A 144,179-nucleotide genomic window follows, 5' to 3' on the forward strand; every position below is an offset into this window, starting at 1 on the left:
TATCCTTTAGCTTTGTAATAGCTTCTTGGCATGAATCAATTCACTGAAATGGGGAATCCTTTTGAAGGAGGTTACTCAATGGTCTAGAGATTTGACTAAAGTCCTTAATAAACCTCCTATAAAATCTTATATGACCTAGAAAAGTGTGAGTGTCACGTATGCTTTTTAGGAGCCAATAGATTAACAATTAGATCTATTTTGGCATTGTTCACTTCAATTCTATTGGATGAGATCACGTATCCAAGGACAATTCTCTTCTGAACCATAAAGTGACACTTTTTCCATTTCAGAAAAAAGTTCTTCTTTTCACACCTTGTTAAAACCAAATTCAAGTGCTCGAGGCACTCATCAAATATACTTCAAAAATTGGAGTAGTCCATGAACACTTTTAGAAAATGCCCAACCATGTCTGAGAAGATACTAAGTATGCATCTATGGAATGTAGCAGGAGCATTACATTGCCCAAATGACATTATTTGGTAAATAAAGGTGCTAAAGTGACATATAAAGGTGGTATTCTCCTAATCTTCAAGGGCTATCTCAATCTGATTATAGCCCGAGTACCCATCTAAGAAGCAACAGTAAGAATGATCGGCCAATCTTTTCAAAATTTGGTATACAAAAGGTAAGGAAAAGTGATCTTTCCTCATGACAGTATTCAAGTTCATGTAGTCAATGCACATTTTTTATCCAGTGGTGACCTGAGTGGCATGAGTTTATTGTTGGCATTAACTACGATGGTAATTCCGGACTTCTTAGGTACCACCTGAATTAAACTCACCCACTGGCTATTCGATATACGGTAATGATACCCACATCCAATAGTTTTAACACCTTCTTCTTAATCACATCCCTCATATTAGGATTTAATCGGCTTTATGGTTTCCTTGATGTTTTGGCATTTTCCTATAAGTGTATTCGGTGAGTGCAAATCAGGAGTTCAATTCCCTTAAAATTTTCAATCATCAATCATATGACACTCTTGTGGTTCTTAAGAGTAGCAATCATCTTGCTCTCTTGCTCATTATCCAAGCTGTGGGAAGAAATCACCACTAGATATGTATCTCATTGACCTAGATAGACATATTTTAGGTTAGATGGCAATGGTTTTAGGTCAAGCTTTGGTGGTTTGATGTTAGATGGTAGAGGCTTTGAGTCTATAAAGGGCAATTTTTCAAGGCTTGGCCTCCACCGGTTAGTTTCAAACACCGGCTCAGAATTTAACAAAGTGTTCACTATATCTAATATCATGTGATAGTCAATATCCATAAAGTGAGCGATACAGGCTTCTAAGGGGTTGTAGATTGTAGTCAATATGAGCTCTTCCTCCATGAGTGTGTCAATCAAGTTTACCTCGTGGACCTCATTTACCTCTCAGGATGCTTGCAGAGAGTAAACACATTTACCTCCAATGTCATGTTCCCGAATGATAGTTTCATCACTCCATTCTGGCAATTGATGATTTCATTTGAAGTGGCCAAGAATGGGTGTCCTACGATGATCGGAATCTAAGTACTAGCATTTATAACCGGCAGTGTGTCTAAGATGATAATTTTTACTAGGTAGTAGAACTTATCAACTTGGATTAGCACATCCTTAACTATCCCTCTTTGTACACGAATATATTAATCAGTAAGTTGTAGGGTGGTCTTGGTGGGTTTTAATTCACCAAGCCCAATTGTTCGTACAATGAGTAGGGTATAAGGTTAATGCTTGCCCCTAAGTCTAGCAAGGCTTGTTCAATCTGGAAATTCCATTTGATACATAAAATTGTATGGCCATCCAGGTCTTTATATTTTGGGGGAGCGTCCTGCTTGATTATTGTGCTCACCTATTTTGTCAAAAAGCCTTCTTTTGCACATTTTATTTGTGTTTAACCATGCAAAGGTCTTTAAGAAACTTAGCATAGGAGGGAATTTATTTAATTGTTATCAAACAACAGAATGTTGATTTTTACTTGTTGGAAAATTTTCAAGATGTCTTGATTCTCTGATAAGCATTTTGATGAGACTAGTCGTTGGGGAAACAGGGCAACAGGCTTATGTTCATGCACTGGCTCTTTGTCGTGTGGAGTCAAGCTTGGTCCATCATCAATATCATATTTTTTTTGAATTCTTAGGTATGTCGGTTTCATCGGTATCATTTTGTCTATTTTCTTACCACTTTTAAGAGTGGTAATGGACTTGGCTTGTTCCACATGTGGGTCAGGAGGATTTGAATCACTCACTTCGTATTGGCCTTTTGGGTTAGGTTGAGCTTGGGTCAGAAAGGTCCATTTTTCCCTAACAATCAAGTGTGATTCAATACTCAAAATTGTTGTTTTAAGATTTGTTATATCATGCATAGAGGTTTGATTAAATTATGTCTGCCCTTGCATGAATGCTTGCAACGTGTCCTGAAGGGCCCTCTTTTGTGGTTGCACTTGTGTTGCACTTTGAGTTGCAGGGGGAGGTCCTTGAGATGTGCTTGTATTAGTAGCTAGTCCGTTTCTTTAACTAAAGTTGGGATGATTCTGCTGGTTAGGGCTGTACGTGTTAGAATTCGACGTACTAAATGAACGTTGTTAAGCATTCATGCCATTTACTTGACCTTGCAACACATCTTGAAAAGTCGAGATTATAGGACAATCATTTATAAGGTGTGCATCACTCTCGCATATACCACATGCGCTTTCTGCAGCCGCATTAGTGGGTTGGATCACTTCCATAGTCCTTAACTCCATTACCTCAAATTTTCGAGTGAGGCCCTTAATATTTGCATTCACGTTATCCTCCTCCCTGAAGAGGTACATTCCCCCTTTTTCCTTAGGGTTGGCTTGAAATTACTCGATTTGTTGGTGGTGTCCCATAATTGTATATTTTCAGCCAACCTATCAAGGTAATTCCATGCCTCCTCTAGGTCCTTTGTCATGAACTCACCATTGTACATCATCTCCACAAATTGATGCATATTTGAATTCGGTCCATCATAGAAGAAGTTGATTACTCACCAAATCTCATAATCGTGGTGTGGGCATGCGAGTAACAGGACATTGAATCTCTCCCAACATTGGGATAATGTCTCATCTTCCTTTTGGAAAAAATTCATGATGGTGCGCCTTAGGGCATTGGTTTTGTGGATCAGGAAGAACTTTTTAAGGAACTCTTGGGTCATCTCAACCCACATGCCTGTGGAATGTGGTCTCAGTAAATGGACTTAGCCATCTCCTTTAAAGATAAGGGAAATAACTTAAGTCTAATGACGTCTTAAGAGACGTTTTTGTAATGCAAAGTCACTACAATCTCATCGAATTCTTTGAGATATAGGTACAGGCTTTCTAAGTCAAGTTCGTAAAATTTACGAAGTTGGATCACTCTTGGTTTGAAATCTAAGTTACCTACATTGACCAGAAAAATCATGCAAGATGCTGTGGTTGTTCTTTCCAGTTGTAGGTCATCTCTTAAAGTTCTGACCAGGAGATTGTAGTGTCCTTTGTTCTCATCATGCACCATCCTATCCAGTGTCACATTCTGCACAGGAATCTCATTAAAATTTTGTCCAGTTTCTACCATATTTTCCTCAAAGTACGACACTTATCATGTATGCTTAAAGCATTCGTAGCCATGATTTGAGATGATTCAGGCATACTCATATATTTTCTAACTCGATGGTGGATCGAAAGCCCGTCAACTAGACCCCCTTCGCTTAGGAGTCATTGTGTATAGTCCCTTACCCACATGGGCATGAACCAAGCACAATGATCTAAGTTCTAACCCTACACTGAGAAAAGAAAATCCTACAACAATTAGAATCAACTAAAAAGTAATAAGATGAGGGAACTAAGTTACTAGATTATGAGAACAATGATTAATGGTGATATAGAACAAAAATCAAACAAACGATGTTAGTTTCAAAATATTCCATAACAACCTAACTAGAACTAAGCTTCCTAGAATTAAAATCTAAAAGCAAATTCATAGGTTAAAATTGGAAATCAAAACCTAACTTAAACCTAAGTATTCATAGCGCAAAATCTTTGGCAACAACGCTAAAAACTTGATCGAACCCAAGTGTTGACAACCCCAAGTATAAGGTTGCAATGTAGTAATAACTCGGTAAGATTGAAATCGAATCGACATGAAATTTGGTGAGAACACATTAAGAATTAATTCTATGAAAAATGGTTGGTCTGGGCTTTTAATCCAGCAGAGCAGAGTTGTGAAAACAATCATAAAAAGGATTAAGGATTTAGGAATCTCAATCAGTAGACTTTGAATTCAATTTGTCTTTTCGAGTTGATAACTCAATTAGAACTGGATTCTAATCCATTTTAATCGGAAGACAATACATTAATATCAATTAAAAACATCTAACATAGATTAACATTATGATAGAATTGATCTCTCATGAAGATCTAGGTAATCACATCGCAGGGATTTGAAATCATCATTGTACCTGGAGGTGACAATATATTAAAGAACTTTATAAATTGATTCCTTCCCCAATCTAGTAATTCAATCACATCTAATCGTAATTTAACATAAAAACCTTAACTTTCATTGAAGAAATAAATTAAACATCAAATATAAGAGATTAGCCAATCAAAGACATGATTGAACTAAAACTCAAAAAGAAAAACATAAAAATCGAAAAGAACCGAATGATTGGAGGAGGACTCCACGAAGGCTCCACAAATCCTTTCTCCACCCCTTTCACCCTAATTGGTATCTACGAAAGATTAAAACACCTCCTTAAATAGAAAAAATGACAACTGACTTGGAACCAACTTCAATTTACGCACTTTAGTTACATTTCGGCCGCAGTCGACTGGGACCTTTAGTTGCACCAAATTAAGTCTCAGTTGTAGCCAAATTTCTTTATTTTACCTCTGAAGTATGTCTTCCTTAGGTAGCACCGAAGGAACTTTTAGTGGCACTGAACCTGGCTTCGGTTGGACTGATTGTCGAGTCAACTTATCTTTGAAAATAACCGTTTGTTGCTTGACTGCTTTATGCACATTGGGTCAGATCGAACCAACATTAGGTGGGACGAAATAGTCTGTTATTTCTGTTATTTGCACTGCATGATTTTTAATCTTCTCTCCACCTTTTGTACTTGATTTTCTTAGATCTTCGGCATGTGAATTCTTCATTAATGGTTTCCAAATCTCTAGCTCTTGTCTTAATTAATCTCTTAAGCTTTAATCCTTCTTCTTAGGCATGATTTCATCTTTGTTTCACAAATTACCTCGCATGTACAAAATAGATGTTAGTTAATCAATTAAACACTTTGAATGCATGAAAACTAATTCAATTAAGATGATAAATATGCAATATTTAAATGTTATTACCTTTGCACACGAGATTTGGCCTCCTATGCCTGGTGCTTCCTATCCTTTCAGGATTGTCCTCTGGTCATAGCACGCTCAAGGAAGTATGTTACTTTGTCCACACGAAGGACGATGATGTTGGCATGGTTTTTGCCTCTTTTTTATAAGCACTTCTCTCTTGCAACCGAGTTTAGAAGATGGAAATCTAGGAATCCATGAAAGACAGAAGCTCCTCTGGATTGCTACGATCTCTCTCACTGTAGAAGCATTTCATCTCCCTGATGTCGTCCATCAAATCCTTGCACTAAACTTGGAGGAACACCACCATTTTATCAAATTGATGTCGCCGATTCCAGCGAAGGCATTTATTCCAAGCCTCCCCGTGCTTCTCGTGCTAATTGCGGGCTTTGTCATAGAGAGAAGCTTTCTAATTCAGGAAGAAGAGGATGCATTGTAGTTCAAATTTTACCTCGAAGAAAGTGTTCCTAAGGCAATGAAGTGTTTATAGGATCTCCAAGTCTCCCCCAAGGTGGATCGGGCAAAGCATCTTCCTTATTGTCCTGAATGAAGGTGTCAGTATCAAATAACAAGGAAGATTAGCCATAATTTGCAAGATCATCAATAAGGATTTCTTTCAAATAGGCCTTGGCCTAGGAAAGATGATAATAAGTCACAGTTGAAAAAAAAATTTGTTAAAAAGTTTGAATGGAGGAAGGTTAGACATCGCAAAAGTGGTTTAGAAGAAAAGAGTTCTAGAAGCATAAGGAATTGCAACGAGAGGTGATGTTTATATAGGAACCTGAGACAAAGATCGTGTCCTCATTCGATGCATTGTGGCGAATGGGATGCTTAATAATGACATGCAACACGTCTCCTAGGAAGTTGGAACATGCAGCCACAACAATAGTTATTATCGAGAACGACACACACAACTCTATATTGCTATGTCATGTCACTAGGGTAGTTATTCCCTTTAGTACACAAGAAGAAGAAAAAATGCTAAGTAATGAATGTTCAAGACATACAGAAACAAAAGTGATGCTCTGGCCGATTTCATTAATTAAAAGGGTTATACGTACATGCCAATTCAAAACTAAAAATCGAAAGAAGAGAAGACAACCATTTTCTTCAATATCTTTACCTGCCTAGCCTCATATTGAACAAGAGCCATTTGAGTCTTCAAAATCACACACCTTGCCTAGCCAATAGAGGGGTTCTTCTTTTGATGAAGTCGACCAAGGAATTAACTTCCTGCACTTGCTTTTCTTAGCATCGACCAACTCCTCATGATGTTTCTTTAAAGCCTTCAGTTTTTTCTCTAATTCTACGATTTGAGAAGCAACATTGGTCATTTCCAAGTTGATTTCTATTAGCTGGACATGTTCAGTATATACTTTTTCTCTAGCAGTAGTAACTTCAGTCACCTTGAGGGTCACAATTGAATACTCGGCTTGGATTCTCTCAACTATAGCATTAATGTCTTGATACTCTTGGATGAAGTCTAGAAATTCATGAAATGCATGCATTTTTGGCAAAGCAAGTGTCACGCCCCAAACCTGGAAATCGGATTCACAGGAATCCCGATCGCCAAATCCGGTGCTGACAGCCTCCGTAGTACCCCATTCTTGGCTCCTAGTGTCCAGACGCTAGATTTCCGATCCTGGGATCCTACAAGGTGGATTTTTTTTTCCAACGTACATTTAACTCGTAATAAGCATAACCATAAGATTACCCAATTCACAAAGGCAACATTATCATCACATATCCACTAATATAATCATTTGAGTACAATGCTAAAAGGAAATACATAAATCGAAAATCAAGCTCTAGAAGGTTGCTGCACGCTCCAAGCTCAACACTGCTACAACCTAACATCACCTGCACGCATCTATCGTGCATAAGCTTATAGAAAGCTTAGAGGAGTGGTGTAAGTGTGTGCATAAGGTAAGTGCCAAGTAAGCAAAATCAGAGTAATCAGAGTAAGCGAAAATACTGATAAACCCATAATCAAACAATATCAGAAACACTAGCAAGATCATAAATCATGCGAAATCAGAGAAATACGAAAACCTACTGATAGGCCCATAAATACCATCAGTCTTATCCAGGCTATGCGACGCATAAATATAATAAAAACAATATCATATACTGATGAAGCAATGTAGATCAACTATGCAATGCGGAGACAACAAGCCAAATATCAAATGCCGCTGATGCAATGCAATATACAAATCCTGATGAGTCCACGAATACCGTCAATTGTATCTAGGTTATATAAATGCATAAACATAGTAACCCGAAATGCCATATGCAGCGGATGTAATGCGATATGTGGTGCGAATGGAATGACCATGCTGGAGTGTGAAGTCGGGATGATAGTACGTAATATCGCAGGTCACGGGGTCCATCACAAGAGACTTCTATCCAAATCAGTCCCATACCTAAATTTGGATAGTCAGACTCAATGTGGTAAACTCCTGATCTTAGGTTAGTTGCGCGCCCAACCGAAATCCTAGTCATGCGAATGTACACGTAACAAATAGTTGCGCACCACCAGCCCGAGTGGATAATGAATGAATGAATGAATGAGTATGCAAAGCCTGCTCAATAAGTCCACATATCAGTACGGTTCCTCTCTGAAAAATCACCGAGGTCTATTACACTCCAAACCAGATTGCCACCCCATCGCGCGCAACAAGGTGAGTGGAAGAGACCTCACTATCCGCCTGCCAATATCGGGCCTGGCTCGTCGATAGCGGACCCATTCCTCGAGCTGGTCAGACTCAGCCTAGCATTACCCCCTCCTCTCTGGCAGGTAAGGCCGTACCCCCTTCCAACCGACCACGACACAGTGGGAGACGCGGCTTAACGGTATACGGCCCTCATGCGCTCATGCATCCACTCGGTCTAGACGTTGGAGCAACCTCTGAAACCAAGAGGGTTTAGGGACTTTCACCCAGGGATATCTATAGCACCCCATGTAGAACAGATTTTCGGTGTCCCATCTGGCCATCCACGAAATACCTGTGGAGGCTACGACCCTGATGTCGCTAGGGCGTACAATAATCACAACACACAATGTAAGATGCATGAGTCATACAATCCAGTCATGCATCAATCCTGCGCATACCGTGTACTCATGTGAGACAATCTCCGCCTATTCGGGAGTCTCATAACAACCTGCCCAATGTCATATGCAATGGTCAGCCACATCTCATAACAAACATGCAGATGATGCGTATGGGTATGTATCGTGATGCTATGCTGTTACATACTCATAATCGGTATCAACAACATGCGCCGACAATCGGCATCGACAATGTGGACATTTAACCAATATTACCCATAAGGAATGGCCCACATAGAGCCTCACATATAGTGGGCCCATACCTCATAGAGGGCCTGATATACAACGCCATGGGCCTTACTCAAGAGTTTAATACACATCACAATTGGCCTTTCACATGAGCCTAACATACATCATAATGGGCTTCATTGCCTGACCCTCAAATACATCACAATGGGCCTCATTACATAGGCCTCGACGATCGGCCTCGGCAATCAAAATCGGCCTCAACAAACGAAATTGACACTTGAAATCGGCCTCGACACTCGACCTCGACAATCGAAATCGGCATATGCAATTGGCCTCGACCAATCAAAATTGGCCTCGATACTCAGCCTCGACAAATTGGAATCAGAATCGACAAATCAGTTACGACAATAGGAATCAATCGATAATCAGAATCGGCAAATCGGTCACGACAATCTGATAGGTCGATAATCAGAATCGGTAAATCGGTCACGACAATCAAGATCGATCGATAGTCAGGTCGGCAAATCGGTCACGGCAATTGGATCGATCGATAATCAAAATCGACAAATCGGTCACGACAATCGGGATTGATCGATAATCAGAGTCGGCAAATCGGTCACGACAATCGGAATTGGCAATCGGTCACGACAATATGGATTAATCGATTATCAGAATCGGTAAATCGATCACATCAATCGGCATCAGCAAATTGGTTACAATAATAGGAATCAATGATAATCAGAATCGGCAAATTGGTCACGACAATCGGATCGGTTGATAATCAGAATCGGTAAATCGGTCACGATAATCGGGATCGATCGATAATCAGAGTCGGCAAATCGGTCACGACAATCGGATCGATCGATAATCAGAATCGGCAAATCGGTCACGACAATCGGGATTGATCTATAATCAGAGTCGGCAAATCGGTCACGACAATCGGATCGATCGATAATCAGAATCGGCAAATCGGTCACGACAATCGGGATTGATCGATAATCAGAGTCGGCAAATCGGTCACGACAATCGGAATTGATCGATAATCAGGATCGATAAATCGGTCACGGCAATCGGAGTTGATAATCGGTCTCGACAATCGGGATCGATCGATAATCAGAGTCGGTAAATCGGTCACGACAATCGGAACTGATCGATAATCAGGATCGGTAAATCGTTCATGGTAATCGGAGTCGGTAATCGGTCTCGACAATCGGGATCGATCGATAATCAGAGTCGGCAAATCAGTCACGACAATCGGATCGATCAATAATCAGAATCGACAAATCGGTCACGGTAATCGGAGTCGGTAATCGGTCTCGACAATCGGGATCGATCGATAATCAGAGTCGGCAAATCGGTCACGACAATCGGATCGATCAATAATCAGAATCGACAAATCAGTCACGATAATCGGAGTCGATAATCGGTCTCGACAATCGGGATCGATCGATAATCAGAGTCGGCAAATCGGTCACGACAATCGGATCGATCAATAATCAGAATCGACAAATCGGTCACGGTAATCGGAGTCGGTAATCGGTATTAATGAGAGTGGCCTAACAAGGCATAAGGGAAGGTCACCATGTGGACATTCAATCATCATTGCCCATCAATGTGGACATTTAACCAACATTGCTACCAAGGAGTGGCCCACATAGGGCCAAACATACAATGGGCCCATGGCCTCACACAAGGGCCTAATATACATCACCATGGGCTTCACCTAAGGGCGTAACACACATCATATTGGGTCTCATACCTGGGCCTCAAATACATCACAATAGGCCACGTCCCATGGGCCTTGATTGCATCATATGGGTCTTGCCCATGTGCCTCAGATTCAAGTAGATGGGCCCCATCATATGGGCCTTTATCATACATCATGATGGGCCTTATCATATAGGCCTCAGATACAAACAAATGGGCCCCATCACGTAGGGCAAAAATACCAGTAGGTGAGCCCCGCACATGGGCCACAAATACATCAAGGTGGGCCTGCACCTCTAAATGGGCCCACCAGATGACAGGGTGGACATAAAATACATACATCATGGTCAGTCCACGCAGCACCGTTCCGATGGACGATGTGCATATTCAACATATACATCATGGAGAGTCATCACGTACATATGGTGGGTCCCATCTAGATGAACGAATGGCATGGACAAGGTCCACACATCAGTGGGTCCCACCGTCCAGATGGACGGTGTTGATATACAGCATATCATCAAGGTTGGCCCCATCGTGGATGGACAGTGTGTAGATGCAACACATCCAGCGGGGTCCACGGATAAATGGTGCAGACGAAGCACTGTTTCATGGTGGTGCAAATGTTGGGCAGTATGGTAAAGAAGATATACATCAAGGTGGACCCTACCCTTCACACGTGCAGGGTGGGTCCCACATGAGATTTAGATCTAACTCATTCCCAAATGCCAAGAAGGGCTTGTACAGTGGTTGGACGATATGGATTTAATACATATTCCATGCGTGAGTCCCACAGGACCTCCAAGTACGGACCGCCTGGATTTAAAACACATATATCATGGTGGTCCCCACCGTCCAAACCACTGGATGGTGTGGATGCACAGCACATGCATCACGTGTGAGATTTCCACACGGATAAATGGCTGGATTAAAACATACCAGCGGTGGGTTCCACAAAACTTGGTGACGTCACTATAGGGCCCACCTGTCAGTAACTAATCTGGTGGGTCCCACATGATCTGGATGGTCAGGATCATAGCACGTGGGACCCATGGGAGGTGTGGATAACACTTATACACCATGATGCATCCAACGGTACCGTCCAGAGATGGACGGTGTGGATCATCAACACATACATTAAGTGGCCATGGATGCCACACATGTACATGTTCTGGGTCCATGTGATGGACGGTGTGGATCATCAACACATGCCCCAAGCATGGGACCCACAGAACTTGCTGACGTCATCTGCAGCAGCCAGCTGCTAGGTGAGGTACCGGCTAATCAGCTTACCAGGTGGGTCCACACGTGTGGGACCCACCAGATTGGATGGACGGCATGGAGGAATACATACCTCATGAGCAAACTCCACCGTCCTGATAGCTGGACGGTGGATGACGTGGATCAAAACATATACATTAGTGGCCCCACCGTCCATTTGGTGGGTGCAATACACAAATCATGTGGGTCCATGTGGATGTGGCCCACCCACTATATATACCTTATATTATTTATATATTTATTATTATTATTATTATTATTATTTTATAATATCAGGCCTACTCCAACGTCCAGCGTCCATGGATGGACAGATGGCGTGAATTAAACACAAATCTCACGGTGGGTTTTCCACTGTCCAGAAAACTGGAGGGTGTGGATATTAAACATATACATCACATGGGGTCCATGTGTATGGCAGATGCATCAAGGCGGGATCCACACAGGTGGCCCACCAACTCAGGACCAAATTGATATTTGTATTTTCCTTCATACAGTCCAGCAGCTAAGCTGCTGGACAGTGTGAATGTGGGGTCCATGTGCACGTGATCCACTAGCCACGCACATCGAGGTGGCCCCACGTATGGATGGCATGGATATAATACATACATCATGGTGGGGTGCATTAGGGTGGGCCACACATATCCAAAGAGAGATCGGAGTAGCGGAGGGACTCCGCCACTATGGGCCCCTCATGCAAATCATACATCAAGATGGGTCCCACCATATGTGGGCCCTTCAAATCACAAAGAAATAAATAAATGAAAATAACAAAAATATAGGTCCTAGATCACCCACCGTCGATCTTCTTGGCCTCCTCCTCATCTTAGCTCTAAAGGGACATGATTCAACAATGGAGATGGTCTTTGGATGGTGGGATTGAGTGGTAGGAAAGTGGGCCACAAAAGCTCTCCCATGGAAGCTAGCTTGGACGTGGGAGGCTTGCTTGGAGAATGAGGGATAGAGATGAAAGAGAGAGGGTTGTAAGAGGGAGAGAGATGGGTGAGTGATGGGGAGTGATGGGTGAGTGATGGGTGGAGAGAGAGAGAGAGTTGACTTTGGGGTTGCTTGGGGATGGGGTGTGTACTTGACATGTGAGGTGATGTGGTACTTGATTGATGGGATGTGATGTGATTTATTTGAAAGATTATCTTGGGATTGCAAATGCGCGGCGTTTTCCTCGAACTGAACGCGGGCCCACATCTCCTAGCATACGTATCGCCTCGGCGAGCGAGACGCGGCGTTGGAACCTCGGCGACAGCGCGGTCGCTAAGGTACAAGTCTCGAGTTGAACCGACTCTGATATATGAGTCATGACACAGGATCAAGCGTAAATGCCGATAACAGGTCGTGGGATGCCAAAATTCGACCGGGAGGACCGCGAAGGCATACGGAACGGTACAGATTAGGATACAGGTCTCACATCAAGTATCTTCCAAGCGAGAGAATACTTGGTAGTGATGAATGAGATGTTCAAGTTACTCAACTAATCCCATGGAAATGATATTGATGGTTCCCGAACGTATGAGAGATCATAAGTCATCATGGAGCTATTGGAGTTCTGAAAAAGGCAAAGGAGACTTCGTCATGGTAATGTCTCTATCAAGAGCTTGGCCAAGGAAGAAATCACTTCTTCAACAAGAAACACTATCTCTAGTGTTGGAGAATGTATTGTTATCATGTCCATCGGCTAAGATGCATGCGGTTTCAGATGGTTTTCTCTGATGGCGTAGTGGCATTGTCGATCAAGGGAGCTTTAGTAGTTTCCTTTTGGCTAGGAGCAGTAACAACTAGTCAAAAAGGTTCTATTTCTTCTTCGTCTATGACTGGAATTTGCTTAGCATATGTGGTATGAACATGTTGTTTAGGAGGTGGAACATATGGATTGGCCAATGTAAGAGTGAAGTGAGAAGATGTAGTCCTGTGAGATATGTAGCGTCATTGCAATGGGCTCATCATCTTCCTAATCGAGAGTGGACGATATAGGCTCCGAATGGACGGAAACATGAAAAGGTTCCCGTGTCTTCTTGAGCTTGATCGTTGGGTTTAGGTATATCGCTTGTCGTCACTTCAAAATCAGTCACCTTAAGTTCCATCATGGGAATTCTAGGATTGCATGTTGTAGCAGCAATAGTGATTGGTATATTTGGTTGAGTAAGTAGAGTTGGTGCAGGGACTACGTGTTTCTCAACGGTCGACAATTCTTTTGTTATTGCATATATGGTCGAGGAAATATCAGGAAAGGTATAAAATATGGAAAGGGTGCGACAAGAAAAAGGAAAAGGAAAACATCCACCCAAGTCGAAGCAGACAGTAATGGCAGAGTATCGGTCGATCATTAGTTAAATTTTAGTAGGATCACCAATAGGTATCGCCAGAGGTTAAGCTGAATTAGGAAAAGGTGGTGGATTGGACCAATAACGTGTTAGATAAATGTCGAAGGGAATGTTAAGATTGTTTAACCTCTCCATTTTTTTCTGCCATTTATTCCAAGCTCGATTAAAATGGGCTTCTTCATGTCTCTTGTGAGCTTCTTTTTATTTCCCATGAAGAATATGAGGGTGAGAGTCTCGGCCAATACTTTATTTTATAATATGTTTCAAAGGCAAAGATAACCTTAGCTGAAAGAGAGATACTTGAAGTCTTCGTTACAGCTTGGTCGCTTCTTCTAGTCATTGCTAGAAGATTTATTGGTATAACTGGAATAGTTGGGGAAATAGGAGGTTTAGGTACAGGTCCTGGGAGAGGTTAAAGATTTGTAATTCTCTTAAGAACTAAGGGAGTTGTTAATGTTGGCAAAGGTTGAGTCGGAGGATCTTCCTAGATAGGATTCGTAGCCAACACCGTTTGGCATTTTAGCTTCAGAATTGTAAGACTACTCCCTTAATTATTACTGAAAGGGAGGTGGTTGAATGGCTAATGCCATTTTTCATGACCATGTTGTTCTCCTTACTTGGGGGCGTGACTGGCTTCGATGCAATTCTCTTTTTATTGCCATCGGTCATTGATTTCTTCTTCTCAACCATGGGTTTCTCTATCCTTATTACAAAAAGAAAGAGTCAAGCGATAATAAACTCAGTGGATTCGGTAACCATTTTATTATAATAATTCGTCCACCATTCACAAAAGGTGTGCATTTAGCGAGGACAACTTGAGAAGATGGGGGTTCGAAAGTTGCACGCATTGTATCAAAATTGTTGTCGAGAGTTTGAAAAATCTCAACCAAATCTACAAGTGTACACTCATAGGGATGTTGATTGCCAATTCTATGAGTGAATGTGTAAGAAAGATATTGAGCAAGGTCAAATTGATGAGCTAAGAGATTGGGGCAGTACTGCTTGACTGTTGCCTTAGCATTGATACCTGTTTACACAGTGCTACTATAAGGGAGGTCTCTACAGAGGAAATAGCTTTCTGAAGCTTTGTCTCTAAGCTTAGCCATTTCTACATTGGTTGTCTCATACTCTTCTATGAACCAAGCCAAACTGAATTCTTTATTGCGAAATGGGCAGAAAGAACTGTTGGGTTTATCGGTTTTAATGGCAAGGAGGAATTCCATATTGTCTACAAATGAATGAGTGATGCTAGAGAAAATGATATTCTAATGGACATCCACACAAAACAAGTAACGACAAAGCCACGTCAACAAGAGTGTGGTGTGTTCTTGGTCATCGACAATGTCATGAGGTTTGCGCTAGGTGGATAAGAAAGTGGAATAAGCTCGTCCATTCTTATCTGGAAGCTCGAAGAACTGTAACTCATTTTGGGCGAAGTTGGGCTAGACTAGATCACCGAAAGGAAGAAGATGGTAAGAGCATAGATACCCATGACCGTTGGGCTCATAGGACCGCGTCCGAAATGGAATGTGTTGGTTGATTGGCTTCAGAAGGTTGAAGTCACTGTAAGAAGAGAAGTCTTTGTTGTATACTCATGCAGGGATATACCGATACATTTGTAGATGCCAGCATGTTTCCATGTATCACCATGCTGGTTGGATATTAGGTCGAACCATTCTGACCATTATTTCATGGATCTTGATCAGGATCTCAGGGCTTTGAAGTCATTAACATGAACTGGAAGGGAGTCGGATTTAAGAAGAGGCTTTTTACCTAGATAACCAAGGAAGAATGGATCTATCAATTAGATCTACTTGAGAATAGTTTCAGGAGAGAAAGCTGAGACGAGGGTAAGGTTTGATTTATTAGACACGACAGGAATGTCGAAAATGATGTCACTAACCACTAAATTGAAAGGAAGAGTATCCAACTTACTTATAAAATCTTCTTGATGAAAAGTCGAAATAGAAGATGAAGAAGCAGTCATGGCAGTGACAAAAGTTTTTCGAAAGAGGAGAAAGAAGATGCGTAAGAAGGAAGGATTGTAAAAGATCTAAATCGATTTTGAATACGTACATATATATCGGCCAGGAGCATACACATTAATGATGGGATAATCATGACTCCTCGCATGAGTTGGTCATTTAAGGAAATCGCTATGTGTCACAATGGTAACCACTGAGAGAAGGAAAAAATCATCATTCAATTTTCGTCTCGGTTGAGTATAAGCAATGTGGAGCCGACATGTGGAAAGAGAGACAGTTACATTTAATGCGTCGGACGGCGAGCCAAACGTCACTCTCGCCTTTTAAACCAAAGGCAAGGTAACATGGGGGGAAATGTTGCGCCCAATTTTTTACCGTTCTTGGAAAAACTAATCATAATGGGACATGTGTTATTGCATGAAGATTATACAATACGCATGAGATCTGCTAGGATACGTGGAGCATAATTTGCGAAAATGACAACTGGCGTTGATTGGATCATACACGTCATCCGTAGACGTAGTGTGACTAAAAAGCTCGAAAGGAGAACGTGGTTGAGAGATAAACATTGCTATAGAAGTTATTGAGATACGTGTCCAAGAAGAGTTTGGAAGGGTTGAGTGGTGCTGAAGCGAGTGCTATCAACTGAACGTGAGGAAGAAACATCTAGATGGCTATCACATCTATAAATAAAGAAGAAATTTAACAAAGCAAAGGGTCTCACACTAACTAAAGAAATCAAACCATTTATCTTATCAATCATCTTTTATGTTCCTTAGCATAATCAATACTTTTACATTCATTGGCGTAACTGGTAATCTAATCTTACATTGGGAGTAGTGGTAATTTAGTAGCTATAATCCAAGTCTACGCCCATATGTTGGACTAGTTCTATCTCAATTGAAGCGGTTCTTCTTTTAAAAAGGTGCTTTGCAATTGCTCTTAGTGATAGACTGTAAGTATTTATGTTTATTTTGCTTTTGTCTTACAAAAGTCCTAAGGCAAAGTGCTACCCATTTTTGAGGATGAACCCAACCCTCACCTGATTATCTTAAAAAACATCCTGTAAGTGGCTAAATATGTAACAATTTGTATTAGATTTTAGTTATATAGGCTTAATTCAGGCATATCAGGCTATTTTGACGCTTGGGGTTAAAGTTATTCGGTTGGAATCGAGACGCGGAGTTGGTTCGGACATGCACACACATTTCCCAACGTGGTAAGAATTGTAAACATAGAGGCAACACGGATATTCCAATCATTGATCAGGACTGTCCGTTTACTTTTTACATCCATCGGATGGGCCTTATTGAAACGATGAAATCAATCAGTTGAATTCTGCCTTTTCTTTAAGAGCTATATATTGTATGGTTAGCATAGTATGACCAAAGTGCTTCCTTGGAATCATAACCAATACACGGTTGAGCCTTTCGAATAGATGTGTGTAATTTATTTGTGTAGAGGAAGCGGGCCCATTGGCCTGGAGGCACGGCTTATACACGTGTTGGATGCGCGTGATGATCTGGACCAGGCATCCAACTGGCTCCACCGTTAATCGGCCATTGACCAGAAATTCCTTTGATTGGACTATCTTAGCAGTTTCGCAGACGATGATTTTTCTACGGAGTGAGAATTTTCATTTGTTTGCACGGTACGGAATACGTTATGAATGACAAGACCAGTTTTGTTAGATAGGAGACATGAAACGTGGGGACCACCTTATGAATAGCCCAGATGGGTCATCCTTGCATGGGCCTTTGATTCTCCATTCCGGATTACCATCCGTCACTATTGCGATGTGGCGGGCGATTCGCATCCGGGTGATGATGGCGAGTGTGGTCCACATCTCATCACGGTAAAAAAGATCTTGATCAAACGTAATGAGACACACCAATAGCAAAACATTTGCTTTGGGTGTTTGGCACTCCATCAAATTAATTTCCTATTTCTTATCTTTATTAATTATAATATAATGTTATCATTCATTGTAGAGAAATGTTCCCATTTCTTATCAAATTATAGTGTTTACGTACATACTCAGTAGTGGGCCCACCTGCATGAACTGATCGATGTTCCGAAAAAATGGAAAAATGGCTTTTTTATTTTTATTTATTATTTTATTTATTTATTTTATTATTTTGTAACAAGCGTTATATGTGAGCATTTTTCTTACTCTAAAAGTTGTACAATTCTAATAGCTATTTACAGATTCAAATCAGGCAGAAATGGAATTCAAACCTATGCCTTTCTTGCTTAATCTTGTGAGCTGAGTAATGGAAAAAATAACAAAAATCCAATTCAATCAAATCGATCGAGTTCTTTCTCATTCACATATTAAAGACGAGAAGTGGACACATGAAAGGCACAGGACAAGAAGGAGTCTTTTGAAGACTTTTCAACACATCATACATCCCATAATACAAACATGCTAGTCATGGTGTTGGTGGATGCATTTATATGTAGGATGTGAGAATGGAGGTTGCTTTGAACTCAATTCTGATAAGAAACCACTGCTTGTTGAGGTATTAATCCGACGGTCGTGAGCTTCTCCTCCAACTTCCATCCTCGGTTCACCGCCTGCTTTTCTACTGGTCTCTGGTCTCACTCCTTCTAGCCATGGTGACGATGCCATTGAGATGGCTGTTGCTGTTGCTTGTTGCTACGGAGGGCCTGTACAGGGTCTCAAGCTCTACTGATGGGCGAGATGGTAATTTAAAGAAGCTTCTCCTCTGTTCTACTTGAATTGGGTTCTCTTCCCTATGGAAGGACACGAAAAAGAAAATACACAACTTCCTCTTCTTTTCTTTCTCCCTCCTCATCTCTTTTCTCTCTCTTTGAGTTTGAACGTGAGAGTTTTTCATCTTACGGCAATCCACCCACGTTATTTGTTATCCACCAAATCCACGGAGCTCTTTGGATTCCTCACAGAGCTTCCTCGAATCTACAAGAGATAAAAGCAGGAATAATTCCTAATAAATTCAAAATAACTTGATTAATGATAAAATTTAAAACAAAAAAACAAAAAACATGAAATTACATCCATTTAAATAGGGAGCTCAAACCTAGGACACAGTTATAGAGTTAGACACTAACTCAAACACTCTAAAAACGTGACTTCCTATAAATAGTAAACCTATTTATAGACGATCACTTTTCTTACTAGACTTCATGGTTTTTGGGTAAAAATAGTAAGTGTCCCAAACATATTATTCTCCTAACATATCCCTTCCTATGTTGGGCACCACTTCTACAACTCAAATGATCAAAAGTTATACTCAAATTAAAACTTACTATTTATAGTAAAAATGAAATTAAATGGGACTTTTAACCATTCATCTGATAGAATCTCACAAATCCGGCATGGGCAACTCCACATAGCAGGGTTGGTTGGCTTAAGTAGGTTCTCCAACCCCAAAATCATATATAATATGTCAAAAAACACACCCCAATTTGCGAGATACTACTTTTTAAGGTTATGAAGGCCCAGATCATTTCTGCCTCTTATCAGGCCTTCTCTGGTCCATCTTTGCCATGAAAGAGTTTGCGACCCGACCCACTCTACATCAGAGAGAGAGAGAGAGAGAGAGAGAGAGAGAGAGAGAGAGAGTTTTGTTCCACTAATCATTGCCAAAACTCTCTATTATTGTCGATCATAAAGCCATTTCAGGACCTACAACTACATTTGGCTCATGGCCTTTTCAGGAGTCGGAGAAAAAATCATTTGTGAATCTGGATTTATACTCTTACTAGAATTTCCAAGAATTGGAAACTCGGTTTTCTTGTCTTTGCATTTGAAAGAAAAGAAAGAGCTCTTCTATGCATGTCTAGGCAAGCATGCATGCATGGTTTCGTGATTTTTATAAATTCTACCATGTGCATAAGCCCCAAAACTCATGGATTGACTTTCACCTGGTCTTATTAATGTTGGATATACGCTCATGAGGACCATAGGTGGGCAACTACTAGTGGGTGAGTCCCACACGAGTTCCCCTTAATCTTTCTTTGCACTTTATCTTACCAATTCTATTTCTTTGCACTTTATCTTGCCAATTCTAAGGATTAAATTAATTAAAATTTAAATTTAAGTAATAATTTTAAATTCAATTTCAAATGTATGAGGAAGGTGTTGGGTGCCTTGCACAAAACCTTAGGATCTAGCCTCCCAAAACAAACCAAAATTATGGAATAATAAAGGAATGAAATAAATCAAAGCATAAACCACAACACACAAGAGAATTTTAAGTGGAAAACCCTCAATGTAAGACCCGTGTCCTAATCCGTACCATTCCGTTGGCTTCCGCGGTCCTTCCGGTCAAATTTCGGCAACCTTCGCCCCATAACCGACCCTAAGCCAGGTCCCGCGCACCGACGTCGGCTCGATCTGAAACTTATGTCTTGACGATCGCGTCGTCGCCGCGGTTCCAACGCCGTGACTTGCGCACCGAACCGATACCCAGGTAAGAAGATGCCGATCAGCGTTTATTCCGAAGAAACACCGCGCGTTGCGGATTTCGAGGGAATCTCTACGCAATAAGTCCCATCAATCATCATTAAATGCAACCTTATCTCAAGTACAACAACCCATACCTCTTTCTTCACAAAGTCAACTCTCTCTCTCTTCACCCATCCCTCCTTTACTCACTTTTCAAACAAACCCATGCTTCATTAATTACACACATCACTCCATCACCTCATATCACTCCCATCCTCTCATTTTCTCTCTCATTTTCTCAAATCTCTCCAAGCAACCAAGCCTCTCACGTCCAACACTCCTCTCCCAAACCACAAGTGTGGTCCACCTTCCATCATCCATCTACACCCTCCCATCTCTCATCCACACCATTAATCCCCCATCATCCACCATCCAAGGTATAGGAAAGGTGCATTTGAAGCCAAGGGAGCAAGGAGGAGGGTTAAAGGTGGGTGATCCACCGTCATTTCTCCTATATTTTTGGGCCACATGTGGTGGGACCCGTTTGATGTATGCATGTATGAAATGGAGGGCCCATAGTGGCGGGGTCCCTCCTCTATCTCACCGTGTAGCTCTCTCTATTTCTCTCTCTTTCCCTCTCTTTCTCTCTTCCTTAGAATGAAGTGGGCCCCACCAATATATTAAATCTACTCCATCCATCAAATAAGGTGGCCCACCTCATTTTAGGAAAGATCCACCCCCCCCCCCCCCTATTTAGAGTAAATGATATATTATAATATTTTATTAATATTTATATATATGGTAGGCCATGATCATGTGGGACCTACCTTGATGAACAAGGGCCACTCACGCGTGGGACCCACCATGAGGCAGTGTTTACCCAAACCGTCCAGCGTCCAGAGACGCTGGACGTAGGCATGGCTAGCAAAACAAAAAAAAAAAAAACAAAAAAAAAAAAAGCAAAGGAAGAAAAGGTTACTTTTTAGTGGACTGCTCATGCAGGCCCCACCTTGATGTATGTATGTGATCCACACCGTCCAATCTATTCTCCAGTCTTCTTTAGGCGTTGAACCAAAATTTTAATGCGATCTGATCATCAGGTGGGCCATAGCATCTAAAACTATGTAAAGACATGCCAGATCATAAAAAAATACTCGGTGGGACTCACTTGAAGTTCGGATGCAGGTGAAACTAGTTCTGGACGGGTAGAACAGTGGGATACACATGATGGGTGGGCTGGATTGTGAATCACATCTCGGTGGGCCTCAAAACAAAAAAAAATATAGTAATAAAATTTTTTTTCAAAGCAGCAGTGCTGCTGCTGCAGCAGCGACGAGCGGGCGGACGCTGGGGCCTCACGGCTCCAGTTGTGGGCCCCACGTGATGTGTTTCGAACATCAAGGCCATGCATTCGGTGGGTCCCCACGTACCACCCATCCATCTCAAAAATCAACCGTACAGGCGGGCCATACCATCTAGAATCGTGTGAAGACATGTCTAAACATATAAAATCGCTTGGTGGGGCCTACCTGAGTTTTGGATGTCGCTGAAACTTGGCATGGACCGTCAGTTAGGTGGGACTCACATAATGGATGGGCTGGATTTGTGAACCACATTTCGGTGGGCCCCACATCTGCCCCAAGGTCCAATGACCTCTTCAACAGGTTGGACGTGAAATAATTATTGCAGTGGGCTCGCTGCCCACGTGAACCCCTCAACAGGATGTATGGAAAATAAGTATTTCAGTGGGCCCTTGGCCCACACAACCCCTCAACACGTTGTATGGAAAATAAATATTTCAGTGGGCCCTATCCAGGCCCATATCACCTCATGAATAGTTTGGATGTCAAATGATCCAGGCCCACGTGACCTTATGAATAGATTGGGTGATAAATAAAAATTGTAGTGGGCCCTACCCGGGTCCACATGACCATATGAACAGTTGGTTGGAAAATAAACATTACGTTGGGCCCTAGGTTGCTTGGAAAAATAAACATTTCTGTGGGCCCCGGTCTGAATGACCTTAACAATGGGTTGGATGGGAAATAAACATTATGGTAGGCCCCTCATGGGACCCAATTATGTATTTGTTGTAAACCATACCCTCCATTAGAGTGGGCTTCATCATGATGCATGTGTTTCATCCAACTGTCCATCCATTTTGGAGATAATTTAAGGCCCATTTTATGAGGCCCATTGTGATGTATGCAGGCCCATGTGACTAGGCCCACGTGGATGCATTTGTGGCCCGTCATTGAGGCCTACCTTGATATATGCATACGAGACCCATGCATGGGGTCCATTCGATGTATTAGAGGCCCAATGGGATGTACATGAGGCCCATTTCTTGATTTATGTGTTGACCCTTATAGCGATAGTGCCTTGGGAGCAATGTTGGTTTGATGTCCACATTGAACAGATAATGTTGGTTAAATGTCCGCTAACTCTCCCTAAGGCCCACTAATAGGCCCAAACTTGTGGTAAGTAGGCCGTCTAGGCCCATCTCCACTATATCTAGAGCCCATCCCTTTATACATGTTTAGTATAGATCCATGATTCATGATCATTCGCACCATATGTATGCATGATGTGAGGGTGACCAATCATAGCATATATCTTTGGATAGACTATTTATGGGCTCCCCTGATAGGCGGAGTTGCCTCGTATAAGTGCATGGTATATACGGGGCTGCACTAGATAGTGTGACTCATGCATTTGCATTTGTGTGATTGTAGTTCTTGTATGCCCTAACGACATCGGGGCCATAGCCTCCATAGACACATCGTGGATGGGTGGATTGGAATATTTGGTTCCAGCATACGGGCGCCATGGACGTCCCGGTGAAAATCCCTAAACCCGATGGTACCAGGAATGACGCCTCAACGTCGAGGCCGAGTGGATGTACGGCGCACGAGGGCCGAATACCGGGAGGCCGTGTCCGTGTTCGGTTGGAAAGGAGTGTGGCCTTACTCGCCCAGGGTAGGGGGCAATACTAGGTGAGTTTGACCAGCTCGCGAATGAGTTCGCTATCGACGTCAGGATAGGTATTGGCAAACTATTGGCCGGGCGGATAGTGAGGTTTCTTACGTTCACTTGGGCTGCGGGTAGGAGAGCGGCAGTGCCATTTGGAGTGTATTGAACCCCGGTGATTATCCGAATGAGAACTGTATTGATACATGATGAGGATTGGCATGCTTGAGTTGCATCTTGCATCGCATGGCCGTGTTATGGCCGATAGCATTCATATCTTGCACCGCATAGCCTTGATACGGCTAATGCATTCATGTCCTGATTCCGCATCACTCTGACCTTGCATTTTGAGCACGTTTATATTGCGCACACACTTACATCACCCTCTAAGCTTTCCATAAGCTTATGCACGATTGATGCGTGCAGGTGACGTCAGGACGCAGCCGGTTGGAGCGTGCAGCTGAGCTTCTGGAGTTTTGCTTCTTTTGTTACATTGTATTTCCCCTTTCTTTCGCATTGTACTAAAAAGTTTTTGATCATAGTGGATTTTGTAGTGGTGTTCTTGTGCTTATTGTTTGTGGGTTATGCTTTTGTTATGCTCATTATGAATCAGACTAATGATTTGAAACCCTCCTTGTAGTATCCCAGGATCGGAACCTGGTAAATGGGTGTCGGGATCCGAGAATGGGGTTCTACGGAGGCTGTCGGCGCCAGATTCGGCGATCGGGAATTTTGTGAGCCCGGTTTCCGAGTTCAGGGCGTGACACTCAAAGAGGTAAAAATCATGGGACCTCGTCCATATCAACAATCCACTATGAAGTAGAACGTTACAACCTTCTTCACTCACGCAGGAGCGGATAAATAGTAAGAGAATAAAGAAAAGGGGAGAGATCTCACTGATCACGAGGACATAGAAGCACTAAGATGTTGATTGCATAGTAGATCACCTCCACGAGCATAACCTCCCTTCTACAAGCTTCCTTTCTCTCTTTCTTTCTTTCTCTTTCTCTCTCTCTCACATACCTTTGATAGCCCTAAACCCTTTAGCCAACCCTTGCGAAGCTTTAGGAAATCCTCTTGCATTGCTTAGAAAGGCCTTAGGCACTCCTATTTATAGTTTAGGAAACTTCCTTTTGCACCCCTTGCGAAAGGGCCTCAGATTTCCGCAGTCCACGTAAGATCCGGACTCAAATCTGCGTAGCCTTGACTGGTCGAGCAGGCTGCTCGACTGGTCGAGACTGTTCACTCGACTGGTCGAGTTAAGCCCTCGACTAGTCGAGCATTGTTCATTGAGCTCGCTGGACTTTGAGCCGAGTGACCCTCGACTGGTTGAGCACTGTTCAATCGACCGGTCGAGCAGTGCACTTGACTGGTCGAACAGCACGGTGAAACACTCTGATTTTCAATCGGCTGCACTATCTCTCCTCTGAACTGAGGAGGAAAACCCCATCAGAAGGAACATTAGATGAGATGGGTCCCTCCCTTATCCAACCTCCTCTATTCCTTCCTTATAAAAGTAGAATCTCTTATACCATCCTACCAATTCCAAATGAATAGGTATTATTTCTAAAGAAAAAATAGGAGAGGATAGTTCATACTTATTGTAAATATAACCCACCTCATGGGGAATTTAAATTGTTGATCATAATCCAAGGCCATCTGAATTGTCTAATCAGAAGGGTAATCAGACCTTATAGCATCCACATTTGGCTTTTGTGCGGGTCCTAAGATATTGTGAGCTCACCAATCCAAGCCACTTTTTAGTGGTATTGCAACTGCATTAGATAGATCTTCGATCTACTTTGTGTTTATGATCGATGTAAGTATCCTTCTATCTTCTTACTAGGAAATTTTATTATAACTTCAATTTTATTTTATATGTTAATCATTTGTGCCTTCTCTAAAATTAAATGGATCATTAAATAAGATTGTGTAAAGAATATGATTTTTATTATTATTATTATTTTATTTTTTTTACACACGCACAAACACCCCACACACTCACGCTAGTGGAATTTCACTACCTCTAAGTACTCGAACCCTTGACCGAGCATTAAAACTCCTGGGAATCTACCACTCGAGCAAGAGTAAGGACCCGTGTAAAGAATATGGATAATAGCAAGAGTGGAATTGGAAATGTTAAGAATGGGTATCTGAGAGAGGAATAGGAATGCTTATTGTAGCATATTCACTAATAAAAAGCGAGAGAAATCAATAAAATAAATGGAAAGAGAGAGATTAAGGAGTTGGGCTGGTCTCCACTCAACCACAACTGGGCTGGTGGGTTTTTGTTGGTCTGGACCTCTAATGTCGGACCTTATAGCATGGTCGCCACTGCCACCAGTAGACTCGTTTATAGCGGCTAACAACATTGAGCCGCCTTCCCAGTCATTGATAGAAATGAGCAACCATAGCTGCTAAAATAAATAACAAAAAAAAAAAGGAGGAATGGTTGAAACCCTAGGGAAAAATGAGAAGAATAAAAGGAGCTGGGCTTACTTTTGGGCTTGAGTCGATTTGGGCCTATAGGAGTGCGCTTTCAACCATTGTAAAGCCCAAACATATTCACAAATGGGCCCTATAAATGACAAGAAGATGAAAAGAAGTAGAGTTTTTGAGTTAGAATAAAGTGACTTGTTATTGGATGAAATGAGCCTCATCAGTTTTGGATTCAAATGATAAATCCTTTATCCATTTTTTTCTACCCAAAATTGTAACAAATAATGGGCCTTGCACGGTAAAATTCATGAACAGAACTAATTATTGTTTAACTGATATTCATGATTACCTTTAATATGTGGGCCCATATCTAGATTAGGCCCATTAACCATTAACATTCCAATTAGATGGTTTTAGTGATACCATTTAATCCAAAAATTGTGCTAAAGTTTGGTGACCACCATACGTCATCGTCGAGCATGTGGAAAGTATAAATGGGCTCCATATTTATTCAAAAATTGAGATGAGCATGATTCAAACCCCAAGGTACTTTTCTTATTACCATTATGTGTGAAGTGTGTATCATCCACCTCCAACAAGCGCAGATTGTGAAATGGCTGAAGCTAAGAAAAGGCGGGTTAAAATGAACGTCGATGGTTCGGCTCAGGGTAACCCAGGTTTATCTGGAGGAGGGGGTGTTTGTAGAAGCGACAAGGGGGAAGTCCTATTCGCATTCTCCAAGGGCTATGGGGAGGGTTCTAATACCAGAGCGGAGATTCGCGCTGTTCACGATGGTCTATCCCTTTGTTTGAAGTTGGGCTTCTCCAAAGTTATAGTGGAATCTAACTCCAAGCTGGTGGTGACATTTCTGAAAGGTTCATCCTTGCCAGGTTGGAAATGGCAGTATTGGATGTCGAGGATTGAGGCTCAAAAATAGAGGGCAGGGGAGTTTTGAGCATGTTCTTAGGGAGGGAATGCACCAGCTGATGGGATGGCCTGAATTGGTAGCAAGTTCCAAGCCTCCTCCCTAATCTATCACCTCTCGGAGATCCCTTCTCAAGTTAGAGGGCTTCTTTTCCTAGATAGAGTGGGTCTGGGGGCCATAAGGCTTTCTTCCAAGGAAGCCTCCCAGTGAACCCCTTTGGAGGGTGGGGTAGCTTTGTCTATGTTTTTTTTTTCTCCTTTTGTGGTTTGTTATGATAGGCTTCACCCAAGTTATTTTTCCCCTAGGCGAGCCCGAAAGCCCCCTACGTTGTAAATCCTGTTTATGATAATGCAAAGAGAGATTTTTTTTTTTAAGGGGCCTTTAATTGGTCATTTGTGAGTTAATTTAAGCCAAGTGTTAAGAAGTGACTTGAGATTTTTCAATAAGATCTAACCAATGATGCAGACCTTTTTTTAATTAACGGTATAAATCTTTTGTGATGATGATGATCAATATATGGATTAAGATAAAAATTATATAATAATAATATTTTAGATAAATCAATATTATCAGGAAATTTTATATCATAATCATGACTATATATGTGATAATATTAGGTAGGCCATGCATTTTGGGATTCAATGACCAAAATGTGTAACCCTATGTGTTCCTTGATAATAAAGTATACATGTGCATGAATGGGAATGAAGATCCTTTTTATATCCATCATGTTACTATTGTTCATGAACTCCTTGATAATAAAGTGCACGTGTGCATGCATGGGAATGAAGATCATTTTTATATCCATCCTATTACTACTTATCATGGGCTTGTGAATGATCAGAACCATCTTTAATCGTGATTATCAACAGTGATGATCAGATTCATCATCAATGATGATCATTAACTGTGATGATTGGATCCATCATAAATGATGATGATTGATTTTTTAATTCAATTTAGCATCACTTTTCATTGATTCTTATAATAATAACATTTTGTGTTATAAGTAGGCTTGATGTTCTTAGATCAATGCCTCCATTTATTATTATAAATTGAAACTTAGTGTTAAAGTTATTGCTTTGATTAAATGTTGTGCATAACCTAAGTGAGAGCTCATCTCAACCACAAAATGATGCTTGCACTATAATGGAGGTTTCTACAGGTTGCACAAATAGATTGTCATAAAAGCATCTTATTTATCTTAATTTAGAGAACTCAATTCATCTGCACTACCCATTTGGGTATGTGGACTTTCATATCCCATTTAAGATGAATTAGTAACTTTTATAACTTGAATATTTACATAACATGTAGAAATGCAAATGATTGGTACTAATACCTTATATTATAGCTAAGTAGTGATATTTTTGTCAATGTAGAGATGGCCACAAAAGCATTAATTGTTAAGCAACTCAAGAGTCAAAATTATGATGGTAATGACTATGAAGATTGGTCATGTTCCAAGAGATTCTTTTTAGATGAAAATAACATTTTGCACACTCTGAACGAGGTTCAAGAGGAACCATAAATGGCTGAAGATGAGAATTTAGTAGAACATAATGTTATGATGAAATGTTTCAACAAGTGACATAAGTAAAATCGCTCAGCCTGAAATGTCCTGACTGGTACTATGCATAAGGAACTTATACCTATGTATGAGGTGCATGAGGCCACTAAGAAAATATATGTATGTATTAACTAATGTCTATATAAAGAAGTCAGATGCATGCATTAGGGCAATGGTCTTGGAAGTATAGGAATTTTTTATGTTGCTCGAATAAGGGTCAGATTTGAAAAATGGATCAAATGATAGGTGCCCTCAGGAGCGTTGGGTACAGAATGACAGAGAATCAAAAGATTATACAATGTACCCTTTTTCTCCCAAGTAATGGGCTTCACTCAAAAGGATTCTGAACGATAATGATTCAATCACTACATTTAGAGACTTTTGTGGCCACTTGGGAGGTGGGTTAAAATGAATGCAATTCAGCCAAGTGAAACTTTTAGTGTAAATTGTTGATATGTTGATATATTTGACTATTTGAGGAATAAAGCATATACAAAGCATTCATATATCATTTTTAGAATCATTCATAAGAGAACATATTATATTATTATCTGAATTCCAATTACATCCTAAGTTGTGTTATAGCATAAGCCCATAATTATATTATAGGAAAAAACACCCTTAATTTTGAGAGGTAACAAAAAATTATGAAAGGTGGAAAGGTTAGCACCCCCTTTTATCATGGAGAAGAATGGTGGTGGTCGGAATCATTCGTGGAGGTATTTTCATGGCATGTAAGGACGATGTTACCCAATGATTAGCCCATAGGGTGCAAATAATGGGCCTATAGAGAGGGCACTAGTATGGATTGAGCATTAAGATAAAGTCCTAATTACATGTCGAAGAAACCGTGGGACAAAATAAGGTGCACGCAGCCTACAACCTCCTTCATAAGGGAGGCACCATTGGTGATGCTCACGGGCTATGGTTGTTGGACATCTCTAAGCGCATCTTGTATGTAATCAACCTTAACAGGGCACCCTTTGCATAAAGGGTGAGGACTAGGATAGTAGCCCGGGTCCTGCACAGGAAAAGATCTAGTCCACCGAATCGCGAATCAACGGTCGCGATCAATGCTAGTTTTTATTAGGAATGCAAACTTACCTCACCATGTTTGGCTCATGGTGTTTTCTTGATTGACATGATGATGGCATGCTAACTGCCCATTTTTCCTCATTGTCTTGTGCCGGCAAGTGAGATTGCTTTGTCGATGAGCTTCAGTACCTATGAGGAGAGAGAGAGAGAGAGAGAGAGAGAGAGAGAGAGAGAGAGAGAGCACGTTTAGTAACAGTATTGAAGTATTGGATCAGGGAGAGAGATACTTACCTTCTGGGGATTCCAACAAGGACTGAGAGTTTATTGCTTGGTTTTTGGATTTATTGGGTCGTCCGTGCGCGCTTTTTGTATAGTACGAAAATGGTGGAAAGCATTATATTTTGTTTTTTTTAAGTGAATGAAAAATATATACATGTAAAGAAAATATATGATGAAATGAAAAGAAAGCTTTTGAAAATTCCGTGCCTTGTGTTGTATGTGTATGTGTGGTTTGTACTTGTTGTACTTGTATATCTAAGAATCAAAACGTTAACTCAACTAAATGTTATAATCAATTTTCTAATTGTTTACCAAGGGTCCTAATCCTTTTAAGGTAGTACGCAATAATATCCTACCCCTAGGATTTGGGAAGAGCGTAAAAGAAATTTTGACTCATGACTACCATCTTTGCATCTATTGAATCTTTGTGTTGCCTTGGATCTTCCCTGTACCTCTTTTTTTTTCTTTTTATCTTACCAATATTTCCCAAAACACTCTTTTAGGTTTTTACTGCGTCCAACATTCCCGTCATTTTTGCTTGTGGTTCCCTTTCAGGTTTTCACAATGTCCCGGGTATTTGATCGTGCCTGCCCCTTGAAAAATTTGTTGTTTTTACCCTTGGTGCCCTTTTGGGTTTTCACTAAGTTTGCTACTTGCCCGCTATTTTTACTCGAAGCGCCCTTTCAAGTTGTCACTTTACCCATTTTTCTTAGGCATGCTTCTTTATTTTTTTTTCCTTTTTTTTTTCCTGCAACGATGGACGGATCAGACTTCCATCCTTGCCAGCCAACTAGTAGCTCTTCCTTCCTCGTCTTGGGTCACAATGACAAAGTTATTGACTCAAGTTGAGATCATCCTGAGGGGATGTGAGTGGGGATGGTCTTCTTGGATCAGATTTTTTTTCTCCTTTTCTTTTTCTCTTTTTCATTTTTTCTCTTTTTTCCTTCTCTTTTTCTTTTTTGTTATCTCGGATTGCGCACTCTTTATTTTGTCCTCGTTTCTTCTTTTTCTTTTTCTCTCTATTTTTTTGTTCTTTGACCCTTCTTATTGAAGAACTTATTTGGGGACTGGGGGGAGTGATTCTCAGGATGACCAGCTTCAGTCAGTTGACTTCAGCTTTGCTATTGTAAATCTTAACATGGTTAGATAAGCTTACCTGTTATTGGCGTTGATGGGCTCCAGAAGATCCTCACCAAGGTTGGTGCGTCGGAGGGCACCTTCCGAAAGAACTCTTTTGATCATTGGACTATCTCATGTGAACTCTAAACTTTCCCCTTGAGTTTGATAGATGCGGCGGTACTTGTTGTAAACCCAATCTGATTTTTCTTTCATTGACTTCACTCTTCATGAGATTTCAACTTGAACTTGTAGGATTGCCTCCGTTTCATAAGTTAGCTTGTAAAGAGCTTCACCCGTAGTTGTGTGTACAAATTTCTGATTAGCCCAAAGTGCATACAAAAGAGACCCCATGTCTTTTAATTTTCCTTAGAGCTCGTCTATCTTTGGATTCATGAAAGGCACCCTGTTGTTGATGATGATGACATGTGGGATCTTGTAGTGGCTGATGTTGTCTTTCTTCACGAACGTCACCGTGTGAGATGCAGGATGCTTCTTCCATTCACTTTTTGTGAAGTAATTGATCATCACGAGTACAAACTCATGACCATTAAATGTTGTTGGCTGAATTTTTCACCGATGTTGATATCCTCCATAGGGGATGTCTAGGATCTTACCAGGTTGTAGAGTTTATAAGCACACACATGGATCTAATATCCTTTTCAACTACGATCTCACCTCTATCAATCATTTTCTGAAGCATGATTTTAATAGTGTAGCCTTCTTTAGTTTGATGATCAAGCATGCGATGATAATGATAGTAATTTCTCTCTTATTTTTCAATTTTTCCTTAGGACGCTTTTGCTGGGATAACTCAATTGCCCATGCAACTAACACTTACTTTATCATAGGGAGCATATCTTCTCTTATGAACGCATAGCCTACGTGATCTGCATATTGTCCAGGCCACTTATTTGTTGCCTTCCCTATAAAATTTCTTTTGCCTTCTCTTCTTTCATCTTTTTTTTTTCCCCTTTCTAAGGGCCTGTTCGGACGGGCGAATCCCATGGGATTAGGAGGGATGGGATGGATTTTAAGGTAATGATAGTGGTGTCAATGGATTGGTTTAAGATCTATGGGATTGCCATATCCCGGGACAAGTTAACTGGGTCTGTTTGGCATGCCCGGCGTATCCAAGAATTTTACCTTCCAATCCGTCCAACCAACGGATGGGATCCATTTTAAGGTCATGATGGTGATCTCAGTGGATTGTTTTAAGATCCATGGGATTGCTTATATCCCGGGACAAGTTCACCGGGTCTGTTTGGCTCGTCATGCATATCCTGGGATATCACAATTTCATCCTTCCTGATATCGTGGGATCGGTCCGGCCAAACAGGCCCTAAGGAGTCTGCTCTCTTCCTTTCTCTATTAGTGACATTTGCAAATATTTTATTGGTATTTTGCTGTGTCATTTTATTTGGAAAGTTGTCCTTTTCTTGACCATGATCTCAAAAGCATAAGCTTTGGTGGTGAGATCGTGAAAGGTTCATATATCAGCACTTGTTAGGCGGAAAGCTACTTCCGGTACTATGGAACATGTTATGAGTAAAAATGGACTAACCAAATGTATAGACTTGAAGACTGAATTTCTTAAAAGCTGAAAAATAATGTCGGCCTCAGAGGTCACCTCAACCAAAGACCTTGGCCTTGGAGGTTGGCCTCGGTTACCAACCTCGACCTTAGATATCAACTTGGCCTCAGATAAACCACCACCTCAGAATTCAAATACACTTACTGTATATTAATATATGATAGGATTATCCTCTGAGATATTCACTGAGGATATCAGAAAATCAATCACGACACGTCTGGAGGAAGATATGTTCTGTAATACGCAATCACCATCCAAGAGGCATTGCCATATATGCCACTGCTCCCAAAAGGCTATAAATAAGGGATCTGCCTGCGGTGAAAGGTACGTGAATCTCTCACCCAAAACTCCTCGATACTACCAGACCTAGATTCTTAGATTGACTTTGGCATTGGAGGGTCCCCTACTCTAGTCAGGGTCTCCTTTGTCTTCTTCTTATGTAGGTACTCGAAGGTCTAAAGAGGGTGGACCAAATTTTTGCATTAATAGTTTGGCGCCGTCTATGGGAACGATTATCAGAAAACCATAATGGCGAAAGGAAGAAATAGAGCTCTGGCAGCCATTGTTGCAACTGCTCCTACACCAACAGAACAATCTGCAAACCAAGGAGATCTGCCTTTCCAACTCCAAGCTGATTCTACGAATGCAGGCCCTGCATAACAGTCCTAAAACCGAGGAGGTCAGCTCGCCTCTCTAGAACATTAAGTTGAAGCATTGACCGGTAACATTCACCGGATAATGTAGATTTTGGAGAGACAGAACCTACCTCCCGACCAAAGGATAAATGCACAGGCGACCACCGAGGTCTTTGCACCACCTCAAGCACCCGTTGAATCGTAGAAAACCAAGCAAGCAACATCCTGGGCAGCCGATCCATGCACCCTCCCACACCTCGGGAAGTGCCACTCCCTCTGACTCCAACTTGTGTCACATGCTGGAGAAGAAGAGGCATGGAAAGGCCCTCAAGGCGGTAGCTAAGAACAAGGGCCCCTAGAAGGCATAACTCAAGAAAATGCAAGTTCAGATTGGAGATATCCACCAGCTGTACCATGCCCAAATTCCAACCTCCTTCAAGGCTATGTTGGAAGAGACTGAGCCTCCATTTACCAATGACATTATGGGAGCCCGACTCCCACCGAAATTTCGAATGCCATGAGTCGCCCCTTACTCCGAGTCTCACGACTCAACCGGGCATTTGGAATTATTCACGGCATGGATGGAGCTCCATGGTGCGTCGAGATCAGTTATGTGTCAAGCCTTCTCCCTAACTTTGTCGGGGACTGCACTAAAGTGGTATAGGCAGCTGAAGGCAAGATCCATCACTTCCTTCACACAGATCAGCAAAGCTTTCATCACTCAGTTCATCGGTAGGAAAGATAGGAGAAAGCCATCGACCCACTTCCTTATGATCACTCAAAGGGAGTACGAGCTATCAAAAGACTATGTTATCCATTTCAATGCTAAAGTTGTCCAGGTCGATGGTTATTCTAACCAGATAGCTTCACCGCCATGGTGACCGGCCTTAAACAAGGAAAGTTTGGTTCCTCTTCTCTATTGTTAAGAACCCCCGACTACCCTCGCTGACCTACTTAACCGAGCTAAAAAATATTCCAATGACAAGGAGTTCTTTAGTTCACGAAGAACTACTTGAGAAGGAAACAATTCAGCTAAGGAGAGGAAGTGAGGGAAGAAGGGGAGCACTCTACCATTAACGCCAAAAGAAAGAAAGAGGATAACCAAGATCGAGGCTAGCGTACCTCGATATCAGATACTCAGGAGCGCGTCGACTGACCGACCTACTCGACTAAGAGCGATCTCCCTTTTTTAAAAGGAAAAATGAACTCATGATTAAACTATTATGTTTTCTACTACTTTATGGGCTTTTATAATAAAAGAGCTTCCCCAGGTTAAGGGAAGAAATTTCTTTTAAATGATTTCTTAACTATTCGAACTATACGGTCTACTAAGGACTTTCTTTAGTACAAGGAAAAAAATAGTCCTCAACTAGTCACTTGACCCTTAGAGAAAGGTCGGACCACTAATTAGCAATGCTAATCAAACTACACAACTTACTACAAGGGCTTCCCTTATTGTAAGGGAAGAAAGTCCTCCACTGTGAATTCTAATATGAAAGAACCTCCCCAAGTCAGGGGAGAAGAATTTCTTTCAATTCCCTACTATTCGATCTTACAATCGAGTATGAGGACTTTCCTTAGTATAAGGGAAGAAAGTCCTTCTACCGTGTGCTCGGCCTACTACTATATGAATGACTTGGACTTCCCTCAGTTAAAGGGAAGAAAAATTCCTCCTATTAATTCTACCGTGCATGATCTACCATTGAATAATCGACTTATCAATCTTACGATTGCTTGCCCACTAGCTCTACTCCATCCAACCTCTTTGGCGCAAGGCATCACACAGTGTTAGTCCACGTTAACTTACTTCCCAATCTCCCGAAGAACGCTCTGAAGTAGGGGGCTATTGTTATTGGTAAAAATGGACTGACTAGATGTACAGACTCGAAGACTATGGATTGCTTGAAAGTCAAAAAATAACCTCGGCCTCGATTACCAACTTTGAAGTTCGATCTCGTATATCGACATCGGCCTCGGTTACAAACCTCGGCCTCAGATACTGACGCGACCTCAGATAGACCACCACCTTAGAATTCAAATACACTTACAGTATATTAAGATAAGATGGGATTATCCTCTAAGACATTCGCCGAGGATCTCAGAGAATTAATCACGACATGTCCAGAGGAAGATATCATCTATAATATGTAATCACCATCCAAGAGGCATTGTCATATATGCCACCACCCCCAAAAGGCTATAAATAAGGGATCCTCCTACGATGAAAGGTACGTTGTCTCACCCAAAACTCCTCGATACTACCAGACCCAGATTCCCAGACTAACTTTGGCATTGGAGGGTCTCCTTTGTCTTCTTCATGTGCAGGTACTCGAAGGTCTAAAGAGAGCGGACCAAATTTTTACATCAACATAACCCATGCACATCTTTACCTATTCTGACTCTCTCGAAAGTTCTCGACACGATGCCTTTAAAGTTTTCCACCTATGAATGAACTTCTTGACCGGTTCCCCTTTGCTTTGTCAGACAGAAGCTAGTTTAGTCAGACTGACATCTCTCTTAGACGAGAAAAAGTTTGCCATAAAGGTGTCTTGCATCTGATCCCATGTGTGTATGGATTCTGGTGCCAGAGTTGAATACTATCTAAAAGCCTTTCTTGTCAGGGATGATCCAAATAACCTTACGAAATACTGCGGTATCATAGAGAGATTTCCCATAGTCCTAATGAAATGCATTAAATGTTCTTCCTCTAAGTCATTCCCATTAAATTTTTAAAAATTGGGATAAATACTTAAAACTGGTAGGGAACTATATTTCTTCGATCTCGTAGGGGTACGATGTTTGAAACTAGAATTTTATTTTCTATTCCCATTCTCTTTTTAGGCAAACAACTTTGACGATAACTTGTCGAACTTCCTCTAACGTTACTGATCGGACAACGGTGGGCACAGATCCATGGGATTTGACCCTTTCCAATTGTGACCCTTCCACTTGTTGTCCATTATCATTCGTAATAGCCACTGCTTGTGGAGTAGTAGCTTGAGTCATATTACGGGTTAAAGCTGCCAATGCCTCTTTGAGGTTCCTGCATTCTTCCATTAACAGGTCTTGTGTGCATAATAGCTCTGCTAAATGTCTATCTGTTGATGATGAGTGGGCATGGCTAGTCCACACCATAAAGACTATCGCTTTCTTACCTTTCAATTGCTCTGATAGGGGAGGAGTAGATAAGTACGTTGTTAATAGTGAAGTTAAGGAGAATGATTATCCACTGCTTGATTCAGAATGAACGCACCGTAGTCTCGATGAACTGGCTTATCCAGATTGAACCATTTTCTGGATTAGATCTTAGCGTAAGTTTTCTGTAGTCGACTTTATAGGAAAAACTTTGCTAGTCTCAATAGATTTCCTTTCTCTTCCTTAGGCTCATGGTGAAGTTGTGATGAACATATTCTTCGCGGTACTTGGCAATGTTGGAAAATTTTATAGCGTGAAAAGTGTCCCATTTTTCTATGGGTAAAGTAGATGTAGAGCTAAAGCAGGATGGTGTTTCGCAACATTCCTTGTAACCGGCCCATTTACTACTCTTAACGGGGTTAGGCTTTTAGAGTGAGATTGATTTCTTCTCCACTTGGGTGTTACTACCATCCAACCCCAATTGCTTATTGTGTTAAGGGTGAGGTGGAGATTACTCTAGTTGTCACTCATGACTATTCATTTTATCTTACAACTCTCTTACCTTCATTCACTGTATTCTTTGAAGGTGGTTTGGTTTCATCCTTATGGGCTATGACAAACCCACTGGCAGTGAAATAGAAGGTCAGATTGTCGGGAAGCAAAGCGGCCATTACTGTGATATTAGAGTACAATACCTAGCGCAAAAAAATTGAAATTATTTATTATAATCAATTCGGATTGTATTTTATTTTAGAGATGAAGAGGAGAATGTTCTGGTGAAGAGTCACCATTTTGGTGCATTCACAACACCTTTGTGGCAGCGAATATCTTCCAATTATTTCTAACATTGTCGTTGGAATGCAAATATTCTCAAAACCCTAGATTTTGGGTTCAGTCCCCAGTGGAGTCGACATTTTTTTTCTTATAAAAAAAACAATAGAATATTTGCTTTATAAGAATAAGAAAAGCTCGGGTGGAAAAATACTCGTCAGCATGACTTTATTAATATGAGTTCTTACATTCCTTATATTGCCCTTGATCCTAAAATAAAATGCAATTAGCAATAAACAATGATTGAAAAGGATAATTTCGACAACATTTCGTTTCCTGCTGGAGATCCGTCAGAATGACAATATAAGTTGAGCGAGTTTAGAGCTCTTCCGTATACTCCTGAAAGACGTCATCTGCAACTTAGGAACATGCTTATAAAACCATTTTTATTGCAAAGAAGTTGTGTGGCTACGCCACACTAATAAGTTGCGCGGTCGCGCAACTTGTATGGGATCCTTCCGTAGCTTTAACTTTGATTTTCTCCATCTTCAGGATACACTGACTATGGCCAGTTTATCTCTCTTGAAGAGAAGTTCCTGCGTGAATGCACCTCAATACCTTTCTCTTCACTGGGTGAGGTATTCTGATTACTCGAAGTTCTTCAAAAAGTGCCAAATGAGAAGACAAGAAGGGTATTTATAAGCACTCACACATGCGAAGCCCAAGTTCCACGCAATCTATTCAAATTTTGCAAGACTAATTTTCATGCTTCCTTATTTAAATTGCATGGTTGCGTAACATGTTTGAATTATGTGATCGTGCAATGATGGGCATTCGTTCAAATTGTCTACGTAGATTTTTTAAATTTCTTCCCTTCCATGTATATGCATAACTCAGTTTAGTTACATAATCGTACACCTTATGTGTTTCAATGAATTTTTTCTACTCCAACACTAACATATAATCCAATTTAAGTATTCATATAATTTAACTCAGCAAACAAATAAGCATAAATAGAATTGTGTACAAATGACAATCATAAATAGTAGCATGTATAGTGGTTCGATTTTTCAACTCCACTCCCAGCGAATGCACTCTCTTTGATGTTCACTATCTTAAAAGTTTTCAATAGGTTCACCCCTAACCTTTATAATAGTTTCTCCTAGGTTAACCACTAACATACACACCAACATACACGTACACTCCTGTGTTGGAGGAACACGTTTCTACCAGTGTCGGTGGCTCCTGTAAAAGACTTTAGTTGGTTTTCTATTGGCTAACCAACAACCACTAACAAACCTAATTCAAGGCCGTATGTACACTGCCGTTGAAGGTTCCCCAAGGATACGAACATGTACACACCCATGTCTAACGATTGCGGTCCTAATATAAGGCCCTACATACACTCCCACCGGAGGCTCTCCATGAAGACTAACACGTATAAACCTGTGTCCGAAGAATTCGTCCGTAAACAAGAACCTAGGTTCTATACAAGAACCAATTTGAGTTTGGGTCACAAACTCTTATACTCAATCCTACACAAGGAAAGAGTGTATAGACTCTAAATTGGTAACATTGTCGAATTAAGCCCTATTGATGTGTGTTCCTAGAGATGCTTGATTGATGCTCTCACATGCTTCAATTAGCTTCTCAAATACTCCCATGTTTATTGATGTCGCTAGTTCAACTCCACGAACAAACACCTTACATGTAATATACTAATGAGGTGACCAAGGTGATACGAGGATGATGAAATCTCTTATAACTAAAGGGATAGTCATTTTTCAAGGGAGGATTCACCTATATGGGTGTTTTATGGGATTTAAATAAGGATTTAACTATAGTTTCATGTCTAATCTCTAGAACAAGGTGGATATCAAGTTCATCTTCATAATCGAGATTGGAATCCTCATTAGAGTGATAAAGCTCAAGAAGAATACTTGAATTTCATTTGTTTAGAGGCTTAGGATGAAGGATGTGAGTAGGGAATCACCTAAGATTTTCTTGCACCAAAAACTTATGCAAATGCCTAAGAATCGAATGCCCATTTTATAGAGTTTTTGTTGTAATGGCTATAAAATGGCTAGTTAATAGCTCTTTTGATAGGATTGAAGGCCCTTTAATAAGATTGAGTTATCCCCCGATCCTATCAAAAAACTCCAGGAATATCCTTGTTAGTTGTTGGATTGTTTCTTCAATTACATTGAGCTGGTCTTCGATTCTATCAAGACATATTGACAAGCTTCAAAGGTCGAAGGATGATTAAATAAGAGTTTACTTATTAAGGTTAGGATCATTTAAAGGTTATGTTGTTTTAGGTTTAAGGATAGAGTCACCAAGGCACCTCAATTTACCTTTTCTTTACTCCTTGATGCGTCTTGTCTTCTTATGTCTTCAATCTTCAACTTCTAAGGGCATAACCAACTCATTGACACATTAACTCATGTGATTAACAAATAAGTACACAAATTAATGCACTAACAGTAGGTAGTCATTTTTAAATCATATAGGTGGATGACTAAAATGGCTGTGAGAATGATTATGAATGGTTCATAATGATAATAGGCCAAATGTGTAGGGTTCAATAGGGCTCGAAATTTATAGAAGGGTCTATATGTACATGTATTCAGAAGTGGGGTTAGTAGATCGTGAGTCTAACGATAGATTAAGCTTGTAGGTGGGTAACAGATAGGATGGACATGTTAGATTTACATATGGACATGTACATGAGAGGAAGGGATGATTTCTAAGTTTGTTTGATGACTACTTAGTTACAGGAAGTTTAAGGGTTGTCCTCGAAAAAAAAAGGCTCAAATAGGGGATGTACATGTGTTTAAGCACCAGTGTACATTCATGAGCGCAAAAATTTTGGGGTCTTACATTCTACCCTTTTTAACAAAAATTTCATTTCCAAAATTTACTACACTAATGTGTATGCTATAAATAGTGTGGTGCCTCTACGATGGTGCAGTTTTGTGTTGGCGTTTCCCTTAGATGTGACTCCTCTTCAAGTAGTGGATTGTGTTTCCCGATGTTGAGTAGGTCTTCGATTATGTCGACAACTTTTTTACATGACCATCCCATTCAAAAGTTTTTCCTATCATCATTAGATGGGCAAAAGGTTGGCACCACCTGGCCAAATCCAAGATAAATCATTTGATATGTGCAGGTTTCCCTTGGAGGCTTTTGAGCTCTTTCAATATCTTGGGAGGTGGCCATTTCTTGAATGGATTTAATTTTTTTCAAGTCAATCTTTATACCTTGATGTCAGATAATAAAGCCTAAGAACCATTCTAATGATACCCCAAAAGCACATTTAAGGGAAAATTTTACAATGGTCACTTTTGTAGTTGGAAAAATACTACTTGGAGGTGTTCTCAGTGCCCTACGTGACCATGAGATTAGAGTACAAGATTGTCGTCATAAAACTCTAAGTATCGATTCATCACATCGCAAAAGATAGTCTACATTGTGTGCTAATATGTTGTACCCACGTTATTTAATCTAAAGGGCATGACCTTGTAGCAATGGATGTCAAGGGGAGCGTGGAACGCGATTTCTTCCACATCCTAAGGGGCCATTTAAATATGACTATAATTGGCATAGCTGTCCATGAAAGACATTGTTTTAGACCTTATTGTACTTTTAATCAGGAATTCCATGATTGGTAGAGGGAAGTAATCTTTTAGACAAGTTTCATTCAGATAACAGAAATCTACGTATATGTGAATCTACCCATTCCTTTTCTTTATTGGAAATATGTTCGAGATCCACTGAGGGCATTTCATTTTTTTGATGAATCCAATCTGGATAAGTTTTTTTTTTTTTTAAATTTCTCCTAGACCCGCACTATTGGATCTAAATGGAATCGTTGTTGCGCTTGCTTAACAGGTGGTTTCTCTTTAAAAATGCTCCACGTATGCATAAAAATGGTAGGATCAAATCCCGTCATTTCAGTATATGTGTAGGAAAAGGGACCTCTTTGTTCTTCTTAAAAGGTCAATGTACTCATCAACTTTAGCGGGAGGCATGTTCACGCTAGGTATGTGTTGCAAGGATCTTGTCTACCAAGGTTCACTTCTCGCAGTTCATATATCGTGGATTGACCTCCATCCTCTAGTTGCGATGACGCAGGGCCTGGCTTAGATACCTCGTCTTCTACTTTGGTGTCCATTGAGGCTTCCATCATTTGGGTAGTATGGCATACTACAGTAAGATTCCTTTCTTGCTTGGGTTGTTTGACTTCATATTTAATACCTAGGTCTTATGACCTTTTTTTACTCGCAAATTTTCTTAATTGGGTGGCTTTAGCTACCCTTAATAGTATTTACATTCCTTTCCAACTTTCTAGGCTGATGATTTATCATAGTCAAAGGCAATAGCTTGCATTACATTTTTGCTTGATTTGCTATCGTGTCTTAACCCATCAAGATCTAATTTTCTCTCGACATGAGCCAACGTGCTCGCATGAGGAGTTCTATTGCCGGTGCTAAGACATTGAAATGGGCTAGTGGATCACAAAATGACTTCGTTCATTCTAATCTTAAGAGAGGCATAGTGTAGCAAGCCTGCAACATTTTCATCTCTTAAGGAAAAAACCATCTTAATGGGTGCCTTTCCTAGCCATCGGATATGTTTAAGTATAAGATAAAAATTCTTCCTTGACTAGTTATATTTCATTATGAGGATACTAACATTAATCCTCCCTTTCACCAACCTATCCTTTTTTTTAGTCACCCTATACTTGTTGGTTTCAGTGGTTTGATACTTCTATCTTGAAGCCATCCTCATTTGGGTGCAATGGTGATACGGTAATTGCAGTCTCGTTAGGAGTAAACTCATTGTAGTATTGTGCATTTGCAAGGCATAATCATGCGGATATGTATGGCCATGTGTCTACTAAAACCATCTTTTGGAGGCCATTAACACTATATTTGAAGCATTAGTTGAGTTTGGATGGGATGACCTAGTAGTGATGCATCCATGATCTTCCCATTGTATGTGGTAACTACATTAATAACTTCGCAATTAATCTTGGTCATGATCTCTTCGATCCTGAGTATTATGGTAATTGCACCCAAAGAGCATTGTCCATCTTGAATAAATCCTTATATCATCATATTGCTTACACATAAGTGGGATTGTCCATAACTCAACTTTCTTAATGCTTTAAGGGAAGTTAATTTAATGATTGATCCATTATCACGAATGATTTAGTTTAACCATACATTGCCATCATACCCACTAATAATGAGTGGCCAATTGTGCTCCTCATCTCTGAGCATTAACTATTTCTTGAAGAAGATAACGGTGGTTGTACAATTTACAGTTTTGGGCCTTTCCTAAATGTATTCCTGATCTGGGATACTATCACACTAGAAATTCATCAATCCCATTTCTACAATGCACATTTCTTGAATGCCATCATCAAGTAGCTCATGTACCAGGAATTGTTGGAAGGATTTAGAAAGTGTGGGGCATCATAGATGCTTAGCTGAGTGGGACCCTTTTTGAAATGTGTGATGATGTCATATAAACAAGTTATGTTCTAGTGAGGTGAGAAATTTCTTCTTTTAATGGAGCTCTTGCCCCTATCAAGTCCTTATTTAGGTTTCAAAACCCTCCTCATATGCTTATGCTGGTGAGACGTTGTCTTGTCTAATATCCATATTCTTAGCTTGCATGGGTTGATGAGTTGTCTTCCTAAATGCAGACTGGTGAGGCAAAGCTTTGCTTAAGACAAGTTCTTACAGAGAATTTGCAATAACAGTTGATGCCATCCAAGCCCATTGGAGATACGCCTTATCTTTAAAGGAGCCATGATGGACATAAGGTTGTTTCTTCACGGGCAGCTCATCTTTTGCCCCTAACATTGTTTATGTTCAAGTTCTAATCTTAGAGAGTCTATTTCAGCTATTTATACTAGCCACGTATGTCGTAGCTCTTCGTAGGAGCGTAAGTGAGCGATTGTTAGTCTTTGGTGGTAGCTTCATGTTAGTGGGAGTATAAGGCGTACTAATAGGAGAATCACTACTTAACTCTAGCACAATCTCTCATGAGTCTAAGGGCCTTTGTGTTGCAGAAGATGATATAGTATTCTCACAAAGAAGTGAGATTAAAGGTCTATTATAGCATCTTTTGCACATGGTTTTCCCCTGACGATAAGTTGCTAAGATATAAGCAGAGGTGCAACCTTAGGATGATGTCTAGCACCATCTTGAGTCATAAGTCCCTTATGAGGACTTGACGAGTGGATTGCTTCATTAAAGTATCTGGGGTATCTTGTATTGTAGGTGGTGATGACACGAAGTAGGGTTCTTCCATTGTTCTGAGTATGGTTCGCTTTCATAGACGTCGATCACTTGACAGGATTGTCAGGGAATGCGATATAGTCCTGACGAACTGAGTGTGAGCATGTGGTAGCATTGTCTTCTTCTGGTGAAGAAAGTGAAATCCTTACGTAATGTTGCCTTGAGAGGAACTGGGAGTAATGTTGAGCACTAGGACCGACTCATCTGCTTGCAGTAGACGGGTGATAACAAACCCTCAACCTAGGAAAAAGTGGAAGCCTTGATTTATAACCATAAGTTGCAAAACCCTGATGAAAGGAAATGATGTGAAAATCTAAAAAGCTACAATCTATAGTTATGAACTCGGATAGTTATTCTACAAATGTAATATTTCAAAGATGAAGGGTGGAATGTACCCCTTAAGAGTAACCTCTTTTAGTGTCGTAAGGTGATGTTGAAAGAGTCAATTTCCTTATATGTATCTTAAAATGCTCTAGAATGCTATGTAAATATCTATATAGAAGAGCCTTGAAAGCCATGGTGTTATTTGGAGTAAAACTAGCGATTCGACTAGTTATCCTTAGTGGAGTCACCTCTTTTGTTGGTACAAATTATTGTTTTGTTGATGTGTTTGACTATTTGGGCGATAAGGCATATACAAAGCATCCATATAGCATTTTTAGAATTATGTATAAGAAAATATATAAGGAAAAGAAGAAGTCCTATTATCTGAATTCGAATTACATATTACACTGTGACATACCACTAAGCCTTAATTACATTCAAGGAAAAATACCCGTAATTTCGAGATATAGCATCAAGACATGAAAGGCCATCAGGTCGGTAAACCATTTTTCATGGATAAGAATGATGGTGCTCAAGATCCTTCCTAGAGGTATTCCCACGGCCAGTAGGGGCGGTGTTACCTAGCGATTAGCATATATAGGGTGCAAATAATGGGAGACCAAAATGAAGTGCGCATTAATAGAGTCATGTGTGCATGTTTGAGAAACCTTGGCCCTAATTCAGATGAGTGTGGCCTATAACCTTCTTCACAAGGGATGCACCATTAGCAGTGCTCACGGGTTATGGGTCCCGAACATCTCGAGGTACAACCCATATGGCATCGGCCCTATTAGGGTGCACCTTGCATAAAAGGTGAGGACCAAGCTAATAGCCCAGTTCTTGCATATGGAGCATTGCTTGATTCAACAAGGGTGTGGCACAAACCATTGGGGCACACCACCCATATAAAGGGGAAGAACAAGGCTACTGGCCATAAGGTGAAAGCAGTGAGAATAGTTGGGAGCACGGCCGATGCAAGTCGAGCATGGTGATGTCATCTTAAAGGGCGCGAAGGATTTGGCCAAGTTATAAATCAAGCTGAGTGCCTAATCATGGAGATGGGCAGACCACCTGGTGGTGGCTCGTAGAACAGAGAGTGCAAGTGACACCTCTAAGGCACTAACGTTTTGAGTTAGGCATGGTCTAGGCCAAAGGCCCATGCATGGAGGAGGACAACACTTAATGCATGGTCTAAGCCCATAGGGCATCAGGTGATAGATGGCCACTAGGGCACACCTCTAGGTCACGAGGTAGTGATTGAGATGATGTGTGTGTCCACTATAATAATGAAGCTCCATGTAACACGGACCAACAAAGGGAGAGCAAGGCTCTTGTTAATACACAACCAATAGGTTACAAAGGGCCCTGATCAGAGAGGCAGAGCATTGTTGTATGGAAAAATAGGAGAGGACCCTCTAATATGAAGGCAATGTGGGGGTATTTATAGACCTCCAGATCACCTCGACACGACCTTATGGTCGGTCAATGTTTAATGTGTCCATTGCATTGTGGACACATGTTCTTAAATTGATATGACCCGTGGAAATGTGTTACCATCTAATGTGACTATGTCAGTGGTGGTCTGTTGTTCACAACCCCAAGTGTAGGGTCCGATGTAGTAATAATCTTGGTGAGACCAAGGTCAAATCCACAGGGACTAATCTTGTACATATTATGAAAATAACTAGAACTAAAACTAGAAGAAGATCTAAGCCTAAATATGGAATAAAAGAGAGTAATTGTGAAGGATTTATCAAATATCAAAAGGGAACTAAGGTGCCAAGGATCCACTTGTAGCTATCAAGATGTTACTTTGCTTGATTCAAGGAACACAATTGGAATTGGAATTGGAGTCCTATCCTATCTAATTGGAAGATAAGATAATCAAATCTTTGAACTTCTCATGGATCTAGTTATCAATCGAAGAGAATTGTGAAGATTGGAAGGAATTCCGTCACCCAACCATGCCCAGGAGACGATGGCAAGTAATAATATTTACCAATCCCACAATCTCAAATAAGAAAAGAAGATATTCAAAGCTATTGCAGATCTATTGTAATTTGGGTCACAACAAACCATTAAAAACTGGAAATATTCCTTATAACCAAACTAGAATCAATGAGGTTCAATTAAAACATGGATCATAGAAAAAGTAAACATCTCAATCACGCTACAAGCGTTAACCATAGACATGATTAAACTAAAATCTCTTAAATAAAACATAAAAATCAACTAAGGAACAAGAAGAAAAACTCTCGGATGGCAGCTCCACCCTTTGCTCCACTCCTCAAACCCTAGAAGATGCTTTGAAGCATCCTAGGAACTCCTATTTATAGTTGGGGAACTCCTACTTTCACACCGAGTTGGAAAAGTTCGGAAACCGCCTCAAATTTACGCAGTCCACGCAAAAATCTGCATAACCCTCAACTAGTCGAAAGAAATCCTCAACTGGTCGAGGGTTACCTTCAACTGGTCGAGGATCGCTCGAATTTAAAAGATAATGTTGCTGGAGTTCGAGCCAAAATTTCTTAGATTAGTTGAGCCAGAGCCAGGGTTGGTCGAGCCAGAGCTTAGGCTAGTCGAGCCAGAGCTAGGGCTAGTCGAGCCAGAGCTCAAGCTAGTCGAGAATCACGCAAATTCACTTCAAATCTTTGATTTTCTTCATTCCTCACTTGGTTTCCTTAGATCTTTGGCATGTGAATTCTTCAATCTTTATCTCCTGAGATCCATCCTTTGCTTTGGTGATTCTTGTGCATCAAATCCATGCTTTTAGCATTCTTTACATTCTAAGCTCTCAGATTCACCTTGCAGCACAAACGTGTATAAAATATACCTTTAAGCATAATCATGTTCATAAAATCAAGATATAAATAGGGGAGAATATGCAATATTTGACACTCAACATCTGTGCTCTCGATGTGGTAGCACAGATTTCATAAACCTTACCTCTTCGGCTAAAATTGCCCATGCCATTTAATCCTGAAGGTGTGCAGATATTTAGAGAGCTGTTTTCTTTTGTAATTCAAATAGGGTCCATCATGGTCGAGCAATGGTCTAGTACTTGGCCAAATTTTAGACTTTAGCATGGTAAAGTGCCTTTCTTTAATACAAATAAATAGTACAACAACAAAGGCCAAACCTCTGTGGCACAAACCCACAAGCAGAAGGTTAATAGGAGATCATTTAAAGCTTGTAAGAAAGTGACAAAAAAGAATAAAAATCTACAACTCCTAATTTCAAGAAGGAAAAAGAGAAGAAAAGGCAAACAAAGTCCAACCTAATCTACTTCGTTTGTGAAACTTTTGGCCACTACATACATTAGTGCGCAAATAAAAAAGATGATATTTCCTAAGTCACTTAATACTTTACTTGCAAGTATTTTATTTGAATCCTTTCTAATGATACTTTATCTAAAGATTGAATTTTGATTTTAAGCGCAATAAAGCATATGACATGAAATCATCGAGGACCTAAGGAATTATGGCCTGTGGTTATAGGGAGCTACAGGGTGTACATGGAGAAAATGTTGTTGAATGTGTTAATGATTGTCATTTACCATCTCCATATGTGTATAGGGTAGGTAATAATCCTCTGTGATATTCTTTATGCACTTGGGCATATGATAGATTTTAATTTTTGTTTCTAAGTTCTTCACAGATGATTTTGATATTCATTTTTTCATAACTAGATTTTTGTTAAGATTAAATAACCTCATATTTTCACGGGAAAATTTAATTTCATATTTATTAATTCTTGACATAGAATGTGACAATGCACCTCTTGCTTTATCTATTATGTCAATTAAAGCAGTTGTATATTAAAATATCATGTAAGGTTAGGTCATATTTGAAAGTTTCATATAATAAGATTGCCTCGTTCTGGTCTATCAGGCCTTTTATCTAGAGTTGATTTGTCATTTTACCAATATTGTGTCTAGAAAAATTCTTAAAAACCATTTTTCCCAATATAGTTAGATCCAAGCTTTACTAGAGATAATCCATTCAAATATATGTGGACACCTAAATGTATGAGGTAAAAATTGTCATGCCCCAAACTAGGAAAACGCACTCACAAAATTTCCGATCGCCAAATCCGGCGCCGACAGCCTCCATAGTGGCCCATTCTCGTCTCCCAGCATTTATAAGATAAATATATATATATATATATATATATATATATATATATATGTGTGTGTGTGTGTGTGTGTGTGTGTGTGTGTATATATATATATATATATAAATATAAAATGGAGCATAACCACAAGCATAACCAACTCACAAAACAACATCACCACATATCCACTATATCAAAAACTTTAAGTATAATGCGGGAAGGGAAATACAGGATGATCAAAAAGCTCCAAAATAATCTGATACACACTCCTGCCTTAGTGCTGCTGCGATCCAATGATACCTACATGCAACAGTCATACATAAGCTTATAAAAGCTTAGAGGGTGGTGTAAGTGTCTGCACAAGGGAAGTGTCAAGTATACAATATCAGAGTAATGTGGAAATATGCAGGTAAGTTCATGAATACAATCAGCCATACCAAGGTTGTGTGATGCAAGGCATGAATGCTATTGACCATACCATGGCCATGCGATGCGAAACTTATGTAGCCAAATGTCACATGCGAGATGTAAAGCAAGCATGTCAGTCCTCATCAAGTACACATATCAGTACAGTTTCTCTTTGGGATATCACCAGGGTCTAATACACTTCACACTGACGGCCACCTCCTTAGCTATATAGCCCAGTAAGTGGAATAGACCACACCATCCGCCTGACCAGTAGTCTGCCAATACCTACCCGGCTCATCGATAGTGGACTCATTTACGAGATGGTCAAACTCAGCCTAGCTTACAATCCCCTCACTCGGGCGGATAAGGCCACACCCCCTTCCAACTGACCACAACACAGTAGGAGATGTGGCCTACTGGTATATGAGTCTCATGCGCTCGTGTATCCACTTGGTCTATATGTTGGAGCATCTCCTGGTACTAAAAAGGTTCTGTGACTTTCACCCAAAGACATCCTAAGTGCCCACAGTACTAGAGCCAATATTTCTAGTATCCAATCCGGCCATCCACTATGTTCCTGTGGAGGCCGCGGCCCTGATGTCGCTAGAGCGTATAATGATCATGTCATAGATATGCGAGATGCATGAATCACACTGTTCAGTCATGCAACAATCTTGCGCATACCACGTGCTCATGTGGGTAACTCCTATCAGTGAGTCCCATAAATAATTTGCCCAATGGCATATGCTATGATCAGTCACTACTCATATCAAGCATACATATGATGCGTATGACATGAGTCATGGAATTATACTAAGCATGTTATAAAGTAATGAACTATCCTTACAACACAGATGGGACTAGATGGCTTACATACAACAAGTATGGGCCTATCAATGGGCCCTGAGGAGAGTTACAATGTGGACATTTAACCAACATTGTACTTACAATATGGGCGTCAAACCATCATTGCTCCCAAGGCATAGCCCGCCATAAACATCATTACATAGGCCGTGGTAGAATCATACATTGTAATGGACTTCTGTACATCCCATTGGGCCTCGACCCATGGGCCTCCAATACATCAAATGGGCCTCATAACATGGGCCTCATATATATCAAGGTGGGCCTCAATGGTCGGCCATAAATACATCAAGATGGGCCTAATCATATGGGCCTCATATATATACACCAAGGTGGGTCTCAACAGACAGCCACAAGTACATTCAATATGTATATATAATATATAATAAATATGTATAAACAAATCATATCAAAAGATCAACTGGACCACACTCTAATAACAGTGGTGATAATGATTTCCACCATTAAATTCTCAAGGCCCACCATAACATTTATTTTCTATCCAATCTGATCAGAAGGTCACACAGCCCTAAATTAAGAGGAAAACAATTTTCCTAATGATTCAAAACTTCTGTGACAACAAAAAGTTTCAATGGCAGACACTCAATCCCCACTCCTTTTTGTTATGTGGTCCACTTGATAGGCAGATCTGCCTCTTTTGGTCCTCAAGCCATAAGATAGGCTTTCAAAATGGTTGGACGTATGGATACAACACATGCATCATGGTGGGCCCCACCGTCCAAACGGTGGACAGTGTGGATACATACATCATTGAGTGGGTCCCACCATTCAGTGGTGGATGGAGTGGATAAAACACATAAACCATGGTGGGTTCCACTGTCCAATACTGTGGATGGTGTGAATAACACACATACATCATTATGGGTCCCATGTGGGGCCCACCATAACGTTTATCTGCCATTCGATCTGTTAATAAGGTCACACGGACCCAGATGCAGAGGAAAAACAAATTTCATATCGATTTAAAACTTCTGTGAACCCAAACCGGGTTTCAATGGCAGTTGTTCAATCCCACTGTTTCCTACCGTGTGGGCCACTTGAGTCCCACATGCGGCTGATTTTTGGGTGGCCCACTTGTCAGAGGGGACCCAACAATTGCACGATGTTGATGATCAACACACATCATGGTGGGGCCCACGGCTGGGACCCGTGGTCCCTGCCCTTCCATCCATAGCGCAAGATGCTGCTGTGTATCCCTGACATTAGTAGCAGCACTTGCTGCTTAATATGTTATTTTTTTCTTAAAAAAATAGTATTTCCCTGGTTTTTCGCAGGTGAGGCCCACATCAAGAGAATCCACCCCGCCCACTGGCTTGTACAACTCATAACAGATCCAACAAGCCCAATATTGAGCATGCTTCAATGTATAGAAATATCAGAGTGTATTTCAATGGTAAGGCCACTGTTTTCTATACAATGGCCCACCAGATAATCGGATCAACCTCATTTTTTGGCTCAATGCCTAAAATGAAGTGGGGAGTGGAATGGATGGCGTGGATTAGACCTATACATCAAGGTGGGGCCTGCATGAGCGGCCCATCCAAAGAGCTTGTTGAATCAAGCTAATATTTCTATTTTCATTTCACGCTGGACAGTTTGGGCGCACACATGATTTAAGGTGGGCCCTGCTCAGGTGGGCCACCAAATGGCTCGGTGGTGTGGATAAGTCATATATAAAGTGGGCCCCACCTACGGATGGCCTGGATAAAATACATGCTTTATGGTGGGGTCCATTCAGGTGGGCCACACGGCCACATCATCACACACAATAATAATAAAAAATGGAAAGAGAGAGAGATAGACACACACGTGTGATGGAGGGACCTCGACACTATGGGCCCTCCCTTTCAAGCATTCAATCATACATCAAGTGGGTCCCAATACATGTGGGCCTACCAAATCAAAATCAATAGTGGATATTACTTCTCCAATAAAAGGGAAGGTCTAAATGACCTTTTTAAATCTTAGAAAACTAAACATCATGATGTTGTCCATGGAGAATGGCCCCATCATGGAACGATCATGTGAATCAAGGTGGGCCATCGGCCACATCTAGGGTCCAAAGTGAAATCCATACCATCAATCAGTAGGCCTCACTTAGCCCATCATCAAAATATAAAAATCTATCCTATAAAGCACCCACTGTTCGATCTTCTTGGTCTGATGGAACGCCGATCTCCTTGTGTCTCACTTTGATGGAAGGTGATGAGAGACGAATGGTTAGGATGAAGGATTTTGGGGTGGGAAGTGGGCCACACAACTCACTCTTTTCACATGGAAAAGCTTGGATGTCCACCACTCTTTCTTTGCTTAGTTTCTTGGAAAATGTGAAGAGAAAGAGAGAGAGAATGGGTGGTTATAAGAGGAGATGATGGATGTGAGGTGATAGTGTACTTAACTTGAGAGTTAACTTGGTGGTTACTTGATTTGGGGAGAAAGAAAGCATGGGTTGTGTACATTAATTGATTGATTGATTGATGAGGCATGTTGTAAAGATTCTCTTGGGATTTGCAAAACGTGGTATTTTCCTCAAACTGAACACGAGCTCACATCTCCTGGCCTAGGTATTGAATCAATGTGTAAGATGTAGCGTCGGAACTGCGGCGACGGTGTAGTCACAATAGTACAAGTCTCGGATTAAGCCAACTCAAATCTACGGGATTCGACTTACAGTCACGCACAAACGTCGATTATAGGTCGCGGGTTGCCAGAATTTGATGGGAAGGATTGTGGGAGTTGATAGAATAGTACGGACTAGGATACGGGCCTTACAAAAATGAATGTCAATACCTCATCACTTTTATTCATGAATATTCACACTATAGATATGTTTATTTCATCTCACATAAATTTGAGACTTTTAATCATTTTATCGAATACAAATATGAAGTGAATAATTAACTAGATAGAAGGCCAAAATCCTTAGCACTAACAGAGATGGTGAGTATATATTTAAAACTTTCAAATCATATTGTAAAAATTTTGGCATCTTCTAACAATACATAATAACTACACAAAAAAATGGAGTTGTAGGGAAGGAAACTTGACATAGTTAGATATGGTTAGATCAATAATTGCACATGCCTATCTCTTTACCACATTATTAGGAAACATATTGTTTACAACAATCATTTATATCCTTAATAGAGTCCTATCTAAATTCATTCCTAAGACCACATATGAGATATGAAGTGAGATGATTTCTTCTGTAATTAACCAACGTGTTAGTGTGTTAAGTTATGCACTTTATTTGTAATCATGTCGGTCCTTGTGACATGTACTCGGTTGAGCCCTTGGAAGCTGAAGACCAAAGACGAAAATGAAGGTGGAGCATTAAGGACCAAAGAATAGGTATATAAGGTGCTTTGTTGACCCTAACCCTTGAAACAATCTAAACCTCTAAATGATCTCAAACTCAATAGGTAAACCTTTTATTAATCATCTCTTAAGCCATAAGAGCCTAAATTGACCATCCTTAGATTGCCTTTAGAGATCCCATGTTATTGAAAAAACTGTACAATTTCAAGAACCTTCGGTCCCACCAATCAAACTGTCAGTCCGACTAAAAATGGCTAAAGCAGGACAATGTGCTAGGGGAGAATTCTGAGTAATTCGACTGCAACTGGGTGTTACCTTGATCTCATTGAAGACGACTTTCGATGCAACCAAAGACGACTTTCGATGCGATCGAATGTGCCCAAATCTATCCAGCGGCTTTCCTATCTAATTCGGTTTGACCTAGCCTTAAAATTAGTGTGACCGAACATAACTTGGTATGATTAAAGCTCCACTCAGTGCAACCAAAGACTAGCCGTTATACATCCATTTGAGCTTTTTTCATATAAATCTAGCAACCGGATCTTTGTTAAGATGATGGATTTTGACATTTTAGAAACCTTAGTACATCTCAAGCTCTACCTAACCTCTTAAGCTCTATCCAATTGAGATCCATGCTCTCTTCTTAATGATTCTTCACTCTAATGAGCATTTCAAGCTTATTTACAAAAAGCCATAATCTCAAGCCCTCTCTAGAGTTTAAACACCATTTCTCTTAAATAACTCAAGTGTCTATCAACTTCTACAATGTCCATCAAGTATAATCCTCTAGGCTTTATAACTTCTCATTAGTTGTACGAGATTCTACCTAACCTCTCATCACCTTGGTCACCGCATCGAAGTGTCATATCCAAGGTGTTTAATCTTAGAGTTGAAGCCCTATCAAGCCATCGACATTATGATTGGGGGAGCAAAGGGGAGCTGATTGAAGAACATGATCGCATCGATCAAGCAACCCGAGAAGGCGCTACAAAATAGGCTCAATTCGACAAGTTGTCATATGTAAGAGTCCATATACACTCTTTACTTGTGTAAGATTGAGTGTAAGAATTTGAATTGCTAAACTTGAAACTCAACTAGGTTCTTATGTAGAATATTGGGTATTGTCTGGGGTATAAATCAAAGTCCTTTTGTAGGCCACCAGACACAAGTGTATACATGTTAGTCTCCATGGGAGCCTTCGATGGGAGTAAATGTAGGTCTTTGGATTAGGACCAAGGTTGTTGGTTATCCGATAGAAAACCAACTAAAGTCTCTTGTGGGAGCTTTCGACGGGAGTGTACGTCAGCATATTCATGTGTAGGATCAAGGTTCATGGCGAGTCGATAGAAAACCACGTAAAGTCTCTTATGGGAGATGATCCTTGTGTAGGATTATAAAAATTAGAGGTGAATGTGATTTAAAATCTCTGATAGTGAAATCCAATATACTCATGGGTTGAGTGTGTCCGCCGGGAGTGAGTAAGGAAATTGAAATACTAAATATGCTTGTATTTGAAATTATTATTTGAGAACTTGTGTAATTATGCTTATGTGATGAATGTTTAATTATATGTATGCATGACTAGATGAATGCTCGATGTTAATAGTTAGCACATCCCACATGCACATGTACACTATCATGTTTATAAACTAGTTGCTTAATTGTTACATCCTTTGTAGTTTATGTGATTAGACCCTCTAATGGCTTGAGGCCTTAGAGTTAATTATCTTTCTTAGTTTAATCTGCATATTAGTTTAAGCAGAAATTAGATTTAAATGCATAATTTTTTTATTGGTCCTAATCGACCCCTAGGACATAACCATAATTCTTTAGCTCTGCCAAGCTTCCGCACATAGTCTTATGTCACATTCCATGCAATTTCACAATGCCTTGGGGATCTTTGGAATATATTTTTCTAGCTACTCCTCATAGAGATAAACTTAGTAATAAAACCATTGAGTGTGTTCTAGTGCCCATTCATCGTAACCTGAATCAAGAGGTGACAACCTCTATAGTACCTCAATTTTGGCTTCTTTCTCTCATATACCAAATTTCAAAAGAAGGATCCCATAAAGAAGATTTAGGAAAACCATGAAACCAAGCATAACCCAAAAAGCTCCACAAGCAACATATATATCCACTAAACAATGGGTCAATATACAATATTGGTAAAGTAAATACATGATATAAAAAATTGAAAAGATCAGGCGCCGCTCCAACTTTAATACTACTGACACACTTTAGCTTAACCTGCTGCATAAACAAACACACATAAGCTTCCTGCGAAGCTCAATATAGTACATGTGTGCATGCGCAATGCATATGAGTGATATATCGTATCAATATCAATATCAATATCAGAGTAAGCAACAAAGATAGAGAACCAATCATGACAATGTCTATGTGTATAACCAATCACACCAAGGCTAGCTATATATATATATATATATATATATATATATATATATATATATATATATATATATATATATATATATATATGCTATGAGATAAAGTAAGCATATGTATATCTAGTTAACTAAGTATATTATCATGGAGACATGTTGTGATAGAGGGGTAAAAGAACACATGATGAATGATCGAGTCATAGTGTGCAGTATCTTGCATCGGTAAGGACCTCGTACCCAGGGTTACACCACATGTCAGTCTCATACTTAACATGTGAAGTAATTATAGGATGACAAACTTTTGATCCTGAGTAGTCCCATACCTATTAGGGACCTAGGCCCACAATTGTATGACACTTGGATCGTATTTACGTATCCAGAATCCTAAGTGTTATATGAATGCATGAATATCATATGTCATATGCAGTCATGTGATGTTAACATGCCAATCCTAATGCCTAATCTACATCTCAATACGGTTCCCATCTGAAATCCACGAGGTCTAGTATACAGGCACTGAACTGTAGTGGTATAAGAGATCTCATTACTCACCTATTCAGTGGTATGCCAATGCCCACCAAGCTCTCTAATAGTGGACCCATTGCTAAGTTGGTCAAACTTAATCCCAATTGTCACCACACACTTCGAGCAGGTGAGACCATACCCCTTTCCAACCAACCACAAAATACTGGGTGACATGACCTATTGGTATTTGGCACACGAGTGCTCATGTTATCCACTCGATATCGGCATTAGGGCATCATGTGGCCCATAAGGGTTTAGGGACTATCACCTAGTGTCACGCCCCAAACTTAGAAACTGGGCTCACAAAATTCTCGATCGCCAAATCTGGTGCCAACAGCCTCTGTAGTATCCCATTCTCGGCTCCCGGCGTCCATACTCCAGATTTTGATCCTAGGATTCTACAAGGAGGATTTTCCAATGTATATTTTACTCGTAAGAAGTATAACCACAGGTATACCCAAATCACAAAGGCAACATATCTTCGCATATCTACTAATATAAACGTTTGAATACAATGCTGAAAAGGGAAATACATATATCAAAAATCAAAGCTCCAGAAGTCCGCTGCACGCTCCAAGCTCATCACTGCTACGACCTAATGCCATCTGCATGCATCTATCGTGCATAAGCTTATAGAAAGCTTAAAGGGTGGTGTAAGTGTGTGCGTTGCACGTGCGAAGCATATAGATATCAGAGTAAGTAGAAATACTGGCAATCCATAAATCGTACAATATTAAAGTAATGTGGAAACATCCCGGTAAGCCATAAATACCATTAGCCTTATCCAAACTATATGATGCAAAAACATAATAAGCCAATGGCATGTACTGAGAATGTAATGCAATATGTAAATCCTAATGAGTCCCCGAATGCCACCAGTCGTATATAAGCTATATAAATGCAGAAACATAACAATCCAAAATGCCACATGTTGTGGATGTAATGCAATATGCGGTGTGAATGAAATGATCAGGCTAAAACATGAAGTCGGGATGATAGTAGGTAGTATCGCAGGCTACGGGGTCTATCATAAGGGACTTCTATCTAAACCAGTTTCATACCTAAATTTGGATAGATAGACTCAATATGATAAACTCCTGATCCCAAGTTAGTCGCGTATCCCAACCGAAATCCTGGTCATTGCGAAGGTACACACGATGGCTTGATTACGTACCACTAGCCCGAGTGGATAGTGAATGAATAAATGAGTATAACGCTAAGTATGCAACTCCCACTCCATAAATCACTACTATACATCTCTGGGATCATCACTGGGGTCTAGTACACTCCAAGCTGGCTGCCGCCCCCGCCAGCCGCGAAGCCCAGTGAGTGGAAAAGACCTCACTACCCGCCTACCAGTAATATACCAATGCCTACCCGGCCCGTCGATAGCGAACTCATTTGGGAGCTAGTCAAACTCAACCTAGTTTACAGCCCCCTCACTCGGGCAGATAAGGCCACACCCTCTCCCAACCGACCATGACACAGTAGGAGATGCGGCCTACTGGTATCTGACACTCGGACGCTCATGTATTCACTCGGTCTAGACGTTAGGGCGTCTCTTGTCCTCAGAGGTTTAGGGACTTTCACCCACGGACATCCAAAGTACCCAGATACTCAAACCAAACATTTTTAGTGTCCCATCTGGCCATCCGCGACATGCCTATGGAGGTCATAGCCCAGATGTCGCTAAGGCATACAGTAATCACAATCACACAATGAAAGATACATGAGTCATGTAGCCCAATCATGTATCAATCCTGCGCATACCGTGTGCTCATGTGGGATAACTCCACCTATCAGGGAGTCCCATAAACTATCTATACTATGGCATATGCAATGGTCAATCATATTTCATAATAAATATACAGGTGATGCATATGGGCATGTATCATGATGCTATACTGTCACATACTCATAATCAGTATTAATAATTGGCATCGACAATCAGCCTCGACAATGTGGACATTTAACCAACATTAGCCCCAAGGAATGGCCCACATAGAGCCTAACATATAGTGGACCCATGACCTCACACAAGGGCCGAATATACAATACCATAAGCCTCACTCAAGAGCTTAATACACATCACGATGGGCCTCTCACATGGGCCTAATATACATCACAATGGGCTCCATCGCCTGGCCCTCAAATGCACCATAATGGGCCTCATCACATAGGCCTCACATGGGCTGAATACACATAATGATGGGCATCAAATACGAGAAGCATATAGATCACATTAGGCCTCAAACACAGGTCGAATGCACATCACAATGGGCCTCAAATACAGGCTGCATATGTATCTTATTGGGCCTCAATAATCGAAATCGGCCTCGACAATCAGAATCGGTATCGATAATCAAAATTAGCCTCGATAATCGAAATCGGAATTGGCCTCAACAATCAGAATCAGAATCGACCTCAATAATTAGAATCGAAATCGGTCTCAACAATCGACCTTGATAATTGGAATCAGAATCGGCCTCAACAATCGGCCTCGACAATCAGAATCAACCTCGACAATCAGAATCGGCCTCGATAATCGGCCTCAGCAATCAAAATTAACCTCGACAATTAGAATCGATCTCGACAATTGGAATTGACCTCAATAATCGGCCTAACAAAGGGCCTAAGGGAAGGTCATGATGTGTATATTTAACCATCATCGCCCATCATTGTGGACATTTAACCAACATTACTCCCAAAGAGTGGCCCACATAGAGCCAAACATATCATGGGCCCAAGGCCTCACACAAGGACCTAATACACATCACTATAGGCCTCACTCATGGGCCGCATATACATCACAATAGGCCACAACCCATGAGCCTCAAATACGTCACGATGGGCCGCACCACCTGGGCCTCGAATGCGTCACAATGGGCCACAACCCATGGGCCCTAAATACATCACAATGAGCCTCTCTTACAGGTCTAATATACATCACAATGGGCCATAACCCATGGGCCTCATATACATCGCAATGGGCTGCATCACATGGGCCTAATACATCACGTCAGGCTTCATCATATGGGCCTAACATATATCACAATGGGCCGCTCAATGGGCCATACCAATGGGCCTCATATACATCAAGTGGGCCGCATCAATGAACGGCATAGATATACAATACATGCATCAATGGTAGGCCTTAACGGATGGGTCACAAATACATTGAGGTGGGCCTCAAAGTGGGCTGCACCTCCAAATGGGCCCACCAGATGATCAGGTTGGACATAAAATACATACATCATGGTCGGTCCATGCAGCACTGTCCAGATGGACGGTGTGCATATTCAACGTATACATCATGGAGAGGCCCACGCAGCACGTCCGAATGGATGGTGTGGATACAAAATAAATACATCAAGGTGGTTACCACCAGACGGACGGCTCAGATGAAACATATATATCATGGTGTGATCCACAGTCCAGATGGACGAACAGCTACACAATGCATACATTAAGGTGGGCCCCACCCCTAGAAAAAAATAGATGGACGACATGGTGTAAGAACACATACATTGCAAGGGGTCCACAAGCAGAAATGAATGGACGGTGTGGAAAAACTCATACATCATGGTGGCCCACACATCACACCATCTAGATGGACAGTGTGAATACAAAATATATACATCAAGGTGGGCCCACCCCACATGTGTGGCACGTGTGGGTGGGTCCCACATCCCAGCAAGGGACGAACAACTGTTGATTTCAAACCACATATATATGAAGGTGGGTTCCCACGTGGGGCCTTATAGTATATATGTATATCATATATAACATATATTATTATAATATATTTATATATTTTATTATTATTATTATTATTTTCTTTTTTTTTATCAAACATCCATTCTCTGGACGTCCATTGATGGACGGTTTGGATTTTATGTCCATTGATGGATGGTCCAGATACAATTCTATGTTGGACCCACAGAGCTATTGATGCTACTACAACAGCTATTTAGCTGGTGAAGCATCGGCCAATCAGATGCTTACAAGGTGGGTCCCACGGTCTGGACGAATGGCGTGGATATACAACACATGTACCAAGTGGCTTCACGTGCCAACAATGGACAGACGGCCTAGATATAAACCACCTACATCACATGGGTCCCACCATCCGTGTGTGGACGGTGGACTGCATGATGAGTACATAGATCAGAGGTGGGTCCGCACAACTTTGAATAAAGCTAATATTGTTTCCTTTCACGTAGTCCAGCAGCCTCAGCTACTGGACGATCTACTAATGGACGGTAGACAGAATACGTCCATCAAGGTGGGGTCCATATACACATGGCCCACCAGCTACATCCGTCCAGGTGGGCCCACACGACTTTATATGGCGGAGATCAAGTGGGCCACACCCATCACAAGAGAGAGAGAGAGGAATGTGAGTAACGGAGGGACCCCGCCACTCTGGGTCCCTCTTTAAACAATGCATACATTAAGATGGGTCCCACCATATGTGGGCCCTCAAATCATCAAAATCAACAAATAAAATCACCCACCTTTGATCTTCTTAGACTCCTTCCATCGATGTAATCTAGAGCTCCAAGGGGTGGATTTTAATGGTTGAGATCGGCTTTGAAGGGTTGGATTGAGTGGTAGGGAGTGGGCCACATAAAGCTCTCTCATGGAGCTTGCCTGGACGTGGGTTGCTCTCATGGAGCTTGGGAGAAAATTGAGAGAGAGAGAGAGAGAGGTGATGTGAGTGATGGGGAGAGGGATGGGTGAAGTGATGAAAAGTTGACTTTTAGGGATGGGTAGTTGTACTTGGGGATGGGTGTGAGTGATGAAAGTGATGTGATGTGTACTTGACATTTGATGTGATGGATTCTCTCGAGATTGCAATGCACGGTGTTTTCCTCTAATTGAACACAGGCCCCCATCTCCTGGCCCGAGTATCACCTCGGTGCGCGAGACGCGGCGACGGCGCGGTCTTTAGGGTACAAGTCTTAGGTTGAGCTAACTCTGGAATACGGGATACTACTTACGGTAGCGCACAAAAGCCGATAACAGATCGCGGGTCGTCGGAATTCGACTGGGAGGGCCGCGGAAGCCTACGGAACAATACGATCTAGGATACGAGTCTTACACCTAGGGACATCCATAGCATCTAGTAAATATAACCCAATTTTCGAAATCCATACTCACAACTGCCAACCACGATGAACCTGTGTGGTCATAACCCTGATGTCATTAGGGTGTGGATGCAAGTACCTCATGCAAATGTGTGAATGAATGAGTCCATAATCTGAGTCATGCAACTATGTCATGCAAGCCGTTCATACATGTAGCACAACCCTATCTCATACAGGTCCCCTAAAATTCCCTAGGCCATAAGGTCATCAAGAAGTCTTATTGTATATAGGCTAGCCAAAACCATGACATGAGTACCACCCGCAATCTGTGGCCAGCGGGGACGCCACTAGCTGGACAATGTCCCAAATCTGGTTCTACTTAATCATGAATGAGCCATCATTCAAGTCATGCAAATGTAATGCAGATGAGATATGATAACATACAATCACCACTATGCATGAGGTATGTAATATCGCATCAAGCAAAACGTAGTACTAAACCAAAGATAAGAGCAATGCTATGTTAGTGAGTGTCATACTTAAAAGGAAGTGTGATATCAACATAAACGCAAACACCATAATCGTAATGCCGCATCAAGCATAAGATATCCACATCATAACTACATATAGGAAACACCCCATACTCCCACAAGGTAAACATACCAATCATAAGAAGTGGGGCCCCCTTGTGCACCTAGCAAAACAGATATACGGTAAGGATATAACATAAGCATCAAGATCGGGAACGACAGCAAACCCTAAACGATGCCCCAAAGGGGGCCCATACGTTGGACAGCATGGGAAAGCTCCACCGTCCACGAGTGGTCCACCTGGCCAACAATTTGTCTCGCTTTTGGACTCATGATCTGAAAGGGGCTAATAAAACAAATGGGCAACATGAATATACAACACACATCAAGGTGAGCTCCAAAGAAGCCACACCTGCTGGATGGAGTGGCTAAAACACATACAGCATGGTGGCCCCACTAGCTAGGGACGACCTTGATACACTCATAAACATGGTGGGGTCTACGGTGGGCCCTACAGATAAGTTAGATGGAAAATAAACATTACAGTAAGCTCTTAGAAGTTTTTAATGGTAAGCATTCAAACACCACTGTTTTCTTGGTGGGATGCACCTAAAACCAAGCCTCCCATTCTGCTTGGGCTGCCAAGGTGGATATGCAGCATGGAAATAACAAAGACATTAAGGTGGTGGGACCCTCGGCGGGCCCCACGAATGGGTTGGATGACAAATGAACATTACAGCTGGCTTTAGGAGGTTGGACGATAGGCATCCAATCACCATGGTTTGTGACAACTTGCTTTTTTAACACTTATATCTAGAAATTTATGAAATCAATGTGGGGCCTATCGTGATGTATGTGACTTATCCACACTGCTCATTTGTTATGTCAGATGAATTTAGAGCATGAGACCAAAAATGAGGCAGATCCAAACCTCAATTAACCACACCACTGGAAATAGCAGGAATCGAACACCTACCATTAAAAACTTCTTAGGGCCCTTAAAAGTTTTGGATCAAGCTGATATTTGTGTTTTCCCCTTATCCATGTCTGTGTGACCCTAAGAATGGGTTAGTGATGTAGAGCGGGCCGCAGACACTTTCATGTCCAAGATGGATCAGAGAAGGCCCGATCAGAGACAGAAATCATCAAGACCGTCAGAACCGTAAAACAGGCATATCTCTCAAACCGGAATGAGTTACTCGACGTACCATATATGATTTTGGGGTAGGACAAGCTACTTTAGCCAACCAACCCAGGTTGCCCATGCTAAATTTGTGAGATTCCATCCTATTGACGGTGAAATTCCATTTTTAGTTCCATTTTTACTATAAATAGTAAGTTTTAGTGTAACGCTCTGAAAATCGAGGGTCGAGCAGGAGCCCAACTCCCGAGTTCCAATGCATCAATTATGCAACATAAAAAATGATGATTTGATGTTGTCCGTATTAGTGCATTAAACATGAGTGGGATTAAGCTAAAACAGCGTGTCATACTCCAAAGGCATTTAAATACCGCAAGCGAAAGACTGTGATATGTATATAAATCGTATAAGTAAGTGTAAGTCTTCAGAGTATGAACATCACCAAATTAAGTAATTACAAGTGTATTTCCAAAATAAACAAAATAATGAAGTGTCGTGTCATCTATCCATGCCCCTGTAGCCCAGTCTATACAAATCCAGGCCTACATAAACCCGCCTGTCAGCTGCATATAGGAGAATGCCTCCTCATCATCCATGAAGTTTGGCTCTGCCTCGTAAATCGAGTCATCCTCTAAAACTACAACAGAGTCTGGTGGGTGTTTAAAACACCGTCACAGAACGTGAGAGTGAGTGATCAACTCAGTGGAGCTATAAGACAAAGGTTAACATGTTATCAATTCAATCAAGCAGTAATGATAAAGCAGTATAATAATTAAGTCCTAAATACTCTTGTTAATGCAAGAATGGTATGCGATAATGATGCATGCTCTCGCCTACACTCCCTCAGTGTCTTCATCTCACAGCGCGCATGGTAACCTCCCGAAAGTGCTCTTCCTTGCCAAAGCACATACAGTGCAGTTCATACTCATGTTAGCCAATACTTAATTAAATTGATTCATACATCAGTATTGGGAAGCCAAGGTACCTCCCTTATATCAATTCCCAAACAATGATCCATTCTAGGGTCGTTAGTCCTAGGTAAATCTCATACGATGTTGCGGTTCTAGGTCACTACAATGGGCTCGTCACCTAATCCGTGTAGGCCTAGTTTATACTCTAGTTGCTACGGAAAGGCTCGTTGCCTCAATGTAGTCTCAACGTATGCTCGAGGTCACTACAAAGGGCTCGTCACCTAATCAGTATAGGCCGACAACCTGAATACAGTGTCTCATACCACCGTATTCGGCTCATGAGGCGATGTTGCTCACTGGTCACTATGGGTGGGCTCGTCACCTCAGCATAGGCCGACAGCTCGACCACGATGTCCCATACCACCATGTCCGGCTCATGAGTCTTAGCAGATCGAGGTACCAAGGTTAACGGGATTTCCACTGGTGAGTTTGGTACCTTAGATTCAAGCAGTAGCGTCCATACATGGTGAACATACATCAGGTCAATCGAGTTACTTAACAAGCTCGACTGGTACAAGCATACGTTGAGCCGATCGACATGGAGTGTGCAAGCAACTCTATGTGGCCTAACCACTGCCGACAGGTAGTTTACGACTCGGATTCATCGGGCGTGTCTGTCATGGTCAAGCAGATCAACCACTGTTCACAGACATCTACTGATTGCCTAGACTACATCATGGCCCCAATCACATTCCAAACATAGCATTCACGCATAGTTATCCATAACAGCATATGACAACAGAAATCAGATATAAATCGTACTTAAGCTATTTAACAAATACATACTACACATAACATCAAACCTGGACATTTCATCCATACCGCACATAGTAGTAAGATGGGTTATGTAAGCCCCGTATCCCAGACCGTACCGTTCCATAGACTTCCGCAGTCTTTCCGGTCGAATTCCGGCAACTTTCGACCCTTAACCGGTATTTACGCGCGACCCTGATTCTCATGCCGTCAACCCGAGTTGACTCAACTCAGGACTTGTACCTTAGCAACCGCGTCGTCGCCGCGGTTTCAATACTGTGACTCGCGCGTCGAGGCGATACCTTGGTCAGTGCGAGGAAAACGCCGCGCGTTGCAAAACCTGAGAGAATCTCTACGACTTGTCAAAAAGTTCTTACAAAACCCATACTTTTCTTACAACTTTTACCACAAAAGTCAAAAAAGGCTCTTACACCCATCACTCACCACATCAACACATCTATCACCCATCCCTCTCTCTTTACAAGTCTCTCTCTCTCTCATTTTCAAAGTCATTCCTAAGCAACTAAGAGCCTCACGTCCAAGCCCTCCCATGGTGAGAAAAATGCATGTGTGAGGCCCACCTTCCCATCCCTAGATCTCCCATCCTAGCCATCCATTTCTCATCTTCCTCCATCAAAGAGAAGCACAAGGAGCTAAGGAAGCCAAGGGAGCAAGAAGATCAAGCGGTGGGTGCTTTGATAGGGTAGTTTTAATATTTTTTTTATAGATGGGCCAAGTGAGGCCAACCAATTAATGGTTTGGATCTCACTTTGGACCCTAAGATGTGGCCGATGGCCCACTTGGATCATCATGATCATTCCATGATGGGGTCATTCTCCATGGACCTCAAATATTGCATATCAGACCCATTTATTGCATGGATTTACAAGCATGACACCGTTTAATAGCTTAATTTAATTGAATTTGTGATGCAGGGCGTCTTCATGAGCTTGGACTGGGAAAGGACACTAAAAAGCATGGATTTACCGATCTGATGACACTAAAGCATGGGACGGACTCTAGAAGACCATGAGCGACGAAATTATACACCAGGGGTCCGCGGAAATCGAGGAATCGAAGCTCAAGTGGCCTGAAAAGTGTCCAGAATGCAAGATCATAGGGTTCCCACCATCTGATCAGTTCGAAACTTCACACTTGGCTTGAGGACCATAAATAAACCGTACACGTAAAATTTCAGCCATTAGATCACCGTGGAAGTGGCCAAACCGATAGATCAGCCCCTTAAATCCTTAAGTGGGGCCCACCCGATATCTGGATACTCTCCATTTTTGGTCTCGACTGTTTAAATGAGCTGACCAAACGGATAGACGGAGCGGATTTCTCACAAACATCTCTGTGGGACTCGTACATGCAGTGCAAGTGCAAGGAACGCAGATGCACCGGGCGTGCACCAAACATCCTCAAAGTCAGTCAGTGCACGCTGACCGACATCTCCTTCTCCAAATCAAAAACGGACACAGCGTCCTTGCACGGTTCTGTGCAGTGGGGCCCATTCCTCATCAAAATTATCAATCTGGACCGTCCATTGTGTACAGAGGAGGGTTATTAACCTCACCTAGGTGGAATTTTTCTAGGAAGCAGCGTGTAGCGGATTTTGACCGTCAAAACTCAGGTTGAACGGTGATATGAAAAATCAGGTGGGCCGCTTCAGCGTCGATCCAAAACCGACCATATCCGAACGGTTTTGTGAGTAGAATCCGGTGGACGGCATGGATTTTGAAAAGGGGAAATTATGTGGACCTCACCATCGTCACAGCGTGACGATACGCGGGCTCTGTTTCGCGACCGGACGCCATCCGGTTTTTGCGGCAGATTGTGCGCTCGCGGGGCCGATCGGACGGACGATCTGAACCGTTCATCATGAAGGTCTGCTCGAAAGCTCCCAGAGGACGTTGTCCTTTTGGAAGGAAAGCAAAGAAGAAAAAAAGGGGAAGACTCCGAACTAGCTGCTGTGCGTAAAGGGTGTCTCCGCAGCCGAGTCGTCCGCGGACTCCGTCCTTCCGCACAACCTCCTACTCTATATGAGGAAAAGAGGGGCGACAGTTCCAGGGAAGAGAGGATTCGGAGAGAGCTACGGGAGGTGGAAAATAAAAGAGGAGGAAACGACGAAAAAACGGGGAGAGTGGAGCAGAAGTCTGGTTTTGCGGTAGGCTGCTGCTGAACGTACCATTGCTGCTGAGGAGGTCGGTTGCTGTGCTCGGTCTTGGGTTTGGGCAGCGTGAGGAGGAAAGGAAGAAAAAAATAAAAGAAGAACAGAAGGAGGAGTGCACGATTGACGGTGCTGGGTTCTGGCTGCTGGCATGTGTGCTAGAGCAGAGGCTTGAACGGGAGGATTTGAGACGGTGGAGGCAAAGGCAGAGGTTTCTTTTCCTTCTTGTTTTCTTTTCTTCTTATTTGTATTTTAATTTGTTTATTTTTTCCAGCCCATCCATGACCGGCTAAACCTCTTAGCTAGGGCTAAGAGGTGAAGCTTGTAGCCTGATGGGAGAGATATTGCTTGTGCCTTTTGATTAGATTGAAGAGATTTTTGATTTAATTTTATGGGAATATTTTTAGTTTTTAATGGCATGTTGTGACTGAAATTACAATGGGCTTGCAATGGCTTTGAGTATTCCTCTTCTCTTATTTTGATTATAATGTCAGGAAGCCCTGATGTTCGCCATCGTCTCCTGGGCATGGTTGGATGTCGGTACCCTTCCTAACCTTCATAATCATCTGATTGGTTGGTGATTAGTTTAATTCTGTTATTTGCTCTGTCTCCTGGGCATGGTTTGATGATGGAATCTATTCTGATTCAAATACCTTTCATCCCTTTAAAGTTATATCAGAGGAAATTCAATTTAATTTCCATGATTCCTGATGCAGGCAAAAGATCTCCCTGATCCCTACAAGTGGATCCTCTGAATCCCTAGTTTCCCTTTTCTGAATTCTTTAAGTTTTAGATAATTATTTCACAATTATTCCTTAAAATTCTATTTGGTTAGATCACATCTTAGTCTAGTTCTAGTTCTACTTGGTTTCAGATAACGTACAGGTATCAGTCCCTGTGGATTCGACCTCGGTCTTACCGAGTTTTGGATCATCATGATCATTCCATGATGGGGTCATTCTCCATGGACCCCATCATGATGTTTATTTCCCTTGCATGCTTAGGGTCATTTAGACCGTCTATTTTAGTAGAGAAGGGATCTCCACCATTGGATTTCGATTTAATGGGCCCACATGAAATGGGACCCACTTGATTTATGTTGTAGATCATGGAAGGGAGGGCCCATAGTGTCGGGGTTCCTCCATCATGCGTGTCTCACTCTCTATCTCTCTCTCTCCCTCTCTATTTCTTTTTTTTCTATGTTATCATAACATGGTTGTATGGCCCACTTGGATAGACCCCACCCTAGAATATGTATTTTATCCAAACCATCTTCAAGTGGAGCCCACCTTATATGTATTGTACCACACCACTTAAGCATGTGGTGGCCCACTTGAGCACGGCCCACCTTAGATATGTATGTGCCTACACCGTCCAACGTCCCTGACGCTGGACGCTGTAATTAAAAATAATAATAAATATCACTTTGATTTAGAACTTGAAGTGGACCGCTCACACAGGCCCCACCACTAATCCATTAATCCGAACCATGCCGTCCATCTCATTCCCTGGATCATTTTAGGCGTTTAGCCAAAAAATGAAGTTGATCTGAGCATCTGGTGGGCCATAGCATAGGAAACCGTGGTGGTTACCTTTGAAAAATCGCCTATTGCTTCTATTCACCAAAGTATATTCGATATTGGGCTCGTTTAGTTTGTATTAAGCCATGAGACCTGACGGTTGGGTCGGATTCATCTGATACGGGCCCCACTGAGGAAAAACCTCAGAAATTCAATAATAATAATAATAATAATAAAACTCATAAGCAGCAATTGCTGCTGTTGTTAGAAAGGCAGCAGGCACTGCCTGCGCACCAGCGCCCGGGCGGACGGGCGGATGGGTAGCAACCCACGGCTCTAGCCGTGGGCCCCACCCTGATGTCTATTTGTCATCCAACCCGTTCATGAGGTGGGCCACTCCCAGCAGTGGGCCCCCTCCAAATTTCAGCCTCATCGGCAGCTCAGGTGGCCCACACTGCAGGAAAAAGTGGTATTGAATTTCTGCCATTGAAACTATTTTGTGGGCCACAGAAGTTTTGGACCAAGATGAAATTTGTGTTTTTCCTTTCACTCAGGCCCGCGTGACCTTATCAACGGGTTGGATGGTGTATAAACATTATGGTGGGCTCCACGTGGGGCCCACAGCGATAAATGTGTTTCATTTCCACCGTTCGCCTAGACGGTGGAGCCCACTGTGCTATTTGTGTTTTTATCCCCACTGTCCAGGGGATGGTGGGTGTGTTCATGTGCATGCATGTGTGGGTGTGTACGTGCGTGTATATATATATATATAATATTATATTATGTATAATATTATATGTACTATATATAAAAATTATATATTATATTATATATAATATACTAGTGGTGGGAGGCCCATCTCAGTTTACTTGTGGCCCATGGTTGAGGCCCACTTTGATATGTATGTAAGGCCCATGAGTCGAGGCCCATTTGATGTGTTAGGGGCCCATGGGTTAAGGCCCATCAAGATGTATTGGGGCCTATGGGTTGAGGCCCATTTGATGTACATACGGGGCCCAATTGGTGTGGTCCATTTGATACACATAAGGCCCATGTGATTAGGCTCATTGTGATGTATTTTAAGGCCCATGGGCTATGGCCCATTGCAATGTACATAAGGCCCGTTGGTGAGGCTCATTAATGCAGCCCATTTGATGAATGTAAGGCCCATGTGATACGGCCCATTTGATATATTGAAGGCCCAATGGAATATACCTAAGGCCTATTGCAATGTGTGATCCCAACATGGTTTATGCAATGATGTTTACGACGGGCTATGCCTTGGGAGTAATGTTGGTTTGACGTCCACGTTGCAAGTATAGTGTTGGTTAAATGTCCACATTATGACTCTCCCTAGGGCTCATTATAGGCCTGTGCATGTAATGTGTAGGCCGTCTAAGCCCATCTTCGTTATGAACTGCATCCTTTACCATAAAACCTGCTTAGTATAGTCCCATGATTCACGATCATACGCATCATATGTATGCTTGATATGAGGAGTGACTGATCATAGCATATGCCCTCGGGTAGATTGTTTATGGGCTCCCGGATAGGCGGTGCTGCCCTGCATGAGCGCACGATATGCGCAGAATTGCTGCATGATTGGATAGTGTGATTCATGCATTCACATTGTGTGATATGGTACTGTAAGCTCTAGCGACATCAGAGCCGTAGCCTCCACAGGCGTATCGTGGTTGGCAGGATTGGATACCGGAAATCTTGTTCTACATGAGGTGCTATAGATATCCCTGGGTGAAAGTCCCTAAACCCTTATGGTACCAAGAGGTTGCTCCAACGTCTAGACCGAGTGGGTGCATGAGCGTCGAGTGCCGATTACCAGACGATTGCGCTTTTCACTGTGTCGTAGTCAGTTAGAAGGGGGTGCGGCCTTACCCGCCCTAGAGTAGGGGGCAATGCTAGGCTGAGTCTGACCAGCTCGAGGAATGGGTCCGTTATTGACGAGCCGAGCCTGATATTGGCAGGCAGATAATGAGGTCTTTTCCACTCACCTTATTACGCGCGATGGGGCGGCAATCTGGCTTGGAGTGTATTAGACCCCGGTGATATTCCAAATTTTTTGTTGTATTGATATGTGGACTTAAATGAGGTTTTGTATGCTTGAGTTGCATTTCGCATTGCATGGCCTTGATATGGCCGACATCATTCATGCTTTGCACCGCATGGCTTAGGTACGGATATGGTATTCTTGGCTTTCATCAGCATATTCCGCATTACTCTGATACTGCATAATTGCATTACCACCTTGAGCACACACTTTCACCACCCTCTAAGCTTTCTATAAGCTTATGCACGACCGTTGTGTGTAGGTGACGTTGGATCGCAATAGCATTGAGGCTTGGGCACGTGGCAGATCATTTTGGAGTTTTTGTTCATCATCATTGTATTTCCCTTTATGCTTATTGTACTTGTAAAGTTTTTTATCATAGTGGAAATGTGATGGAGTTTTTGGTTGTTGTTGTGGGTTATGCTTATTACGAATCAAACTGATGTTAAAAATCCTCCTCGTAGCATCCCAGAATCGGAACCTGGCGAATGGGCGCTGGGAGCCGAGAATGGGGTTCTACGGAGGTTGTCGGCACCGAATTCGACGATCGAAAATTTTGTGAGCCTGGTTTTTGAGTTTGGGGCGTGACAGGTTATATAAAGGATGCTATAACCATAGTTAAAGGAATTGAGAATCTTTTCTCAACACCCACATTGCATGCATTTAAACAAGCATCTTCATATTCAAGCATTTTATCAAATACTTAGGCTACACATTCCAACATACATGACGTATGTTGATTTCAACATACAATAGGGCAAATCCTTTCACCGAGGAGTTGTTTAATACACATCAATCATGTTCTTACATTCAATACACATGGTAGGCACAAATCATAAATCCATATTCATACAGTCATTTCAACAAACACTTAGACTACACACTATAACATACATGACGTATGTTGGCCATAACATGTACTAAGACAAGTCTTTTCGCCAAGGTGTTGTCACACGTACAACAACCCTATATCCACGACGGATAATCATGTCAAGCACGAATCCAAATTCTATATGCATGCAATTGTTTCAACTAACACATTGGATACAGTATATTCAACATAGTTCATATATATCTGTAAAGTGAAGGAAACATCGCATTTAGCATGTGAAATGACACCCAAATCAGTTATAAATCATTAACCGACATTAAAAGTCTTGAAAACCATAACCTAAATGTTTATAGTCTGCACCTTTTGCCGCTAAACAAGTATTGAACTAAGTTTATATACTGAGTCTTTGTCTACGACACAATGGCAGCCTACAGTATGAAATAGATTAGCTATTTCATCACTTACACTATTTGAAACCCTAAAACAGATTAGGGTTAAGCTTTTCTTACCTAAGAACAGTGTCGGAATCGCTGGAATAGCGATACAGAAACGGCAGTTAGGTACGTGGAGCAGTGGGATTGAATTCCAAGAACGATCTCCCACTTTCTCTCTCACTTTCTCTCTCTTTCCTTCTCTTTTTCTCTCTCTCGCTCTCTTCTTCCTAGGGTTTAGAAATTCGTATGGGAGAGAGAGAGGTGGGTTTAAGACCCTTATATGTGCTCAGAAGTGATGGGAATGGCCCCAGGGCCAAGGTATACTTAGGTTACAGCCAAATAGTGTCTGTTCTGATCCAACAGAGCACTTCTGGAGGCCCCTTTGCTGAACGTGGTCGGACTTAAGCTCCCTAACCATGGATCTAGGTCAAGCAAAGTTTTCGGTCCGATTGGGTTTGCAGATTGACCGTGGCGAACCAGTTTCAGTTCAACGGTCACCGGTAATCGATCAGGGTCACAAGCACACTGACCTGTGTTGGAAATTTTCCCTGATCCAAGGGTATAATTGGATCAGATTCCGATGGTCTGAATCTTTAGATTTGGCTTGCAAGCGAACCAATTCAATTCACTTAAGTTTCAGTTCATTTATTAAAAATATTCGTGTTTCTCACACTCTCCGCTCCGGGCTCAAGTTGTGCTTTTCTGGATAATCAGACTTTCGACGTGTGGTCCAAGTCCGATATGGAGTTTCAATGTGCTCCCGAGAGCAACCGAGTTTAAAGATTGATTCTAGATTTCAGGGTAAAGTAGCGTCAATGATTCTACAAGTTTTGGGTCTTGCAGATCATATTTAAAGTGATTAGTGCTAATTTCATAGCTAATCTAGTTTAGCATGTAGTTAACTTTGTCTAATTTCTAAAGGATTCGGTCCTGAGTGATTTTTGCCTGAGGTGAAACTCGGGCCTTTGTATGAATTTTTTTTCCGAGACGATACATTTAGTTTGATTATAACTATTCATTTGTTGGGCTTTAGGAGTTGTGTCCAACATGAAAAGTGCTTAGAATAATTAGGAGAATAACGTGGTTAAGCCATATACGAAACTTACTATAAAAAGTAAATTTACTATTTATAGTAAGTTGCAAATTTCTAGGAGTTTTAATTTTAGTTTGCTTCCGATTTCTTTCATAGTGCTTGGTACCCCTATTTGAAGGGTTGTGAACTCGTTTTTATGGATTGATTAATCAAACTAGAATTTTATTAGAATTTATTTTTATTTTCTTGCTTTCTTTCCTCGTGGATTCAAGAAGTCTCTGTGAGGAGTCCAGAGAAGCTCCGTAGATTTAGAGTAGTTATCCTTGATGAAGACGGTGATCGACTTCGTCACGTTCAACCCTGCGTCAGTTAGATGATGAAAAGACCTCAATGTGGGGCTAGTGAAAGAAATAACTTTCAACTGTGGACGAATTAAGGCCACTGTTTCCTTTCATGTGGGCCATTTGAGTGTGGTAATTGCCTCATTTTTCAGCTCATGACCCAAAAGTTACTAATAAAATAGCTGGATGGTGCAGATATATCATATACATTACGGTGGGATCAATAGATTTAAGTCAACACTTTTGTATCAATTTGTTAGGTGAAATTACTCTTGAATTTTCAAACAAGGTGAAAATATAATAATTACTTATGTACCAGGATTTACATGCATCATGGGAAATCAAACAGGCCGTAAATGAGTACTTCGGTAATGCTTGTAGTTTAGATTATGACCCGGCTTCAATATGTTATGATTGTTGTTTTTGGTTTTTCCTTGCCGTTTGGTCTTTTTTCCCTTGTTGTTGCTGTTGTAATTGACCCTTTTTCCCTGCCGGTTGATAATAAATTCTTGCTCACCTTCTCAATGTAAATCCAAGTACGTTTTCAAACAGATTTTTTCTTTCATCGATATTAGCATTTCACATATCCAAACAGCTGAATGTATACTAACTTGTTATGCAGCCCCATCTTTCCAACCAATAATGACACTTCTGGTACACCTGTACCTTGTGAATGGTAGGCCCATCACGAAGATCACCCACAAAAAAAAATCATCCTATTCTATTCATTAGGTGGGCCGCTGGCTGTTGGTGATATATCTCCATCTTAATATAATTGACATCTACCAGTCAATCCAGGAGATTGCGCAATAGGCCTTCTTTGAAGTTGTTACGGAAGGGCGAGAAACACCAATATCCACCGCCCAACCACTAGATTTGTGACATAGCATTCAAGAGAGAGATGCGTGGATAATCTCTCCACCATTTTAGAGATATATGTTCACTAGTTCTGTTTTAGTATCTTTCAATTATATCATCATAAACTCTCTACAGAACTACTTGTATGTGTAGCATTTCACCTAGTTCCTAGACTTAAATGCCTGAGCTACTAACAAGTAAGAGAAAATTTCCAAAAACAACAAATAAGAAACCAAAGAAGTCATACATATATAGCTGAGAGGGCCATTTGTTACTGACAAAGGTAATTTCATTTGCAGTAGGGCCAAGTGAGCCTGACTGTATGCCCTATGAATCTGGAACGTACGGTTCGATTTAGCAGCATGTAACATCAAACCCATAGGGCTGAGCAGTCTGGTTTGTTGGTTCATAAGAATGGATGGTCATGATCCAACAGATTGTGGGGTCCAATCTTCTTCTTTGCCATTTTGGGACCCAAAGGGCTTAAGAAAATCAAATGGGTGGAATGTAAATACTGGTGTCCTATGATAAAAATGATAATAGCTAATAAATGGATAAATTACGCAGCGGCCGCCTTAGGTGCTCTAAGGAATGCATGGAAGAACACGCCGCCAAGTTGGGATAAATCAAATGATCCTTGCGATTCAATGTGGGAAGGAGTCAATTGCACCAATGGCAGGGTGATTGAATTGTGAGTCTTTGTTCTGTTAATCTGCCATCACTCATTGATGCTTTGTTCTCTTTGCTGTAACTTCTCCTCTTCCCCTTATAAGGAAAGATCATCGTTTCAATGTTTTCAGGAAATTAGCAAGCATGGGCATTGTAGGTACTCTTGATGGTGACATTGGGGAACTCACCGAGTTGAATTCCCTGTGAGTTGGGTTTTCTATCCTCTACATATTTTGCTGAGTGTGCTACTGTTACTACCATTATTACTAATAATACTGGAGATAATCCCTTGATTCCCTAGAGCAGCAAAGAAATGAAAACACAAACTAACAAATTACAAAAATTATTAATGGTCTGTTTCAAATCAAATTGTTATTTAAAGAAGTAATAGAAATACTAAAATAGTAGTGTACAGCATAAGCCATCAAATATTGAAAAGAAATCTCATTATGCTACCACAGAACTTTAAATTCGATTTCACATCCTTCCAATCTATAAGAACTACATTTCAATTTTAGTTTTTTGGTTTTTGTTAATTTCCAACGGATCTTTCAATCCATGCGTGTCCTTTTATCAGATACGGTACAAACCGAGTCGCAGATAATTTTCCATGGCATTTGAATTGTAAATCATAAGATCTGCCCAACACTTCAGACTATTCCAAATGAGATTTGAGCAACACTTCTTGCAGCTCGAAATAATAGAAGGACAAGTAATCTAAGTAGTGGGTATAATTTGATACCATCAACGGTCATGAAATCCTCCTACACCTTTCCATTTTTCAACAGATCTTCTGATCCATGAATGTCACTTTACCAGATATGATACAAATTGAGTGGTGAATCATTTTCAATGAAATCTGAATTATAACATGCACCTCTAAATAGTAAAGGCAGAAGTGATCTAAGTAGTTTGTTTTCTATCATTTCAGTACTTTTGCGGCCAACTACTCATCTTAACTAATACAGACTCATATGATCATTGCTTTCTGTTGACATATCTTTCTCCAACACAGGGACCTTTCTTTCAACCCAGGCCTATCTGGATCCGTCTCTCGATCAATAGGCGAGTTGAAGAAATTAAAAATCCTGTAAGATTGAAAGAAAGCATATGAATAGTATCTATGCATATTGCATTAGAGTTGAAAGAGATGAATTCAACTTCAACGCCTTTTCTTTTTATCTGTCAGGATCCTGACTGGCTGCAGCTTCACTGGCAACATCCCAGAGGAAATAGGAAACCTACCGAACCTCACGTTCTTGTAAGTTCCACTCGAACCTTTTCTACCTTCATATCATTAACTGTTTCCGATAGATCTGATTTTCTATGTCGACTCTTCTTGTCAGGGCACTGAATTTAAACAGATTAACTAATGAAATACCTCCTTCTTTCGGTAAGCTCTCCAACATTTATGTACTGGACCTGTCAGAAAATCAGCTGACTGGATCTCTCCCTGTCTCAAACTTAACCACCCCAGGCTTGGATCAGCTTCTCCAAGCAGGGCACTTGTGAGTATTTCAAGTCCCCTGCTTCCATCTCAAAAAAGGTTTTTATTATTATTATTATTATTTTTTATTTTAAATTAAAGAAAAGAAAAAGAAAAAAGGCCTTCTGGGTCTTATTTAACAAGTCAATTTATTAGCATTTGCAAGCAAGGAAATGATATACTTACTATCGAATGAATGGTTTTTCCAATTTATGCACTTGCCAGCCATTTCAACAAGAACAGGCTCTCAGGTAAAATTCCGGACAAGCTTTTCAGCTCCGAAATGAAGCTCATACACATGTAAGGAAATACCTACCTGTTGAAGTGATAAATTTCCCTTGATATACATTGATACACCATACTCTGACAGCTTAAGCTTTTAGAGTAAATGGTTGTTTGACATGGTATCAAAGCAGAAGGTCCTATGTTCGAATCTCGAGAGTAGCAAATATGCCTCGCTAATATATTATTCTCACACGGGAGGTCAGGAAAATCAGGTCCGGCCCAGGGACCAGGAAATTGAGCCCGGCCTATTTATGTTGTGAGTGTCCCTCCATCCTTGTCAATATGTTCCCGTGCACAGTTCCCACCCCGCACGTGCGGGGGGGGGGGGGGGGGGGGTGTGTTGAAGTACATTGATACACCACACTCTGACAGCTTAAGCTTTTGGAGTAAATGGTTGTTTGACACTACCTACTGAAGTAATGTTCCACCCTCAATTCTCCGCTTCTACCAACTGCTTGTGCTTTTTTGCTGGCAGACTATTTGATGGAAATCAATTAACTGGGGAGATCCCATCCACACTGGGGCTTGTGCAAACCCTTGAGGTTCTGTGAGTGTTCCTCAAACCATATACTCATCTGTCCCCTTCTCTTGCTAGATTTCTGTTTCTACTTCTACTTACCTGAACTTTTATATTTGTAATTGCTGCTTTTGCAACAGTCGGCTTGATAGGAATTCACTAAATGGTTCCATCCCGGATAACCTTAACAACCTCACGAAGATCTATGACCTGTGAGTAACCTTTCCAAAAAATTAATAAATAATCAATGAACTCCAGGTTATACTTCGAACTGGAACTGACAGTAGCCCCATCACAATCCGCCATGATTATGGATGTCAGCTTTCTTCATGACCCTTTCCTATCTCTTTCAGGCATTTATCAAACAATCATCTGACGGGGCCAGTGCCTAACCTGACCGGAATGACTTCTCTTAATTTCGTGTACGAGATCAGCATGGAAACTCCATTAAATTGAATGCACCAGAAAGTTCTAATGGTATCTTGTGCTGCTTCAACTAATGCCTTGGGTTTTTTTTTTTTTTTTTTTTCAGGGACCTTAGCAACAATTCATTCGATGCATCAGAAGCTCCAACCTGGTTCTCAACCGCACAATCTCTTACTACTCTGTATGTTTAAGTATCTGTTTTGGAATTCAGTATGTGCCACATTCCTCAGACTAACCTATCTCACCCAAGAATCTCTTCCTGCTGATGGGTGACCAGAGCAATGGAACACGGAGCACTTCAAGGTCCAGTCCCGCAAAAGCTGTTCAGCTTTCCACAACTGCAGCAAGTGTAAGTGCTTTGGCCGCATAGATGATGTAGGCAAGTCTATTCCAATTGTGCCAATTTAGTCATTGTAAGTTTGTGACAGGAAATTGAAGAACAACTCATTCAATGGCACCTTTGATATGGGTGAAAGCATCAGCCCGAAACTCCAACTAGTGGATTTGGAAAACAACCAAATTGCCCAGTTTCCAGTGCATCCCAGCTATAAAAAAACACTAGTGTGAGAACATATCTTCACGTACCATCTTTTTTGTATGTGGGATTTAAGCATACCATGTTCTACAACCAGTTCCTCATCTATATGAGATCTTTCTCTCAATCAATGGTTGCAGACTTGTCGGGAACCCGCTCTGTACTGCCCCTCAGCCCTCCAATGATAAGTATTGCCAACATCAGCAATCATCACGAACAAACTATTCAACCAATCTGGCAAACTGCAGCAGCACGTCATGTCCCCCCGATCAGAGGCCCAGACCTCAGACTTGCTATTGTGCCGTCCCATACACTGGAACTCTGAACTTCAGAGCACCTTTGTTCAGAGTCTTGCCCAACAGCACCACATTCCAGTCACTAGAAATGTGCATGTGGAAGGAACTCGGCCTAACTCCAGGTTCAGTATCTCTTCAGAACCCATTCATCAACATGAATGACGATCTCCAGGTGCACTTGGAACTCTTCCCATCCACCGGATACTTCAACCGGTCAGAGATTCAGAGGCTCACGTTCGGTCTTTCCTGCCAAGGTTTCACGCTTCCCAAAGAGTTTGGACCATACTCCTTCGTGCCAAATCAATATCCTTTCCCGGGTACATGCTACCTCCTTTTCTACAAAAGAGAATGTGAATAATTCCTCTCAACTCAATGAGAAAAATTAAAATGTTTCAGACGGAAGTGGAGGGACTTCAAAGAGTTCAAACATAGTTATCGGGATAGCTGTTGGTTGTGCTGTTCTGGTTCTCGTACTCGTGGGGGTAGTGATATACATCTTCCGGCAAAAGAAACGGGCTACAAGAGACATAGAATTAAGCAGACCTGGTAATGTATAAAATCCGATACTAACCATATGAAGTGCAAAATGCACACAACCACAGGAAATTGTGAATCTTCTCAATAGTGCTTGTTTGCCGTGTCACAGTATCTTGGGGTCTGAGTGGCGAAGACAGGGGTGGTGCACCACAACTAAAAGGTGCGAGATGGTTTTCTTATGATGAACTCAAAAAGGGCACTAACAACTTCTCGGAAAGCAATGAGATTGGATCGGGAGGTTATGGCAAGGTGATCCATTTTGTGGCAAGTCATTGTTCACAAAAGTTTCAGAATCCATTCTTCATGTGTCTAATCTTGTGCACAATATCCTCCTTTTCTTTAGGTTTACCGAGCTAAACTTCTAGATGGGCAGATTGTGGCAATCAAAAGAGCACAGCAAGGATCCATGCAAGGTACACACGAGTTCAAGACTGAAATTGAGTTGCTTTCTAGGGTTCATCACAAGAACCTTGTCAGTCTTGTGGGTTTCTGTTTTGAGAATGGAGAACAGATGCTGATCTATGAATATGTTCCAAATGGAACACTAAGAGAGAGCTTGTCTGGTAAGTTCTCAAACTACATTTCAGATCAAGCGGCTTTCCTTTATCCTCACAATTGTGGTATTCACCCATGTTGCTGCAACTATCAACTGTAGAGAAGAGTGGCATCCATCTGAACTGGAAGAGGAGACTTCGGATTGCTTTAGGCTCAGCAAGAGGATTAGCTTATCTTCACGAGCTTGCCGATCCTCCCACAATACATAGAGACATCAAGTCTACTAATATTCTTCTGGATGAAAATCTAACTGCCAAGGTTGCAGACTTCGGCCTGTCAAGGCTAGTATCAGATAACAGAAAGAAACATGTTTCTACTCAAGTTAAAGGCACAATGGTAAGCATTTCTGTTATACTTATTGCACCTTTAACTTCTTTATTTAGAGTTCACATTAAATAGTCATTCTGTACTGATTCTTCTGTTAAAGGCACAATGGTAAGCTTTTCTGTTATACTTGTTGAACCTTTAACTTCTTTATTTAGAGTTCACATTAAATAGTCATTCTGTACTGATTCCTCTGTGATGTCATTCTCAATGTTTTACCTCCAAACTGGTTTTTCTGGGGAAGAGAAAGAATATCCAAATTCGCATGTACACTTCAGGATCAATTTCTTATTCTGGACTTCACCTGATGGATTTCACTATATCTCACATAGAACTCTAGCTTGGGATCTAGATTTAAAACCTCAAAACACAATCTTTACCGGCTAGAGTTTTCAAGGAACTTGATTCAGTTTTATGGGTACCAGATTGAGTATTTGAGTACACACTCACATAGAACCCTTGCTTGGGATCTATGTTTCAAAACTCAAAACAAAACCGTTGCTAGGTAGAGGTTTAAAAGAAATTGAATTAATTTTCTTCGTTGAGTACATGCAGAGAGAGTGAGAGAGGCGTGCCTCTGAACTCTACATACATCTATGACCAATTCATTATCATCACCATGACCAACTTGTTGCAGGGTTATCTCGATCCTGAATATTACATGACTCAACAACTAACAGATAAGAGTGACGTATACAGCTTTGGTGTGGTTATGCTCGAGCTTATATCTGCAAAGAAACCCATAGAGAAGGGCAAGTATATTGTTCGGGAGGTCCGAATGGCAATGGATAAAAATGAAGAGCACTATGGCCTGAGTGAGATAATGGATCCCTCCATTCGGTATGCAACCAATCTCATTGGTTTCGGGAGGTTTGTGGAGTTGGCCATGCAATGCCTCGAAGAATCACCTGAAGACCGTCCAAAAATGAGCGAGGTGGTGAGGGAAATCGAGACCATACTGCAGAATGATGGGCTGAACACACACTCAACTTCTGCGTCTTCATCTGCCACAGACTTTGAGCCCATGAAGGGTTCTCTGCCCCATCCTTATAATGAAACTCTACCAGAAAAGGATGAAAATAACGATGCTTTCGACTACAGTGGTGGTTACACATCCTCGGCCAAACTCGAACCCAAGTAGCACAATATATATATATATATATATATATATATATATATATATATATATATATATATATATATATATATATAAAATTCTCATTTCATTCTACTATTATATTTGTTTGCTGTCTATGTTGAAGTCAGTCCATCACAGAATGAAAACTGTGCAACCGTAAAATGGTATTGTATTTGTGGCCTTGCATCTGAATTGTTTCTTTCAAATGGAACTAATTTCCATTTTCTACCCTGCAATCCATATACCCCACCCTATCAGGACAGTGAAAGGGGAATCCCAATAACAGAGTTGATGCTTTGATGCAATTTCCTTACAGTGTGGATAAAACACATGCATCAAGCTGCGCCCTGAAGAGCTTCAAAATCCTTTCTTTGTGTCCTACAGAAATGTTTCCTCATGGTAGCTACTCCTTGGCCTTCTGATGCAAGGATGTGGATAACCTTTTAGTACCCACTTCCACAAGGCCAATATAATTTTTAGGTGCCTCTTTGATCTCGAATGTGTAATAGTTTCCATGGGACGGAGTAGGGGAAAATCTCAACTCGAAGGACAACATTCTTTTAATGAGACATATTCACATACAGGCACTGTATGTGAACGTCCACATCTGTGTCTTTACTGTGATGTCAATTGTGGAGAACATCCAAGACATAAAAAAGGATTCATGTCCTTGATAGAGTGGAATGGTGGAACATGATTGATGTAGCCAACCCCAATTAGTAGGGATGAGGCTTAGATGTTGATGATGATCCAAGACATGCACAAGGTGGCTCTCACCATGAATATAAACAGGGAGAAAATCAAGCCATTCAAGTCATTGGGCATGCCACTGTCAAAGACAATGGCCAGTGGATGGTCTGAATCAACGTACAGCCAGGCCATATATAATGAATCAATTGGCATAATTTTCATGGAAGGTAATCTTCATGGTGTGACCCATCCTTTATACACATGACACATTGGTGGAAAAGATGGGGCTGTATATGAAAGTTACCAGTGCTTGTTAGAGTGAATTGAATGGGTACAACAACTGATTTAATTATCTCCAAGGGATATAAATCAGAATTCAAGTAACTGGGAAGAAAATGAAGAATCAAAAAAGATCATGGGATGATGGAAATGCGGAATACTAAAGTTGAATCAATTTTCTTCAAGTTTTAAGGATGTGTATGTTACATCATCATCATCCAATGGACAGGCTTACACTGTCAGGAAGGATCCTATCCTTACTCTCCTCTCTAGTTTACATACAGTACTCCTCTCTTCTTCTAATGCACAAGAGGGGGTTAGCTTCTTCCAACTTGATTGTCATTCGCTGCAGTGGGCAGAACCATGACGCAGGCTGGATAAGAACCCTGCCAACACAATGGCAACTGACACTTTTTTAGGCAGGAACTTCTTCGAAGCCCTCCACTTGAGAACAAAAATTCGAAAGTTATTATTTATGGAAACAGAGAAGCTGGAGCAAATGAAGGCAGCGGAGATTAAGCATTCCCAGATGGAAAACCAATCAAGGCCATTTTGCTGAAAGGGGAGTGCTCCAGTGCTACCAACACCATTGTAAGCTACAGTGATAGCAGACAGACGTGGGTCTTGTTGCGCAACACGCCAACAACGCAGTGAACCGAGATCCAATCTCAAGTCTCACCCACAAATGAGAAACAAGAAGAAATATAAACTCGAAAAAGAATCAAAGCATTTCAAATAAACCACAAGAAAAGATATACGTGGAAAAACCCCAACAAGGGTAAAAAAACCATGGATACAAACTTCCACTATGAAGAAAAAATGAAGATTACAATGCAATATACTAACATCTCCTTTGGAAGTACATAAAAAACCATTTGCCAACACCTTAGAATTATTTCTCATACCCTAGAAAAATTTTAGGGACACCTATTTATAGTTTAAACAACTTTTCTTTCCCACCCTTGCAAAAACCGACTCAAATTTCCGCAGTCCGCATCAAATCCGGAAACGAATCTGCGTAATCTCAACTAGTTGAGCATGGGCCATTACTGGTCGAGAACCTCGGAACCCAAAATCTAATGCTTGCTAGACTTTGAGTCGAGCCAGTCTACGATTGCTTACGACTGTTGAGTGGGGCACTCGACCGGTTGAGCATGGGCTACGACCGGTCGAGCAATCCCCAGATGTGGCTTCGTATCTCAACAATCTCTCACTTGGAGACACATTGCCATAAACCTTCGTCTTTTACATCCGGAGTGCATCACCTCCCTGTCTTCAAGCCTGAGACCAATCAAAGCTGAACAAAGCTTCAGCTTCTCCCGTGTGATCGCCTTAGTCAGCATATCCACAGGATTCTCACTTGTATGATTCTTCTCCAGAGTAATCGATCCATCTTCCAGTAACGAACGTATGAAGTGATATCTGATGGTAATATGCTTGGTCCTTGAATGAAATGTTGAATTCTTAGCCAAGTGTATTGCACTTTGACTGTCACTGTACAGCTTGCAATCTGCTTGCTTCTTACCCAACTCTTTCATGAAACCTTGCATCCACACCATCTCCTTGTACGCTTCTGTAGCTGCAACATATTCTGCTTCTGTCGTACTAATAGATACTATTTTCTCTAACTGAGAGACCCAACTGACTGCTGCACTCTCCAGAGAAAAAACATAACCTGTAGCGCTTCTTCTGTTGTCGATATCTTCTACCAAATCTGAATCCACGTAGCCTTGTAACTTGATTTCTGATCCACCATAACATAGCCCTACATCCTTAGTACTTACCAGGTATCTAAAGATCCACTTCACAGCTTCCCAATGTTCCTTCCCGGTGTTGTTCATAAACCTGCTAGCAACTACCACTGCTTGAGTAATGTCTGGCCTCGTGCTCACCATAGCATACATGAGACTCCCAATAGCTGACGCATATGGGATTTTAGCCATGTAGTCCCGTTCCTCCTGCGTCTTTGCACCTTGCTCCTTAGATAGCTTGAAGTAGTTGGCTAATGGAGTGCTAACTGGCTTAGCACATCCTATATTAAATCAATCAAGTCCCTTGGTTATATATTCTGTCTGTGACAAAATCAGTTTCTTGTTTTCCCTGTAATGCTTTATCCTCATGCCTAGGATTTATTTTGTTGCTCCTAAATCCTTTATGGCAAATTCTCTAGACAGTTGTCTTTTGAGATCTGAGATGTCCTTCATACTTGAACCGGTCACAAGTATATCATCTCATATAGAAGAAGAATGATGTAGGACGTATCAAACTTCTTCAAATAATAATAGCGGTCTGCATGACATCTCCAAAACCGTTTCCCGACATGAAATAGTCGAACTTCTTGTACCACTGTCTTGGGACCTGCTTCAGGCCATATAGACTTTTTTTTAGTCTACACACCTTATTCTCCTTTTCTGGTGCCACGTATCCTATCGGCTTATGCATATATATCTCTTCTTCAAGGTCCCCATAAAGAAAGGCTGTCTTAACATCTAGCTGCTCTAGAAGTAAGTCCTCTATAGCAACTATACTCAAGACCATACGAATCGTAGACATTTTCACCACATGTGAAAATATTTCAGTGAAATCGATACCTGCCTTTTGTTGAAACCCTTTCACAACCAATCTAACCTTGTACCGCTTCGAACCATTGTGCTCCTCCTTCTGTCTGTAAACCCACTTGTTATGAAGAGCTTTCTTACCCTTGGGTAGAGTGACTAGCTCTCATGTAAGATTAGACTTAAGAGAGTCCATCTCATCATCCATGGCCTGCTCCCACTTAACGCGTGTATTTGACTGTAATGCCTCTTCAAAACACTCTGGTTCACTATTATTTGTCAGCAGTAGATAATGTAAGGAGGGTGAGTATTAGACCATGGGTCTCCTCTCCCTAGTAGACCTCCTCATAACTGGTGTATGCAGTTCTACCTCATAATGCTCCTGTGCATTATCATCCTGTGGCGCTGTAACACCCGTGTCCGGTAACTCTTCCAACTCTATGAATTCTTTTTTCTCGGCCTTATTTTCCTTCACACTGTCCTTATACATCACTTTTTCATTAAAGACTATGTCCTTGCTTCTGATGATTTTCTTATTTTCTGCATCCCAAAACTTATAGCCAAAATCATGCTGCCCATAGCCTATAAATGTGCACCTCTTGGACTTTGCATCCAGCTTGTTTCTGTGCTCTGCATCAATGTGAACATATGAAGTACAACCGAACACTCTAAGATGTATAAGGTTCACTTCTTTCTCAGTCCACGTTTCTTCTGGTAGCCCACCATCCAATGGTGCTGAGGGACTTCTATTAATGGGATATGCGGCAGTATTCACAGCATCTGCCCAAAAGGTCTTGGACAACCTTGCATGTAACCTCATGCTCCTGGCGCGCTCAAGGATGGTCCTGTTAATGCGCTCAGCCACACCATTCTGCTGTGGTGTCCCTAGAATCGTTTTCTGATGTTTGATTCCATTTACTGCACAATACTCCTCAAATTTTTTATCATAGTACTCTCCTTCATTATTAGATCTAAGACATTTTACTGATTTACCTGTCTCATTTTCTACTATAACTTTTCACTTTTTAAATACATCAAATACATCAGATTTATATTTTAAGAAATAGACCTACAGTTTTCTACTAGTATCATCAATAAAAGAAACAAAATAACGTGAGCCACCAAGAGATAATACCTGTGCCAGTCCCCATACATCAGTGTATACAAGCTCCAACAAATGCGTCTTTGAAGCGCGTCCCGTCTTCTTGAAGCTTACCCTCTTCTACTTGCCATACACCCAGTCCTCACAGAATTTCAAGTCAATAGACTTCAGCCCTGGTAGCTTCCCTTTTAACAATAGTACTTTCATCCTTTTCTCACTCATATGTCCCAACCTCTGATGCTATAACTGCTCATTCACTCCAGTTGATGCGACTACGAGTAAACTATACGATCCTGAAGTTACGTACAAAGTACCTTCCTTCTTACCTCGAGATATCACCAAGGCACCTTTTGTGATCTTCCAGGAATCACTGGTGAATGTCGTCACATAACCGGGCCAACTGCCCCACTGAGATCAAGTTACGTTTCAAACTCGGTACATGTCTGACATCCTTCAATTTCAAAGTTGTTCCGTCTTTCTAATTTACATGAACGTCCCCCTTTCCAACAATACTACAGGGTTCATCATCACCCAGGTAGACTCTTCCAAAGTCACCTGATACATAATTATGCAGAACTTTTTTACATAAAGTGGCATGAAACGAAACACCTGAGTCTATAACCCAAGACTCATTCATCGTATCAAGAGAGAAGATCAACGCCTCTGTGTCACTCTCTTCAGATAGATTCACTGAATCTTTCCTGCCTTGAGAGTTTCCTTCTTATTTCTTGAGCCCCCTGCAATCACGTTTTATGTGCCCCTTCTTACTGCAATGCTAACACCTGTCTTTGTCTTTCAGTCCCTTAGATTCTTCCTCGACTTAGAATGCCCGTGTTTATTGCCTCTTTTGTTCAACGGTTTTCCTCTTCCTTCAACGTTTAGAGCATTCCCTGAATCCTCTGAAACTCCTGATGCCTTTCTTCTAGATTCTTCGCTAAGAATTAGACCGGCCACATCATTAAATTTTAGCTTTGTCGACCTTGAGGAATTGCTCACAGCAATCACCAAACCATCCCAACTGTCTGGCAAACTTACAAGATCAATCATGCCCTGACCTCATCCTAAAAAACAATGCCAACGGATTTCGACTGGCTCGTGACTGTATTGAACTCGTTTAGATGTTCAGCCACGCTCCCACCATCTGACATCTTCATGTTGAATAGCTGTTTCATAAGATGAACCTTATTGGACGCTAAGGGTTTTTCATATATGGTAGCTAGGGCTTCCATTAATTCTTTTGTGGTTTTCATCTTGATATATTGAAGGCAACGCTCTTATACAAAGAGAGTCGGATCATTCCTAAAGTCTTCCGATCCAATAAAAACTATTCATCATCTGTCATCTTCTCTAGTTTCTTCTTTTTTCCTCCTAGAGGAATATAGAGGTCCTTTTGATACAGATAATTCCCCATCTGCATCTTGAAGGAGGCAAAGTTTGAACCATCAAACTTCTCAATTCTAGTCTTCCCTTCTTCTATCATCACTTCCAATAGAACTAAACCAATAGCTTTGATACCAATTGTTGTGCAGCACGCTAACAATGTAGTGAACCGAGATCCAATCTCAAGTCTCACCCACAAACGATAGACAAGAAGAAATATAAACTAGAAAAAGAATCAAACCATTCCAAACAAACCACAAGACACGATATATGTGGAAAAACCCCAACAAGGTTTTAAAAAAAAAAAAAACCCATGGATGCAAACTTCCACTATGAAGAAAAAATAAAGATTACAAGGCAATATACTAACATCTCCTTTAGAAGTACATAGAAAACTCTTTGCCCACACCTTAGAATTATTTTTCATGCCCTAAAAAAACCCTAGGGACGCCTATTTATAGTTTAAGCAACTTCCCTTTCGCACCCTTGCAAAAACCAACTCAAATTTTCGCAGTCTGCATCAAATCCGGAAATAAAGCTGCGTAACCTCGACTGGTCAAGTAGACTACACGACTGGTCGAGTATGGGTCATGACTGGTCGAGCACCTTGGAATCCAAAATCTGATGCTTGCTGGACTTTGAATCGAGTCAGTCCACGACTGCTGTGGAGCACTCAACCAGTTGAGCATGGGCCACGATCGGTCGAGTAGCCCCCAGATGTGGCTCCACATCTCAACAGGTCTTATGTAATTTGTTCACGCCATTGGATATGTCACCTCAATTTGTCTTAAGGACGACAAAAAATAAATAAATCAGCTTGATCCAAAAGTCACGTAAGCCACAACATAGGGAAAAAGTTGAGAGTCGACGCCCTCTATTGATTTGCATGGGGGGCCTACCATGTTGTGTATATATAATCTAGGCTGTTTGGACCCCTCATCCATACTGGATGAAGGATCAACACAAAAATCAAATGGTTTCACAACACAGGTGGGCCCTAATATCTCTAAGTTTGATATTGACCTCCTTCTAAGATTTATATTCTTTCTCCATGTCTCTCTTTTGAGTTCTATGTTAACCTCGTTCCAAGATTTAAATTCTTTCTTTTCCTGTTGTTTTGGTTAAGAAAACTCTCTAAACTTCTAAAGTTAATCCCACATAAACTTCTTTCGATGACTCTGTAAACTTATGTAGGATTCGACGGTAACACCGCCTACAAGTATCCTCTGAGTGTCCAAAATAGTAATGGTTTGTATTGTGTCCAACATGCTACACCAAGCATATTCAAGTGGATCATAGTGGATTCCCAAATCAGAATTTACTTGTTCGATCACTTCCAAATTCTCATTTTTCCTCTTGTTACTAGAGATAAACGCCACATGAAGCCCTCATCAAATGGAATAGCTTTAGAAAACCTCAACTCTACATCAAATGTAATTCAGCTAAAGAAAATGTCCATCAACGAGAATCACTATTGTTCCTAGCAAACTTGTTCAGCATTGCATTCTAGAGACCTTAGCTGTTTGTGAATTTCCTTTTTCTAGATGATGCCAATAGCTACGCTAAAGTGCATTGCTGCGCATGATTGTGTTGGCGTGTGAGCAGTGTTCTTGGTATGGGCTCCCCGTTATTCCACGAGGCAACCAGCTACTTAGAGCATGTCCTATCCAATTCTAGTCCTATAGAAATACATTTACGTGCCTTTATGCTTAGTGATTTGCTTGGAAATTAACTTCCATGACACTACCTTGCTTGCTCGGCCTTTGTGGCATACATGTAATAGTTGGGTTGGAGGGTCAAGCACTGGGTGGGACCTTGCTGAGTTGCGGCAGCCAAAACGGCTCTTCGATGTCTACACTCAGACACGTGGAGCTCTCGCACTCGTTGGTCGACTCAACTCTCCAGAATATGCCACGTGTCAACACCCCATATATTGAGGACCAAACAGGAGCCCTAATAGCGCACGTAACCTCAAGCGCCTAAGGCACGCCACCTCGAGCGTGCCGTATCATGATTGTAGATATGTCCCGATTCACGTGCACGCCACCTTATTTCGTATTAATGACAAGTAAGCCCAACTCCCCATGTGCAAAAATGTCCGACCTCACTAAATCCGATTTACTTTTTGAGAGATCAAAAGTAGGGGGCTTACTGTTATGGGTAAAAATGGACTGGCTACTGAGAAGAGGCCAGTTCGGACATATATACACAACATGAGGAGGTCAGCCAATACCAGTCATGATCAAGGAGCTCCTCAACAGCTAGGAAAGAGCATCCTGTTCTACTTCGTTGAGCGACCCCGAGCTCCTCCACGGTCCCATCCATTTTCGAGTTGATGCTCGAAACATCTCTTAGCAAAAGCCCTCGGAGTATGACCTCGCCCCGTATGACTAAATAAAAAGGATGGTGATCCCTGATATCTCACTTACATTCTACGAAGGAAATGAGCTCGGTCTCCGCCCTCTAACATGACTTCCAAGGGCAGGTCTGTAATATGCCCAATGCCACGGGAAGACTCGACCACAACTCATTAAGAATCCGGGTCGGCAAAGCCTCTCTACAGACCGACCAACTCCTATTACGTGCTCTACTTATTCTGACCTGGTTCTGACTATAACTACCCGAGATCCTCGCCGAAGATCTCGAAAGATGATCGCAACACGGATCTGCCCGAGATCTCCGACGAATATCTCAGAAGATACCCATAACATGTTTGACATACGAATCATTTTACAATATGCTCCTGCTAGACAGGGAATCCTCCTCTACGCAACCGTCCACATTCACCTATAAATAAGAGTACTTCCAATGGTGAAAGGTACACACAATCCAACCTAGAAAATACTCCCAAAAACCTTATGTTCTCCTGGACCTAACTTGCATGTCTAACTTTGGCATCAGAGGGTTCCCTACTGCAGCCAAAAGGTGTCAAGTAGTATAATGACGAGGACATCCAAATTTCTGCATCAATATATATCATTTTCTATAGTTCTCTAAATTATTATTATTTTTTTTTTCAAAAAGCATTATTTCCTCCTGTATGCTTTCTACGTGTCCAAGCAGGAAGCCCATGTTTAAGAAGGTTGGCACCTTTGTCGTTGAAAGTTTTCAAATCCGGCGGCTACATTCCTACCTATCTTTCGGCTCGGTGGATGGGACCCTGACTGTGGGGCCCACTGTAATGTATGTGACTACATCCACACTGTCCATTCACATTGAAAGCTTATTTCAGGGCATGAGATTCAAATCTCAGGTGGACTATATAGTCAAGGAAACAATAATAATCAATTATTAAAAACTTCAAATAAAGGTTTGGATGAAACCGATATTTGTGTGGTCTTTTCATCCAGATCTTTGTAACTTTATCAACATGTTGGATGGAAAATAAACAATTCGGTGGCCCTTCCTATAGAATGGCTCACATAAGAATTGAATCCACTTCATTTTTGGGATCATGCTCCAAAATGAGCTTTCAAAACGGTTGGACTGCGTGGATTTAAGGCACATACATCAGTGTGAGCTCCACAGTCAAGGATCCAATCCACCTCGGCTCTCACCTAATCCGCTCCCGGGTGGAGTTTGCAAATTCCAGGAGATTAGTTATGGCTGCCTTCTGCTTTCTGCTTTCTGCGATAAGCACATCTCAGCTACCATAATAAAAGACGACGTTCATTGCGTGCCACCCCGCCACGTGGTTTGGGAGGATCCCGGATCCATCGACGTTCGTGGATCCCTATCTGTCGGGTCCACTGTGATGTATGTGCATTACATTTACATCTACATCGCCCATTCGTTTTGACAGCTCATTTTAGGGCATGATCCCAGAAATAAAGCAGATCCAGATCTTTGTTGGAGCATACATGGGAAATAATTGTAATTGTATCCTTACCATTAAAAACTGCCATGGGCAACCGGATGTTTATTTACTATCCAAACCTATAGATAATGGGACGCGGATTGCGTCCTACCCCCGCGGTCTCTAGGCATGAACGGGCAGTCCTATGGGCAGGCCCACCGTGATGTATCTGTTTATCCACGCCGTCTGTATCTTTTCTAATATCATTTTAAGGTATGAGTATAAAACTAAGGCAGATCCAACGCTCAAATAAACCACAACACGGGTGGCTATTGCATTTTATGCTATGTTTCTTTATTGCAACCGAACTTATTATTTGGCGTGGTTCACTTGAGAGTTAGATCTGCCTTTTTTTTTTTTTTTTTTTTTTTGCACATAACTTTAAATGATCTAAGAGAATATATGGATGGCATGGATAAACAGATACATCATGGTGGGCCCGCCGACAGCACTGCTTTGTGGCAAGAGAAGGCCAGGTTGGACGCAATCAGCTTACTAGATAACACCGGCCCAGATCCATAGCTCAACTGGCAGACTCAGTGGAGATACATCGTTTCAACACTTGAGGTCTTGGTATGGATCCCTAGTGGGGGTGGCTAACATGGAGTGTGTCACCGCCATGGGTGTGTACTAAGACGCTAACCCACAAAAAAAAAAAAAAAAAAAAAAAAAAAAAAAAAAAAACAAAACTTAATAGATAAGGTCACAACGACCTGGACGAAGAGACCACGTAAATATCATCTCAAAGCTTCCGTGGCTCACGATAAGTTTTTAATGGCTAGTTATTGCTATATAAGAGTCATCCATCATGATAGGCGGCATCAGGTAGGGATTGCATCCACCTGTAGATCCAGTGATCCACCAAAGCCGTGCTCTGCCACCCGGGCACTACATACTCCATGGTGGCAGTACTCTATGGGACCCACCGTTTTGTATGTGTTTTATGGGTACTAGAGATGGGTGGTCCTGTCAGGGGTTACATGGGGCCTACTGTGATATGTGTGTTTTATCCAATACGTCCATCCATTTTTTCAATATCATTTTAAGGCATAAACCTAAAAAAGAGGCTGATCAAGTGCTCCAATATGAAGAGCAGTGACAATGACCCCACCGTTGAAACATGCCTAGGACCCACCGTGATGCTTATTTGCCATCCAACCTGCTCAACCGCATTACATGGACCACGAAGGGAAAACATAAAAACTTTTCTGCCCCCAAAGATTTTTTGCAAGAGGCATTCAATTCTCTGTGTTTAATGCGGTGTGGTCTACTTGGCTATCAATCTGCCTTTTTTAAGTCCCATGACTTAAAATGAGTTTTTCAAGTTTTGTGGGTCCGTTCACGAGGTATATGTTATATCCAAACCGTCCATCCATTTGGCGAGCTCGTCTTAAGGATTGAGACGAAAAATAAGACAGATCTAACTATCAAGTTGACCACACTTCAAAAAGCAATAGAGGATTGAACGTCTACCATTGAAACTCTTTTAGGATCACAAAAGTTTTGGATCAATATGAAATTTATTTTCCCTATTCATCCATGTCTTTGTGACCTTATGAACAAATTAGACGGACAATAACCATTATGGTGGGGCCTACCAAATTTTTAACGGCGAAAATTATTATCCCCGCTGCTATTTGACGTGTAGTCCACTTGATCTTTGGATATGATTATTTTTTATATAATGCTATCTTAAAAAATGGACAAACGGCGTGTGGATATAATAAATACATCACTGTAGGGCCCACGTAACTTTGATCTCTTTTGAACAGCTCCTGCAACTCGGAGCTCCAGGAGCATCAGTGCTCATGGCAGGACACGTACCTACACCAGCTTTATAACTGGTGTGTGGTACACCAGCCAATTTACTTTTGGTATTGACGACCACCCAAGTAGTACCTGGCTGGAAGCAGATTCGCTGGTGTACCACACATACAGCTGTGGTCTGGATACGTATCGTGCGAAGAGTAGCACGGACGCTATTAGAGCTCCAGGTTGTACGAACCGTTCAAAGGATATCAAAGTTAGGTGAGCCCCATAATGATGTATTTATTATATACCTACTGTTCATCAAATTTTCCAGATCATTTTTTACCATTATTTAGGAAATGATAACAGTGGGATCATGATTGTCATCATTAAAAATTTGACGGGGCTCACCATAACATTTATTTTCCATCCAAGAGGAAAAACAAATTTCACGTGGATCCAAAACTTCTATAACCCGGGAAAGGTTTCAATAATAGACTGGCTAATCCTTCATTGATTTTTGCAGTGTGGTCCACTTGATCTCTAGTTCTATCTTATTTTTCGTCTCAAGCCTTGTGACAAACTCGCCAAATGAATGGACGGCTTGGATATAACACATACAGCATGATGGGACCCACATAACTTGCTAACGTCAATGTACACGGGCTAATCCGCTTCCATCTTTTCTTAAAGCATTTTAAGGCAACGTATGTGCATAAAAATACGTACATTAAACAGTTACGTGTATCTTGGGCTGCATTAAATGCAATGATGATATGTGGTGTCGTACATTTGAGCATTGGATGCGATTATTTTTGTGCACGTACCTTCGAAAGATCTGAGATAAGGGATGGTAATGGTCATGGTGGGCCCACGCAGTGTGGGACTCAATTCACGTCCTTTCTAATATTTTTTTATGATTAGCTTAAATTAAAGTATATCTAAAACTCAAGTGGACCAGACTGTACGAAACAGTGAGAAGAATTGGCTTTGATCGTGAAGTAATTCAATCGCATGAGCGGGACATTCCAAGCTTTGAGATTTTTGAGGGGTCTTCAATTCATGGTTGGGCCATCAAATCAACGCTTTGGACCACAGAAACGTCGGCACTGGACATAGGAAAACTATCCATTTGATAAAGGCAGAGTATATACACCCAACCATAGCTCAAGTGATAGACTGAGTGAAAAATACTTCATTTCAAGACCTTAAACCACAGCTCAAGTGATAGATTGAGTGAAAAATACTTTATTTCAAGAGGAAGGTTTTGACATCCTTTCCCTAGCGGGGTGGCTAACAGTGAAGTGTGATCTGATGGTGAGTGTACTAACAAGCTGACAAAAAAAAAGAAAAAGATATAGGCCAGGAGTATGTTTACTCGTTAGGATAATGGATGGTCCTGAGTCATTGCTAGGGGCCACAAACACTTCCATCTTGGTTTGGACCATCTAAACATGGTAATGGCCATCCATCTCGCATGTAGCACTGACGTGCTTATATAAGGACCATCCATCTGGCATGGTAGTGGTCCTTACCCTTGCTCCGGTGGTAGACTCTAACGAGTTTCAACAACTGGTCAAGGGTTCTCAAGCAATTTCTGACCAACCAGTTCACGTCTACCAAATGGAAGGTTAAAAGTAAAATAGTATGATCCAAATTCCAAGTGAAAAATGGAATGATTAATGTTATCCTCTCATTGAAATTCGTTGGTTATGATCCATCCATAGTTGGGCCAGAGATCGGAGCCATAGAGCTATGTCGTGTGTGTTAGAAGAGTCAAACCTACCAATCATTTGGAGGATGCTGGAACGGGAAAACAAACAGAAGGGTACGAAGGAGAGAAACGGACTGGCTACTCACCCTGCCACTAGCTAATGGCTAGCGGTCGGTGCTCTGTGGGCCCCACCATGATGTATGTGTTTCATCCATGCCGTCTACTCATTCTTTCAGTTCATTTTATATTATAAAGCCAAAAATGAGGTTGATCAAAATCTCAAGTGGACCGCACAGTGTTGATTGAACGGCCACCATTAAAAACTTCTTGGGGGCACAAAGTTTTGGATCAAGCTGATATATTTTTTTTTTACCTTCATCCAAGTATGTATGACCTAATCAACAGGTTAGATGTCAAATAACCATTACATTGGGACGTATGAGGTTTTTAATGGTGGACATTCAATCACTACTGTTTTCCCATGGTGTGGTCCACCTGAGATTTATATCTACCATATTTTTATAAAATGTTCATAAAATTATATTTCAAAATTTACTGACGGCTTGGATAAAATACATACATCATGGTGGGGTCCACATAGTACCGACCACTAGCAGCGTCACTAGCCAAACCTCGTTCACGAAGGAAACAGTCAGTTTGAAGAGAAAAACCTCGAATACTCTGGCAGATTTTGATGGATGATACACAGGCACTTAAGAACTACTTAAAAATTAGATACGTGGCATACAAGTAAATAGAATATAACTGTCCAAATGTCTATTAGCCAAGATGTATCATGGACAAAGGATTACTTTGATATGGGCTGTTGGATTGGTGGACATTGATTGGACGGTTAAAAGTAAAAATTATCCAATGATCCTGTTTCAACAAACTGTGTCCACGGATCATAGGTTATGATTGTTCAAGCAATCTTGCTTCGGGCTTTTGACTTAGATACATTAGGTTCCATAAATTGATCTAGCTTAAGTTAATGTATGCAAAGTGTTCAATTTCTCTATGCGTGCGCATCAATTATCATAGAGGTTTTTTTTACGACAGCGTATCCCACCTTATCCCAATACGTGCAACCCAAACTTAACTTTCCCAATCTAAGACCCTGATGTACGGATATAGTTCCACCGGACGAAAATACCCGTCCAGTGGTGGTGCTGCCATTGTCACGATGTATTGACATAATTAAGTTCTATGAGTCGCATCATAAGGTATATTGAAAGGACGGCTTATAAATATCCTAAAGAAAATATAATTATATCAAATATTTTGATATAATGCAGAATAATAAATCAAATAAACTCTATTTCTTAAAATATTGAATTCTTAATATTAAATAGTTCATATGACAACTTTCATCTAAAAGATTTAGGCAAGACAACATTATTTCACAATATCTTTAAAATCAAAATATCAAACTTTAGCAATAACAAATGAAACACATGATATACATACAAGTAATAAAAATAATTACCACAATGCACAAATGAATTATAGTGGTTTGGTGCATAAATACAAACTTACTCCACTTCCAAAATTACTACACTCATAATTTTCTCTTTCACTATCTCAAAGTTTTTTCAGGATCACCTTAACAACTTGATATAGTTATTGCGATTCTCACAGGCTATCACAATAGAACCCATTTTGTGATTTTCACGGTATCATCACAAATAAACCTGCTGAGATTTCTAAGCTATCTCAGAAAAAATCTAAACTGAAATAAAAGTAAATCGATACTTATCTTTGATTGGCGAGTCGAAATCGTATCTGTAGCTTAAATGCAGCGATCTTTTTCTTGTGATATTGATGAAGTCGTATATGAGTTCAACTCAAAAGAATATAGGAATTTATAAAGTATTCAATATAAAACAAATACGCTAGGTGCTTCAAATTCAATTCTGTAGATCTCAAGTAGAGTTTAAATTACTCTATTAAAAACAGTTGAAGCAACTTAAGAAAGATAATTAAAATAAGTTAAAACATAAAATTAGACTTATACTAAAAAAGCTTAAGAGGAGCTTGAATTTCTCAATTAAAAAGATGAACTTTATCACTAATTTTCGTTGCGTAAAACAATGAGAGAAGAACTTTATTTATAGCCAAAATATTTGAAAATTTGGCTGGCCTGAGTGTTAGTTCGGCTAGTCGGATTCCAACGAATCTTTGAATTTCTTGGGATAAGATCTTTCAAAAATTCAACTGGCCCAAGCCCAAGTTCGGCTAGCTAACCGAAAGGTTTAACTGGCCCAATGTGCATACAATTTGAAAACATGCCTTTGTTGGAAACTTGACTGAACAAGTACGGGCTGGTTGAACGATCATGTTCGGCTGGCCGAACCAAATATCGAGCTTGCCTAACTTGAGTGTATTTTAATATAAAAGATGATCATTAAGACGATATGAAAAATATACCTAACCTAAGGTCATTCTAAGGTTATGCCACCTAATGGTTGACTCATACAGAGTGTTCCAATCTTCGAACTATGTACTTTCATGACTTGAAATGTTGAGTCTTCCTTGAGACACTTGATCGAGTCGATGATATATCCTCACGAGTTGTTGAAGAGAATCTTCGTGAGAGCTTGCAATCCTTTCAAGACTACGAAATTTGACAACTAAATTGTGCTTAAGTATAAGCGCTTACAATCTCCTCCTTTGTCAATTTCATAACAAAACTCACTCCTACAAGCATATAACTCATCACAACATATTACAACATCTCAATAACACATTATATACATATGATCTATGATTCAAAGGAACATTTGTGCACTACCAGAAATATCTTGGAACTTTTACTCTCCCTTAGATCATGCATAGGAACTCTCCCTAAGCACTTAGTCACATATATCACATGCAGTAAAAATATATATATATATATATATATATATATATATATATATATATATATATATATATATATATAATCTTATAGAATTTATGAAAGATATTCAATATGAGAGAGATTTGTGCTCATGATCAATTCCACATATTTATCCATATCTATTCTCCTCCTTTTTATTAGAAGTTGACAAAGGAAGAAACAAAATAAAGCATTAAAATAGATAATCAAGGATAATAACATACAAAATAGATTTTTATTACATATCATCCATTTGTATGTAAGGGAAAGAAAGAGTTATCATCTTAGTGCAAATAATCAAAAGAGATAATTAAAATTATTATAGACCATAATAAAATTTATCAATCAGAGCTAGAAAAGGAGTGTTTAGGCATATCAGGATCATTGATCTTCAGACTCCTACTAAAACGCTGAAAGTACTTTTTCATGTACTTCATTTGTTGTTCCTAATTCTAAAGTAATGCTTCCTGTAAAACAAGCAAATCATCGACCTTCTTCTCGAAGCTCTCTGACCTCTAAGAAAATTGCGAAGGCTGGAAGTCTGAATCATTTGTATCTCTTGATTCTTCTAAATCAGCAAAAATGTCGTCCATGTTGACATCATCTTTAGGAACTGCTTCTTGATCATCTCGCTGTTTTGGTCTCAATTCAAGTTTCATCATATTTAAGTTTGCATTTTCAAATGGAAGCTCGGAGTCTGGTGCTTCAATCGTGGGAATTTGAACATTGTACCGCAAAGAAATGAAAATCATAAGGAATGCAAATGGAATGAACCCATGACGAGGATGGAGACAATACTAAATAATCAAGTATGATATCAATAATGGAAGACAAATGCGAATACCGGAAACAACGAAGTGCATAATGCGCATCATATAGGGAGTAAGATCGGTCTTATTCTCATCTCTTGGATAAACGTTGGAAGTGAAGATGCGATGAAGAATATGGTATTTTGGAAGAAGATTATATGTGGGGAGAGAGTTACCGGTACACCATTGAACATTAAAACCACATAATACCTGGGTGATGGAATTTCTTTCTGAAGTATACATGCCTTTAAAAAGAGTCGGGATAGGAATTCCATCTTCCGCCATTCAATGCCTATAACAGACGATATGATAGATGGTGTAATGGTGACAGTTTCTTCCAAAAATTGAATAGAAAATGTTATTGCTTCAGAAGAAAAGTCATTAATGGATGCATACATTCCCTGTACAATTGACCGATAAGTCGCTCCACCCTAATCAAAAATTTTCTCCCATCTTACCTTGAAGAGAATTTCATAAAGACCAAATCAAGCAATGTAATTGACATTCACAGTGCGCTCAATGATTATACTCTGAGTACGGAAATCCTATACGTTATCCGAGTCATCCTCCAGTGTGTGAATGATACGCACAACCCAAGTAGCGGGGTGAGATGAGGAACCGGACTGAGGACGTCAAGCGATACGTTTATATCGATGTTCCATGGAAGAAAATGATTAAAGAGTATAAAGAAATCACCAAGAAATAGATGGGTTAGACTAGATCAGATTTTTGGACTAAACCCACCGTAAAAAAATCTCTGGATTCAAATAAAATGATGAAATCTCAAATAAATCACAACTAGGAACTTAAATATAGAAGAAAAATCATAAAAGAACCATTACTATGAGTTTAGAATGATGGGTTGGCCGAAGGAAGCACCGGTGAGCCGAGGAAGATGAAGTGGAAATGGGAATTTTGAGATTTTTCTCCCTATTTGCCCAAATCGCGCTCGGTTTGGCTAGCCCGAATATTGTGCTCGGCTGGCCGAACTGATCGGTCAGCTATGGGTTGGTTGAAAAAATCTAAAAAAAAATAAAATTAATCTGATATTACTTTTTATATTATCCTTTTATTAGTGCAACATAAAAGACAATAAAAATAAATTGCAATAAACAATGATTAATTAAGAAATACAACATAATCCAATATCAATTTTCAAATTAAGGAATCCGACACTATCTGGAGGTTTTGTCAGAATATCTGCAAGCTATTTTTTAGTATTGATATATTCAAGCATGACAGTCTTGCTTTCAACTAATTCTCGGATATAATGATATTGAATATCGATGTGCTTGGTTCGAGAATGTTAAATGGGATTTTTAGATATGCTTATGACACTGGTATTGTTGCAGTATAAATTTGTGGTTTCTTGATCAATACCATAGTCTGCTAACATATGTTTCATCCACATCAGTTGTGTGCATACATTTCCTACCGCAATATACTTACCTTCTACAATAGATAATGATACCGAGTTTTGCTTCTTGCTCATCTAGGAGACAAGACAATTTCCAATGTAGAAGCATCCATCACTTCTTGATTTTTTATCATCCACGTTACCTGCCTAATGAGCATTAGTATATCCAGCAATTTATAAAGATGTATCACGAGGATACTATAAACCTAAATTGATAGTGCTAGCAACATATTTAATTATTCTTTTAACTGCAGCCAGATGAGATTCTTTAGGGTTAGATTGATATCTAGCACAAACGCCTATGCTGAAAGAAATGTTAGGTCTACTAGCAGTTAAATATAATATACTACCAATCATGCTATTGTAAAGACGTGGGTCAACACTTTTACCTGAGTCATCTTTAGATAACCTGACCGTTGTAGCCATGGGAGTTGAAAAGTTTTTACCATTCTCAAACCCAAATTTCTCAATGAGATTCATCGCATACTTAGTTTGAGATATGAATATCCTGTCCTTAAGTTATTTTACTTGGAGACCAAGGAAATAGTTCAGCTCACCAATCATACTCATATAAAATTCCGACTTCATAGAATTTGCAAACTTAGAAGAAATGTTAGTATTTGTTGATCCATAGATAATATCATCAACATTTATTTAACAATTAACATATTTTTATTAAATTTTTCGATAAATAGGGTTTTATTAACACTTCCTATTTTAAAGTTTCGACTAAGAAGAAATTTTGTCAAATTTTCATACCATGCTCTAGGAGCTTGTTTTAAGCTATACAGGGGCTTTTTAAGACATTATACATTATTAGGAAGTTTAGGATCTTCAAAACTTTTGAGTTGTTCTACATAAACTTCTTCATTTAAGTCACTGTTTAAGAAGGCACTCTTAACATCCATTTGGTATATTTTAAAATTTTTATGGCATGTGATGGAAATAAACAATCTGATGGATTAAGATGAGCGAATGGAGCAAAAACCTCATCATAGTTAATTCCTTCAATTTGAGTATACCCTTGTACAACCAATCTAGCTTTGTTTCTTATAATATTGCCAAATTCATCAGATTTATTTTTAAAAATCCATTTAGTTACAATTATATATTTGTTAGAAGGTCTAGGAATTAGATATCAAACATCATTTCTAACAAATTGACTTAATTCATCTTGCACAGCCAAAATCCAATTTTCATTAGCAATAGCTTCATTTACATTAGATGGTTCTATATGAGAAGTGAAGCACACATGATTACAAATGTTTTCCAGTTGTCTTCTAGTTTGAACTCCAGTGTGAGGATTACCAAGTATTTGATTAGTCGCATGATCCTTGACTAATCTATTCTCAGTTGAATCTGATTTTGATTAAGGTTCTAATTGATTGATAATGATAACTTCATCATCAGGATCATAATTGGGAGTGACCTTTTAATCATCAATAACAACATTTATAGATTCTTGTATCACTCCAGTCCTTTTATTCAAAACACGATATGCTTTGCTATTTAGAGCATAACCCAAAAATATGCCCTCATCACTTTTTTCTTCAAGTTTTCCCATATGTTCCCAATTTAATAAACTGAAGCATTTGTTTCCAAAAGTATGAAAATATTTTACTAAAGGTTTTTTATTAAACCAGAGTTCATAAGCAGTTTTACTTTTACTTGCTCTTACAAATACTCGTTTAATAATATAATAAGCAGTATTAACAGCTTCAGCCCATAAATTTTAAGCTAATTTTTTTTACTATTAAGCATAACACTCCCCATTTCTTGTAGTACTCTATTTTTCCTCTCGGCAACACCATTTTGCTGAGGGGTTTTAGGAGCAGAGTATTCATGTAATATTCCATGGTCATTATAGAGCTTCTCAAAATTGCTATTTTTAAATTCAGTGCCATGATCACTTCTTATTCTTTTCACAAACAATTCTTTTTTAGTCTGGAAGCGTTTAAATAATCTTTTGACTTCGTCAAAAGTATCTGACTTTTCTCTTAAGAAGGCTACCCAAAAGTATCTAATATAGTCATCAACTACAACTAAAAAGTATTTTTTACCGTCTCTACTCTCCGTTCGAGTTGGTCCAATAAGTCCACATGGAGTAGTTTAAGAGGTCTAGTTGTGGCTAAGGAGTTCACCTTTTTGTGATAACTCCTGATTTGTTTGCCTATTTCGCAAGCACCACATATTTTCTTCTCTAATTTTTTTTTTTTGCTTGGGTAAGCCTCGAAGATGATCTCGCTTGCTTAGTTTATATAGATCTCTATAGTTTACATGTCCAAGACGTTGATACCATAATTCAGTTTCGTCTGTTTGGACCATGTAGTAAGAGTGATTTGAAGAACAAGATTCATCAATGATATAGCATTTCAGAGGTTCTTCGACCATTTAATATTATATGGCCTTGGTTATTTATTATCTCACATATGTTATATGAAAATTTAACACTATGATTATTGTCATAGATTTGAGATATGCTCAACAAATTATGTTTTAAACCTTCAACGTACAAGACATCTTTAAATATAGGTAGGTTAGGAAGTTTTACATTACCTCTTCCGATGATTTTGCAGTTATTGTCATCTCCAAATGTTACTAAGCCATCATTGTTTTGATTGATGTCTGATAGTATTGCCTTATCACTTATCATATGTCTAGAACATCTACTATCCATGTATTATCTTGAATGACTATTTGATTTGAAGGTTGCATGGATAATAATGCACTTATCTTTTGGAAGCCATTTCAATATAGTTTCGTGTTTAGGAGGATCATTTACTATTCGTTGTATTTGAGAGTAAGATTTGTTGTTATTTCTAGAGTTGGATTTCAAGAGCTCTTTAAGTAAGTCCACTATTTTATCAGTTAGAGAAGAGTTATTATTTTTCTTTTGATATTTGTGATAGTTGGCCTTAGTTTTTAGATTAGAAGTTCTTTGAAAAGGTTTTTCATTCTTCTTTATTTCCTTTATATTTTCAACTTTATATTTTGAAGATTAACCTTTTACAAATATGAGAGCGGAAGTTTTAGATTTTTCTATGTGATTCTTGACATGTCCCAAACCAGAATTATCATTACTTCGTCGAGATGCAGTTAGTAACTTTTCAAGTCTCTAGTCACCTTGGGTGTATATCCAAGTCTCTTTTAAAATTTAAGAGAAGTAACTTCTAATTTTAAATTCTCATTTTCAATTTTAAGATTTCAAATTTTAGAAAATTTCAAATTTAGATCTAGTTTGGTTTTCTTAAAACAATTTAAAAAAATGGGATTTTTCCAAAACGGATTTTTCAAGTTCTAATTTCAAATTAGAAAATTTTTCTTTTACATTTTAAAAATTTTCCGCAATCTTATAACTCTCTTTGTATAGGGCATCATAAGAAATTTGAAGATCTTCTTCATTTTCAGAATCACTTTCAGGAGTTTCATAGTCAGAAATTTCACAATTATCTGAAGAAGTGATTCTGGAAATAGTCATGAATGCCTTTTATTCTTTCTCAGATTCTTCGTCTGATTCATCAGTTTCTAAATTGAATTCAGATTCTTAATGATTCAACCCTAGTGGCAATCATACCTCTTCTTCTGGATTTATCCTTCTTAAGACATTTTGAAGCTATATGTCCATATTCAGAATAGTTGAAGGATTAGGTGTTGATTTCCAAACATTTCAATTTCCTTTTCTTTTGTCAAAAGGTTTTTGAAAATCTGATATATTTTTATTCTTGAAAATTTTATAAAACTTTTTAGCCAACATATTCATATCATCTTCATTCTCATCATTTTCAAAATCAGAGGCTTTAGATTTAAATTTAGATTTAAAAGATTTAAGGGCTATAGACTTGTTCTTAGGAGCTTTGAAATCCAGATCATAAGTTTGTAGAGAGCTTTAAGGGCTATAGACTTGTTCTTAGGAGCTTTGAAATCCAACTAATTCTTCTACCTTTATTGCATTAATATCCATCACTTCTTGAATCGCGGTGATTTTAGAATTGAACCTATTAAGAAGTGATCGTAATACTTTTGTGCACACTTTGCTTTCAAGGACTTTTTGTAAGGCCCGTTGTCACGCCCCAAACTCAGAAATCGGGCTTACAAAATATCCGATCGCCGAATCCGACGTCGACAGCCTCCGTAGTGCCCCATTCTCGGATTCCGACACTCATATGCCAGATTCCGATCCTGGGATCCTACAAGGAAGATTTTCCAACGTACTTTTTTTTACAAGAAGCATAACCACAAGTTTACCCAAATCACAAAGGCAACATCATCATCACATATCCACTAATATAAACATTTAGATACAATGCTAAAAGGGAAATACATATGACAAATCCAAGATCCATAAGTCAATTACATGATCCAAGCTCCACCCTGCTGCAACCTAACACACCTACACGCATCTATCGTGCATAAGCTTATAAAAAGCTTAGAGGGTGGTGAAAGTGTGTGCACAAGATAAGTGCCAAGTATACCATAAAGTCTATAAATCATACATCATCGGAATAAGCGGAAATACTGACAAGATCATGAATCATACGATATCAGAGTAAGCGGAATATACTGGTAAGTCCTGAGTGCTATCAGCGTACCAAGGCTATGCGATGCAAAACATAATAAGACAATAACAGATGTGGAGGATGCAATGTAATATGCAAATCCTGACAAGCCACGAATACCACTAACCTCATCTAGTCATATAAGTACAAAAACATAGTAACCCAAAATGCTAAATACTGCGGATGTAATGAATATGCGATGCGAATGAAATGGCCATGCTGGAATGTGAAGTCGGGATGATAGTACGTAGCATCGCAGGCTACGAGGTTCACCACAAGGGACTTCTATCCAAACCAATCCTAACCTAAATTTGGATAGTCTGACTCAATGTGGTAAACTCCTGATCTCAGGTTAGTCATGTGCCCAACCGAAATCTTGGCCATGCGAAGGTACATGTAACAAATAGTTACACACCACCGGCCCGAGTGGATAGTAATGAATGAATGAATGGATGGATATGTAATTCCTGCTCAATAAGTCCACATATCAGTACGGTTTCTCTCTGGAGAAATCACCGGGGTCTATTACACTCCACACTGACTGCCTCTTCCCTAGGTACATAGCCAACCAAGTGGAAGAGACCTCACTATCTGCTTGCCAATATCGGGTCCGGCTCGTCGATAGTGGACCCATTTACGAGCTGGTCATACTCAGCCTAGCTTATAGCCCCCTCAATCGGGCGAATAAGGCCACACCCCCTTTCAATCGACCACGACACAATGAGAGACACGACCTTATGGTATAGGCACCAACGCTTATATTCCACTCGGTCTAGATGTTGGAGCATCTCCTGGTACCAAGGAGGTTCTGGGATTTTCACCCAAGGACATCCTACGTGCCCATAGTGCTAGAACTAAGCATTTTCGGTGTCCCATCTGGCTATCCACAATGTGTCTGTAGAGGCCACGACCCTGATGTCACTAGGGCATACAATGACCATGTCACACATATGTGAGATGCATGAGTCACACTGTCCAGTCATGCAACAATCTTGCTCATACCACGCGCTCATGTGGGTAACTCCTATCAGTGAGTCCCCTAAATAATCTGCCCAATGGCTATGCTATGATCAGTCACTACTCATCTCAAGCATACATATGATGCGTATGGCATGAGTCATGGAATTATACTACGCATGTTATAGAATTTATGAAAGATATTCAATATGAGAGAGATTTGTGCTCATGATCAATTCCACATATTTATCCATATCTATTCTCCTCCTTTTTATTAGAAGTTGACAAAGGAAGAAACAAAATAAAGCATTCAAATAGATAATCAAGGATAATAACATACAAAATAGATTTTTATTATATATCATCCATTTGTATGTAAGGGAAAGAAAGAGTTATCATCTTAGTGCAAATAATCAAAAGAGATAATTAAAATTATTACAGACCATAATAAAATTTATCAATCAGAGCTAGAAAAGGAGTGTTTAGGCATATCAGGATCATTGATCTTCAGACTCCTACTAAAACGCTGAAAGTACTTTTTCATGTACTTCATTTGTTGTTCCTAATTCTAAAGTAATGCTTCCTGTAAAACAAGCAAATCATCGACCTTCTTCTCGAAGCTCTCTGACCTCTAAGAAAATTGCGAAGGCTGGAAGTCTGAATCATTTGTATCTCTTGATTCTTCTAAATCAGCAAAAATGTTGTCCATGTTGACATCATCTTTAGGAACTGCTTCTTGATCATCTCGTTGTTTTGGTCTCAATTCAAGTTTCATCATATTTAAGTTTGCATTTTCGAATGGAAGCTCGGAGTCTGGTGCTTCAATCGTGGGAATTTGAACATTGTACCGCAAAGAAATGGAAATCATAAGGAATGCAAATGGAATGAACCCATGATGAGGATGGAGACGATACTAAATAATCAAGTATGATATCAATAATGGAAGACAAATGCGAATACCGGAAACAACGAAGTGTATAATGCGCATCATATAGGGAGTAAGATCGGTCTTATTCTCATCTCTTAGATAAACGTTGGAAGTGAAGATGTGATAAAGAATATGGTATTTTGGAAGAAGATTATATGTGGGGAGAGAGTTACCGGTACACCATTGAGCATTAAAACCACATAATACCTGGGTGATGGAATTTCTTTCTGAAGTATACATGTCTTTAAAAAGAGTCGGGATAGGAATTCCATCTTCCGCCATATCAATGCCTATAACAGCCGATATGATAGATGGTGTAATGGTGACAGTTTCTTCCAAAAATTGAATAAAAAATGTTATTGCTTTAGAAGAAAAGTCATTAAAGGATGCATACATTCCCTGTACAATTGACCGATAAGTCGCTCCACCCTAATCAAAAATTTTCTCCCATCTTACCTTGAAGAGAATTTCATAAAGACCAAATCAAGCAATGTAATTGACATTCACAGTGCGCTCAATGATTATACTCTGAGTACGGAAATCCTATACGTTATCCGAGTCATCCTCCAGTGTGTGAATGATACGCACAACCCAAGTAGCGGGGTGAGATGAGGAACCGGACTGAGGACGTCAAGCGATACGTTTATATCGATGTTCCATGGAAGAAAATGATTAAAGAGTATAAAGAAATCACCAAGAAATAGATGGGTTAGACTAGATCAGATTTTTGGACTAAACCCACCGTAAAGAAATCTCTGGATTCAAATAAAATGATGAAATCTCAAATAAATCACAACTAGGAACTTGAATATAGAAGAAAAATCATAAAAGAACCACTTACTATGAGTTTAGAATGATGGGTTGGCCGAAGGAAGCATCGGCGAGCCGTAGAAGATGAAGTGGAAATGGGAATTTTGAGATTTTTCTCCCTATTTGCCCAAATCGCGCTCGGTTTGGCTAGCCCGAATGTTGTGCTCGGCTGGCCGAACTGATCGGTCAGCCATGGGTTGGTTGAAAAAATCTAAAAAAAAATAAAATTAATCTGATATTACTTTTTATATTATCCTTTTAGTGCAACATAAAAGACAATAAAAATAAATTGCAATAAACAATGATTAATTAAGAAATACAACATAATCCAATATCAATTTTCAAATTAAGGAATCCGACAGTATCTGGAGGTTTTGTCAGAATATCTGCAAGCTATTTTTTAGTATTGATATATTTAAGCATGACAGTCTTGCTTTCAACTAATTCTCGGATATAATGATATTGAATATCGATGTGCTTGGTTCGAGAATGTTAAATGGGATTTTTAGATATGCTTATGACACTGGTATTGTTGCAGTATAAATTTGTGGTGTCTTGATCAATACCATAGTCTGCTAACATATGTTTCATCCACATCAGTTGTGTGCATACATTTCCTACCGCAATATACTTACCTTCTACAATAGATAATGATACCGAGTTTTGCTTCTTGCTCATCTAGGAGACAAGACAATTTCCAATGTAGAAGCATCCATCACTTCTTGATTTTTTATCATCCACGTTACCTACCTAATGAGCATTAGTATATCCAGCAATTTATAAAGATGTATCACGAGGATACCATAAACCTAAATTGACAGTGCTAGCAACATATTTAATTATTCTTTTAACTGCAGCCAGATGAGATTCTTTAGGGTTAGATTGATATCTAGCACAAACGCCTATGCTGAAAGAAATGTTAGGTCTACTAGCAGTTAAATATAATATACTACCAATCATGCTATTGTAAAGACGTGGGTCAACACTTTTACCTGAGTCATCTTTAGATAACCTGACCGTTGTAGCCATGGGAGTTGAAAAGTTTTTACCATTCTCAAACCCAAATTTCTCAATGAGATTCATCGCATACTTGGTTTGAGATATGAATATCCTGTCCTTAAGTTATTTTACTTGGAGACCAAGGAAATATTTCAGCTCACCAATCATACTCATATAAAATTCCGACTTCATAGAATTTGCAAACTTAGAAGAAATGTTAGTATTTGTTGATCCATAGATAATATCATCAACATTTATTTAACAATTAACATATTTTTATTAAATTTTTCGATAAATAGGGTTTTATTAACACTTCCTATTTTAAAGTTTCGACTAAGAAGAAATTTTGTCAAATTTTCATACCATGCTCTAGGAGCTTGTTTTAAGCTATACAGGGGCTTTTTAAGACATTATACATTATTAGGAAGTTTAGGATCTTCAAAACTTTTGAGTTGTTCTACATAAACTTCTTCATTTAAGTCACTGTTTAAGAAGGCACTCTTAACATCCATTTGGTATATTTTAAAATTTTTATGGCATGTGATGGAAATAAACAATCTGATGGATTAAGATGAGCGAATGGAGCAAAAACCTCATCATAGTTAATTCCTTCAATTTGAGTATACCCTTGTACAACCAATCTAGCTTTGTTTCTTATAATATTGCCAAATTCATCAGATTTATTTTTAAAAATCCATTTAGTTACAATTATATATTTGTTAGAAGGTCTAGGAATTAGATATCAAACATCATTTCTAACAAATTGACTTAATTCATCTTGCACAGCCAAAATCCAATTTTCATTAGCAATAGCTTCATTTACATTAGATGGTTCTATATGAGAAGTGAAGCACACATGATTACAAATGTTTTCCAGTTGTCTTCTAGTTTGAACTCCAGTGTGAGGATTACCAAGTATTTGATTAGTCGCATGATCCTTGACTAATCTATTCTCAGTTGAATCTGATTTTGATTAAGGTTCTAATTGATTGATAATGATAACTTCATCATCAGGATCATAATTGGGAGTGACCTTTTGATCATCAATAACAACATTTATAGATTCTTGTATCACTCCAGTCCTTTTATTCAAAACACGATATGCTTTGCTATTTAGAGCATAACCCAAAAATATGCCCTCATCACTTTTTTCTTCAAGTTTTCCCATATGTTCCCAATTTAATAAACTGAAGCATTTGTTTCCAAAAGTATGAAAATATTTTACTAAAGGTTTTTTATTAAACCAGAGTTCATAAGCAGTTTTACTTTTACTTGCTCTTACAAATACTCGTTTAATAATATAATAAGCAGTATTAACAGCTTCAGCCCATAAATTTTAAGCTAATTTTTTTTACTATTAAGCATAACACTCCCCATTTCTTGTAGTACTCTATATTTCCTCTCGGCAACACCATTTTGCTGAGGGGTTTTAGGAGCAGAGTATTCATGTAATATTCCATGGTCATTATAGAGCTTCTCAAAATTGCTATTTTTAAATTCAGTGCCATGATCACTTCTTATTCTTTTCACAAACAATTCTTTTTTAGTCTGGAAGCGTTTAAATAATCTTTTGACTTCGTCAAAAGCATCTGACTTTTCTCTTAAGAAGGCTACCCAAAAGTATCTAATATAGTCATCAACTACAACTAAAAAGTATTTTTTACCGTCTCTACTCTCCGTTCGAGTTGGTCCAATAAGTCCACATGGAGTAGTTTAAGAGGTCTAGTTGTGGCTAAGGAGTTCACCTTTTTGTGATAACTCCTGATTTGTTTGCCTATTTCGCAAGCACCACATATTTTCTTCTCTAATTTTTTTTTTTTGCTTGGGTAAGCCTCGAAGATGATCTCGCTTGCTTAGTTTATATAGATCTCTATAGTTTACATGTCCAAGACGTTGATACCATAATTCAGTTTCGTCTGTTTGGACCATGTAGTAAGAGTGATTTGAAGAACAAGATTCATCAATGATATAGCATTTCAGAGGTTCTTCAACCATTTAATATTATATGGCCTTGGTTATTTATTATCTCACATATGTTATATGAAAATTTAACACTATGATTATTGTCATAGATTTGAGATATGCTCAACAAATTATGTTTTAAACCTTCAACGTACAAGACATCTTTAAATATAGGTAGGTTAGGAAGTTTTACATTACCTCTTCCGATGATTTTGCAGTTATTGTCATCTCCAAATGTTACTAAGCCATCATTGTTTTGATTGATGTCTGATAGTATTGCCTTATCACTAATCATATGTCTAGAACATCCACTATCCATGTATCATCTTGAATGACTATTTGATTTGAAGGTTGCATGGATAATAATGCACTTATCTTTTGGAAGCCATTTCAATATAGTTTCGTGTTTAGGAGGATCATTTACTATTCGTTGTATTTGAGAGTAAGATTTGTTGTTATTTCTAGAGTTGGATTTCAAGAGCTCTTTAAGTAAGTCCACTATTTTATCAGTTAGAGAAGAGTTATTATTTTTCTTTTGATATTTGTGATAGTTGGCCTTAGTTTTTAGATTAGAAGTTCTTTGAAAAGGTTTTTCATTCTTCTTTATTTCCTTTATATTTTCGACTTTAGATTTTGAAGATTCACCTTTTACAAAAATGAGAGCGGAAGTTTTAGATTTTTCTATGTGATTCTTGACATGTCCCAAACCAGATTTATCATTACTTCATCGAGATGCAGTTAGTAACTTTTCAAGTCTCTAGTCACCTTGGGTGTATATCCAAGTCTCTTTTAAAATTTAAGAGAAGTAACTTCTAATTTTAAATTCTCATTTTCAATTTTAAGATTTCAAATTTTAGAAAATTTCAAATTTAGATCTAGTTTGGTTTTCTTAAAACAATTTAAAAAAATGGGATTTTTCCAAAACGGATTTTTCAAGTTCTAATTTCAAATTAGAAAAATTTTCTTTTACATTTTTAAAATTTTCCGCAATCTTATAACTCTCTTTGTATAGGGCATCATAAGAAATTTAAAGATCTTCTTCATTTTCAGAATCACTTTCAGGAGTTTCATAGTCAGAAATTTCACAATTATCTGAAGAAGTGATTCTGAAAATAGTCATGAATGCCTTTTATTCTTTCTCAGATTCTTCGTCTGATTCATCAGTTTCTAAATTGAATTCAGATTCTTGATGATTCATCCCTAGTGGCAATCATACCTCTTCTTCTGGATTTATCCTTCTTAAGACATTTTGAAGCTATATGTCCATATTCAGAATAGTTGAAGGATTAGGTGTTGATTTCCAAACATTTCAATTTCCTTTTCTTTTGTCAAAAGGTTTTTGAAAATCTGATATATTTTTATTCTTGAAAATTTTATAAAACTTTTTAGCCAACATATTCATATCATCTTCATTCTCATCATTTTCAAAATCAGAGACTTTAGATTTAAATTTCGATTTAAAAGATTTAAGGGCTATAGACTTGTTCTTAGGAGCTTTGAAATCCAGATCATAAGTTTGTAGAGATCCAACTAATTCTTCTACCTTTATTGCATTAGTATCCATCACTTCTTGAATCGCGGTGATTTTAGAATTGAACCTATTAAGAAGTGATCGTAATACTTTTGTGCACACTTTGCTTTCAAGGACTTTTTGTAAGGCCCGTTGTCACGCCCCAAACTCAGAAACTGGGCTTACAAAATATCCGATCGCCGAATCCGACGTCAACAGCCTCTGTAGTGCCCCATTCTCGGATTCCGACACTCATATGCCAGATTCCCATCCTGGGATCCCACAAGGAAGATTTTCCAATGTACTTTTTTTTATAAGAAGCATAACCACAAGTTTACCCAAATCACAAAGGCAACATCATCATCACATATCCACTAATATAAACATTTGGATACAATGCTAAAAGGGAAATACATATGACAAATCCAAGATCCATAAGTCAGCTACATGATCCAAGCTCCACCCTGCTGCAACCTAACACACCTGCACGCATCTATCGTGCATAAGCTTATAAAAAGCTTAGAGGGTGGTGAAAGTGTGTGCACAAGATAAGTGTCAAGTATACCATAAAGTCTATAAATCATACATCATCGGAATAAGCAGAAATACTGACAAGATCATGAATCATACAATATCAGAGTAAGCGGAATATACTGGTAAGTCCTGAGTACTATCAGCCGTACCAAGGCTATGCGATGCAAAACATAATAAGACAATAACAGATGTGGAGGATGCAATGTAATATGCAAATCCTGACAAGCCACGAATACCACTAACCTCATCTAAGCATATAAGTACAAAAACATAGTAACCCAAAATGCTAAATACTGCGGATGTAATGAATATGCGATGCGAATGAAATGGCCATGCTGGAATGTGAAGTCGGGATGATAGTACGTAGTATCGCAGGCTACGAGGTTCACCACAAGGGACTTCTATCCAAACCAGTCCTAACCTAAATTTGGATAGTCTGACTCAGTGTGGTAAACTCCTGATCTCAGGTTAGTCATGCGCCCAATCGAAATCTTGGCCATGCGAAGGTACATGTAACAAATAGTTACACACCACTGGCCCGAGTGGATAGTGAATGAATAAATGAATGGATGGATATGCAATTCCTGCTCAATAAGTCCACATATCAGTACGGTTTCTCTCTGGAGAAATCACGGGGTCTATTACACTCCACACTGACTGCCTCTTCCCTAGCTACACAGCCAACCAAGTGGAAGAGACCTCACTATCTGCCTGCCAATATCGGGTCCGGCTCGTCGATAGTGGACCCATTTATGAGCTGGTCATACTTAGCCTAGCTTATAGTCCCCTCAATCGGGCGAATAAGGCCACACCCCCTTTCAATCGACCACGACACAATGAGAGACACGACCTTATGGTATAGGTACCAACGCTCATATTCCACTCGGTCTAGATGTTGGAGCATCTCCTGGTACCAAGGAGGTTCTGGGATTTTCACCCAAGGACATCCTACGTGCCCACAGTGCTAGAACCAAGCATTTTCGGTGTCCCATCTGGCCATCCACGATGTGTCTGTGGAGGCCACGGCCCTGATGTCACTAGGGCATACAATGATCATGTCACACATATGCGAGATGCATGAGTCACACTGTCCAATCATATAACAATCCTACTCATACCACGCGCTCATGTGGGTAACTCCTATCAGTGAGTCCCCTAAATAATCTGCCCAATGGCTATGCTATGATCAGTCACTACTCATCTCAAGCATACATATGATGCGTATGGCATGAGTCATGGAATTATACTACGCATGTTATAAAGTGATGAACTATCCTCACAACGAAGATGGTCCTAGATGGCCTACGCACAACAAGTATGGGCCTATCAATGGGCCCTAGGGAGATTTATAATGTGGACATTAAACCAACATTATTCTTACAATGTGGACGTCAAACCAACATTGCTCCCAAGGCATGGCCCGCCATAAATGTCATTACATAACCCATGGTGGAATCATACAATGTAATAGACCTTGTATACATCCCATTGGGCCTCGACCCATGGGCCTTAGAATACATCAAAATGGGCCTCATCATATGGTCCTCATACACATCACGGTGGGCCTCAATAACGGGCCTTGAATACATCACAATGGGCCTCAACCCATGGGCCCCAAATATATCACAATGAGGCTCAACCCACGGGCCCTAATACATCACAGTGGGCCTTACCAAATGGGCCAGAAATATATCACAATGGCCTCTACCCATGGGCTCCAATTACATCACAATGGGCCTTAACCCATGGGCCCTAATACATCACAATGGGCCTTAACCCATGGGCCCTAATACATTACAATGGGTCTCAACCCATGGGCCCCAAATACATTCAAGTGGGCCCGACGGATGGGCCACAAAATACATCGAGGTGGACCTCACAAATGGACCATAAAAATACATCAAGGTGGATCTCAAAGATGATCATATCACGGAGTGGCCCGCTGTGATGTGTTCGTGATCCAACCAATTCATAAGTTAACATAGAGCTAGATGAAGTGAAAACAGAATATAAGCTTAATTGGAAGTTACTGCGGCTCCTAAGAAGTTTGAATGGTGGAGGTCACTGTCCACATTGATGGTGGGGTCCACTTGAACTTTAGATCTAACCCATTTTTATTCTCAAACCTTAAGATGAGCTTACAAAATCGTTGAACGGCTTGGATGCAACACATGCATCATGGTGGGCCCCATATAGATGGATGGCATGGATGAAACAGGAGGGACCCACATAACTTGGTGACATCACATACACCAGTTATATAGCTCATGTGTGGAACCCCAACCAATTCGCTTCATAAGGTGGGTCCACACGTGTGGCCCACCATAACATATATTTTCCATCCAACGTTGATAGGGTCACACAGACCCTGACGAAGAGGAAAAACAAATTTCATAACTGATCCAAAACTTCTGCTACCCAAAAAAAGGGTTTCAATGTTAGACCTTCAATCAACACTGTTTCCTATGATGTGGGCCGCTTGAGTGTGGTATACGGCTGATTTTTAGAGGGCGGCCCACTGCCCTAAGGGCCTACAAGATGGATGGTGTGGATATACAAAACACACAACATGGTGGGGCCCACGGCTAGGCTGTGGGGACTGCTGTCCGTCCGTCCAAATGCCGTAGGTGCTGCCTGCGCCTCTGGCAGCAGCAGCGTCTGCTGCATACTTTGTTTTTTTTTTTGTAAATCACGTAATCTCACTGCTTTTAGGTGTGGGGCCCGCATTGAAAGAATTCACCCTGTCCATTGGTTCCCATATTTCAAGACAAGCCAAACAAGCCCAATATTCAGGGTGTTTTGGCGAATAGAAACATTAGGTGGTTTTTCAATGGTAAAAGTTACAGTTTTCTAAACTATGGCCCGCCATATAATCTGATTGGCTTCATTTTTTGGCTCAACGCGTAAAATGAGCTAGGGAAAGGGATGGACAGCTTAGATTAGAACCATACATCAAGGTGGGACCTGTATGAGTGGCCCACCCAATAAGCTTTGAAACAAGCTAATATTTTTGTTTTCTTTTCACGTCCAGCATCCCTGGACGCTGGACGGTTTGGGCGTAACACATACATATGAGGTGGGCTGGTGGGCCACCGAGTGGTTGGATGGCTTCGGTAAGACACACATATAAAGTGGGCCCCACCTGCAAATGGCTTGGATAAAATACATGCTTCATGGTGGGGTCCATCTGGTGTGCCACATGGCCACATCATCACATAAGAAGAAATGAAAAGGAGAGGGAGAGAGAGAGAGAGAGAGAGAGAGAAAGGGAGTAGGACACGTGTGATGGAGGGACCCCGACACTATGGGCCCTCCCTTGCATGATTTACAACATACATCAAGTGGGTCCTATTTCATATGGGCCCACCGATCAAAATCAACGGTGGAGATCCCTTCTCCATAAAAATGGAAGGTCTAGATGACCTCCTTTCTAAACTAGAAAGTAAACATCATGATGGGATTCATAGAGAATGGCCCCATCATGGAATGATCATGATAATCAAGGTGGGCCATCGGTACATTTAGGGTCCAAAGTGAGATCCATACCATCAATCGGTAGGCCTCACTTGGCCCATATAAAAGCATGGAATCTAGGCTATAGAAGCACCCACCGTTCGATCTTCTCTGTCCGATGGAATGCCGGTCTCCTTATGCTTCACTTTGATGGAAGGTGATGAGAGTTGAATGGCTAGGATGAAGGATTTTAGGGGTGGGAAGTGGGCCACACATATGCATTTTTCTCTCATGGAAGAGCTTGGACGTGAGCCCCTTCTCTTGCTTGGGAAATGTGTTAGAGAAATGAGAGAGAGAGGGTTGTTGTAAGAGAAGTAATGGTTAATGGATGTGAGGTGTGTACTTGACTAGCATGGGTGTGTAAGAGAAAGGGTGAGAAAGAGTTGACTTTGGGATTGCTTGACTTGAGGAGAAAGAAAGCATTGATTGATTGATTGATTTGAGTGATTGATTGTTTGATGGGACATGTTGTAGAGATTCTCTTGGGATTGCAAAAGTGTGGCATTTTCTTCGAACTGAATGCTAGCCCACATCTCCCTGCCAGGGTATCGGATCAGTATGCAAGATGCGACGTTGGAATCGCGGCGACAGTGCGGTCGTAATGGTATAAGTCTCAGATTAAGCTGACTCAAATATACAGGATATGACTTAGGGTCGTTCACAAACATCGATCATAGGTCGCAGGTTGCCAAAATTCAACGGGAAGGATCGCGGGAGTCGACTGGACAGTATGGACTAGGATACGAGTCTTACACCCGTATCATAGACCGTACTGTTCCTTAGACTCTGGCAATCCTTCCCGTCGAATTTCAGTGACCCGTGACCTATAAACAGCATTTGCGCATGACCCTAAGTAGCATCCTATAGATCTGAGTTGAATAGACCCAAGACTTATACCATTGCGATTACGCTGTCACGCGGTTCCAATGCCGCATCTTGCGCACCGATGCGATACCCAGGCCAGGAGTTGTGGGCCGTGTTTATTTCAAGAAAAAAGCCATGCATTGCGAATCCTGAGAGAATCTCTACCCACTCCATCGCATCAATCAATCAAGTACTAGTCAAGTACACAACCTGTCAAGCCCCAAACTTGAAAACCGGGTACACAGAATTCCTGATCATCGAATCTGGTGCTGGCAGCATCCGTAGTACCCCATTCTCGGCTCCCAGCGCCCATACATCATATTTTGATCCTTGAATCTTACAAGGAGGATTTTTCAGTGTACATTTATCTCGTAAGAAGCATAACTACAAGTTTACCCAAATCACAAAGGTAACATCATCATTACATATCTACTAATAAAAACATTTGAATACAGTGCTGAAAGGGAAATATACATTTAACGAAATTCAAAGCTCCAGAAGATGGCTGCACGTTCCAAGCTCAATGCTGCTACGACCTAACGCCACTTACTTGCATCTATCGTGCATAAGTTTATAGAAAACTTAGATGGTGGTGTAAGTGTGTGCGCAAAGTAAGTGCCAAGTAAACAATACAAGCCCATAAATCATATAATATCAGAGTAAGCAGAAGTACTGACAAGGCTATAAGTCATTCAATATCAGAGTATGCAATGCATATCGAATATGCGATGCGGAGATATAGTAAGCCAAATATCATATACTGATGATACAATATAATATACAAATCCTGACGAGTCCACGAATACCGTCAACCTCATCTAGGCCATGTAAAAACAGAAACATAGCAACCCAAAATACCATATGCTACAGTTGTAATGCAATATGAGGTGCGAATGAAATGACCAAGCTGGAGTGTGAAGTAAGGATGATAGTACCTAGTGTCGCAAGCTATGGGGTCCATCACAAGGGACTTCTATCCAAACCATTCCCATATCTAAATTTGGATGGATAGACTTAATGTGGTAAACTCCTAATCTCTGGTTAGTCGCGTGCCCCAATCGAAATCCTAACCATTGTGAAGGCATACAAAACAATTAGTTGTGCACCACTAGCCTGAGTGGATAGTGAATGAATGAATGAATGAGTAAAATGTTGAGTATGCAACTCCTACTCAATAAGTCCACATATCAGTGTTGTACATCTCTGGGATCATCACTTGGGTCTATTACACTTTATGTCAGCTTGCCACCCCTATCCGAACACACAACTGGGTAAGTGGAAGAGACCTCACTATCTGCCTGCCAATATTGGGCCTGGCTCGTCGATAGTGGAACCATTCCTCAAGCTGGTCAAACTGTAATGACCACAAAAAATTTCGTGCCAAGACCCGAGTACTACCTCTATTTTCCTTAGAAGTTATTTGTGGGTTAATTAGCGTTAAACTCGATTACTTGTGAAATTAGCATTAATCACTTTAAATTAAATCTGCAGGACTCAAAACCTGTAGAATCGTTAGCGCTATGTTACTCTAAAATCTGGGATTCAACGCTAAATCCAGTTGCTCTTGGGAATTATAAGAAACTTTGGATCGGACCTGGACCGCGCGTCGAAAGTCTGATAGCGTTGAACTTGACCATCACCGCAAAAATCAAGTCCAGATGATGTCCTAGGTCGATTTGATTGAGTCCGGAGTGAAGAGTGTGAGAATGGTGAGAAATTAAATATGATTTTATGAAATATGAGTCATGTCGCTTGTGTGACGATTTTAAGCAATCTGATTGTTGGATTTTGACCCAATTTCACCCTTGGATCAGGGAAGATGGCCCAGGCATGTCATAGTGCTTGTGGACCTGATCGAGTTTCGCTAACCATTGAATTGAGTGTGGTCCACCACGGCTGATTTGTGAAGCCGATCGGTATGAAAACTCAGCCTGACCTAGATCCATGGTCAGTGAGCTTAAGTCCGACCGCACATGGAAAAAGGACCACCGGAAGTGCTCCGTTGGATCGAGAGAGGCCTGATTTAGTTATAACCTAAGTATACCTTGGCCCTGGGGCTATTTTCATCTATTTTAGGCCTATATAAAGACCTTAAAACCCTCACTCTCTTTTCCATACGAATTTCCTAACCCTAGCTAAGAAAGAGAGAGGAAAAGAGAGAGAAAGTGAGAGAGAAGTTGGTGAATCATCTTAAGATTCTTTCCTATTACTCTACATCCTTAAACCATCACTTTTGAATCGTTATTCCAGCGATTCTAAGTTCCTCCTTGGGTAAGTTAATCTAACCCTAATCTGTTTAGAGCTTAGAATAATTTATGTGTTGATGTAGCTCATTTCTATTCTTGCCTTAGGTTATTTAGTCACCGTTGAGGAAGACATATCGTCTGAATCAGTTCGGTGTGCTTTTTCTGGTTTAAGGTGCGGACTATATTCGTATATGTTATGGTTTTCAAGGCTTTCAATGTCAGATAATGGTTTATTCTTGTTGTGGGTGCAATTTCACATGCCAAATGCGATGTTTATATTGCGTTCCTGATATGTATGTGTTATATTGAGATTTGTGTATTCTATGTATATGTAGGAAGTATCATATACGTATAAAATATGAACATGTGCTTGCCATGATTAACTGTCGGGTATTTGTGCTAATTGTATGTGTCAACTCCTTGGCAAAAGGAATTGTCCAAATGCATGTATTTCAATATGTGTCATGTATGTTGAACTATGTAGTCTAAGTGTTTGTAGAAACGTCTAAATGGTCTAAAGTGTAATATATTATCCTATTTGCGGGTGTTGAGAAGCGATTCTCAACTCTCCTATTGGTGTGTATGATTTCCTACATGCAAGTCACATTCTTTGTTGTTTAACTTCAAGTATTACTTATGTGTAAATCCATGTTAAGTTGATATTCTTCAAATGCTCACATACTACATGATCTGAATTGTTGTTCCATTACTGTTCTAAATTGTATATGCATATCTGTTATAATGGAATGTGTTTAGGACTATGAAATAGTCTAGGAAATTGGTAATCGTCCATGAGTTTCTGGTTGAGGTAGCTTTCGTCACGAAGGACGTGATTTGACAAACCCGAGTTGTATTAGAGTTGTCGGCAGTGGTTTGGCCACACGGAGTGTTTGCGCACTCTATGTCATTCAACCCAACATGCGCTCGTGCTAGTCGAGTTCGTCAAGTAACCCGATTGTCCGATGTATGTTCACCATGTATGGACGCTATTGTTTGAATCTAGGGTACCAAACTTACTGATGAAATTTCGTTAACCGTTGTACCTTGATCCGTTGAGACTCATGAGCCAGACATGGTGGTATGGGACACCGTGGTCGAGCTGTCAGCCTACGCTGGGGTGACGAGCCTCTCCGTAGTGACCAGTGAGCAACCGGACTCGTGAGCTGATTATGGTGGTATGAGACACTATATTCGTGCTGTCGGCCTACATTGATTGGTGACGAGCCCTTTGTAGTGACCTCGAGCATACCTTGATACTGCATTAAGGCGACGGGCCTTAGAGTAGTAACGAAGGTATGATAGGCGTGCATTGATTGGTGACGAGCCTTCTGCAACGACCTAGAACCATATGATCGTATGAGATGACCTATGACTGACGACCCTAGAATGGATCACTGTGTGGAAATTGATATGAGGAAGGTACCTTAGCTTCCCAATCCTGCTGTATGAAAAGGACTAATAACAACTTGGTAATCATGTTCATGCACTGCATTTGCATGTGTGTGGAAGTCATTGGCACTGCGAGAGGTTGTCATACGTAACGTGAGATGAAGACGCTGAGGGAGTAAGGCGAGGGCATGCATCATTCTACATACATCCTTGCATTAACAAGAGTAATTAGGACATGTTTGATTGTACTGCTTTACCATTACTGCTTGATTGATTTGATATCATGTTAACTTTTGCGGTATTATTCCACGAGTTGATCACTCACTCCCACGTTCTGGGACGGTGTTTAAACACCAACCAGACTCTGTCTTAGATGCAGATGTTAATGCGACCCCTGAGGCAGAGCAGGAGTTTGAGGATGATGAGGCCGCATTTTCTTTTATGCAGTTTTCAGGCGGGTTCATGTGAGCCATGTCCTGATATGCAGGGATTCTGGGTTTTTTTTTGGAATAGATAATGTCATTTGATGCTTGTATTTTTGATAGCAACACTTGTAAGTATGACCTGACATGTTTACGTATTTCAGGGACTTACACATGTACATATATGCTTCTTTAAGTCTTCCGCTTGCATCTATCACTTATTCTTGAATTATGTTTGCAGTTTGGCTTAATCTATTCCATGTTTTATGTACTCTTATAGACAACATACATCTATTATTAAATATATTGCATAAGTGATGTTTTGAAACTCGGGAGCTGAGTTATGCTTGACCCCCGAATTTTAGGGCGTTACAAGTTGGTATCAGAGCATGAATTGGATTAAACCGGACCTGGGTTATGATCACACACCGTACGCTGTCGCCACCTTAGTGTAGGAGGGTGCGAGTTTATTGTAGAATTTGTGTATGTGTGTCCATTGCTTCTATCAGTGAAAGTTTACTGAAAATGATCGCCAAGATCGAGTCTATGCACACTCTTGATCACACACAGCGACCCAAAATCTCTTCTAGACCGTCCATTGACGAGTTTAGATGGTTTATCTTCCCATCTCAGCCCTTAAAATGTCTGTAAACCTGTGTTTGTATCAGATTTTAACCCGAGTGGCCCGATATGCATCGAATTAGACAAAGGAGCCGATCGGGGCAATTCCAGGGGGACCCACCTCATTTTGGACTTAAGGGGCCAGCAGGACCTCACCCAAACGGCGAGTCATCGCCTAACTGTCCAGAGACCGGGAATGACCTCGCCGGTTCGGCGAGCCCTCGCCGCTCAGCGAGCCAGCTTGGGCCGACGCCGTTGGGGCCTAGTGTGGCCTATTCCTCCAAGGTTGGTTGATTAAAGCACCTCCCAAACCCTCTCTCCTTCATAAAATACCCTCCCAAGCTTTCCTTTTCTTCAAGTCTCTCTTAAAACTCCACTAAAATCCCTCCCCAATCTCCTTCTTCTTCCATTTTCGTGCACACCCATCCAACCCATTTCAAAAACTCATCCCCATTGCTGTCTTCACTCCTTTTCACTCTCATTTGAGCTCTCAAATTCTTCTTTAGGATCTCAAGTGTGTGGAAACCTCACCATTCTTCCCATTTCTCCCTTTTCTCTCATTTTCCATGGCCCTATTTGAGTTTGTCACGGCCATATTTTCCATCTCCACCCCTCTCTCTTTTATGGGGAAGAAGAGAGCACCCGTAGATGAAGCTGGGCCTAGCCGCCTAACCCATGCACGGAAGCCGAGAGGTGCCACCGCAAGCACAACCGCCACCCGTGAGTCTCAGACCAAGCGGGACCTTGATCCTCAAGCTTCCATTGGAAGAACCTTGTTGGCGGAGCTATCTCATGGAGTCTATGAAGGCCGTAGGGTCCTTTTTGAGGCTCATGTAGATTCGCGGCTATTTGGCGAGTTTCTGTTGTTGGAGCACCTGGAAGGGGTCAGTTAGCGTCCCTTGTTTGAGGGCGAATATCGTGCCAATGCGAGCACTGTTTGAGCTTTTTATGCCATCATTTGTGATCCTTCGCTGAAGCCTCTGCAGTTCAAAAGCCCTTGCGGAAGCGGTCGGGAGGCCACGGTCAACGTCACTTTGATATCCCGACTCCTGAATGTGCTGCTTGGTGAGGTGCATGCTAGTGAGAAGAATTTGAGCAGTTCGCGCGAGAGAGATCACTGCACACGGCTCCTGTGTGGTCGTCTGGTCGAATGACAGCCTAATAGAAGCCTTCTAGCTACCAACATGACGGACGACTTTCGCTTGCTTCACCACATGTGCACATTCAATGTATATCTAAGGTGGAGCAACCACAGCGAGTGTACGCGCCTGATGGTAGATTTTCTGTATCAGGTGGGACAAGGAGAGAAGCTATGTGTGCCAACGTACATCTTACGTCAGATTATCCTTATCACTCATTCGAATAGGAGGACCGAATCACTCCCATTTGGCCGACTCATCTGTAAACTTACACATGAGTTTGGCTTCAGGCTTGGGGCAGAAAAGCCTGTACCTGTTCACTGCATTAATGAGACGACCCTAAATCAGATGGACATTGGGCCTCATTGACAAGCCTCAGAAAGTGAGGATGAGATAGAGACCGATGAGGAAGAGAGTTATGGTGAGGGTGGAGCTGAGATTGAAGAAGAAGCAGAGCAGGACGAGGAAGAGGTAGAGGCTCAGGATACGAGCGAGAGTTCTCCTCCTGTGGCACCAGAGCAGAGCACAGATCAGGCTGTCAGGGATGCCCGTATCGCTCGGCTTGAGGAAGGTCAGGCTGTTCTACGCCAGGATATTATGGATCTTCGAGGCCTTGTGAAGCATAAGTTTAAGAAGGTGACTCGAACTCTGAAGTCTATCCTGTGTTGTTTGCAGGATAAGGGTGCCCCGCCTCCATCTCCTGATTCCGACGAGTAGTTGCAGTTGTAGTCATCCTTTGCTCTGTTTGTTGTTTCTTTTTGTGTGTAGCCGTGTTGGCATAGTAGTTGGAAGTTGTTTGTTGTTTGAAGTATTAGATGTTTTAGTTCACATGCTTTCTCTGTCACGATTCATGTAATGCTGTACTTCTTGTATTGTGACAATTTTGTTAAATGGAATGCATGTTGTTTATCATTGAAGTTGTCCTGTGAATGCTGTGTGGGTGGATTATGTGGATGTTGAATCTTACAGGTTGCATCCTTTGTTAAATGTAGGGTATGCCTCCTAACGGTTTGAAGACTTCGGCCCGTCTCTCTTTAGTCGAGTCGCTTGTCGGGGTTTCTCCCCTGGGCGATAGCCAAACGAATCCACAGTCGCGCCCGTCTCATATTGGTGTTGGGCCGACACCTGTGATTCCACCCATGTCTCCTCCAGTCACACCTTCGGTTCCTGAGCCGAACCGTGCATCTGCATCGATGCCGTATACATCTTCGTCTGCTCTGCCTCCTAATAGGTTTGAGCAGATGATGCTGTTGATGTAGTAGCAGTAGATTTAGCAGCAGCAGCACTAGCAGCAGCAGCAGCAGCAGTTTCTATCTTCCATGGCTGACATCTTTGCTCAGTTGATGGGGGCAACTCCACCTGCTTCACCTATGCACCCATCTGGGAGCGTTAGTGCGAGTGGCACATTTGAGCGATTTCAGCGCTTACGACCTCCCACATTTGCGGGTCCTCATAAACCCGAGGAGGCCGAGTACTGGATTGATCGCATCTCTAAGATGCTGAGACGGCTGCACTGTTCTGAGGTTGAGCAGGTCGAGCTTACCTCCTTCATGTTTGAGAAGGAGGCCATTTTATGGTGGGACAGTGTTCTTCGCACTGTTGAGGAAGGGTATGAGTGGTCATGACAGGCGTTTGAGGCACGCTTCCACTAGAAGTATTTTCCGGTTCCGTACCGACACGAGAAGGAGAGTGAGTTCCTTCGCCTCCGTCAGGGAGGGATGTCGGTGACGGAGTATGAGAACCGGTTTACTGAGCTGGGTTGCTATGCTCCTTTGATTCTGGGTGATCAGCTGATACGGATGTGGTGTTTTTCTGAGGGGTTGAGGCCTGAGATCCGATCGAAGATGTGCTGTGCTAGCATATCTTCCTATGCGGAGTTGGTGAGCATGTCTTTGCAAGCTGAGCAGGACGGGGACAGGTCATCCCGTATGCGAGCACCTATGGTTCCCAGACCACAACCTGACTTTCAGAGTGCACCATTTCTCGGCAAGAGACCGCGGGCAGATTCTCCTCCGAGGCGTTCAGCACCCCCCACTCAGTTGGTGCGAGCTGATTTTCACTGTTCGTACTGTGGGAAGATGGGGCATTTGGATCGTACTTGCTTTTCATGTATGCGGGATAGTGGATTTACTCCACCGCAGAGGATCAGCCGTCCGATGCCTCAGGTTATATCACCTCCACCTCTTCGTTCAGCGCTAGCTCATCCATCCTTCAGACCTTCTGTACCTAGCTTTAGGCCACCTCAGCGGCCCATGGTTCCTCCGCCGAATCGCCAGCAGTAGGCTCGAGTTCACGCGCTCTCAACTGAAGCGCCTGTGGCTGACTTGGTGCCGAGATCCTTCGAGGTTACAGCTCATATTGAAGGTATTCCCATTTCTATGTTGGTGGATACAGGGTCCACTACCTCTCTTATATCATATGCGGCAGTTAGGCGTCTGAGTTTGGGCACTGTTACTATGAAGGGAGTGACGCTCACTATCGCTACAGGGATCTCCTCTGCTATGAACAAGCGTTGTATGGGTTGTTTGATTGATCTAGGGAGTGGATCGATTCTTGTTGACCTTTTTGTCGCACTTCTTTACCATTACGATGTCATTATGGGTATGGATTGGCTCGCGAAGATGCGGGCAGAGATTGATTGTGAAACTAAGTCGGTGACAATCCATGGACCTGAGGGCAAGACAGTTACTTTCCCAGTTCAGGTCAGTTACCCTTTTCATCTCGGTTATTATACTTCTCTGTTAGAGAGTATTGTTGGATCGGCGTTTGAAAGCACACCTGTAGTTTGGGAGTTTGAAGATGTGTTCTAGTCGATTCCTGGATTACCCCCTCAGTGCGAGATTGATTTTACCATCGATCTCATGCCTGGTGCAATGCCCATTTCTTTGCCTACCTATCGTATGCCTCCGAGTGAAATGAAGGAATTGAGGAAGCAGATAGATGGCTTGTTGAATTTAGATTTTATTGGGCCTAGTGTGTCTCCTTGGGGAGCACCTGTCCTGTTTGTTAAGAAGAAGGATGATTCCTTGCGATTATGTATTGATTATCGCAGGTTGAATCAGGTGACTGTGAAGAACAAGTATCCCTTGCCCAGGATTGATGATTTATTCGATCAGTTGAAGGGGGCACGGTACTTTTCGAAGGTTGATCTGCAGTCAGGGTATCACCAGTTGCGCGTCAAGAATGAGGACATGCAGAAGACCGCCTTCAGGACTAGCTTTGGCCATTATGAGTTCCTTGTGATGTCGCTCGGTCTTACGAACACACCGGCCGTGTTCATGGATCTGATGAACAGGGTATTTTGGCCATTCTTATTCCGATTTGTCATTATCTTTATCGATGACATCTTGATATATTCTGCTAGTCGGGAAGAGCACGAGGAGCACTTAAGAGCGGTCTTGGATACTCTCAGGAAGAATCAGCTTTTTGCGTAGTTCAAGAAATGCGATTTCTGGAAAGAGGAAGTCAAGTTCCTAGGACATGTGGTGTCCAAGGAAGGGATAGCTGTCGACCTTGCTAAGGTAGCTGCAGTTCAGGACTAGAAGCAGCCTGGTTCAGTTACTGAGGTGAGAAGCTTTCTGGGTCTAACAGGCTATTATCGACGCTTCATACGAGACTTCTCGAAGATAGCCAGACCGTTGTCTCAGTTGACACGGAAAGATTTGAAGTTTTCTTGGAATGAGAGGGTGGAGATAGCTTTTCAAGAGCTGAAGGACAAGTTGACGTTCACCCCTGTGCTAGTATTACCAGAGCAAGGGGTTAAGTATACAATATATACTGACGTCTCTCGCATTGGTTTGGGTTGTGTCCTTATGCAGAAGGACATGGTGATTGTATATGCTTTGAGACAGTTGAGGAAACACGAAGAAAATTACTCTACACACGACCTGGAGTTGGCAGCTGTCATTTTTGCATTAAAGCTATAATGATACACATGTTGCACCTGCCACTATTGAAATGATTTTAGATGTAATCCAAGCTCTCACCCACATCCTAGTGGGACCCATCGTGATGTATTTGTTATCCAGGCCGTCCTTTGGCTGGACCGTTGGTAGGCCCAGCTATGATGAGTAGGCCCACTTGCTGCATGTACAAGGCCCACTTGTGATGTATATTTGAGGCTCGCCTATTGTGTATTTGGGGCCCGTGTGATGAGGCCCATATGATGTATTTGAGGCCCAGGTGCAGGGTCCACCTGTTGTGTATTCATGGTTCTCTTTGGCGTGGTCCATTTAGCTATATCTATGGCCCTTGTGAGGTGTATTGGGCCCATTAGTGCGGCCCATGTAATGCAGCCCATGTAATGCGACCCGCTTGATATTCAAGGCCCATGGGCGAGGCTCAAAGTGATGTATTCTAGGCCCATGGGCGAGGCTCAAAGTGATGTATTCAAGGCCCATGGACATGGCCCATTGTGATACGCTCGAGGCCCTTGTATGAAGCCCAATGTGATGTATGTGGGGCCCAATGTGATGCATGTATATCCGCCGCGTTGCGTATAAATCCCTTATGTGGGCCACTCTTTGGGAGCAATGTTGGTTAGATGCCCACATTGAGGGGCAATGATGGTTAGACGTCCTCATTGTGACCTTCCCTTAGGCCTTGTTAGGCCTGTTCTCTTCGTGGGTTAACCCAAATAGGTGGGCCCCATTCGCCATAGACGGATGACTCTATGCTATCAGATTTGATATGACCACGGCCGAGTGTCGATTTTTATACTATGGTTAATCGGCTGATCACCTATGGACCCCGCTTTGTTTATCTATTGATTATCGGTGCCAATTATCAAGGCCGTTTATCTTGACCGATTACCGATTAGCGATCGAGGCCGTTTATCTTGACCGATTACCGATTAGCGATCGAGGCCGTTTATCTTGACCGATTACCGATTAGCGATCGAGGCCGTTTATCTTGACCGATTACCGATTAGCGATCGAGGCCGTTTATCTTGACCGATTGCCGATTAGCGATCGAGGCCATTTATCTTGACCGATTGCCGATTAGCGATCGAGGCCGTTTATCTTGACCGATTGCCGATTAGCGATCGAGGCCGTTTATCGTGACCGATGTGCTGATTCCGATTATTGACCGATTTCAATTGTCGAGGCCGATTATCGAGACCTATATGGTGTATATGCGACTCGTAGTTGAGGCCCCTTTGTGATGTGTGTTGGGCCCGTGTGAAAGGCCCATCGTAATGTGTATTAAGGTCTTGAGTGAGGCTCATAGTGTTGTATATTTGTCCCTTGTGTGAGGTCATGGGTCCATTATATGTTAGGATCTATGAGGGTCATTCCTCGGGGGCAATGATGGTTAAATGTCCACATTGTCGAGGTTGATTGTCAATGCCGGTCATGGATACCGATTATGATTATGTGACAGCATAGCATCACGATACATGCCCATACGCATCATTTGCATGTTTGTTATGAGATGTGGTTGACCATTGGATATGTCATTGGGCATGTTGTTATGAGACTCCTTGGTAGGCGGAGATTGTCTTACATGAGTACACGGTATGCGTAGGATTGATGCATGACTGGATTGTATGACTCATGCATCTTGCATTGTGTGTTGTGATTACTGTACGCCCTAGCGACATCAGGGTCGTAGCCTTCACAGGTATTTCGTGGATGGCCAGATGGGACACCGAAAATCTGTTCTACATGGGGTGCTATAGATATCCCTGGGTGAAAGTCCCTAAACCCTCTTGGTTCCAGAGGTTGCTCCAACGTCTAGACCGAGTGGATGCATGAGCGCATGAGGGCCGTATACCGATAGGCCGCGTCTCCCACTGTGTCGTGGTCGGTTGGAAAGGGGTACGGCCTTACCTGCCCGAGAGGAGGGGGCAATGCTAGGCTGAGTCTGACCAGCTCGAGGAATGGGTCCTCTATCGACGAGCCGGGCCCAATATTGGCAGGCGGATAGTGAAGTCTCTTTCACTCACCTTGTTGCGCGCGATGGGGCGGCAGCCTAGTTTGGAGTGTAATAGACCCCGGTGATTTTTCAGAGAGTAACTGTACTGATATGTGGACTTATTGAGCAGGAATTGCATATTCATTCATTCATTCCTTCACTATTCACTTGGGCTAGTGGTGCGTAACTATTTGTTACGTGTACCTTCGCATGACCAGGATTTCGGTTGGGCGCGCGACTAACCTGAGATTAGGAGTTTACCACATTGAGTCTGACTATCCAAATTTAGGTATGGGACTGATTTGGATAGAAGTCTTTTGTGGTGGACCCCGTAGTCTGCGATACTACGTACTATCATCCCGACTTCACACTCCAGCATGGTCATTACATTCGCACCGTATATTGTATTGCATCCGCAGTACTTAGCATTTTAGGTTACTATGTTTCTGCATTATATGGCCTAGATACGACTGATGGTATTCGTGGACTCATCAGGATTTGTTTATTGCATTGCATCAGCGGCATCTGATATTTGGCTTGTTGTCTCCGCATTGTATAGTTGATCTACATTACTTCATCAGTATATGATATTGTTTTTATTATATTTCTACGTCGCATAGCCTGGATAAGACTGATGATATTTATGGGCCTATCAGTATGTTTTCGTATTACTCTGATTTCGTATGATTTATGATCTTGCTAGTGTTTCTGACATTGTATGATTGTGCGTTTATCAGTATTTCCGCTTACTCTGATTACTCTGATATTGCTTACTTGGCACTTACCTTATGCACACACTTTCACCACCCACTAAGCTTTCTATAAGCTTATGCACGAGAGATGCGTGCAGGTGATGTTAGGTTGCAGCAGCATTGAGCCTGGAGCGTACAGTGGTCTTCTGGAGCTTTGATTTATTTTATATATGTATTCCCCTTTCAGTATTGTACTCAAACGATTATATTAGTGGATATGTGATGATGATGTTGCCTTTGTGATTTGGGTAATCTTGTGGTTATGCTCATTACGAGATAAATGTACATTGAAAAATCCTCCTTGTAGGATCCCAGGATCGGAATCTAGCGTATATACGCTGGGAGCCGAGAATGGGGTACTACGGAGGCTGTCAGCACCGGATTCGGTGATCGAAAATTTTGTGAGCCCGGTTTCCAAGTTTGGGGCGTGACAAAAGCTCTGGAGACATTACCTCTACGGAGAGGAGTTCGAGCTCTTTTGCCACCACAAGTGCCTTAAGTATATTTTCACGCAGCGTGACTTAAGTATGAGGCAACGCCGATGGATGAAAACATTGAAAGACTTTAAGTTCGATGTTTCTTACCACCCGCGCAAGGCAAACCTTGTGGCAGATGCGTTGAGTCGCAAGAAGACTATAGAGTTTGCGGCTCCGCTAATAATAGCAGAGTGGGACATATTGGAGTTTGTGCGAGACTTTGAGCAGAAACTTACGGTGGAAGAGGCGTATGAGGTTATCGCACACATTCATGTACAACCCCTCATTGACGAGAGGATCGTTGCAGCTCAGGCAAATGATGAGCTTTTGGCGAAGATAAGAGAGCGAGTTGGTACAGATGAGAACTCCAAGTGGAGTGTTAGTTCAGATGGGGGCCTACGATTTCGTGGCCAGTTATGTGTCCTAGACATTCTTGACTTGAAACGGGTGGTTCTCGAGTCAGCCCATAATTCTAAGCTTGCGATGCATCCAGGTATCACGAAGATGTATCAAGATATGAAAAGATCTTATTGCTGGGACAACATGAAGGTCCACATTACTGAGTATGTATCTTGTTGTCTCACGTGCCAGCAGGTCAAGGTAGAGCATCGCCAACCTCCTGGGTTGCTTCAGCCCATGCCCATAGCAGAATGAAAGTGGGACTTCATCTCTATGGATTTTATTTCAGGGCTACCGAGAACGAGGAAGGGACATGACTCTATTTAGGTGATCATCGACCGATTGACGAAATCGGCTCATTTCTTACCGATCAGAGTCACGAACTCTGTAGACGAGTTGGCTAGGTTGTACATTAAGGAGATTGTACGTCTGCATGGAGTTCCCTTGGAGATTGTGTTTGATAGAGACACGCGTTTCATATCTATCTTCTAGACTCTTATCCAGGAAGCGATGGGTGTGAAATTGATGTTTAGCATCGCGTTTCATCCACAAACAGATGGGCAGACGAAACGTGTGAATCAGATTCTGGAAGACATGTTGCGAGCTTGTGTTTTGGATTTCAAGGACAGTTGGGATGATTGTCTCCCTTATGCAGAGTTCGCGTATAATAACAGTTTCCAGGCGAGTATCGGCATGGCTCCCTGCGAGGCATTGTATGGTCACCCGTGTAGAGCACCGCATTGCTGGGTAGAAGTTGGCGAACGTAGTTTGATTGGCCCGAAGTTGGTGCAGGCAACTTCAGAGAAAGTTGACATTATTCGACGTCGACTTCTGACAGCCCAAAGCAGGCAGAAGAGTTACACTGATACGAGGTGGCGACCGCTTGAGTTTGAGGTTGGAGACCATGTATTTCTTAAGGTTTTCCCTATGAAGGGAGTTCTGCGGTTCGGTAAGAAGGGAAAGCTCACGCCGAGATTTATTGGTCTATTTTAAATTCTGGATCAAGTGGGAACGGTAGCATACCGCCTTGCTGTGCCCACACCACTTGCGGGCGTGCATAACGTATTTCATGTTTCTATAATGAAGAAGTAGGTTCCTGATCCTTCGCATATTATCAGTTGGGACTAGGTGCAGTTGAGCGAGGATGCCACATATGTACTGCGACCGACGCGTATCCTAGACAGGAAGGAGCAGCTATTGCGTAGCAAGGTCATCCCTCTTGTGAAAGTACTATGGAAGCATCATAGTGAAGAAGAGGCTACTTGGGAGATTGAAGCTGAGGTCAGAAAGAGCTACCCTCAGATCCTTGAGGAATATGAGAAGGTACGAATTTCGAGGATGAATTTTTTTTAAGGGGGGTAGATTGTAATGACCCGAAAAATTTCGTGCCAAGACCCGAGTACTACCTCTATTTTCCTTAGAAGTTATTTATGGGTTAATTAGCGTTAAACTTGATTGCTTGTGAAATTAGCATCAATCACTTTAAATTTGATCTGCAGGACTCAAAACTTGTAGAATCGTTAGCGCTATGTTACTCTGAAATCTGGGATTTAACGCTAAATCCAGTTGCTCTTGGAAATTTTTAGAAACTTTGGATCGGACCTGGATCGCGCGTCGAAAGTCCGATAGCGATGATCTTAGACAGTTATGGTCACCATGTTGGACTTGACCATCACCTCAAAATTTAAGTCTAGATGATGTCCTGGGTCGATTTGATTGAGTCCGGAGTGAAGAGTGTGAGAACGGTGATAAATTAAATATGATTTTATGAAATCTGAGTCGTCTCGCTTGCGCGACGATTTTAAGTAATTTGACCATTGGATTCTGACCCAATTTCACCCTCGGATCAGGGAAGATGGCCTAGGTATGTCATAGTGCTTGTGGACTTGATCGAGTTTCACTGACCGTTGAATTGAGTGTGGCCTACCACGGCTGATCTGTGAAGCCGATCGGTACGAAAACTCAGCCTGACCTAAATCCATGGTCAGTGAGCTTAAGTTCGACCGCACATGGAAAAAGGACCACCGGAAGTGCTCTGTTGGATCGAGAGAGGCCTGATTTGGTTATAACCTAAGTATACCTTGGCCCTGGGGCTATTTTCATCTATTTTAGGCCTATATAAAGACCTTAAAACCCTCACCCTCTTTTTCATACGAATTTCCTAACCCTAGCTAAGAAAGAGAGAGGAAAAGAGAGAGAAAGTGAGAGAGAAGTTGGTGAATCATCTTAAGATTCTTTCCTGTTACTCTACATCCTTAAACCATCACTTTTGAATCGTTATTCCGGCGATCTAAGTTCCTCCTTGGGTAAGTTAATCTAAACCTAATCTGTTTACAGCTTAGAATAGTCTATGTGTTGATGTAACTCATTTCTATTCTTGCCTTAGGTTATCTAGTCACCGTTGACGAAGACATATCGTCTGAATCAGTTCAGTGTGCTTTTTCTGGTTTAAGGTGCGGATTATATTCGTATAGGTTATGGTTTTCAAGGCTTTCAATGTCAGATAATGGTTTATTCTTGTTGTGGGTGCAATTTCACATGCCAAATGCGATGTTTATATTGCGTTCCTGATATGTATGTGTTATATTGAGATTTGTGTATTCTATGTATATGTAGGAAGTATCGTATACGTATACGTATAAAATATGAACGTGTGCTTGCCATGATTAACTGTCGTGTATTTGTGCTAATTGTATGTGTGTCAACTCCTTGGCAAAAGGAATTGTCCAATTGCGTGTATTTCAACATGCGTCATGTATGTTGAACTATGTAGTCTAAGTGTTTGTAGAAATGTCTGAATGGTCTAAAGTGTAATATATTATCCTATTTGCGGGCGTTGGGAAGCGATTCTCAACTCTCCTATTGGTGTATATGATTTCCTACATGCAAGTCACATTCTTTGTTGTTTAACTTCAAGTATTACTTATGTGTAAATCCATGTTAAGTTGATATTCTTCAAATGCTCACATACTACATGATCTGAATTGTTGTTCCATTACTGTTCCAAATTGTATATGCATATCTGTTATAATGGAATGTGTTTAGGACTATGAAATAGTCCAGGAAATCGGTAATCGGCCTTGAGTTCGTGGTTGAGGTTGCGCTCGTGCTAGTCGAGTTCGTCAAGTAACCCGATTATTAGATGTATGTTCACCATGTATGGACGCTATTGTTTGAATCTAGGGTACTAAACTTACCGATGAAATCCCGTTAACCGTTGTACCTTGATCCGCTAAGAGTTATGAGCCGGACATGGTGGTATGGGACACCGTGGTCGAGATGTCAGCCTACGCTGGGGTGACGAGCCTCCCCATAGTGACCAGTGAGCAACCAGACTCGTGAGCCGATTATGGTGGTATGGGACACTATATTCATGCTGTCGGCCTACATTAATTGGTGACGAGCCCTTTGTAGTGACCTTGAGCATACCTTGATACTGCATTAAGGCGACGAGCCTTAGAGTAGTAACGAAGGTATGATAGGCGTGCATTGATTGGTGACGAGCCCTCTGCAGTGACCTAGAACCATATGATCGTATGAGATGGCCTAGGACTAACGACCCTAGAATGGATCACTGTGTGGAAATTGATATAAGGAAGGTACCTTAGCTTCCCAATCCTGCTATATGAAAAGGACTAATAACAACTTGGTAATCATGTTCATGCACCTCATTTGCATGTGCGTGGAAGTCGTTGGTACTGCGGGAGTTTGTCATGCGTAACATGAGATGAAGATGCTGAGGGAGTAAGGCGAGGGCATGCATCATTCTACATACATCCTTACATTAACAAGAGTAATTAGGACATGTTTGATTGTACTGCTTTACCATTACTGCTTGGTTGATTTGATATCATGTTAACTTTTGCGGTATTGTTCCACTGAGTTGATCACTCACTCTCATGTTCTGGGATGGTGTTTAAACATAAACCAGACTCTGTCTTAGATGTAGATGTTGATGCGACCCCTGAGGCAGAGCAGGAGTTCGAGATGATGAGGCTGCATTTTCTTTTATGCAGTTTTCAGGCGGGTTCATGTGAGTCGTGTCCTGATATGCGGAGATTCTGGGTTTTCTTTTGGAATAGATAATGTCATTTGATGCTTGTATTTTTGATAGCAACACTTGTAAGTATGGCCTGGCATGTATACGTATTTTAGGGACTTACACATGTACACATATGCTTCTTTAAGTCTTCCGCTTGTGTCTATCACTTATCCCTGAATTATGTTTGTAGTTTGGCTTAATCTATTCCATGTTTTATGTACTCTTACACACAACATACATCCATCATTAAATATGTTGCATAAGTGATGTTATGAAACTCGGGAGCTGAGTTATGCTCGACCCCCGAATTTCAAGGCGTTACACAAACTTAACCTCGATATTGACCCCTTACTCAGGCGGGTAAGGTCACACACCCTCCCAACCGACCATGACACAATGGGAGATGCGGTTACTAATATATGGCCCTCATGCTCTCATATATATCCACTCGGTCTGGACGTTGGGGCATTTTCGGGCCCGGAGGTTTAGGAATTTTCACCCAGGGACATCTACGGCGCCCGTATACTAGAACCAAACATTTTCGGTTCTCATCTAGCCATCTACGACATGCCTATAGAGGCCACGATCCTGATATCGCTAGGACCCTAATATCATAAAATGCGATATGCATGAGCCATACCATCCAGTCATGCAGTAATCCTACGCGTACCGTGCTCTCATGTGGGCAACTCCTCCTATCAAGGAGTCCCATAATAATCTGCCCTGTGGCATATGTAATGGTCGACCACATCTCATAACAAACATGTAGATGATGCGTATGGGCATATATCATGATGCTATGTTGTTTTCATACTCATAATTAGTATCGGATGATATGCTGAGCATACTCATAATCGGCCTCGACAATCGGCCTCGATATCTGGCCTAGATATCCTGCCTCGATAATCGACCTTAATAATTGGCCTTAATAATCGACCCGACAATCGACCTCGATATTTGGCCTTGACATTCGGCCTCGACATCCGGCCTAGATATTCGGCCTCGATAATCGGCCTCCACAATCGTCCTCGACAATCGACCTTGATATTCAGCCTCAACATTCGGCCTCGATAATCGGCCTCGACAACCGACTTAACAAAGGGCGTAAGGGAAGGTCACAATGTAGACATTTAACCATCATGCCCATCAATGTGGACATTCAACCGACATTGCTCCTAAGGAGTGACCCTCATAGGGCCAAACATATAGTAGGCCCATGACCTCACACCATGGGCCTCTCTCAAGGGCCTAATACGCATCACGATGGACCTCACTCATGGGCTACATATGCATCACATTGGGCCTCGCTCATGGACCTCATATACATCACAATGGGCCGCAATACATGGGGTGCAACAATGGGCCTTACATACATCGAGTGGGCCGCATTAATGGGCCTCATATACATTTAGTGGGTTGCATCAATGGCCTGCGCCAATGGGCCTCATATACATCAAGTGAGTTACATTAATGGGCCTCATATACATCAAGTGGGTCGCATCGATGGGTCGTGCCAATGGGCCTCATATACATCAAGTGGGTCACATCGATGGGCTGTGCCAATGGGCCTCATATACATCAAGTGGGTGGCATCAATGGGTTGTGCCAATGGGCCTCATGGTTGGGCTACAAATACATTAAGGTGGGCCTCATGGATGGGCCACAAATACATCACGGGGTGGCCCATTGTAACACCCTGGTTTTCAGAACCCGAGTACATGACTCAGATTCTAAGAACCCAGGAGTTAATTGATGATCAACCAATAAATCAAGTGCGATATAGTGGAAATGAGAATCATGTCATAGATATGGCTTCAAAATAGGAACAATATTCGGGCCCACCCAGCTGGGGGCCACTTACAAAACCTCAAGTTTCCTTAAAACCCGAATGTACTGAAATAGAATAGATGGCTAAACTACTGATTCGGCCCGTAGTAGGCTGCCGCCTCCTGCTGCATCTCATCATATGGCTCCTCCTCGACGGCCTCCGCCTCCGGGCCCGCCTCGTCCTCAACGCTTCCCGTACCTGCATCCTCTGTACGGTTGAATATTGATGAATGAGTGGCCAGCTCAGTGTGATCTCCCCTCAAGATTACACATCACCGCCCTAAACGAGGAATAGCATAAGAGTACACAGATAATCCAAGCATAGTATGTGCAATCTTGTTTAATGCATGAATGCATGAATGTAATTATGGACCCGGGTAAATCATCCGGACGGTCGGTGCCCCAGGAGAGATATCCAGACAGGCAATGGGATCGTCACCTTAGATGTGACTGGTCGTCAGCGCAACACTCAGCGTAATCGCATGGGCATGAGGATCCTAGTCATCATCATAAATCGATCGGCTGGTCATTAGCGCAACACGCAGCGTAATCGTATGGGCATAATGATCCAAGCCGTCGTAGTATGCTGTGCATGCATGATTTACCAGCCCATTATTAATCCATTTTCAATCAACCATTTTAGAATGAGCTCACGGTCACTACAGGGAGTGCAAGGCCCAGCGTAGGCCGACGGCTCGGGCATAGTGTCCCATTACCACCATCCCCGGCCCATGAGACTACCGTCTTAGGGTGTGTGTAGTGCCCACTAACATTTGGTCAATCAATTTAGCATAAGGGGGCCACCACCAATGCCGACTGGGTATGAAACATTGAAATCATCAAATGTGGCATTTAAAACATGACGACATGAATGATACAAAGACGAGTAAACAGCGGTATTTAAAAATGTTGTAAAGTCCATCCCGAGTCAATTAGGTGAAACCCTACATGGATGGTATACCCTATGGTCAACACCACAACCAAAACCTCCATGTCAGGGACCTACATAGATCACAACGAGTCTAATTACACCCTAAGTACGGACTCTCATTTGATAGGAATTCCCATGGAGAGATTTTACCAATATGTGTGTCATAGCAACATGTATCACAATTTTGAAGGGAAATAAGGAACAACAACTGAAATCGCATAAGATACATGACATAAATGACCGAATTATTCACTTAGGCAGTACAAAGAAATAAATATTCTAAATAATGCTAAGCATGAGGATTGTCAGGTTAAACAGATAAATCAAGTTCCATACGCAATTCATCATTAGTCTAGTTAACCATTCACACTACTAAAACTACTATTTCTAGTCTAGTTAGGGATGAAAAGCTTAAGGGGAGGAAATCATCACCAGACAAGTTGTAGAATGCTCCTAGAGGCAAGGTTCCTTGAGAAGACGGTGAATTTCTACCACTCACGCAACTTCCTGCACAATTTTAATTCATATTTAGACACGAGTCCCAATGTTTAATATATAGGGATAGGTGGAGGGCTGGGAAGCCTTAAACCGAGGTGGTCTCGGCTATACTCGAGGGAAAACGGGTTCACCAAGCATGAGTCCCTATCATGATCAAACTGGGTCTAGTCAGGGCCCACTTGATCACTAGATCTGCCCATTCCCTTCTCAGACCCTTAGAAAGAGTTTGCCCACAGGATGGATGGCGTAGATAAATTTTATACGTCAAGGTGGGGTTCACAGAGTTGCCAACTGCAATGGGCCTACATAAAATATATGTATGTATCACCTACACGCATCTGGTGGATCCTACTTGCTTTATTGCATATTACATGCACAGAAGGCTTTCCAGCCCATGACAACAAGTGGGGCTCATTGAGATTGAAATCTTTGAGCACGGCCCACTGTTTTGGATAGTGGGGCCCACCAATGCGTATGTATGCATACACATACATTACCCCGCATGTACACTTAACACGGTTCATGATCCAAACGTCCAGGTCTGGACGTCGGTCGATGGACGGCCTAGATTTAAAATACCACCCACAGTTAAATAGCTAGTGCATACGTACACCAACCATCCATTTCTCAGATGGGTCCATCCAGCCCGGGCTTTATGCAGCGCCCCTGATGGACGGTTTAGGGAAAATCCCATAATCCAGGTGGGCCCCGTGTGTGGTCTACTACTGAGGCAGGGTGTGGCCCGCTTGCTGATGCAAGGTGCGGCCCAGCAGAAGCTCGGTGGAGCTCGACGTCAGACAGCCCACCCAAGATTGGTGAGGCCCAAAGCCATCGTAGCCTGCAAACTTCAACGCAGAACAGTCCCACTGCCGCACGCTGCAGGGGCTGTTCTAGGCGTCGGTTTTTCAGATTGAAAATGGTCCGATCCCCACCGTTTCTTCAGCCCCAAACTGGGACTGTATGTATCATGGCTCGGCCCCAAACAGGGCCTGATGGAAACCTCATCTGGAGTGCAACTCGGCAACAGCTGAAAGAGCTGGTCTCAATTCACCACCATTGACGAGCCATGATTTCTCAGTTGGGAAGACAACCATTGCTTGGTTTGTCTACAACACCAAACAGAGCCGCATGCTACTCGACTATGGCCCGTTATGCGGCCGACATTTAGGACTGTTGCCTGACTGGAAACCCAACCATTGTTTGGTCGGTTTTGACTCCAGAACAGGGCCGTTGTATGGTCTGTTGCACACATGTTTTCAGCTCCAAACAGGAGTCGATGAAGACTCGTTCCCCAGCTGAATCACAGCTATCTGGACGGACATTGTTTAGGCCTGGAGTCAGCTTGGAATCAAGGCCATTGGTTGGCTTAGTTCCATCTCGAAATGGGGTCCCTAAACCTATCGAACTTGGCCTAATGCATAGCCTGCTGGAAGGCACGTTCCCTGCTCAAACTGAGCTTCAGCTGGGTCGGTTTCCTGCCTGGAACAGGGCCACGGATTGGCTCAGCTCCAGCCCAGAACAGGGACCCAACAACAGAATCATAGCCATCGATTGGCCTGCCTCCTGAGCTAAAAAAATTACACGGAAGTGAAATGCAGAGGGAAGATGTCTTTCCCCAAGGATGGCTAAATCCTTCCTTACCTATGTCAGGTTAGAGGATCGGTCTCCCTGTCCCTTCTTTCCTTTCTTCCCTCACTCACTCTCCCTTACTTGCGGTGCCACTATGGGTCCACACTGACCCAACTTAGCCTGGTTTTTCCCACGGCTGAGGCGGTGCAGGATGCACTGAGTTCACCTGGTTGGTCCTTTCTTATCTCTCTCCTTCTCTCTTCTCTCCCACTCTCTTTCCCTTCTGCTTTGTGAAGCTACGATCCCAGCTGACCCGACTTGGTCCGACCTTACAGGGACTGAGTTGGAGCAGCGGGAACCGAGTCCACACCGTCGGCTGGCCACTCTCTCTACCCACACCCTACCTCTCTAACTCTCTCCTCTCTCGTTGGTGCGGAACCCATGGCTACAGGATTCTTTATATAGAGGGAGAGGGAGGGCACCAACGGCTAGAAGTGCAGTGACTGTGCACGGCTGAGATCCAAAATCAGATGTGCACGAGGTCCATCCGTCCGTTTGGATGAAGAGTTGAGCTTGGGGCCCACCAGAAAAGCACCCTTTCAGATCTGGTGGGGCCCATCTTGTCGTTTTCGTGTGGGTTTTCAGTGGGGAAGATGACCTGATCTCTAATGGCAGATCGACGATTAACGTGCATGGGCACGATCTGATCCATCTGGTCGGTCCAGATGGGACCCAGGATTAGTGTGGGGCCTACTTCTCGTGTCCCAAATGCCCATCTTCACATATCTCACGAGAATCTCCAATTCTCGTGAGATAGAGCTCGAGTTTTTGTCTCCACTTTGTCTCGCCTCGCACCATCGACAGGGATGGAGCCACGTGTCCCCAAGAACGGCTAGGAGAGATTCCGTGTCTCTTTCCCGGAGTGGAATGCCACTCCTAGCTTTTTCTTACACGGCCCTTGCCCGGCCATTTCCGGAACAAAGAGAGCACGCCTCTCAGTGGAAGTTGGATGGCTGAGATGGTGCCATCGGGCCGATCATGAACCGTCCAACCATTTCCAGATGGGTTCCATTCAATGGATTTTCGCCACATGTAATGAAATGGACGGTGGTTTCCCATCTTTCTCGTCCGTTTACAGCGGCCCACAAAGCTATACGGTTTTGTTAAGCCGGTCCAGATGGCTCAGAAAGTGGCTAGGGTGGGCCACATAGAGGTTCAAAGATCCGTCATTTAAAACAAAGAAACGGCGAGAAACGCCATTTTCTGATTTTTTTGAGAGAGGGTCGGTCAAAGGCCGTTTGACCGACCCCATGGTTCCAGCGCACATCATGTACATGTGCACTCGATGTACACGCACGCGTGGGGTCCCCAGTGGGATGTTAGTGCTCCCATCCACACCATCCATTCACACTGGGGGACCCTTATAGGGGTCCCTACCGACTTCTGGGCTGATGGTAAGGCCCAGATGGGCCGCTATACTCCTCTTTAGGCTATTATTAGCCCATATAATGCAACCCGACGGCTCAGTGGGTCTAATATTTATTTTCAACAGTTAATATCCCATACTGGTCGTGATGAAGGTTTGATTGCCACTAACGAGTCCTCAAACATTGGGGATAAGTGCATTGTAGCAGTCTTTTATTAACATAAGTGTTCTAATTTGAAGTGTTTAGGAAATCTTACCCTCTGCGTATAATGGGGTGCGTTCCGGCACTTGGAGGACTTGGATGGATGACTTTAATTTCAGTTGGAACCTCCATCCTACATGGACCAAGTTCAAGTCAGCTGATTAATCTTAACTTAAGTTAATGTGGGTTTACAAGGGTAACACCCGAGTACCAGGGGTACGGGGTGTTACACCCATGCAGCGTGTAAGAGCTTATCTGAGTACCCATTTCATTCCTTTAGGTCCTGTGGTCCTACTGGTCAAATCTCGGTGACCTGCGACTTGTGGATTTCGTTTGTGGTCATCCTTAAGTCCAGTCACGTAGACCCGACCCAGGTCGACTTGAAACCTATGCCATTGCGACTGCATCGGTGCCGCGTCTGATGCATAATTCCGACGTATACATCTTGACTTATCATCCGAGCTTTTATTGACCTTTTATTATGTGGTGGGACCCACTTAGCTAGCCTTACACATTTTTCTAGAATGGGCCCCACCAGCTCCTTTTTCTAGAAAGCCTACCCTACCCCTAGCTTAGGTAGTAGGCTACCTTCTCTAGATACCCATCATTAGCTTTGGGTTCTTCCCCCCGTGTGCTATGATTACAACTCTCTTCCCTAGCTAGCTTTCTCTCCTAAACTAATCATTACATTCCTACAACCCCTCTCTCTCCCTTCTCTCTCCTTCTCATTCTCTCATTCTCTCCTTCCATGGTGGAGACGTCCCAACCTCTCCCTCATTCCAACAACTATTCTCCCTATCTCCCCCTTAATCCAACCTTCTAATCTCCATCTCCACCATCTAAACATCTTCCCTTAAAGCTTAGATGATAGTCTTCGAGTTTTGAAGCTTTCCTTGGAGGTGTGTGCTCTATCAAGATCCTTCTCTCTTCCTTCTTCTTTCCTTCTCTTTCTCACATGAATGGAAGTATGTAAGACCCACTAATCCATGGTGGAGGTCCTACATGACTCCTAGGATCGAGGCCAAGGGCCTAGATGCATGCATTTCATCTTCCATGGTGTGCCATTCTCCATGGACCCACCATGAGGCATTTCTCTTAAATCTAACCTATCATAGATTATTTAGACCTTTGCATGCAATGGTAGGGATGGTATCCCTACCTCATCACCTCTTTTCAATTGAACATAGCTTGCATGTATGCTATAAATGTATTGCACAGTGTGGATTGAAGGTGGAAGGTTCATCAGTGGTGGAACCTTCCACTAATGGCCGGATCTCTCTTCCTTTCTCTCCCTTTCTCTCTATTTTCTTTCCATTGTTGCTGGAGATATTGTGGCCCACTGAGATGGTTAGCAACATCTCAGATCCATCAGGAAGATGGGATGTCTAGGCCCACCATGACATGCATGGCTTGGGTGGCCTCTAAACATGGTTTTCTTGAGGTTTTTGGTGTAATAATGGATCTAAAATGTTGATGACCCATCTAGGTGGACCCCACTTGATGGATCAGGGTATAAAACCCTTTGGATAATTTATATGGACCGGAATATGGACAACATATGTTGCTGTCCAGATTTCAAACCCATCTGGAACATGATTTTGAGCTAATGTTTGGGACAGTTTATATGCATCTTTTTCCCAAATTTCTTTAGGAATTTTTTAGTGTGTGGACCCCACTTTGATGTGGAATGGGGCCCACATCATTTTCCTCATGATTGAGGCCCATGAGATGGACCAAAGTAGGATAACAGTCCAGAAATTTCTAGACAGTTCAACTACATTGCATGTTAGAAATGAGCACTTTCACCTTGATTTTTAGAGTAAGTGGGACACCCCAGAGGATCCCACTTTCTGTCCATTTATGGGACCAACCTTTCCACCTATTTTTCAGAGGTTTGGACAAGTTTAGGCCCACCCCATGTGGTGCCAAACATAGGGACAACAGTATTTTCTGCACCATCAGATTTTTGGATGTATTGCTGCCCATATTCTTTTAAAATGCTTAACATGTGTTATAAATTTTGAAAATTATTCCTATGGTGGCCACCCTTGCTGCGACCCACCTAGCTTGAATTTAGGCCAATTGGGCCATTGGAATTTTAGGGCAAGTGGTTGGACCAACCACCTTGCTGGACGTCCTAGGTGGTTGACGTCCAGCATGGCTGGCTGTCCCGCCCTTGTGAGGCCCACCATGATGTAGTATTTCATCCATGTGTCCATACATTTAGTGGCCCACTTGGACGTGGCCCACCTTGGTGTGGCCAGCTTGGGAGTGAGCTGGGCGTCCAGGCCCATGGACCGTCCACCCACTATTTGGGACGCCCAATGATGGGCTGCCGCTGGACTTCCGGTCCAGTAGCATGGCCCACTTAATTTATGTGTTTTATATATGCTCCTTATGTGGTGGGACTCCTTGTACATGGCGCTGGACCATTTGGACTTATGTCCCAATCAGAGTTTGTTTTTACTGGGCTCTAGTAGGCCCAGAATGGCTGGTGGACTAAAAATCTAGCAAGGTATTTATAAATATACATTGTTTTGTGGCTAGATTTTAAGGGTGTGAGACCCACCATATTGTGAGGATTTTGTAGGGATAATTCATGCCTTTACTCCCTTAATTTTGGGCTTAATTAATGCATCATTGAGGTTCACTTTGGTTAGGCTATATGGGCACTTATATGTAACCAGATTTTTGGAATCCTTGTAGGCCCAAATGGGCTAGAACTTTCTAAATAGGCCCAGTGGATTATTGGGCTGTATTCTCCATGATATTGTGTTGGGCTAGTGGGGTGGAATGTATGAGTGGTTGGGACCTTGGTTGCCCACCAAATCAACTAAATTCTTAGGCTAGATTGTGAGGCCCAACTTGCTTATCTTGAATATGATTCTCGTCCATGAGTTGGAGTAATTGGTTGCCCACTAGGCCCACCACAATGTATGGACTTGGTGGCCCTTATGTTTAGGTCCTAACCTTCCTTATGGGGCCATATTATTGCATGTGGATTGGGCTATATATTGCCCTTATTAGACCCATGAATTGTGTGTAGCCTTGGGCCACTTTATTAAGGCCCAACATGTGATGTATCTATATGTACATAGCTGCCCATCTCTTTCTTATGGTAATGCTTGGGCCACGGGCCTTGATCCTTAGTAGATTATTATTGGGCTAACTTCAGGTGTAACATCTTGAAAAAATCTGTACAAAGACCCGAGTACCACCTCAGGTAGAAATACCTAAAGACCGTACCCAGTTGTAATTTAGGCAAAAATTGGTTAAGTGCTAAACTAAACAATTGGTGAATTTAACTGGAACCACCATTTCCACAAATGACAAGACCCAAAACCATTAATACCACTGACTCAACATCCCTTAAAAACCTAGGAGAACTCCCAAGAGCCTCTCGCTCTCAAGACTACATTAAAACTCCATATCGGACCTGAACTGCACGTTGAGAATCCGATGATCGTGAAACTATAGGATTATGTCCATCTTACTGGGCTTGACAACCATCATGAAAATTGAGCCTAGATGGTGTCCAGAAATGCACAACTTGAACCCTGAACAAAGTGTGTGAGAAACACAAATATCTTTAGAAAATGTATTGAAACTTAAGTGAATTGGACCATTCGTTCACACGTGAAATTGAGGATTCTGGACCATCAGTTTCTGACCAAACTTCATTAATGGAAAAAGAAAATTTCCCTGCACATATCCGTTTGCTTGTGGCCCCAATTGAGTAAGTATGACCATTGATCTGACACGGATCCTCCACAATTGATCAGCTTATCCGATCGCACCAAAATCACATCCTGGCATAGATCCATTTTCAAGAAACTTACCCTATGACGTAGGTGAGTAGTGGGCTTCCCTGTGAGCCCTGTTTGTCAAAAACAGTTGTCCAAAGGGTATAACCCATCTATATAGTGGTCGTGAGGCCATTTGCATCACTTCTGGGCTTATATATGGCCCTTATACCACCCCACCTCTCTCATATACGAATTTTCTAAAAACCCTAAGCGAGAGAGAGAGAGAGAAAGAGAGAGAGAGAGAGAGAGAGAGAGAGAGAGAGAGAAGGAGAGAAAAGAAGAAAGGGAGAAGAAGGTTTCTGGGAGATTGTTGTATTGATTCTCTCTCACAACTCCATCCACCGAATCACTTTCTCGTTACGCTACACGATCTATTTCGGCTATGATTTGGGCAAGAAATCCTAACTTTAATACCGTAGTTGAGATCCAGAATGGTTGTTTATCAAACTAACTAACCATATACGTTATTTAGGTGCCCGACGTTTCATTTTCGGAAACATAGAATTCGAACCGAGTCTGAATTGAGTATTCCGATAAAAGGTGCGGACTATAAATGCTTAGGTTATGCTTATCAATGTTTTTAATGTCAGCTAATGATTTATGTTTGACTTGATTGCTGCCATATTGCCTTAGATACACCGTTTTTTATATAATATACATGTATGAACTATATTGAACAAAAGATGTATTACATGTGTTTGTTGAAATGTTTGAATGAACTTGTAAATATGATTTGTTTTTTCCATGACTACTTATCTAGGATTCATCCTTGCCGTATGCATGCTAACCTCACTACATAAGGATTTGCTAAAATATATGTTGTAACTAACTTAGTTTACACATTTGGTGAAGTATAGTCTAAGTGTTTGATGAATGGCCTGAATGAGAAATTGATGATGATTTGTATTTATTAAGAGTATTAAGATAGGATTCTTAGTTACCTTATTCATATGTATGACTTCTTTCAAGTGATCATAATTACCGCTACGCAAATTGGGATAAAGTGCAAGTGTTTGATATTAGGTTTAAGATGTTTGATGAAATGCTCAAATGAAGAATTTATTTGGATTGTTTGTTAAATGTTGACTCGATTATCACATGTGTTTACTTCCTATATTTGAGTAAGATTGGGGCTACAACATAGCCCAAGCAATCGGTAAACGTCCTCGGTTGGGTGGCCGAATTAGTCTCGCCACATTGGGTATACTTGACGAACTTAGGTCACACGACGATTTTAAGATCCCAAAGTTTCACCGACAGATAAGATTGAATACTGTAGTTTAACTTGTACGCATCCTAGATCACTTGAATTAATCTCAGTCACTTTTAGGCCGTCAGTCGACGAGTTTGAGTCATACTTGACAAGCTTCGAACTTGAAACAGGTCCAAATCACAAGATTTGGTGGGACCCAGGGGGCCCCATGCATCAAAACATGACCCTGGAGGGGTGACCGCCGCCTTAGGGCGGAGCCACCGCCGGACACCCCAATGGGGAGCGGCGGCACCGCCCGATCGGCAGTGCACTGCCGACCTCCATAGTTGGGTACGACTGCACCACGACAGCGGTGGCGCACCGCCGTCCGGCCGGCCATGTTGGGCCTCTCCCACGTGTGGGGCTCCCACTTAACCCCCTTTTGCCCCATTTTCACCCCATTTCATCCCTTCCTACCCCACCAACACCTCTAAAGCCTCCAAAACTCATTTTCTCTCTCAAATCCCCACTTCCATACACTCAAAGCTCTCATTTCCTTTACATGTTACACCCCTCCACCACTATTCCTCTAGAAAATACCCTTTATATCTCTCCATCTCCATTATTCTCACTCA

The 144,179-nt window shown here is 41.3% G+C and overlaps 1 protein-coding gene across 1 annotated transcript; it reads left to right on the forward strand.

Moving 5' to 3' along the window:
* The first annotated feature begins 18,381 nt into the window (after nt 1-18,381).
* LOC131223718 (leucine-rich repeat receptor protein kinase HPCA1-like) lies at nt 18,382-79,865 on the forward strand. The gene is made up of 19 exons (XM_058219204.1): nt 18,382-18,637; nt 73,429-73,552; nt 73,662-73,733; nt 74,546-74,620; nt 74,720-74,791; nt 74,877-75,038; nt 75,242-75,316; nt 75,777-75,848; nt 75,959-76,030; nt 76,172-76,240; nt 76,351-76,425; nt 76,522-76,593; nt 76,673-76,807; nt 76,920-77,392; nt 77,472-77,621; nt 77,722-77,861; nt 77,956-78,175; nt 78,268-78,503; nt 79,129-79,865. Exons 1-19 carry the CDS (start codon nt 18,547-18,549, stop codon nt 79,630-79,632), a joined length of 2,889 nt encoding a protein of 962 aa, XP_058075187.1. The 5' UTR covers nt 18,382-18,546; the 3' UTR covers nt 79,633-79,865.
* Nucleotides 79,866-144,179: the final 64,314 nt, after the last annotated feature.

The sequence above is a fragment of the Magnolia sinica genome, chromosome 13, assembly GCF_029962835.1.
Source record: "Magnolia sinica isolate HGM2019 chromosome 13, MsV1, whole genome shotgun sequence".
Lineage (NCBI taxonomy): Eukaryota > Viridiplantae > Streptophyta > Magnoliopsida > Magnoliales > Magnoliaceae > Magnolia > Magnolia sinica.

What these genes read in the sequence shown, in the direction of transcription:
- LOC131223718 (XM_058219204.1), top strand. Translation starts at nt 18,547, where the DNA reads ATGGTGACGATGCCATTGAGATGGCTGTTGCTGTTGCTTGTTGCTACG. An exon ending in AATGGCAGGGTGATTGAATT is followed by an intron (nt 73,553 to 73,661) that starts GTGAGTCTTTGT and finishes CAATGTTTTCAG; the next exon opens with GAAATTAGCAAGCATGGGCA. An exon ending in AAATCAATATCCTTTCCCGG is followed by an intron (nt 77,393 to 77,471) that starts GTACATGCTACC and finishes AAAATGTTTCAG; the next exon opens with ACGGAAGTGGAGGGACTTCA.